Below are 144,179 nucleotides of genomic sequence, written 5' to 3'. Positions count from 1 at the left end.
AGAGAAAGGAAAACAAACCACAGCAAATCTGCCATGCTTGTTGGTTGTCCCGGTGTCTCTCAGCCCCACGTGTGCAGTAGCTTCCAGTTCATCAACAAGAAATGATGAGCCACTGAACTAAGTGTATTACTGAACTCAAGTCAGTACTGTACTGGCATCTAGGGAGTCTTTGTTTGTGTGTGCAGATCAGTAAACTCTGTCTTTGCCTTCTTGCACTGCAGAGTGGACCTCTGAAATCCTCATTCCCGTTGTTCAATTTTGGGTGCTCTGCTTACAGTTTTCTGTTGGACATAACCGTGTGATGGCTTTAATATGAGTGGTACATGACAAACAGCACTATTCAGCTGTATACCAAGCGTAGAAACAGGGCTACCAAACAGGAGAAACATTCCTTGTATTTAAATAGCTCTTTACATTTATCAGACTTTAAACCCGTGGTCACTTCTATCCCCCCATTTTGACCAAAGCAGTAGATGAAGATTCTGTAGGGTGACATTCCACAAAGAAACTTAGGCCAATAGCATTATACTTCCTACCTGCTTCCAGTCAGCTGCTTTTCTTCACTTCTGGATTCTACTTCTCCTTATAGAGCAACCTTTTATCTTTTGAACTGGAATGCTGATGAGTCTCATCAATTAAGCTCAGCAAGGTTCCCTTTTCTCATTGGGTGAGCTTTTTTACACTCGCCATCCTCACTGCAACCTCAAACTTGAACCTGTGGTCATTGTTTTCTCTGAATAATACTGAGTTCTGCTGCATGGCCTCTACATTATTTATGCAGTACAGTTTGACTCAGCATGAGCCTATTTTGATGTCTTCTTACAGTGATATCAGAAGGTCTCAAGAAAGACCAGGAATTCAGCTGTATATATTCAGTTGTACAGTAAGGGGAAATACTGACAAGAGAACTATCAGGGCAAGAATGGGTTCTTACCTCCCTGAGTTAATCCTTTCACAAGATTTACACTATTATGCCCTCCAAGACTCTTTTATGCAGTAGCTCGTGGCTTCTTCCATACTGAGATGAAATTCTGTGACTCTAAGTCCCTGTTATCTGTTCATTATTAATCTACTTCCTAGAGCAGACTTTTCTAAAATGCCTTATCTCAATGGCTAAGTGCCTGTACATATTCTGGTATTGCTAATGGACCCAACTTCTTTCTCATTTATTCCCTTAAGGAGGCTTCTTTTTCTTCCCATGGTGACTTTCTGACAAGTAAGCTTGGATAAGGAGCAGCCCTTAAAATGTTCCTAAATTTTATCTTCACTGAGACCCACACTGATATAATTCAGTCCTATAAAGAGGTATTTTGCAGAAATCCCACAGGGAATTTCTGCCGTAGTCTTTCAACCTTCGCTGTAGACCCTGGACTCCATAAAACATTCACAGCTGGGAAGGGGGTCAGGACATGTGAAAAGACGCACGGCCTGAAGCTGGTTCAAATTACTCCCTGTTGGCCTAACTTTTATCTCCTCTAACACGGTGTTTTCCAACTGAAATGAGAGTTTATGTTGTATAAACTGTCCTGTGATCAAAAATCCAAAAAATCTGCTTGTAACACCAGGCTTGAAACCAGATGTTGATCTGTGTGATTTTCCTATTTCTTGCCCCATCATTACCTGCAAGTGGCAGGACAGAAGGGAACACAACTTTTGTTTCAGATCCCTTGACCAGTTGTCCCAAAGGTCTTAGGATGGCTTAATACTAAAGGCTCTTAAAGGCACAAGCACTTCCAAAGCTCACACTGGCTTTGCTCAAAGAGGATAGGATTGTGTAGACCTTGGAAATGGCTGTACTTGAACACAGAGGAAGAAAAACCTTTCCTGAGGAAATACTCTTCAATTTTTTAAAGAATAGTTACCCTGTTATCTGTCAGGAGGGGTTCTCTTATAATCCTTACCTTTTGTAAGGGGTCATATTAAAGAGTATGGATTATTCTTTAGAACAAATACTAAACTGGAAATGGAATAATTTCTCTTCCTACTTCACCCCCAAAAAGAAAGTCTGATCATCTACTCCTTCAGTTCTACCATCAATGTCATCTTCTTAATTTATCACCTAGAAATAAGTCTGTGTTCAATGCCGACTCAATGACCTTGTAAAAAAAGAAAATGTGTCTTTTAAAGGATTGCTTATCCTTGCCATGGCCAAAGGCAGCAGCCTACATCACTACTGGACAATATGCTCTTTGCATACTATATTTTGCTAATGTAGAGTGAAAAATAAGCAGAGAGGGCACTTACTTCACCCACCTGAACCCACAGACTCACTGTATGAGAGACCCCACGGAGCCTGTAAACAGTATGGCTGTGTTGTTCTATGGGAAGAATATCAGGAAACATCCTGGCCAAAGTCATTTTGCAATTCAAGATGCTTACTGCAACTTTTCCATTTCCATTGGCCTTTGGCAAGCTGAGCTCTTTCCCTTACTAACTATTCTCTTCTCCCTTTTCTCCACTCCTCAGTCCCATGTAAGTTACTGTTCTGCAGAGGCTGGCATTGCCTCATGGTTCTTACAGGACAGTACAGCTTGCCAGCTTTTGCTTCAATGCACTTCTTCTATTGTTTGTCTTTACAATGCAGGCAAACCACAGAGTCTAAGGCAATTGTGCTGCAGAACAAATAATAACATTCCTGTCCTGGAGAGGGCAATGATCTGGGCTTTTTTTTTTTTTTCCCTTGGACACAAAGTATTTGGCTTTGTCAACTATTCTTATTTACAAGTTGGACTGGTACCCATAAAGGAGTACCCTTGAGCTCTTTTTACTCAATTATAGCTGACAGCCCCTGAAAGTAACTCTGCTTGAATTTCTGCAATCATGACACCTAGATCTTACACAGTGCATTGCTTGCGTAGATCTCAAAGCACTTGATGCAGGAAGTTAAGGTAATTCTGCAGAAGTAAAATCCAGGAACCTGAGGAGATGGAGGGAATTGCTGAAGTTCATCCAGAGTTTGAATAGGAAAAAAACAAACAAAAATGACATAGAAGAATATTGGTCCTTAGTATTCCTGACATTGCAACATAACTATATTGAAAGAAAAATAGAGTTTACAGTTTAGGGAGCAAGCAGAAAGATCCTAAATACAGAGGAGTTAAAAGCATCCAGCAGGGTGTTTTTCAAACTATAAAATGTGTCTCTCCTTTCTTTTAATTATTTCCACAGGAAAAGATGTTCTGGTACAGAACCAAATCTCTCTAGCCTCACAACTTTTTATAATAATGCTGTGAATCCAGATATTTCATCTTCTCTCTCTTTCAGCATTTGTGGTTCTGGAACCTGCTCTATTTCAGTCAATGTGTAGGTGAACTACTCAGGGAAGCACATGTGATAAATTCCATGGAGAAGGTGAAGTGGCTTTGGCCACTAGAAGAAAGACATGAAGATTTGAATTACCCTTCAAAACTTTAAGTTCTGACCACTGGAAATATGGTCTCCAAAATCCATTGTGTAACACAAGTCATATGCATATTTTCAGCATATTTTGAGTAGTTTGGTTGAAGTAGAGGTTATTTGGTTGAAGAAGAGGGTGTTAACAAAAAGCAGGTAACACCGGCTTTCCATTTTTAAAGGATTTGTAGAGTGATAATGCAGACCCTAGCGTTTTAAAACTGCCCAATAATTTTTAACTTGGATGGGACTCTCACATCTAGGTAAATATCTTTCCACTGTCATTTATACCAGCCTTAGTACAACTAACTATTTCTAGATGAGTAGCCAGACTACACAAAGTGGGTTTAGATCCAAAGATTTTTCGCAATGTTACAAGGCGTATAAATGATGAACAGGTGCATTAAAAGTTTCCCATCTTTCTTGTCCAGGTCAGTCTGTCTATACTTCAAGGTATGTATACTTCAGTAAGATATAAGTAGTTTAGCATTCACATCAAAATCATGACATTACCTGATACATTAAGAAATCTTACTAAAAAAGGTGAAAAAACATCATTAGCTGATAAATGGATGTGTCTTCTAACTAAGGTCAGGAGATACAGGGTTATATAACCTTCAGTGAGTTAGGATTTCACAGGAAAAATATTAAAACCAAACAGCACACTTTAGATCCCCTACTGCCCATCATCCAAACATAGCAGTCTGCTTTGAAAGAAGGAAGCTGGGGACTCCAACTTGATATTTGTTTTCTTCTGTCATACACTTTCTAGTCGTAACCTGTGTTTTATCATTGATTTCTGTTATGTTGAAATCAAAGGTTGACCCAGAGAGATGACTGTCAGCATGTTCACATACTTTTGCTGCACACTTTAATCCTTGGGGGCAACAGAAAAGGTGTGACAGGCTCTAGTGGCAGGCACAGATCAAGCACAGGGACAGCTTCTGCACCCAAGTCACCAGAAATCATCTGGGCATCTACGTCCTGTTGGTTCCCTTTAAAAACTTGAATCTTGAGTCTTGAGTCTGTCCTCGATTTCCTTTGTTCCTTCTCTTTTAAAATGGAGTATTGTCTCACTCTGTTTGCTTAGTGATACATTCAGTGGGGTCAAAGATCACCTTTTGCCATGCAATGGAGTTACATTCTTTAATAAGAATCTCTTATTGTAACCATGCTGCAAATCTCTCTGATAACTGCAGAAATATTCTCTGGAGTCTTGAACACAATGTTTTCTGTGAAACTTTAGCCTCAATGTTTAGAAAAATCTAGAGCAAACTTCTAAATTATCTCCATATTTCAAATATCATTCCCTTTTTTTTCCTGAGGAATACCAACTTTGAAGAAATAGTTGCTTTGAGTATGAATGATAGGATTTTTGCTAAGAAACTTTCTGTGTGCTCTTAATTTGCAGATGAGAAGTACTTATTTGGCTCTAAAAGAACATTTACATGCTCCATGGAGAAATCAAGTATGGAGATATCATGTGGCTTCTTCATTTAATGGAATGACAGCAAGAGGGAAAAAAAGCACTTGAGGGATTAATACAATCATTAGTTTCAAGATGCTTCTGTTTGAAGGAACTTGCAGAAGTTTCCATCCTTCTGCAGAGATTAGTTCATTGCAAACAGCATAAAGTAAAGACTGTAAGGGTGCACTATCCATGTGAGGATGGTCCAGGTCCAGAATGGCACAAAGCACATCCAGTGAGCTTATTTTTGTTAAAACTTTGCACACTTAGCTCTCAGTACCAACATTCATATCCTTGCCACCTTGCATGAAAAATCTTTTTCCTCTCTATGAGTTGTGCTTTAGCTATAGCTCATAAATCAAGTCACTAAATTCAGCTAGTTCTTTCACTGCAACATACCTGAAAGCACATCTCTCTTCAGCTACAACTAAAACAATCTCTCATACATCTTTCATCACAGTTACTTCTACCTAGTCCTCCTAATCCCCACAGCAGGCAAGAGTTACAGCAAATCCTTTCTGTTTGTGTCAGTTTATACCTAACTCAGCTCCAAAAGCAATTTAGAATTTTGGCAGAGAAAAGCCCAAACCAAACTTTTGAGCTTCACACCCAGCAAGGTCCAGGTGCCGTGTTTAAAAGGGAAAGGAAAAAGCCTTTCAGGAGCTCTTTGAGGGTAGGGCTTGTCTGAGGGTAGAGGTGGTGCCCTATTATTTATATTAAAAGGGCTTTTGCATTGAGGCTCTAGGGAGGTTATGGAAATCCTAACCAGTAGTCTGGGAAAGATGGAATTGTCCTGTGGTTCAGTGGAATGGTGCTTTGAGAGATTAAAGTACATGGAGCAGCCTCTCTTTCTGAATACTTTCCAGTCTATCACCAAAGTGCTAGGCTAATCTTTTTGCACCAAAGTGCAAAGGCTGCTAATCTTTTGGAAATCCTTCCTAGGCTAAATCACAGTATCTCCACACTATTTCTTCCTTCTGAATTTAGCATCAAATTCCTTTGTTTCATCTCCACTTGCAGTTCTCTGAGCATAACTTCTGCATGAATCTTCATTCTCCTTTCTCATCAGCCTGGTAGTTCTTTCCATGTTGTTTTTTCTATCTCATTACCCCTTCACTTTCTCTTTATTTTCTTTATATTTCCATCCATATCTTTAATGACGTCTCAGTTCACCCCATTAGAAAATCTTACCTCTATCCTTATAACATCTTAGAGGCATTCAGATGTTAGTTCACATTACGTGGTTAGGCAAGGAAAATGTCCTGTAGAGCATCATATATTGGTAAATTAGCATCTCAAATATTTGTACATCACCACCCGAAGAAAAAGTATTTGAAGAGCTTCGCTGTCTCTGAATTTACATTTTTTCTTATTGTGGATTATTAAGGAAAGGAGGCAGGCATCTAAACACAAATAACAAATAATGTAATGTTATGTAAGAATGTGGATGTCAAAATGAACTCTTATGTGCTGGAATAGATTCTTATTGTTGTCTTCACATCCTTAAGATATTGACAATAATGATTCTTCTGTATTAAAGGAGAGGTGCATAAGGAAAGCACAAATAGGAAACAGAGGACAGGGCTTTAGATTTTAGACTTTAAATTCTGATTTTCATTTTTTCAGGATTTTATTTGGCAAACAGATCCATAGAGAAAATACCCAAATCCTAAACTCTCCTTGCTTTTAAATGCTCAATGTTGAATATGAGGGGTCAAGATGATGACAAACAATAATATTATAGTATGTATTCTCTAGATCAATAGGTTAACACTCTGTCTTAACATTTGTAATGGAGTTTCACAAATGAAAACTGACTATATTGTATGTGAAAGCTACCAGACCTGATGAGCTACAGGGGGCATAAGTACCTGGACATCAGTGTTGTTATGGCAAGTGCAAAATGTAAAGCTCCTTGTCACATTTAGAACTTAGAAACTATTATTTCTCCCTGACATGACCTGTGTAAGTCCTGGTTATGCAGAGAGATTCACATTTACCTGTTCTTATCAGAAGCACATCAAAAGGGGATTTTGGTTCTACAGAAACTATCTGGAACAATGCATAGATAGTGCCTGATATTATTTAGGTAACCCATGTAATTTTAGCCACAAACTGAAGTTAATATTCCCTCAAAGAAGAAAAAACACTCCTTAATTTGAAGTTTCCTTGTTACCTAAGAGGCACAGGTACTTTTCTCAGAACAGTAATACAGATAAAAATACCACTTACTCATCTATCTTTCCTCTTTCCCATTTTTTTCCAGTATGGGCTGTGCACTAAATGTTCACATTTTCTTTGCATGTGTGGCCATGGTATTCACTACAGAGGTTTTCTGAGAATGAAAATTGAGTCTGGCAGTATGGAGAACAAGGCAGACTGACTAAAAGCACTGACATACAAGCAATTCTGAGCTCAGAAATGCATTTTATCTCCTTGTGTTTCCAGCTCCCTGGATTTTTCATGAGAGAATTTCTTCTGCATAGTGCACACTGTGCTCTTCTTTCCTCGTCTCCTCCCTGTGGAGTCAGGTCACCATTATCATTTCAGTCTCCCTGAAGCTCTTCATAACTTCTGCTATCACTAAATGAAATATTTGCTCTCTGCACCCTTGTCACGTCTTGCAAGGAAGCTCTAAGGCTGGAATTTAGCAGCCCTGTAGAGGGAGTGTAATTCCCAGACAATGTTCTACAAATTGACAAATTTCCTGTCCCTTTATAGTGTGTAACCATCAGTAGTAGGTATCTTTCCCCACTTTGTTTCTTACCTGAGTGCATGTAGGGTTACCACTGTGGGCTGCCTGGGGCAGAATACTTCACAAGTACCATGAGACACTTCCATCCCTTCTGCCCAGCAAACACTGAGAGACTTGCACTGATTACATTTTTGTGCTTTTGGGAACGGCCAAGGTCCTGCCATGCTGATCAATGCCTTGTGTTCTAGATGTTACAGTCTCCTGTCTGCCTTGCAGATAAATTGTGCAAGCAAAGAAAGGCCATGAACTATGAATAAGGCCTACTTAAAAGAGAAAGAAATTAATGAGGATGTTGATGATTTTCATGAAATCTGTGTAGATTGCAACTATTTTTAAGACTGAAGAATCCTGCCTTTGAAAGGGTCCACTTCATGAAGGGAGGAGTTTTATTTATGATCCTAAAAATAAAACAATGTAAAGATCCGCGTGCAATTATCAGAATAAAATGAAATTATCATGTCCTTTCAGGTGTGCTGTAAAACAATTTACTGTCTGAAGATTTGAGCTATAGCATCTTCCTTTTCCCTGTGCAAAGACTGCAGTTTTGTGTTAGAGACATTACCAGCTCTCCAAAGCCTTAATTTCTATCAGTAGTAGACAGGGAGAGGTTTATGAAATGCTTCACATGATTTTTTTTTAGTCTAAGACACTCATGAGACCTGTAGGCATTCTGAGGTATTAAAATAAGGCATATATCTCCATTAAGGGATCAACGATAACATGCTCTCTGTTTTATAAACATTTTATTTTCTGCAAGAGAGATAGATATCCATACATTGAAGCTACAGGAGTACAGTGCTGTGGAAAGAAATTGGTGTAATTAAATGAGATTCTTCACTAATTGAAATTGATTAGTATATGGTTATCATTTTGCCAACCCATCCCAGTAGTCCCCCACAGAGAAGTGGACAGTTAAAACACAACTTCTCCTTCTGCTTCTCTTCATAGTCAGGGATAAGCTCTTGGTTTGCTTCCCTCAGTTCTCACTCATCCATCTTTCTCCTTCTTTCCCCTGCTCATTTCCCATCTCATGCTCATTTCTCTCACCTCATGCCCTTTCTCTCTCATTCTGTGTTTTGCATAAAGTATGCATTTCATTTTGTTTTCTTGAGATTAATTTTTGTTCATAGTTTCCAAGGATCTCTGTGATATTCTAGACCATCACCACCATCAAACTGAATGCCTTTGTTATTTATAAATGAAGGCTCTCTGAAGCCCATAAAAGGAGCTAGTGAATGTGGCCAGGTGTTTTTTTTTTCTAGGTAGTTATCCCATGTTTGTATTTTACCTAGTCAAGCAGGTGATTACACTGGAAATGTCTAGTTTGATTGCTGTATGAGAACAAAATGCAAATAAACTGTTTTCTGACAAGATAAAACTTTTGAAACAAAAATAAAAGTTTGAAGAAAAATGGAAAACACAAACCCAAATAGCAATTACATGAAAAAAGATGTCCTGCTGGAGTTATGTCTTACTTGTTTAGGTCAGGGGTTATTTAAGCACAAGTAGCTTTGTGTTTCTCTAACAAACTACAGAGGATTTGGGTCATGGTTGGTACTTCCAACAGCAGGCACTGATGTAATTTTGGACACAAATCACAACATCCAAGTATGTTTCATGTCACAGTCAAAGGAAGGAAAAACTAAACTAAACTACAGATCTGAACAAAATTAGTGAATTCATTTCTCAAATTTCATATCCTCTGTGTCTTTCTCACAAAATGACTTGATATTCATGACAAGCTTTATTTACTTACAAATGCTTACATTATTATGCACCTCTCAAATATAGAATATATGTAAGCTGAAGAGCAGTAATGTTCACTAGATGCAACCAATATAATCTATATTCATCTAAGTTTATTAATGCTATTCTAGACTCCTAAGGGACTGTCTGAAACAGCTTTATCTTTTCTTCCCTGTGTTTCTTGATATTTATTTTGCAATGAGAGTAAAATATTAATTCCTTTGAAAAGCAGGACCAATGTTTTGAAATTTTTTAATCTTTTCCATTTTTTCCCTGTAGTCTAAACCAAGTTACTTTCTAGCCCTTCACTTCAGCAGCCTGTCTTAATTTAAAGGGTGGTAAATGAACTCAAAGACTTTTTTAGTCATCTTTTTTTCCTGTCTTGTCTATTTTAGTTTAAAATAATTGAAGGCCAGAGTTCTCTTTTTTTTTTTTCCCAAATATTGCTGGGTCCAGAGATGCCTGATACTAGCTGGTGTCACAAAAAGGTGTTGCAAGACAAACAACCCACAATCTTACTACTTCTGCAAATAATTCATTATAATTTGTAATGTGCTTATTTGGGGTGCTTTTTTTTTCCCCCCCCCCCCGATGGAATTCAAAGCTCTTCAGTGTTCAGAGAGCAATTCCTCTGGAGAAAGCTGTGGAAGGCTCTGTAGGGAAAGGCAGTGTTATTTTCTTTTTTGTTAGCTGTTTTCTGCCTTTAGGACTCAGCATATGCAAAAGCACCTATTGAATCCTCTATAGTGGATATCTACTAATCAATAGGCAATTTTGCTCTTGCTGAGTCCAAATAAAAAATGATGCAGCAGAAAAATTTGCTAGGCTAAAACTTGAAGTCCTTAGTTGTTCTCACCTTTATTTAATCACATCTCAAAAAAAGCCAGAGGAACTGCAGGATTTATCTTCCTACATTTCTCTTATTGTTGAGTTTATCTAGGAGATTACTTCACCCTCTTACCCAGAAAATAAGAAAGAGGCTGGTATCAAATTAATGTGACCCATCCTAACCAGATGTTTTAATTTTCTAAGATGTTGACAACCATATTTCACCAACAATCTGCATACTTGGTCTTTGGTAAGAGACTTCAACAGACATTAAAAAAAAAAAAAAGGCAGCTTTTCCTTGCTGCAGCCTGAATATTTCTGAAACAGATAATTTTCATTATATTGCCAGAAAAAGTCAGAATGAACATGCAGAGGGATGAGGCAGGTCAAAGTAATTCTGCTCTGATCAGCCAAGGATTTAGAAGAAAGGGTTAAGCATTGCTGCCCATCTTTCCACCTTCTTCAAAACAATCTCAGACTAAAATGTTGTAAGCCCTTACTTTTCATAAGCTTTCTTTAGTTCCTCTGGGACTTGGAAAGGCTTTGCTCAAAACAGGAAGATTTTCAAAACCTCTTAGTTGGAGACTGAGTCGACAATATGAAATTGTCTTCATGTTCCTTTGCAAAGAAGTCCTATGAGGAAAACAATTCTTCAGAGCTTAGAAGTTCTATATCTGTTTCTTCAGGTGTTTCAGAAAACTTATGTTCTCATTCTTTAATTATGGCAGTCCTGAGCTTCCTTCAGAGAGGAATAAAGAGGATTTCAAACACATCTTTATTTTTTCGGTCCCACCACCATCTGCCATCTTGTCCCTCCAAATGTGAAACATACAGGATTATTGAAGCTTTACTGTACCAGGCAAAATATGAGAGGGTAAGAGGAAAGAAAGTTTGAGTGAGAGGTGAAGATGATGAACCTGAGTTTCCTCCATGTGTCTTTCCTGAGACGTCTCTGACTCCAGTGGCAAACAGTGACTTGCAGCCATTAAAATGAGAGAGATAAAAGCATTACTAAAGTGTCTTGATTCCTTGCAGATGTGAGCGATGCCTGCACAATCCCTGAGATCCAGGCAGAGAACATGTGATTTCCCTCATTTCTGTTTGCTGCTTATTAAATGAGTGCATTTTGAATAGAGTAGGAGTGGGCATTTTTGAGCTGGTCCATTCCAGTCCTGAGGAGAAGAAAACACCAGCATCTCTCCAGTGTATATCTCTGGACTGGTGCTCTTCCATACCTCCTGTGAATCTTCCTACAGCAATATCTCTTTTGAGCATCTTCCCAGTCCCTGTCTCAGGTACTTGTTCATGATTCATTTCAAGAATATGTAACCTTATGAAAAGCCTGCTTTTCAAACATGGGGACATAATTAAAAGCTCTGAATTTTGCATTTGTACATTCAAACCTGGCAAAGGTGTTAGCAGCTGCTCATGTAAACAAAAAGAACAGTTGTGCATTTCAGCACAGCACCTGTCTCTGGCAAAGGTACCATTGACTTGCTAAGGAGAATTATCACAGATAAGCAGACAGTGTGTTTGTGATTTGGAACTGGCTCATCTATTTCCATCTGTCTCTAATACAAAAATAAAAATCTCCTCTGTAATTTCTGAGTGCAGAAGTTGCCATTGCTTGTGTGTTAAAAGTCATGATGACCCTGGCAAATACACTCAGAAACTCAGAATTTCAACCCTTTTGGCTGAATTTAAAATGTTTTTCTCAGTTCAGGAATCATCAGTGGGAAATACCTTGTTAAAGAAAAGGCTGTCAACATCAAAAGTCTCTCCCCTTCAGCAGTTAACTTTCCTATACTATGACTTATTACACTCTGCACAGTTCAAAATGCCCTGGTGCAACCAGCTCTCCTGGGTAAGATAATGAGGCCTTAAAAAATCTGAATGATCCCCCCAAGCACACGTTGCTTGTCACTGACTGTCTCTGAGGTACTTAGAAGTGAAACTTCTCCTCCTCCCCTCTCAATCTTCCCCTCTCAGATTTTCCTCCATTCTAAGCTTAAGCCATGTTTCCAGTCACAGCATCAGATCAGACCATGGCACGGATCAGAACACACAGTCAGGTTTGTGCCCAGCTACCCAAACACTGGCAAAAGCAGAACCTGACTTTCTGCTTCTATGCCAGCTGTGGGAAAAAAGACAAGACTTAACTGGGCATAAAATCTGTTCATATAGGGTAGACCTGTTCTTAACAAAAAGGAGTCTTTATGGGATATGTATGTATATACATATATATGTTTGGCCTTGCTTTGTTTGGGGTTTTGGGGGTGTTATTTTTAAGTACAAATCCATTCCATGATCTGGTTTTCGTATAAACACACAAACAATTGTGTTGGTGTAGCTGTGACATGAAGGCAGGGACAGCTGGGAATGCCCAGTGCTGGGAAACCTTCTCATTTCTCCAGAGTATGGGTTTATGACCTCAGTTTCTGTCACCTTTAAAAAGTGATGAAGAAGGAGCAATCTCTGGCTAGTTTCCCTCCCCACTTTAATCTTTTCTTCTTCCACAGCTGTTTGTCTGCCTGTATTTCAACACATTGACAAACTCCTTAGTTTTTGCTATTGAGAAGGGTAATTAACACAGGTATGTTAACTGTGCAGTTACCTTATATATCACAGTAATCACATTTACACAATAAATGTATTACTTATGCTTTTATATTCCCATACAACGTGGGCATTTTAATATCATCTTCTGTTTCAAGGTTACAACGCACAATGAAGTCAAGGTGGAAAATAATACATAGCAATTTATAACTTTGTGCCTGCCATTTCCATGACTGGTAGGTAAAGGGAGTGCAATCTGATGTTGGTGAAAGTGGAGTTAGTAACTAAAGCTAAAGTGTGTCCTAGAAAATTGTGTCATTACATTTCTCCATGTTCATGGGCTAGACAGGAATATGACTATAGCTGGCTGAATATATCTGATAAAGTGAGGAAAAATAGAAAAGAATTTCCAGGCTTAGCTTAAAAATCTTATAAATTTTTAAAACACCAGAAAAGTTATGTGTCAGAGGTAGAGCAGTTTCTTTGTGACTTGGCTGCTACTGAGTTCATTATGTTTTAGCTTCGAGCTGAAGTTACCTGTTTCTCTGAGAAATGGAAAAAAAAAAAAAAAAAAAAAATCACACAAAAAATGTGATAAAGTGATTTAGAGAAGAGTAAAGTGGCCTTTAAAGAGAATCCAAGTATTTTAGATCATCTGTGAGTGATGATACACTATCTTAATATAAATTACCATTTTTTCTCTCTTGCTCATTACTGTCTGCCATTTCCCCCATGGTATGAATTCTCATGCATCCCTGCAGTCCCCAGAGAAGGAAAGGACTGCTTTCAGCTGCACACTGCCATTTCCAAAGGTCCTGAGGAAAAGGTACTGCTGCTAGGTGATGTACTGCAAGTTTGCTGACCACTGTCCAGGCCTGTCTGGAATTCAATTAATCCATGAGCCATTAACTAAATGGCTATTTCCCTGTTTCTCTGAAGTATCAATGCATTAGTGCTGTCTGCTTAGGATCCAAGCCATTAAAATAACAGAGTTAGGAGTGCCCACACACTCATCATTTTCAGGGAATTCAGCCTTGTGCCTTGCTCTTCTCATTAGAAAGAAGACAAATCATATTTGCCTCTTTTTTAAAATTCCTTTTGTTTTTTCCCTCCTATTTTTATTCCTCCATCTTTCCTTCTGGAAACCTTTCCAGAGCAGCATCCCCTCTCCTTACCTACCTTTCTCTGGGAGGCACCTTGCTGCCAGCTGGTTTCCCAGGGGAGTTGAGGCAGCCAGATTTATTGCAGCAAGGCAACATGAGCCATTCTCTGGGCTGGGAGTGAACAAGAACAACAATCCCTTTCTCATCAGCTCACTATGCCACCAACACATCTGAAACAGTCTGGTCAGCTAATGTACCATTTAGTCAGTGCAAACGTTTTGATTGTCAAAGACCAGAAAATTATGTTTGGTAGTTAAGACACCAATTAATAAAACAGTGTCTGTGGTAGGTACTTAGGTCTCCTGTGTGACTGTCCCCAACCTACAGGCTTTCATCCACCTATCCTCAAACAATGCCTCACAGAGCACTAAAAAGAGACTCCAAAATTGGTAATTGTTTACTGTAAAATCTTTTCTTTTTCCTATCAGGATGAAAAAGCTGAATATGTGAGGAAAATCTGAGTATATTGGTAATATTACCAACTTGCCTTAATGAAGAATGCAAGTTTTGCACTTGCCCTCTTCTATCCTGTGTGTTGCACACTTCCTGCTTTACATTGCTTTGCCTCTGGGGTGATGAGTAGAGACTTTGCCTACAGCTTGCCTCATGCTCAGAGTGCAAATATCTTCTGCAGTTCTTATCCTGGATAGGAAAAGGTGCATGAATAGGAATGAATATCTATTTGTTGGCTTGCTAATGCAGTATGACCCAAGGGGAAATGACTTCTATTCACTTGCTAAATTAAGTAAGGTACAAGGCTTCTCTTTGTCTCCTTATTCTTTCTATAAAATGAGAGGTGTTTGCCTTCTTAGTCTGAAACAAACAAGTTCCTTCTTTACATGGATACTTTGATGTTTTCCTGGATTTTTTTTCCATGCTGCTTATAAAAATAAATGTCTGTATTGTTGCAGTAGTGCCCAAAACAGCATTGAGGAGCTATTCAAATGCTTCTGAACTTTCAGTCAAGCTTATTCTTGCTTCCACTGATGAAAACTCTAAACTCAAACTTATGCAAACTCTGTCATGATTCCTGCCAGCCCCTCCAGGCAAGTGCTGCTTCTTACTACATGCAAAGTAATGTCTTTGTATGGGCTGCCCTAAACATATTTACTTCAACTCTAACTCGAGAAATCTCATCTCTTCAGAACGAGAGAAATCTCATCATTACAGGTTTCTTCACTGTGGAGGTGTTCAGTGAGCAGTGAATGGTGCCTAATTTCAAGTTAAGCTCAAACCATGACAGTTGTTTTTCAGTTACCCCAAGTTACTGCCACAACACCTTTTAGCCTTCCCCCACGCCTCAAGTTTTGGTTTCTCAGCTGTCAGATGTCTGCTTGAGCAGTAAAGAAACCACAGATTTGAATTATGCATTGGTAGCAGGTAGGTGAAAAGTAGTCTACTTGTAGCTGTGCAAAAATTGAGAAGAGGTAACACTTTCAAAAGCAAAACTTTGGCTTTAAAATAAAAAGTGCCTTGTCATAGAGAAGCAGGGACTCATCAGTAATGATGAAAGGAGAGATGTTGTACACTGGCCTCCAGTCCTGCTTCCCTTCAATGTCTCTCCCTGGATACTTTCAGTAAAGTTTGTTCTTGGCTCTGCTCCAGTGGTTGGCTTCCTCTCACTGACTACTTGAAATCAATTCAGATACCTGCAACACTGACTATGGCAAATACAAATAACCAATATTTATTAGACGCTTGAAAATGACTTAGCAAACACAGCAGGGTTGCTACTTGATATTTATCTTATTTTGAGTGCAGAGAGCCAAAGTCTATGATGTTATCTTAAAGAGAAGATGCCTGGGTGTGTCAGAATTGAAAGGCTGATGGCAGAATATCTGTTGTGAGCTCATTCACAGTGAGGCTGCTCCTTGCTGTTTCCACAGAATGAAAAAGTCTTCTAATGGGATCACTACAGCTGTATTATGTCTAGGGGTGGTGGAACTGAGGCTTCCCTTCAAAAACAGCCCAATTCAAACTCTGTGCTCACACCAGAATAACTAAATAGTCTCTGAAGGCAATGGAAATGTTCCATGGTGAATGAAGAGTAAGTAGAAGAGGATTTGGTTCAAGCAGGGCATTTGTAGCTTAGTGATATTCAGTGAATTTGGTGCTAACCTTTGTGATTCCTATTGATGGCAGGTAGTTTACTTCCAAATATATTTGTTATGGGTACTAGAGGTCCTCAGAAGTCTCCATACAGAATTTTCCAAATGATATTAGTGTAAGGAAACTTCCCATTCCTGCTTCAGAATCTCTGACAACCATCAACTGAAAACTCTTGAAATCCTTTTTTTTCTCAATTTGATTTCTTTAAATTCGTACAGGCCATTGTTACATCTCATTAGAGCCTTTAAAGAATGTTATAACTATTTTGAGCTTTTAATTTTGTTTTTGTTTACTGTTGAAATGTGGATTAGGACTTCATTCTGTTCTTCTGTGTTACTTTATTTTAGTGTTATTTTTGAATTATTTTATTGCAAAGGAAGATTAAAGATTATTATTTGCGTTTCCCTGTTAGGCTAGTTGACTTTTCTTCTGGAACAGCATCTAAAGACAGTTTTATAATTTTTTTATTAAAAGAAAACCCTTTTTTCCACGCTGTAAACTGATATTGTTGCTAGTAGAAATGATGGCTGATAGCTCTGAATAGTAAATGTGCTGATTATCTCTGAAGTCCATGAAACATAAAGTCCCATATACTCATCCATGTGGGAAGGTCACATCTGGGAGTGCTTTGGAAATTCTTCCTCTCAAAAAATATTTTTTCAAATAATTTTTTTATCAGGACTGACCATCTGTAGCTATTTCAGATGTTTTTGTCACTCTGGTTGTCTGGATGTTCAAGTGAGTAGCTCTCTAAAAAGGAATCATTGTTAGACTGCCAGGGGCTCTGTCTAAGGATGGACACTGCAAACCACACTGAAGACAATAGAAAAGCCCAACTGATTTCAGTGGGATATTAGATCAGATTAAAACAAATAATACCTTTGTGGCTTGAAGCAGATTTATATATATATATATTTCCTTTAACATCCTTCAACTAAAGCAAAAAAAAAAAATCCTCGAGGAAATAAGTTGGTTTCTGTTGGTAGGTCAGAGTTGCACAAGTGAACAAGAAATGATGCCAAAACAATGTAATGAGGTTTTATTTGAAGTGGACACCCTCACACTGGGAGTTGGCTTGCAACCAACCATTCATTCCTCAATTCAGTTAAATTCAAAATTATTTAATTGGCATGATAAGCTTTAGAATTGTATCCAAAGGATCAAAGAGGAAAGTCTTTCAGATGTGCTCTAGAGGATGCCTAATCTAGGGCCTAATCTACTCATCTGTGTTTAGTTCAGATGATGGTCTCCAACACACATTTAGCTACTATTAAGTCAGTCCACCATCTTATATGAAGTTAAAGTATGTTTTTTCTGTACAGACTATGCAGATTTTCCTTGGTTTGTGTGTATATATATGAATAATTGTGTTCCTAACTTGTTCCTAACTACCAACAGTGGAAACTTTTCTTGCAGGTCATTGTGTTTTGGACATTACAATGGAAGCCACATCTTTGTCTTCCCACTGTCATTCTGTTTGCAAGGACAGGAATGAATGGGTTCATCCTGTGGGTTTCTCCAGCTGAAGAAGCCATAATCCAAATGCATACATTATGAAGAAAGCATTTGAAACACCTTGCTCTGTTTCTTATGAGAGATTGTTTTTGAGACAGGCAACCCTTTCCAAAAATATATGAATATCTAAACTCTAAAAAATTTCTTCCTAAAGAAGATTCGGCTCTGAAATACAAAACTAAAAATTTACTTTTTTTAAAAAATATTCTTTCTGAAGTAAACACGAATCGTAATTGCAGACTAGAATCTTTTTTGACAAGGTCAAAATGCTGAAGCAGCTTTTGAAATTAGCAGTTCACATAAAACTTAATGAAATTTAAATGTCACTTCATTTTTTTCTTGGTGCCAACAATAATCTTGGAAGACTGTCCAGTAAACAAAAAATGAATATACTAGGAAAGAGCATTTACATCTAGGTGTACAGAATAGTCTCCCTAGGCAACAAATTCTTTTCCCTTTTTCCACCTTTCCTGTGATTCCAATGCCTTCAGTAAAATTTCTTCAAACATGGTCAAGCACTTGGACTGTAGTACCTGCAAAAAGAACATCTCTTATTGCCCAGTCTCAACCTTTCCATGGTTTTTGAAAACACCATCTCTGAAATATTCATGGCAGACAACTGACATGAGAGTGCACATGGATAGTATAAGAAAGAATCCCTTGGAAATAAGAAGAAGCCAGATGTAGAAATTGCCCTGGAACTAAATGCTAGAAACATTGCTGCACAATTGACTATTTGACATTAGTACCAATGATGATGAGCTCTGAGAGATACTCTCTGCCAGTTTCTGAGAATCCCTAACATCCTTGTGCATTGCCTGCTCTGGGCTCCACAGAGAAGCAGTGGCTGAAGTTTGAGCTGCCAACTTACAAAACTCAGGCTTCAGCACAAGGCTGGAGGGCAGGGGAGAAGAGAGGAAGAGAAATCCTCTTCTCTTCCCAGGAGAATGAGCTCTACATACTCTTTTCACTCCCATGAATGTCTTCTGTAACTTTATTTTATGAAATTTTAAAGGTGGGGTTTTGGTTGCTAAATCTTGTAAGGAAAGCCACGGTCCATATCTTTGTACTTGCATTTATATAACAGCTGCACCAGGATAATTTCTTTTTAGCTGAAATCTCCAATTTCTCCTCCTTTAAATGAGGGAAACCTCATTTAAATATTTTTGTGTCAGTTGTGCCCATAGGCTTCAGTTCTGCTTTACTCTGTGTACATAAATAAAAGAGAAATCCTATCCCTACAGATTTAAAATTTATATGTTTGCAGCCCTTGCAACAGCTTCTGACTTACAAGGACAGCTGATAAACTGCAGAAAAAGGAAACTGTCCTTCAGTCTGAGGTCATCTAAGTGACCACTGATCCCATGCAAAACTAAATAGGATATGAATTTTCACCAATACATATTTTAAAGTTCCTCTTTCCTAGGAAAAACTAAGAATATGAAGGATAGCCTGGTCTTTGTTTTTTCTTTCTTGAAAGGGAAAGAAAGCAACTAAGCAGACTGAGTGAAAGACACCCTAAAAGAGCCCTACTCTGCAACAGAGAGAAGACTGGAGCTCACATCTCTGCAACCTTTTGGTGAGCATATTGAATATCCTTCCCTCCAGGATCGTTGCCCTCAGGGTCTCTCCCACAGTGCAATCCTCAGCCAGAGCATCCTCCTGAGATAAGACTGGGAAATGCTGTGCTCCACAGCTTGCTGAACCAGCACTTGGACCTGAACTGGGACTGATCTGCAATATGCCAGACCTGCAAAAGCTTTATGAAAAAAAGTTGCAAGTTCTACCAGAACAAGTAGTTACTTCCCTCCAGAAAAGTTCTAATTCAATATACAAGGCTTTTTCCAGTAAGAAAAAGAAGGATTCATTAAAAATACTGGATAAATTTTACTCATTATTTCCGTTGCAGAACTGGCACCGGCTAATGTGTTTCTTGTGTTTTCTGCATAGTAAAGGATTTTACCTGTGGAGCCACACCACTTAATCTTCTGACCAAGAGGTAATCTGTTCAACTGAGCTGAAAAAATAGAAGCCTGAGTTGTGTTAGAGAGTGACTGCTTGAAATGAATGCAAGCATACAAATTCCATATCAAGCAAAGTAAAATGCACAAGTACAGTAGGCCACAACGATGTTAATTTGCAAACATGAAGACTTGAAAGAGACATCACAGGCTTGAAAGTTGCCTCTCAGTTTGCTGGACATGGAAACTGTCTGCTTTGGTAGCATTCTGGTAAGAGTTCCTGCACCCACCTTGGGCAATACTGCAGAGACAGGGCAGATGCAAGATCCTTCAGTATGCTGCTAAAGCCTTTGAGGCTCCTGAAGCAGCCCTCCTAGTTTTAACTGGGGATGTTATAAAAAGAAATGAAAGCTATTCTATAAATTAGAAAAAAAAAATCAAACACAGGACTAACTTAACAACCTCCTATGATGAATTGTCAAAATACAGTTGTAGTTCGAATTTCTAAGTACTGGTTCTATTGTAAGAATCAATCTATGTGGTTGGTGGAAGAAGATATAATCAACACTGTTGTTACCAATTCTTGATAATCATTTGTTGAAAATTTCCTTCTTGGAGTAAGCTGTATTTAGTCTTATTCAAAATGAAGCTAAGATTTAGATGCCACAGAGCATCACTGAAGAGCACCATGTGCTGGTCTTGTGTTATTAATCCACAGACACAGGTATAATATTCTGACTTCTCTTTGAAAAAGCTTCCCTCATCCCCACCTCCACATACATTGCAGCAATGTCTGTCTGCCTGCAGAGATCCTAAAATACAGTTTCAAAGGGAATTGCTCGATCCTGTCACCTCAAAGGCTGTTCAGCCCTGAGGCCATTCCTCATCTTTCATCACCAGCAGGGAGCTCAGAGTGGAGCAGGACTGAGAAAGGACAACCAACTCCCCAGTGGGAGTCCCTGGGATTTCCCTTCCTGCCAGTGTGCTTCCCTAAGAAGAAAAAGAACAGAAAGGTCTCCAGCTTGGAGAATCACAAAATCATTTAGGTTGAAAAATCCTTTAAGACCCTGAAGTCCACCTGTAGTCCTGCAGGGGGTTGTTGTGGTCACATTGCTGGATCCAGGACCTCATCTCTCCTAGTATTTGATCCTAATATGGCCAGATTCCACCTGCTTCCAACACGGTAGAACTGCATAATGTTATGGTGAGACACCACAGTTTCAGGACTAAACAGCCTTCTGAGAATACAGCTGCTGAACAAGGACTGGAGAAGCCAAAGGGAAGGCAAAACAACACCTGCAGGTGTGTTCATCATCCTGCTTGCCTCTCTCAAGATCCCCTTCTGAACACACGTGCTCATGCACTCAGACTAATTTTGCACTGGTCATAGACCTAGTGCTTTAATAAAAGATAATATTCATTATGTGAGTGTTATTCACTTGGAGGATGCTTCATTTTATGCTCACCTTCAAAACTACTGGCAATCAGCCTGTCTCAGGTGGCTCTGTGCCAGGCCCAGCAGGTTGTTGGATTTATTGCCCACAATCACCACTTTTGTCCAGATTTATCACACCTCACTGTGACCATTAGCACCCTTGATTACCTCTTCATCTTCACTGTTTTGAATCACGACTTTGATGTATAATATCTCCTCAAGCAAGGACATTTCCCTTTCAACAGCAATTCTGAATGGTACACAAACAACTGGAAATACCCCATCAGCATTTTCATGTACAGAGAGTTTGTGACAAGGCTTTTATTTTTAAGAATATCAAGGGTCTTTTTTTCTGATGATTATTCAATTCCATCCAATAGTCATCACAGTATGCCTATGTAATCCAGATCTAGGACAATCATTTTAACTAATAAACACTAAAGGGAACAGAAACTTACCTAGATACCACAGGACCTCTTCGTTGATACTTCAGACAAAAATCACCTTCTTTATGATCACCTGCTCTTCATCAGACCTACCTGGAAATATCTGCAAACTTCCCTACAATTGTGTATTCGCTTTCAAGTGACCAACAGGAAAAAACAGACTGACTCTGGCATGTTGGTCAGTTTTTCCCACTGGCACAAGGCTCTTGTGGTTCTTCCTTGTTCTTCGTCTTCCTAAATTCACCTTTTGTCTCTTGCTGCAGGCTACAAAACAGCTTGGAGCAGAGATTAAGTGGGTTTGCCCTGTATTTTGAAAACTTCTGCTAACAATTCATGCTAGACCACAGTTATGAATCTAATGATAGTAGTACAACAAAAATTTCTCTAAAGTGTACTTCAGGAAAAAAAAGGAATTCTTTTAATAAGTTTGTTTTCTCCGCCAAGTGAAGTATATTGATACAGTAAGTAGCAAACTTCATGACAAAGAGTCTGAGGGATGAAGTACTCCTGCTTCTCTCCGGCATTGATGACAAGTGTTTCATAAGATTCCTGCAGGACTTGTGTTTGAAAATTTCTCACCTTCACAGAGATGGGATTCATGGCAATATTATCCAGGAAAAAGCAGGTGGACTATTATGAATGTTCTTGCTTCTTGGGCCCAGAGCACAGGGGCAAAAGGTGAGCTCAAACATATTTCCTTAAAGAGCTGATCCCCCTGCCTGGCACACAAAAATCCCCAGACCTGTGCCTGCTGACCTAGCGTGAGTACAGCTACATGCAGGCACAGTGCTCACAGCAGTGAGGCTCTGCAGATAGCACATTTCCCACCACAGGATGCAGTGCTAACACAGTGGGTACCAGCCCAGCAAATTCACCTCTGGCAAGAAGAAAAACCGTAAGAAATAACACAGTATGGCATCTAAAGAACTTTACTTCCTTCTCTTTGCCAACTTTAACTGCCTTCTCTTCTCTTCTCTTCTCTTCTCTTCTCTTCTCTTCTCTTCTCTTCTCTTCTCTTCTCTTCTCTTCTCTTCTCTTCTCTTCTCTTCTCTTCTCTTCTCTTCTCTTCTCTTCTCTTCTCTTCTCTTCTCTTCTCTTCTCTTCTCTTCTCTCTTCTCTTCTCTTCTCTTCTCTTCTCTTCTCTTCTCTTCTCTCCTCTCCTCTCCTCTCCTCTCCTCTCCTCTCCTCTCCTCTCCTCTCCTCTCCTCTCCTCTCCTCTCCTCTCCTCTCCTCTCCTCTCCTCTCCTCTCCTCTCCTCTCCTCTCCCTCTCCCTCTCCCTCTCCCTCTCCCTCTCCCTCTCCCTCTCCCTCTCCCTCTCCCTCTCCCTCTCCCTCTCCCTCTCCCTCTCCCTCTCCCTCTCCCTCTCCCTCTCCCTCTCCCTCTCCCTCTCCCTCTCCCTCTCCCTCTCCCTCTCCCTCTCCCTCTCCCTCTCCCTCTCCCTCTCCCTCTCCCTCTCCCTCTCCCTCTCCCTCTCCCTCTCCCTCTCTCCCTCTCCCTCTCCCTCTCCCTCTCCCTCTCCCTCTCCCTCTCCCTTTTCCTCCTTCCCTTCCTTTCCCTCCCCTCCCCTTCGTAGAATTCCCTGTCTCTCTGCTGCATCAGTGAGGCCCACAGGTCAAAAAATTCCACATTTTATCTCCAGCATCCCAAATAATTTTATTGTCATTCTAGACACCTCTTCCGCTTTTGTTCCATTCCTTCTTTCATAGCCTGACAAATTCTTATGTGCCTTCTCTGTAACTATAAACAGTCTCACAGAGGAAGTCTGTAACAGCAACTGCCCTGTCAGATGGAATAAAGCATAAAACTAATTGATAAGGAAGAGATTCAAACAAAAATTGTTGAGTCCACCCAGCAGCCTGCATTTTCTTAGTTTGCTTGCTTCTTGGACCCTAACAGCCACCACACCACCTGTTTTCTGTCACTGCAGCTCAGCTGTTGTTCACAAATTTCAAATATTTGTGCCATTAATTTAAATTGTGCCAGCAAACCACTATTAAATTTAGTTGTTGCTGAAAAGAGCTAAAATAATTCATCAGATCTGAGTGGATCATCAATGTGTTTTTGAATTTAATGAAAATGAGAACTGGGTCAGCAGGAGGAAGAGGAGACATCAATTAAAAAATATATCTATACTGGAGTCTCAAAAGCCATTAACATTGATTTCAATTCAGGACACAGGGTCTGGCTGGCAAAAAGGGTTGAAGAATAATTAAAGAGGCTTTTCTTTTTTTCTTTCCCTGTGGCTAGAATACAATAACAGAGCTTCAAGAAGTGGAAGTAAATAAGATGTAATCACTACAGAAAGCTATAAAGGGCTATGAGAAACTGTTAATGCAACTGCATTTGTTTGGTCTCCATTCATATCTTTATTTGCATTTTTTAAGTTGAATATTTGCTTTTCATGGACAGGAATGCAGGACTAGAGCTGGAATTCATTCTGCCCCTTCAAGCTGTTTTTCTCACAGGCTTGTCACTGCACTGAAGCATCATGAGAGCTTCTGTTGCTGAGGATGATACAGTCAGACAGGTTCTTCACAGCTGAATCCTCTTCAGGTAGGGGTGGTAACACAGACTGGCGTGGTTTAACTGTATCTTGACATTTGTAAAGTCCCCACTGTAAATAATGAAACTATTCTCTTCTTGAGTCAGAAATGTGTCACTTCTGAGCCAGCCCAATCATGTGGAGACTGTAGATGACATAGATGAACTTCTTTCATCTTAATGCTCTTTATTTTCAGGTCAATATGGTCTGCTCTGAATGACCCAAACAGGATTGACTTTTCACTAAAAAATAAATCACAGAGCTGGTATATGGCCATAAGAACCTTGTTGCAGACTGGATCCAAGAAGATGATTGGGTCTGCTAGCAACCACACTTCTGCTTCTGTCCTTGAAGGATTTTCAAAAATGCAGCTACATGACTACCAAGGTCAATGGTTTTTTCCAAGGTCAGTTTTTTTGACTACCAAGGTCAGTGTGGTTTGTAAATAAGAGACAATATATGATAAAGAACTAAATTAAAATTCAACCTCCATAAAAATGGAAAACTATTATGTCTTCCTCCCTCACATATTCTTGAACAGATGTCTATAATTCTGCTTTTGCATCTTTGGTAGACCTTTTCTCATCTAATTCAACTCACTAATCCTGCAGAAAACTCTGCAGGCCCAAGGATTTCTCTGTCTTGTTAGTTTGCAAGGATTTTTCTTTTTTCTTCCTCTAATGAGTTGACATAATAATAAGTTGACCACTCACACAGTGGTCCAATAAGTGCCAAGCTTCCTTAAAGTGAGAAATGGGAGACAGAGAGGCAGAACATTCCAGGGGCTGGAGTAATCCCTAAAAAATAATATATACACCACCTGTTTTATTTGTGTCCTACTTTAAGAGCTATTCATTGATTTTTGCTAGACTGTCAATCACAAGGAAGGAAGGAAGGTAGGTTTGTATTCTTCTTAAACTTAATGCACTCAGGCTAGAAAAAAAAAAAGAAGAAAACAATTCTTTATGGGCTTGTTTGGCACATTATTAGCCCTAATTCCACTAATTAGTGGAAAACAGCTGTTCAAAGGCTGAGTACTCAGTTCTCTGCACCTGACAATACTTGAAAACCTTCTAGTGTTATACCAGGCACACAGGTTAGGTAGTTTGTGTGTGTCAGATCAAGTAACTTATCAGAACCATAATAGCTTTATTTTCTGAAAAAGGTGATTTATTTCACTCAGACACAAATGTATTTTAATTAATGTATATTTATGTGAAATAGTTATCAGAGAACTGACAACATCTTGATCAGAAATCTCGTTGGTGTAAGACTTGAGAGCTGGTAGTCAAACATCTTCTGGGGATCACTTTACTGTCTTCCATTTCTTTTCCTATTGGTTGTGATAAACTAAGCCAAATGATATTTAAGGAACCCTGCAAAACTCATAGCTCTTGCCAGGTTACTGTTTGTAGGTATGAAAATGTAAGGTGGTTTTTATTTGGAGTCACTGTCATTGGAGGTGTTTAGGTAAAGACTGGATGTGGCACTCAGTGCCATGGTCTGGTTGACCAAGGTGGTGTGAGGTCATAAGTTGGGCTTGATGACCTCAAAGGTATTTTCCAACCCAGTTAATTCTTTGATTCTGTGATTTACGTGTCTAATTATTTCATATGAGCAGTGTAGCTAAAAAAAAAATGTATATCCTGAGATGCACATTCAGATCATTAAAAAAAAACAAACAACAGCTGAAACGCAGTTGAGGTTCCACAATTCAAATATTCCCTGACATCTTCCTGGTGGATACATTTGCACCTTTACAGTAATTAAAACATTTCTCTTTACATACAGGAAATCTGCATCAGATGACTACTCTATCAAGTTGGCTTAAAAAAAAAATTGAAAAAAAATCACCTAAGCTATTAGGTATTTTTTCTGATACTTTTCTTTCTTAGATAAAATCAACTGATATCACCACTTTCTTCATTAAATTGCAGGTCAGTCAGTGACACATTGCAGGTAATTTTTAAATATTGTTGAGAAACAAAATTCTTTGCCCAAAATATGGACAATTGCAGCATGAGGAAGGACATTTCTGCAGGGGAAGGCAGAAAATAGGGTTACAGATCTTGAAGAAAATACCACACTTTGGCCATACTTTCAAAAATTAATTTTACTGGAGCATAACCACAATTGTTAGCAAAATTACTTGACAAATAGATGCTCCAGCAATTACTGTTTTAACATTTTAGCTGAAATCTTATTAAAATTAACTTCTCTTACAAAATAAAGAAATATCTTGGTGCAGATTATATCTACCTAATATCATGGGGGCTTCTGCAGGTCAGTTGGAATTCAGTTCCTTTTGCTTACTTGCATCTGCTTTCAGCACATTTTGGCACAATTCCTTTTCTTGCATTTACGTTATTCTGAGAAAGACACATGAGTGATCTCAGAAACCTCTGGAGAAAAACAAATATGTTGATTAGTTAGTCTTGTTTTGTTTTGCTGTCTGAGATTTTGGGAAGATCAAGAAAATATTTTATTTAAAATTTCCTAAACTGTAATAGATTTTTTTTCTCATTTGAGCAAAATCCGAGGCTTAATTTAAAACCAGTTTTTTTAATATTAATGACTTTTATAGAACATCAAAGTGGCCCACAAATATTTGTATGTACAACATGTTTGCACTTAAAAGTGCAGATGCTAAAATTGAGCCATTTCTAAAACATTTCCAGAATATCAATTTACTGTTGGCTAGAGAGGATGTTCTCTTGGAGGAACCACTGGCAGGGGTAGGTCAGAGGCACAGCCAGTGTAGTAAGGGAATGTGAAAAGCCAGATGAGATAGGTGGGCTTCAAGATCTGAGGGGCATTTATTATCACGTGAACCTATCCCTATGTAAACTGCACCTGGACTTAATAAATAAATTAGATCTGAAGATAGACCATTTTAATTTATTCTTTGCTCACCCCCCATAAAATTCCAAGTTTCTTTACCTTGATGACACATCCTGTCCCAGGCTTTTCTGCATCTTGGCAGCAAGTAAAATACTGTCCACTCTCCTGTCTTTGTACCAAAACCACCATTTCACAGCCCCTCCATTTCGAGGGAAATCCCTGAGCATCCAATCATCTCAGGCACTGGCTGCAAAATGCCTGCCCTGTTAGTGCACTTCCAGGCCTTGCATTGTCAGTGCTCCTCCTTCCCCCCTGGTTTAATTCCAGCTGCCTCTGACCCTCTGCACAGTCTCCTGCCATCTGCAACAGCCTTCTGTATCTCTGTGCCTCATCAGCTCTCCATCCTTTATCAGATCTCATCTGCAAGCCTCTCCTCATTCCCCTGCCTGCACTTCTTAATTTCTTCCACTCTCTTCTCTCTTTTATTGGCCCCTGTCTCTCTTTAGTATGTTCTACGGGCAGTATCTTTCAGCCTCTGCTGGTCTGTAATTTATACAGTATAATACCTATGGTCTTGTATTATTTATTGTATAAAGCATTTCAGGAGAAGAGTTCACATGAAAGGAGCAATGAAAAATAAACTTTGAATTGAATTATTGATAGTTTGTTAAGATGAGCATGTACTATTGTCATCTCTTTTCTTACTTTTTCTGTCTTTTCACTTCCCTTCCCAAAATGCTCCAGAAATTTTATCTAAGTCTGAAGTATGCACCTCCTGCTAACTGAGCAGTGATAACTTCACAAGTTAAATGTGGGCCATTGGTAAGGTCTGAAGGCAATGCTGTCCAGGACATCTCAAAGAAAGAATGAAACTTTGAAACAGAGCTCACCAAAAGAAAATGGAAAAAAAATCTTTAATGTAAGATTCTTAGGGTCTTACAGCCTTGGATAATCAAAGTGCATGGTCACACTCCTGGGGATAGAGAAAGAAGAAAGCAGCAGGAGGCTCTGCAGTGAGATCTGTTAACCTGCAGATACACCAACATCACAGACCTAATGAGCACTGGGGAAATATGAGGCGTGCAAATCCCTTCCTTCTTCCTAAGGCCATGTTTGAGGAGCGTGGTGGAGGTGCCAGTATCTCCAGAGTACAAAAGCCACCTGGCAGATTTTATGTCCTGAATATTAGCTAAAAACTGTGGAATCACATTATTGGCCACAGCAGTGTCAGGCCTTTGATACATTGGCAAAATCTTTACAGAAAGGAAGGAGGTGCCAAGTGGGAATGAAACTTGGGAATGACTCTTGTCATTAGGGTCAATTGAACAACCCAGCTGGATAATTACAAAGCAACAGCAAAAGTTATCAGGAAGAATAATTTTATATATATATATTAAATTTATTCTTTTAATTTCCTTTTTTCATGAATTGCATAGATATGAATATCAGTCATCAGTTAAAGTAGATCTTGAAAGTCTTTAATGAAATTATTTCTCTAAGTTTCCATTTTCATTTCACATTTCTGTTTCTCTGTCTCTCATGCTTTATTTTTTTATTTCTTTCCATTTTGCTTGCAATTACCTGCACAAAACTTATTTGTATGTTTAATTTACTTTATGATTACAGGTACATTCTCACACTCTGGTAATTATCTTTGGAGCAGGATATGATTGGCATAGGTAATGATAGCTAATTTCAACAGGAGGGTCTGCAGTTCTTCCCTTTCCCTGATTAATGGCATAGTTTTACTCAAAGATTCACAATAAAAGGGGAAAGATCATCTTAGCCTATAGACCAGTTGTTGTTGTAGGTTATAAGTCAGGTTCTTAGCTGAGGCAAGTCATTCCAGCTTTGGGTTACTGGAAATGAATTATAAAATCTAAAGCTCTGCTCCCTATTTCTTATGTACTGCCTTTCCTGCACTGTTAACATCACAGAATATTTTATGGCCACTTTTGGTTCTGCAGGTAAATGAGATGTTATGAGATGCTCAGGGAAACGACAACAAAAAATATTTTAAAAATTCTCTCATCAAGGTAACATTTCCAGAAAGGCGAGTGTAGAAGTAAAATGTGAAAAGACTAAATTGCAGCCAAAGAGAATATCTGAGTAAAACGTGCTCTGAGATTTATTGTATTAATGTAAAGGTGGTTAAGTGTTATGGCACTATGAAATTTGTGTCTGCAGCCAAGGGGTGGAGAAAACAGCCCCATTAGCTGTATCTGGTACTGCTATGGAGGCAGCAGGTAGGGAAATAGAAGGGAAAGGAAGGTTGATGTTAAGGAAATTAGGACTTTTAAGCCAAATACAAACTCAGCCAAAATAAGTGAGAGACATACCAATGTCTTGACCAGTCCTGGATTCTGATGTCCTGGATTCTGGGGCTGAGCTGCCCCATTTGTTATAGGTGACAGATCTGCTCACTCTGCTCAGTGCTGGACTGTTGCTAAGGAGGACCTAAACTCAATTTCAGTTTAGGAGAACTGTCTTCAGTAAAATCAGGTGGGATTTCTTTCCCCTGCAGGTTAATACATGTAATTAATAGAAGAGCAGTAAAGGCACTGATCTGATATTTGCATTAAGTGTTGCATAGAATAGATCAAGACATTTCCTTGCCTTTATCTCCAGACAAAGCACAGCCTAATCAGCACTACATCTTCTGAATTTGCATTTGAGGACAAAGATGAAAGATTTTTTTAACAGTCACGTAGAGAAGTTGTGATGCAACAGATTAGAAATAGGGCTACACAATGGCTTGTTACAGATGAACTGCTGTGAGGACAAATCATTAGATGACATTTAACCTATGCTGGCATTTTTGTTTGCCCTCAGAACGTCACCTAATTAAATGTGGATTTATTCTGACAAGCCAGATGGTCCTCTGGCTACTGCAAGGAGCCATGGCATGCCAGATCTATTCCTGGCTCTGCCACTTATCTGTCCTGTGACCTTTGCAAACCACTTAACCTCTTTACACCTTCAAATTCCATTTATGATACCAGAAGAATGAAGTGATTTTTTACTGTGCAAAGGCTTTGCACAGTCCAGTGCATTGAGATCACTAGCTGCTCCACTGTTAATGAGAGGACAACAGATTTAAGTTTGTGGAGCTACATGATCAGCTGCCATTACCTGTTCCATCTCCCCTGACTTAAATGGACTCTGACTAATTCATGGTCTCTGAAGATTTTCCTCATTTTGTGTTCTCATTTAATTTGCAATCTAAATATTTCATTTACTGTGTTTTACCATTAACGTTGCATACTCTTATATTGCTTTTAATAAGCTATTAACAAATTTATTCAAGGGTAATAAATTCTTATGAAGTCATACAAATCAATGACTTGCTCTTATTGTTAATAGACACCTCTCATTTTAGTCATGTGTGCGTCCAAGATGTTTTATTGGAAGTAGTTATTGCTATGTCAGTTTAAGTTTTGAAATTAAAAGTAATTTTAATCTCTTCTCATAATTCAGATTTTTTTTCTATACCTTTGAAACTTAAGAGGTCCTTTACCCTTCAAATTGGGACATTTATCAAAACCAAGAAAACATTGAAACCTACTCCTACATTTTTCTCAGACTTTCCAAGAAATACCAAAGTTATTCAAAAAATATGACTGGTTTTTCATAAAGGAAATCTGGACAAAAAAGTGTCACAAAATGCAAGTAGGGCATTTGATTAAAAAATTCTCTCTATTCCTTTATACTTTGCTTTCCCTGAAAACCTGGGCTCAGGGATGCTCCTTCTTATCAGACTAAATATACGAACATGTCAGAAAGAGCTGATGTAGTTGTATCTTTCCTCACTCTTCTCATCTTCACCTGTTATGTTTCTAAAATTTTTTACATACTTTAACATTTTGAAGTATATCTACAGAAGATTTGTTTGATCCACAGCATCACTCAGCAATAAATCGATGATTCGAAGTATTTTGTGTTAGTCTCTTTGCAGACCTTCCAGTAAAGATGCATAGACTGCAAAGCAAAGGCTTTTTTTGCCATGTTTTGCTGATGTTGGAACATTGATTTCTCAATTTTAAACGTAATAATTTGCGTATTTAATTATTTGCTTCTATAAATTCAACTTTCAATGCCATTGTGCCTACATTTGGAACCTGAGGTCTCTGAGGCATGTGATTAATTGCTAACAGTTTTCTCTTAAACACTTTTTCTGTTGACTTATTTACTTTTTAGAAGATGAAGGTGATAGGGATGTTTTTTGTACCCCAAATAGCAATAGCAAAGTTGACTGTTTCTGCAAATGCTTTCAGCCTTCCTGATGCCATGGATCCTTGCTTCAACCTCTTCAATAACAGAGGCAGATCTTCAAAAATAAATGTAAATTGTGAGAAAAACTTATTATGGCAACACTGATGTGTCTGAGATACCTGCAAGAACGTGGTTCAGTTTATAACATATTGGACTGTAATTGGTTTCTGGAACTTAAACCAGATGGAAATTGGCAGGATCATCTCAGATGAGATCTTTCTATCAGAAATCTTAGTGATTCATCAAGCAGACATATGGCTACATTTATTCAGGAGCCCAAGATGTATAGTGGAGTTTTAATAATATCCCCAGGAATCCAGTTCTAACAGCTTGATTTAAAGCTCTTGGTTGGGAGTATTTCCATTGGCACTACTGGGCTTTCAGTCAATATGCTCATATCTCCAGAAAGCCTTAATTTAGCCTGGACATGCTACTAATGAGTCACCACTAAATCTCTGGCACTGAGCCCAGGCAGCAGCATTTGGCTCTAGAACCAAATCTGCCTCAGGATGATGGATGTGTAGACCTGGGGTTTTGACTTAGACTGCTACTTGAAATATTGTTCCTTCTTAGCTCTCAACTGAGATTTAAAATTAATAAAAGATAGAAATCCCGTGGCCTTCACTAACTATGCAATAGCCCATGATTCCAACAACCCTGAGGTACTCCTTGCATGTGATTCCTCTAACCTGACACTCACGAGGACTTTCCCATCAATTCAGCAGTACTGGTGTTATTCCACCTTCAGCTTTTCCACAGCATTTTCCTGGCATCTCAAAGGCTTGCCTGCTACTTCATTAAAATGACCATGTGTTTCTGTTCCCCCCAACAGTGGCAACAAACCCACTTTTCCCAGGGAAAGCTCTGACACTTGTGAAAAAGCTGTGCTGTGAGTGACCCCAGCTTCAACAAGTGCAAGGTAGGAGGCTCTTTCTAAGGCTCTCAGCTCAGTTTTGCTGTTCTGTGCAGCTCTGTGTTAGAACTGGCTGTAGACTGTCTAAACAACATCCAAAGTATTCAAACAATTTATTAGAAGTAGAGAGTTCAGTCATGTTTGCTCATCTTGTCTTTGGTGCATTTCACATCGATGCTTGAGGAATCACCCATCCAAACAGGAGAACTGGGATCTTTATGTGCAAACAAAAGCATTCACTCTCTCATTTCTAATATACTTCACATTAATTGCTAGTTATAAAATGTTCACTAATTCAACTGGAAAGCAGAAACCTTGTCATTTGATGTAAGTATTCACTCTCTGTGAGCAACAAAAAATATGTAAATATAGACAAGTGTGTGTGGAGCTGCCATATGCTGAAGTTCACTGCTAGAAACAATGTGATGAGAGCTGTGACTTGCAGACACTTGCTGTTTGTCTCCCAGATAGATCCAGAGGTTACATCTATACAATGGATATTTGTGACCAGCTTTTCTCAGAATATGAATGAGTGTAAAGTAACAATTTCTACGGAAAGTCTCTCTAGACATCTCAAGTATAACTTAAAGTACAAAACTCAGTCTTAGCATGATGCTATCTTTTTTTTTTTTTTTTTCCTAAGGAATGTATTTAACTGATTTTCTGGGTAGGTTTATTTCTCTGAAAATGTGAGTTAAATTCCTTGAAAACTTTGCAATGTTTTTTTGAACAAAAAAAAGTGAACACAGTGAAACTTACTGAAAAGGTTGTATAAGTTTTAGGTTCTCCTGTATGAGCTACACTGTGGGATTAAAAATAAAAAGTCTGGGTTTATAAAGTTCCAATCTATATCTACTTGAAACAAAACAATAAGAAGGTAAGTGAACTCACCATGTGTTTGGAACAAAAACTGAAAGTAACCCTTTGCTGCAAAACTTTAAAGAACTCCAGTGTCTTTTCCATGAGTCTCATGGAGAGCAGGACCGTATATAAATCAATTAGACTTTTGCAAGTCACATTGACAGAGCCAGGACTTGGCCTTTTGACTACAGAGTCATGGAAGGTTATTACAGGTTTGTCATATTATTGCTGTATGGTAAATTTTCCTCTTACCCACAAAATACATACACACGAAGAAAAAAAGAGGCAAGGAAGGGAAAAATCATATTATTTTAATTACTTTTTATCAAAGCATGCTCTCTTTTTTACCTCTTTTTCTCTGAATAGAATACACCATTTGTTTAGATTAATTTATGGGTATGTTTTGAAGTGGGCAGGAATCACCTCTTTTGCAAATGCCTTTTTGCACTGTGGCACCTGTTCTCCTCTCCATACACAAAGTAAGGATATGGCAGCAAGTACAAGGAGTTTGTCCTTTGTACCTTGGCACCATGCAAATATCCCTACCTGATAACATTTGAAGATGATGCCAGAATGACATCTTCAGCAGCATACACATTTTCTTTTTTTTAATAAATCTTTAAAAATCTGTTCTTTTTTTAATCACTTTGACCATTCAGTCTTCATAACAGTTATTATTTTCATGAGCCTTCATAAAGGTGTTTGGATTTGCAAAAACCTTGCAAATTGAAGTAACCAGGATAAGAAGCTAAAATAGAACCAAATGTATCTCAGAAATTTGTTTGAACCTACACAAAATATTGTCTATGGCAAGTATCCAGTACTTATTACAATCTTCTCCTCTCAGACCACAGGCCATGGTTCTCCTTTCACTTACATCAGCACTACATGACAATATTACCTAGAAATACATGTAGCTGCCCTAGAGCAAAACCAGCCTAGTTGGCAGAGAAATAAAGCTCCATAGATTTATGTTCATTCCCTTATAATAAAATTGCTTGATCTGATTTTAATTGTGATTCTGTTTTCAAAGGCAGAAGAAAATGAACCAATGTGCTTCCTCAGACACACAGCTACAAGCTTCTTAAACTGATCTTCACTTCAGCACAAGCTGCAAGAGCTTCACACTCACTCAGCAGAGAACTCCCAATGAGGCCTTGGGAACATTCAGTATCTGTCTCCAACAAATTAATCCCTCAGGAGATAAGTATCCAACATCTTAGAAGGAAAGAAGACCTTTTCTAAGTGAATGCTTTTATTGTCTATTACAGTCCTCTTATGGGTTTACTCAACAGAAAGTTGCCAAGAGACCACTGACACTTTGCATTTTCTGCAGGTCCTTATGTATTTTCCGACATACACAGGAAACTGCTGTGAATTTATAGAACAGTTTGTTCTGGTGCATCCTAGTCACAGCTGTGTGTGTTCATGTCATGAGTAATTAGGCAGGCGGAAGAGGTGTGTATAACATCTTTACTCATTTTAACCAACAGCCTCTTTTCAAATCCCCTCCTGTTGTTTCCTTGAGAGGTGGCATGGAAATTTCTGCTAGCACATCTAATTAAGTAAAGCAGAGATTAGTAAAGACCCCTCTAGCTCCATGAAATTAAAACACATTCCTCCTAGGGAAGAGACCATCATAAGATTTTCTACATCTAGTCATGACTGCAGTTCCTGAGTCCTAGAAAGCTCTTGAAAGCCTCTGGTCTGTGTGTGCAAAGGCAAAGAGTGCTGGACTGGTGTGAGATATATGCTGAGGGTCAAACACTCAAATTGTGGCTTTTGATACAATTTTCTCCAGTACTGCCAAGGAAGGTTTAACAGCAGAGGTTTCGGGTATGTCTTAGCTGGAGCCCTCAGTTTCCAAACTGGGTCTGCTGTATCTGCTCCATGACTGGGGCTGCTCAGGGGGTGTGGGGTGTAGCATTCTTCCCGTGGCAGATTTGAACCCACTCCCCCTTGCCAGTGGCAGTGCATCCACCCAGGATATGCAGATGGGAGCTGCAGTCCTGCAGAACCTGGGGCTGATTAAAGGAGCAGGTCCCTGGACCTCGGAAATCACTGCTTGTAATTCAGCATTTTTCAAGCACCTGCTAAAACAGAGGAGGAAGGCAGAAGAGCAAGCTGCTCTGTTTAATGGCACACCTTCAGCTTTAGCAGGGGAAAAAAATGAAAGCAAAGAGGGCAGCTGAGATGTGGAAACCACTTTCTTCTTCAGCAGCCCAATGCTTGATGGAGATTTTTAGCTCAGAGACCAAAACCTTTGGTTTTTAGCTAGAAGCAGGAAAAGGGTTAGTGTTTACTAGATACAAATAAGCACTCTTTTAGTCTAGACACTCCAGAATAAGTGTTTAATATTAATATTATTAATATTATTTAGTACTAATATTATTTTTCCTTTACTTTTCCTTCTCTTACTTCTGTGCAGTCAAAGAGAGGTAAGCAATAGCTAATCTAAAGCAATCCAAATCCATAACCATTGCAATGATTGAAGTCTTTTTAGCAACCAAAGATGGGCTTCCCCTGGCTTTTCTGAGCTGCCTAACAATATCAGTGGGGAGGACCCTTCTGGCAGAAGGAGGAACAATGTTGTTAGGCATAGACTTTCATCTCTCTCCTTCACTCTCCCAAGCTGTTACAGTAACTGAAGTGTAAAGCAGTAGGTTTTTAGCATATTTGAATATAACACAAAGGAAATGAATCTGGAAGGGTCTAGCACACATGGAATGACTGTTACAGACAGGGAGAGCAGCTGGTTTATACGAGTCAGAAAAAAGCCATAGAAAACATTAGACCATAAAATTAATTTATTACTACAACTCAAAACAACATATCCTTTCTCATACAGACAACTAAATATAAATATGAATGTTCATATGTAGACATCCCAAAAGGATTTCATCCAAGGATCCCTTGATGCATACATTTGCCTCTCTAAAGTCATTATTTAAGAAGTCTGATATTGTTTATCTAAATGTTATTACACTTATAAACAAAAATTGAATTCTAAAAATCTAATCTTTAATTTAAACTGGGTTGTAGACATATTAAATCTTAAAGTCTGAACTCTCTCTGAAAAAACCAACGTGATATTTTTATATTCAGACATACGCTGAAATAGGAACAATAAGCACTGTCTTTTCAATAAATCTATTCCACCATGGCAAAACCCATTTTCTGAAGGTGGCATAATCATTGAATTATTCCTCAGCTACTATTGTCACTGATATTCTATTGAGTAATGTAAATTTGAAATATATAAATGAAAACATTATTATATGCTATATTGATCAAACAATGCTGATCTTAAAACCATTTAAAACACTGTACACTTAAATGTGCAACTTCCACTGCATTTTCTGAACAAATAATAATAGAGGACAATATAGTTTTGTTAAAAGAGCTGACTCCCAAAGGTACCCTGTGCTCTGCAAATAAAGAAAATATTGTTATATCTTCTGTATATTGTTACTGTATATTGTCTACCTTGAGACACTGAGATCTACTACTACCAGATTAAAAAAGACCTGTTATAGTCTTTAGTCTACTAAATACTAAATACTCTTTCTCTCTCTTTTTTGTTGCATGTCAGATTGCATCAACTCCTTCCCACAAGATGTGTCTTGCTACCACATCCCTACATCCATACTGCAGAGGAGCTTTCTCAAACCCTAAAACTCTACAGAGCACACCTGAAATCTCACCTCAAGGCACAGGAAACTCACCTTTATATCTCTGTTTTCCAGTGGTTTGTCTACAACTCCCTGGAGATACTTTGGCTATTTCTAGGGAAGGCAGGAAATACAGCTAACAAAAATAAGGCTGTACTCACTAGTCTTATATTTGCAGCTCCATTGGGATTTTTTCTCAGGGTGTATAAAACACAAAAGTTTGAAAACTTTTGCTCTGACATCTTACAGTCTACAAATTAGGCATCTGGCAGTATATGGAAGAAACAAAAGTAAAAAGGAAACTGGAACAGAAATTTACTGGAAGTGCAGATGCAGAATTATTAATATTAATATTTTTATTATTGTTGTTGTTTCATTGTTTTTCTTTCTGTTGTTGTTATTAATAACCTAAAAAGCAAACCATAACACTTGAGCAGGAAAGTATCAGTGCAGGGAAAATGTTCCATATGCCTGTGTATAAATAGATCTGGTAGAGAACATAACAATAGCTCTGCTGCTGCTCTCTCAGAGCTGGGTTGAACCTGCTGAAAACAAGGGGTGATTGTTTCTTGCTGCTTTCACTGTAGATGAGAGGGAGCCATTGTAATGGGACTGCCTATTAAGGATGTAACTCAGTGAGGCAAACAGTAATTATACCACAGGAAGGACAGACTGGGTAGGTTTGACATGTCCTCAAATTGGTTGTCTCTGTTGGAGAGCAGTGGCAAGTTCTGCCTCTGCCCCCTAAATACCTCCAGGAAAGAACAGACTGCTTAATCACTGCAAGTGCTTGTTGCCCTGTACTGTGGGTTAATCCCAGAATAATCAGTTTCTGTGAGTCATGTCTGCAGGGATCATGCAGAAGCACAGAATCACAGAAAGTCTGTGTTGGAAGGGATCTGTAGGATCCTCTAAATCCAATTCCCCTGTCATGGGCAGGGGTACCTTCCACTAGGCCAAGTTGCTCAAAGCCCTATTCAACCTGACCTGGGACATTTGCAGAGATGAAGCACCTGCATCTTCTCTGGTAAACCTATACCAGAGTCTCACAATGCTCACAGTAAAGAATTTCTTTCTGACCTCTAATCTAAATCTAACTCTGTCAGTTTAAACCCATCACTCCCTGTCCTATCACTACATGACCTTGTAAAATGTGCCTCTCCAGCTTTCCTGTAGGGCCCCTTTAGGTGCTGGAAGGTGCTCTAGGGTCTCCCTGGAGCCCTCCCTTCTCCCAGTTGAATAATCCCAACTCTCTCAGCCTGTCAGCATAGGAGAACTGCCCCAGCTTTCTGACCGTCTTCATAGCTCTTCTCTGGACTCCAACAGGTCCACATCCTCCTGATCTTGGGGGCATCCCACATCCTTGTTCACCACACAGTGTAAGAGGAGATGAACCTGCTCTGTGATGTCAGAACCAAAGTAACTCAAAAGATGCCAATTAGCTCATCGCTGTAAACTAAAGAAGGCAACTGCACTTCACATTTACTTTGGGTGATGGGTATTTTCTTTAGGAAACAAATTATATTAAAATAAAACCAGTTCTTTAGCTTTTTGTTGTATTTTTTCCTTCTCTTTTGTGTATGTGTCTGTGTTTTGGGCAATCATTTCCTATGTCCTAGGAGTCATTAACAAAGATATATGCTTTTATTTTGTGGTAGTGAGTCTCATTACACCATTCAAGGGAACACCATACAATGGGCAGTGTTTGTATGATTCAGTAAAGACAAATATTTATCTTCTGCAGGGGTGTTGTGGCTAAGCAGATCATACTTCACTACAGAAGTCACATCTGGGAGCACCATCTTGATTTATTGTCTTTGTTTTTTTTTTTTGATTTATGTGGCAGAATTCGAGTGCCAGCTCTGAGCTATACTTACTTACACATCAGGTTCTGAAGTATTAATACATCTAATGCTTTTTTTTGTATATCTGTCTGAGAACAGTTATGATAAGATTTATTAAATCTCTTCAATTCTTCAATTATTTTCAATCCCTTCAAAACCCTTATTTTCAATCCTCTTATTCCTATTGCCAGAGTCTACCATTTAGATCTAATGGAAATGTTGTAGAAAGAAATTTTTTTTCTATTTTATTGAAGCATTTTATTGAATTTTATTTTTAAGGCAGATTGTTTTGGCAACAGAAGTCTCCCTGGTGTCTATTGGTTATGGAGGAAAACCTTTCCCCTGCCCTCCTCCTCCAAGGCTGACTTCATAGGATCACAAGTTGATGTTTTGACACTTCTCTCAGAACAAAAATCTTTTTCTAGTGTTCTCCTCTTCACAGGGAAGAACAACAACAAAGTGTGAAACACTGATGGGTGTCACAAAATTAAACTGGCCTTCTCCAGCCGGGTGTAATTTCCACAGTAAGGACACACACAACTTCCTTAGTCCTGTGTGAATTCATCTACCTGAGGCTCCCTGTGTAGCCATTATTCCATGAGCTGCCACACACAGGTAGGGCAACCTCAAGTGACATCTGTTGTGTCTACATTCAAACATTTTCTCAAAGGAAATGATAACCTGTAGTCCACTTTAGTTTTTTAATCAGAAATCCCAGACAAGCACCATGGCTGATAATAAAGTTAGTTTTGCCAGATTTTAAAGAAAAAAAGCTTTATTTTTAAAAAAAGGCAGAACAAAGTAAACAAATGGGAATTTGTGAATGCAGCAAATTTCCTCTTCATTGTCCCTTCTACTGGAAAAGAAAAAAAAATCAATTCAGATGTCCCACCCAAAGTCTGGACAACCTGAGCTCAACGGTCTAAAATACATTAGCACATATCTAGAGCTGGGATTTCCACATCACACTGTGAAAACTATGGCTGGCCAGTGTCACAGTTTTATCCTGGTAGTCAGTTTAGCACCACAGAGCCACTATCTCACTCTTACACCAAAACCAAAACCAAAACCAAAACCAAAACCAAAACCAAACCAAAAAAAACCAAAAAAAAACAACACAAACCAAAACCAAAACCACAACCAAAACCAAAAACAAAACCAAACAAAACCAAAAAACAAACAAACAAAAAAACCAAAACCAAAACCTAAAAAACTAAAACAAATCAAAACCAAGACCCCAAAAGAAAACCAAAACAAACACAAAAACAAACACAAAACCAAAACCAAACCAAAACAGCCCGAAAGCCAAAACCTAACAATATAATCAAGTGGTGCAAAAAACTCCAATTGCTCACCACCAGCTAACAGTTTCTCAGTTTGCCCCCAAGCAAGGTCAATCCTGGCAAACTTCCTCTATCACTGTATTTATTACTGAGCACAACACCATGTCATACAGAAAATTCCTTTGATTAGTTGGGGTCAACTGTCCAGTCTGTGTTCTCTCCCAAATTCTTGCTTGGAATAAAAAGTAAAAAAGGCCTGGGTGCTGTGTCAGCACTGCTCAGCAATAACTAAAACATCCATATGTTATCAACACTGCTGCCACCACAAATCCAGAATACAGCACCATACAAGCCACTGTAAGGAAAACCATCTTTATCACAGACAAAGCCAATACAACTGGCTACCAGTATTACTATTATGTGGGCAGAAACTGGTCAGCCAGGAGTCCCAAATCTCCTTGCCCAGAGACACACACAGAAGATGAGACTTAATCTAGTGGTATATAAAGAGCCAGAAAGATTGAGCACCAAGGGTCACTCTTTGCCTGGACTCTTATTAGTCAGTTGCTGCACTTGCCTGCTGACTGAACTATCTTTTATGAATCCAAAGTCTTAAACCTCTGCAGGAAGACTCAAGGGCCTAGGTCCAAGCTCTGGAGCCTGCAAGTTAATGTCGTACAAGCTAGTTCATTTTGCAGGGCTAGATCTTGTTGTTTGTCCTTCCAAGACCCAGAGGATGGCTTGGGATGATGAAAGAGGGTTTTTGTTCTGTTTCTATGTCCCTGTATATTATTATTGCCTGGAATTGAAAAGACTTTGGTCCTTGTTCTCCAGTGTGCTTTGTTTGGGCTCAGCTCAAGTAACAACTTGTACAAAAACCTGGTGTTGATATAAGAAAGTTTTTTCTGGTATTGTCATTTTCTTTCTATAAAATGAAGCTCAGTGTAGAGGTGGAAATCTCTGACAGAAAAGACCGTTAGATAACAACAGGAATTCTATAAAATGTGCTGAAAAAAAAAGGAATAAACAAAATCACAAACTACCATAGCTAACAGATAAAAAAATGACATTTTTGATGTATTTTTCTTTTTTTTTTAAAGAACTGTTTAAACAACATGATTTATTTCAGCTTTCTGGTATAGTGAATGGATCCTAAATCAAGGAAACAGCTGTACAGAGATGTAATAGTAACTGTGAACATGAATCTACTGTTATTTTATGAGTATTTGTACATGTAAATTTTAACTTTGTTGAACACGAGACAGGAGTAGGAGAAATTAATAACCCACCCATTACTACATGAAATAGATACATGCCTCTCTTCTCCCTTCTTCATAATTTATGCTATAGCATCTTTGGCACATGTACCTATACACACATGAAAGACATCAGTCAGCAATTCCTCACAACACTCCTTTAAAGAGGGATAATCACTGCAGTGAATTCTCAAATGAGAAAAGGAAGCCAAGACAGGTTGTAGCCTATATTTTTTACTAAGTTCTTCAGGTTTTAAACAACTAACTGACAAAGCAAAGCCCTGATTGTCAGTAAGAGGTGCTCTGCTCCACAGCCACACACGCAGTGGATATTCAGCTGTTCTGTCTAACAGCCCTGTGTTTGGAGCACAAGGGCTGCATAACCTGCACTTGAAGGAACTGCTTTGAAAACTGGCACTCAAATGAGTATTAAAGTAATAACTCCAACTCCTGTGTTTATTCTTTACTCCCTGAGGTCCAGGTGAGAACACAACATCCACATTCAGGTCCTTTAAACCAACACTTTTGTGCTGAACACTGAGCACTCAGGCATTCTCATGAACTATTTCCATGAACAATCAGAATATAACCCTGATGACACCATTTTACAAAAGATATCAATATCTAGGTTTATCTTGCATATGGAAATAGACATGAAAAGGTCACCCTAATGGTTTACAGAAGTGGCATTTTTACTTGGGCTAGATTCTGTGCACAAATTCAGCTCTAATGTTAAGTCTAATCTTTAAAAATACACTACATTGAGTTTGGCAGTTCAGGTACTCAGGGTTATCTTTCCTTGAAAAGACAAATCAGGAACAGAATATTAACAGTCTCAACAGCTTATTAAGTTTGCATCAGAGAGTGACTTCTTCTAAAGGTTCTAAAAAACATTGACATGATAATATTCCAAGTGGCTCATTATTGAATGCAACTAACTTTACTCACCATGTTTGTCATTAATGTCAAAAAAGGTCTGTCTATTTACTCTGGGAGAAAATTCATACTTTCTTCTTAAAAGGCATACACAGAGTTTCACTGAATTGTCTCTGCAGATGATGCAAGAAGGAACTTGTCTTGTTAAATGCTCTTCAGTTGTTGAAATGTGTGGTAGGTACGAGAGGAAAAATAAAAGTTTAAGTAATTTGGTATTTCTGGCAGAAAAGATGGTTTGATGAAAGTACTGTTTGATTAAATAGTGTTTACCTAGCAGAAATCCACACTGATAACTTGAAATGTGAAAAAACATGAAAGAAAGGGGATTTTCAGCTATTTCTCATTCTAAGGATTCGCAAGGGAATCAGACAGCCATGGATACAAATCTCTGTTCCTCTGTAAGATTGCCACATGCTGTGATCTACAGTCTTGCTGGATCACCAAACAGTATTAAAAGTGTGACTGCAAGACACATTCTAAAAGTGCTCCAAAACTAATTTAGTTTGCTGGCTGAGCTTGACCCCACATGATTCATTGCTCTTAATAATCACTGCAGCAATGTAGAACTTCATCCGAGAGCTTTCTCCTTCTAATTTAAAAGCTTATTAGAAAGGCTGCTTATACTTGATTTAATACCGGCTTGAGCTACCAAACTATGGTCATGTCTTTCCTCAAGAGAGTCTGTTCCTTCCAATGTAAATCAATTCAACCAAAAACTTAATGCAGAGGAATGTGAAAACAGGTCATTTTAAGCAGTCCAATATAGAAATACTGACAGAGGGTCTATAAATATTATGTTTGTTGAGTCAAACTGAATCAGAAAATTTTATTACTGGTTTTATTAGTATTGTCACAATTAAATATATCATATTGACAAGAAATAACCTAAAATCATAGAAGGAGGCAAAGAATGGCTTCTTATTGTCATGTTTCATAGGCACATTTCACCTTTTCTAGGTGGGAGTAGTTTTCAGCAAAATACACAAGCAAATTCTCCAGGATGCTTAGGAATAAAGTGAAGTTCTTTCTGTGCTGATGATGAAAGTGAGGAGAGAAAACACATGGTAGAATTTTTAACTTTTATGGAAAGATAATACTGGCTGCAGTTCAAAGCTGCACGAGAAAAAAATTGAGTAAAAAATTGAGTTATGGGATATGTGACAGTAACTGTTACTAATCTTATCTTGATTTGCAATCTGAATGTTGAGAAGCTGTAGGGACACAGATGACATGAGTCAGTACAAGTTCACTGCAACTGCTAGAAGTAGAAAGGAGTCTAAGAAGTCTAAGTAACTCCATTTGGTGGAGTTTTATTTTCTTTCAAGGAATAAGCAGATGAGATAGGAATGATGTAATAAAAAATAAGAGTGGGAATTCAGCACTCAAACATTAGGAATAAATGAGTTTGCAAGTTGGTTCTGACAAAGGGACTCCAGCAGCAGTTCAGAAGAGTGCAGTGAATTGAGAATGGGTTTTGTGTTGGGCTGGAAGCAATAGAAAAAGTGAAGAAACTGGAATGCATTTAAAAATTTGGTGGCTGAACAACAGCACAGTTAACAAAGCTCAGTGTTGAAAAATACAAAACAGTAGACACTGAAGAAAAAAAAATATGCTGTTGTATTTTACTGAAGTTTTTCAGTTAAACATACTAGTGACACAATTATAAATCAAAACAGATTAGCAAAGATGTGTTTAGAGCTTTGCTAAGTAAATAAGCCAGAAGGATGTTAAGCAACAAGGTTTATGCTGATTTATGAAATAATATTGGGCAATCATATTAGAACTTTATACAGATGTTATACAGACCATCTATCTAAGTGGTGTGGTTTCATCCAGAATAGTATCTGCAATAAAATTAACTTGTCTCAAGAAAGATGCTGTAAAAGGGAAGCAGAAAGGGGGAAAAATAATTGCCATGAAGAAAGAAAAAACAGAGACACTTGGCTGAACAGAGGGTGAAGAAAAAAAATGGAATTTTTACCCTTAGAGAATCAGGACATAAGAAGCAATATAGAAAAAATAAAGATACAATGAATAACCTCAGTCTGGGAATTTTCTTTTACAAGATGGGAACTCACTGTTTTTGCCACTTCAGACAAAAAACCAAAAACAATGTGAGGCCATCAATTGAGGTACTAGGTGTTAATATCAAAACTCATATAAAACAATACTTTTTTTCACAGACTTTTGAAATGTAGAACATGTATTTACACTGTAGTTCCCAAAGCCAAGGATTACCTTGGAGTCTGAAAACTTCCCTAGGTTCGAAGAACAGGACATTTCCAGACACATCAGCAACACCCTAAGTTACAGAATTTAATGCTAAGATAAACAGGAGAAAAAACAAAAAAGATGTGGGAAAATTTATGCAACTGTGGTTCTCCACAATTCAGAGGAGCCTTCTAGGAGGAGGCACATTTTGTCATGTCTAAAAGTTAGACTGCTTGGCTCTTTTTACAGAAATACCTGAATCTGGCCATCATGGGAGAAAGGCTGCTAAATTTGCCAGCCTACAGGTTGGAAATTCTTTCCTTTCCTCATGCTGTGAGCCTGAGACAAAGATATAAATATTCAAGAGAAATTCAAGCTGTGAAGGAGAAGAAGTGCAAAATGTAGGAAAAAAATGAACATGAAACTCAGGTTAAAGAGTAAGGTAAACAAATGAAAGATGCGTTTTTAAGGCCATATCTAGAGGACACTGGAATGTAGTGGTTCAGGTGCTGAAAACAGAGCAGGCACAACAACATGGAGCTCTATCTGAGCCCATAAGCCCTTATCCCTAGAAGAGATAGTTATAAAATACAGTGCCTCGTTGCAGAAACACCTCTGACATCTCAGGACTCCTGGAACTGTGTGGTGCAAACCCTTTGGTGAGTGTGTCACTCCTGGCACTACCGGGAGTGGGAGAAAGGAAAAGGGCAAAATAATGTCATTTTATTCCTGAGCGTAATGAGTGATGTCTGCCCCAGAACACACAACAAACAGAGCAACTTCCACTCTGATTCAAATCAACAACTCACTGGACACTAAGGAGAAGGTGCTATCCAGTACTGTACATGGAATGTTATTGTTAATGCTTGATTTTAAACAAAATTGAAGTCAGTTTAGCTGTTATTGCTTGAATTCTCATCTCAGTTGAGTGTATGTTTGACCAACATGAAGGTAAGCCATTTAATCAAGCAATGTCTTTCTTCTGCAAGTATCAGTACTACAGTCAGTGACAAAAGGCACAAAATACAGCATTTTCAGGAGGAGGAAGCAAGCATCTCACAGAAAAATGCTCACAGGGAACCTAGAAGGTATAGTTTCCAGTACCCTCTCCCTGAAAGAAACTGAATTAGTTTTCCTCTTTGTACTTTTTTAAAAGATGGATCTAAGCTGCTTGCTGAAAAACTTACCAAAAACCTCTCAGTATCTCCTATTTTAAGAACTCTGTTTCTGGATTTATGTGTTTCAGATGGGCTTCAGATAACCATTCATTCCTCATGTGTGCTTGGGTGAGCAGTATCACTATCAGATTTTTTTTTTTTTTTGCATAAACCCAGTGGTAGAATTAAAAGTTCAAAGGGGAAGTAGCTACAGAGTTACACTGCAGGAGAGCTTCGTATGTGGGCTTGAGTGCTTAAAGAGCAGACAGAACTCCTGACTTCATGCCCAGGGAAGATGAACTATTGAGTGTGTTTGTAAAGTAAAATTTAGGGGGGGAAATTTCCCCCGAACTGTGACCCTGTTTAAATCTCTTCATCAAACAGTCCTTGGTGTCGCTTTGCAGTCACCAGAGTGCACATAAAGCTGCCAACAGTCTGGCTGCTCTGAGAAAAAAATGGGTTTGAAACACCTCCTGATCTTTTTCCCAGCTAATTAAAATTAAAAGAAGTCCATGGCCTGCCTGATACCTGCTTTCCTGTGTCCACACATCATCCTTTGTACAGTATGAGTGAAGTCAGCAGGTGTCCAGTAAACTGAGGCTCTCTGAAGAAAAATTCCTCTTTTGCAATAACAAATCCTCTACTGAAAGGAGTTTTCCTAGTGCCGAGCTTCAGACTATTGTGTTCTTCTGTGTGTTTGCACTTCTTCTCTTGAAATATTCAGAAACCATCCAAATGCAGTCCTGACTAACATGCTTGAGGGGACACTGGGAGGTTGGACTAGGTGTCCTCTGGTGGTTCCTTCCAACCCTCCCCATTCTGAGATTCTGGGATTCTTTGACACTCTCGAAGGCACAATGAACTATTTCCAGTTTCTAGCCACTGACTCCAGCTCATGGGTAGCTGAAAGGCACAGAAACACCCTTCTCCAGCTTCCTGCAGGGAGTCATCTTCAGAGCAATGAGGGATTCATAACCAGACCTCAAGGGACGTGCAGGTGATTATTGGCTTGTGTTTGCCTGGACAGCTGCAAGCACAAACACAAGCAAGGGGCGTATGTGCAAAGGGGCTCTGTGTGTGTGTCCGTGTGTGTGTGTGCGTGTGTGTGTGTACAGACACACGGCACAGGGACACACGGCACAGGGACACACGGACACAGGGACACACGGACACAGGGACACACGGACACAGGCACACACGGACACGGGGAATCGGGCACGCCGGCTGCGGGCAGGCCGCTCTCCAGGGTGCTGCAGGCGGAGGCTCTGAACTCCTCCGGCGGCTCCGGCCATTTCAGGGTTTTCCCATTTTCTCCCCATTAGAGACATTTCAGGATATGGACCCCTGCAATTCAGGTCAGAGAGAGTTTTTTCTATGGTCAGCTTCAACTAAAGCTTTTATGAAGCAGATAAGGCACTCCACACAGCTGTACACAATTTAGAGAGAATTTTATTTAACTCTCTACCTTTTAGCAGCTTTTTGTCACAGCTACAAAACTTACCATGTTAAAAACAAAACCATATCCCTGCTTGTCCCCTTGTTAATGTTTTTTAACTCCTATGTCCCATAAATTGAGGAGACATAATTCTTTCTTGTTTTATTTTTCCTGAAACAAACTCTTCTGTCTCTACTCTGATGTCTGACAACCTTGAACACATTTTATATCACTGTCTTCCCAAATCTGGATAAAGTTGACACTGACTCTAGGCAGATATATTTTGCATATTGTTCTGCAACTTTTTTTAGATCTGCCCACCTGGGACACTGCAGCATTTGCAAGGAATAATTATTCCTACACAAAACAAACAAAAAACCAACCAAACAAAACCAAATAAAACCCCAAAACAAACCAAAAAAAAACTTCAGTGAAGATCTGCAATTGATAGGATGGTAACTATGTGCATGCTTGTATTAAAAAGAGCTCCATCAGTTTTGCTGTGCCAAGCAGAATGCTCTCCAGATACTGTGCTTATCCTTGATAAAACACTACATTTGATTTTCCAGTTCGCCACCTAGCTGCTCCACAAGAGAAAGGATCAGTTTGGCTCTTAAAATTAGACCCTGAGCCCCATCTAATCCTGCTGGGAATTTCCACTGCATCCGTTTTCATCTGATTTGAATAATTCCCAGTATGCTGGGCTTTGAGACTCAAAGGGGACACAAAAAGAGCATCACCTTTCAGGGGAAATGGAAAAGAAATGCTTGATGGTTTTGTATTAACAAGGCAGTTTAATGTAGCTGGTGGGTGAAAGCAATACCCCTCCTTGCCAGCTGTTCTGGAGGACTTTAGAGCTTGAACTGAGGAGAAAAACCAAGGTGGTGTTAGTCCCCTGGCACTAGTGAGATCCAAGCTACTGCATGTCAACTGCCTATCCTGGCAGATCTAACTGTGGTTTATAACACTCCTAAAAATGCATTGCCTTGAACATAGCTGATACACATAATTTTCTGTTAAATGTTTGTTTGACCATCAGTTCATTTAGCTCACTTAATTTCCTCATATTTGTGTCCGTTGGGAATTTATTTGCAGAGAGTCAGGCTCGCCTTTGTCTCAGTTTGGAATTGTTCCTTTCTTCCTTCTTGCTCTCTGTGTTCCACACTGTCAGGATGATTTGCAGTTCCATTGTCCCACTCTCACCAGCATTTTCCCGTCATCTCTCAGGCACCTGCCTCCCCCGTGCATTAAATTCAACTATCCACCACAAGGCTGGGGGTAAAGAAATGTAGAAATCCAAGGGCCTTTCACTATTTGCACTAAGAACCTGTTTGCCTGGTGTTTTCCTCCACAGAGAAATTAAGACTTTGTCCTGCTCTTCTGAGTCCTGTTTGCCTAAAACTGCCAGGAAAACCTCATAGGGAGAGGTGCTCTCAATAAACGTGGCTCTCAGACACATTTCCTTCCCCTGGGAGGTGACATGTCCACCTCCAGCAGGCACCGGGCACAGGACCACACCTCTGAAGGAAAATCAAGCATTTTGGTTAGCAGAGCTGGCTGTTCCCTGGGCTAGCTCCCTCAGTCCCCCAGGAGAGCCGTCTGCTGGCTCGGAACCCAGTCAGCCAAGCCGTGGAGAGCATACTGGGAGGGAGCTGAGCAATCAGATCCCCATTCACTGGGCATTTGCACATCTAAGTGTGCATCGCCCCTGCTTCCCTCCTCCTAGGAAACTTGGCAAGCAGCAAACAGCAAGCGGCAGGGGCTGAACTTTCCTGGTCCATCTTTATCCATCTGGAAATAGAAAGAGGCTACGAGGAGGGAAGCTCTTTTCTGCCCCGAATCTAGTGGACATGAGAGCCTCTGGCAGTGAGAGGGAAGACACAGCCTGCCCTTTTCCCATTCCCCTCTTAACACTAATCCTGTGCCAATGGGCTGAAACAGGCGTGGAGGGACCATGAAAAAGGGGAAATAGGAGCAGTGGGAGGGTGGGGAAGACCTGCCCAGCCCCTGGGTAGCCCTCCTCTCCCTTCAAGGGAACCTTGTTTCTGCAGACATCTCTGTGACACCCAGGTGCAGATGAGAGCTGGAGAGGGAGCTCATCCCTACGAATATAACAGTAAAGCCCCCCTGGCAGTGGCTCCCGGGGACATCGGACTCACCCCACGGGGCAAACCCCAAAGAGGCAGCTCCATTCCGGGAGAAGGAGCCACTTGGGAGGCGTGTAGCCAAAAACAAGGGGAGCCCCCAGCAGTGTCTCACTAGAGATCACTCGGCATCTCTGGATAGGGATGCTGTTTCCTTTGGAAATAGCCTCCCTAAAAGTTGCTGTCTTTGCCTGCACTCCCCGGGAGCGACTCCCGGTCCCTCTGCAGGAGAGGGAGTCCAGCATGAGCAAATACTCGCTTCCTCACGAGCCTTCTTTTTTATTTTCCTCCCAGCGAAGGGCTGAGTGCCTTGCTCTGTGGTTCTAACAAGAATTTAACTCTACAGCGGTTTAGTGAGCTGTAAATGGCTTGCTCGCCCTCCCTCTTCTTGCATGAGCCGGGGACGAGGGGAGTTTGGAGAGGCTGGGGAGTGGGGGGATCGGGAAAGAGGGCTGTGTTTTAAACGTTTTTAAGCTCAGAAGAGGCTTTTTTTCCCCTCAGGAGGCGTGTCTAGCACGTAGATCTATAAAGAGGAGAGCCGGTAATGACTGATGCTCCGTCAAACTTAAAAGGTGCCAATTACCGCGGAGTCACCGGGTGCCATCAAGATGTCTCTGCCGAGATTGATGAAGAGCCGAGCTCGGCGGGCTCGGAAGGCAGCGCTGCTCACACGCTCGGTGCGGGGAATCTCCGCTCCCCCCGGGCGGGCTGCAGACGAGGCACGGAGGAGGCGAGGGTCACACTCCAGAGGTTTTCAGGAGCGGGCTCTTATTTCCGTGGGAGATCAGGGCGCGGGGGAGAGCTTGCGAGGAAGCGAGGCGCTCCCCGCTTGGGCGATGCTGAGGATGCCCCTGCAGCGGTCCGTGACGGCGCACGGCGCCCAGCAGCGCGGCGCTGGGGAGCCCCCTGCAGCTGGGCACAGCCAGCTCCCAGCCACCGAGGCAGGCTGCCCTCGCTCCAGCCGTGCTGCTGGAGGCCATCCCCGCACCTCTGTCCTTTCCTGACACGCAGGGGAGTCCCCAAGGCTGCCGGGGTCATCCCAGGGCAGGGACGCCACCCACTCCCCGCTCGCCACTGTGGGAAGGGCTGAGTCGTGCTCGCAGCGACTGAACTCTAATTAAATCTCCAGAAATCAACGTGCACAATCAAACACTCGCTGGGAGGGAAAAAATAACAATAATGATAATAATAAGGGGAAGAAGAAGCAGGCGTTGTGACTTTTGAGGCTGCTGATCATCCTGATTAGTGCATGTTAAAGTGTGTGAAGTGCCAAGGTCTGAGAGACAACCCGTGGGAGGTGCAGGGGGCGGCCAGGGCTGAGACTCTGTCTGGCAAAGGAAGGGACACCCAGACTGTGCAGGGCTGTCCCCTGCCCTGGCACCTGAGGGGCACTTATGGCACACTTCCAACCATCTGAGTTGCCTGAATAGCTGTCTTCCAGCTCTGCCACGAAGCCCAGGCAAAATTTTCTGTGAAAGCTGAGAAACCAAGGGGCAGAAGTCAGCTCCCAGGTGCCTTGATGTTCCTGAAGAGATGCAAGTAATCCAGCTCTTAAATCCTGTGAAAGTGCTTTCAGGTAGAGAAACATAGCCTTGTACAACGCTGAAGGACAAGTACCTCCAACATTCAGAGCTCCCCATCTCCAAATTAGCTGGTAGTAAGAAATGTAGAAGATCATTTCATTCCAAGCCCACTGCCATGGGCACAGACATCTTCCACTAGATCAGGTTGCTCTAAGCCCCATCCAGCCTGGCCTGGAACTCTTCCAGGCAACAGCCTTCCCCTGAAAACACATCACCTTCCTTAGGGTAAATCCACCCCTTCCAGTATGTGAGTTGTGTAGACAGCTCTCTTCCTGCAGCAATCTCAGGCCAAGAAATACTTGGAAAAGCAGTGTTTGGAGTGGAGAGGAGTTGTTGGGCTGTGGCTCCTTCAGCCCTTCAAGACAAGAAATGGGCCAGGGGAGGGAGCAGCCAAAAGCCTGGATTGCCTTCATAAAGTCCACTTCTCATTTCTGCACTTAGCACTTCCCCTCTACTATTCTTTGGACAATAGATGAGATGGGTTCTGCTCTCCTGCTTTCCACTCTGACAGCCCCTATCCCAAGGGAAAAAGCAAACTTCAGACCATAAATCAGTTCTGGTCCAGGAGAGAGGCAAATAAAAACAAAGAAAACCTAAAGATTTTTATATCTAGATTACACCCATAGAACTGGCAAGTTTCCTTAAGCAAAGCGAAAGCTTCTTAGCCTAGTGACTATTAGTTTAAGAGGAATTCTTTACACCCTCTGATAATTGCCTCCTGTTCTCAGAATATATCTGTTTTCCCTAATTTATTTGTTATTATTCTCAGAATATATTTGTTTTCCCTAATTTATTTGTTATTGTGCAAAAGAAGCCTCTCCCCGTTGAAATTTCAGAACAATAATCAGTTTAAGAAACTGAACTGGATTTAGTGTAGCAACATTTTTCCACAATGTGCCGAGGCTCCGATGACTGCAATAATCTAAAAGCAAGATCTCTTTCTCTCTTCCTCCTCCCATACATTGCTTTAGACTTACAGCTATCAAGGGGTTGCAGGGGAAAAAAAATAAAGGAAAAAAAAATAAAGACAGTATTGCAGGGAAGATGGGGAGGAGGTAATTGAAAAACAAAAAAAAAGTGGTTCTGATGTGCAAATTGTAGATAAAGACTTGTGATGAGAAAGAGGGGAGTGCCTGATGAGGAAGACGGGAGAGTGTGTCGAGAGATAACAAGAACCAGTAATTTCTATTCAGCAAAGCCACCAAATCAGAGAGCAGTGCGATCTTATTGGAGGAGAGCCTTCAACAGCAGCTAATCCTGTCATATTGAAAGAAAATTGTAAATGTTCTCTGCAGAAATTGCCTTCCCATTGCAGCTAATCGAGCCCGCTTGGCGCTCGCACACATCACACACCCCCGCACGCCCCTCCGGGCGGTCAGCGAGCGGACCCGCAGCCGCAGCGCCCGGCGAGGACATTCGCCCGCCCGAGATGCTCACCTAGGCACCCCGCGCCCCTGCTCGCCACCAGCCCGCCCAGGGCGGCAGCTCGCCCTCGTTTCTCCACCAGCTCTGGGAAAAGCACGAATTATTAGCGGCTCACTCACGAGTCCCTGCTTCACCTGGTTTTAATTACTCCAGTTTTGTCTAAATCGTTGAGCCAGGTTTGATAGCACTATTGCTCTTTTTCTTTTTTTTTTTTTTTTTTTTAAAGCTCAGCTTGGCTGAACTGCAGCAGAGGCTCCCGAGGGTTACATCCACCGAGGGTGTGTGTGTGTGTATATGTGTGTGCCTGTGGGTGTGGGAGGGCGAGAGGGAGCGAGAGACAAAAACTCCATCAGCCCGGACAATGCCACCTCTTGTTTAAAGCTCCCAACCTGTTATTCTTTCCCCCCACTATCACGGTACCGAGCGATCTGTGTTTCCCCCAGCCCACCCCCTCCCTCCTGGTGGAAGATATGGAAGAGGAAGATAAAGGCGCTGGCTGCGGGCGCTGAGGGCGCGCAGCCCGCATGCCTCTGCCGCCACAGCCGGGGCCGCTCGCAGCCGCCGCTCCGGCCAGCCTGCAGCGGGATGAGATGCAACTTCTGCTAATTGGATCACAGGTAGGAAAGCTTGGCTTTTTACTGACGTTTCCTCTCTCTCTCTCTTTTTCCTTTTTCTTTCCATTTTTTTTTTCTCTTGGCTTTTTTTTTTTTTTCACGTCCCCTACCCTCCGCCCCTTCTCCGCCGTACCTCGGATTTCATGCGCTGCTGTCATAGGAAAGCTCCCGCCAAGGAAATAATGTCTAAGAAACGAGCTTCTGCTTCCTGGCAGAAGGAGCAGAACAGACCATAGGGAAACTTTTGCTGAATGGGCCACAGCTGAGCGGCCCACTGGTGAAAAGCAGCGAGAGAAGATTAGGCAAAGCGATTGTTCCCAGCACAGAGCCCTTCTCTGTCGAGTTTCAGTTGCGATTTTAATCCCAGAACCGAGTCCAGCATGGTATAGTTGAGAGAGACACAGTAGCCTGATTTGGAGAAACCTTCACATTTTTCAAGCGCTCTGCACGGGGGGTTTTATTACAAATGCTACATTCCGACACGGGTTCATCTGCCGGGCTGCAGTTTCCAAATCCCGCTGTGGCATGTTTGTCGACGACTCCTGCAAAATGTCACCGGGAGCGGCGAGCGGAGCCGTCCCCGGGGAGCGGAGCCTGCCCGCGGTGTGCGCTCGCTGCCGGGCGGGCGGGATCTCTCCCTGCGGGACCAGGAGGGATGCGGGGTACGGAGGGGGCTGCCGCTGTGCCGGCGCTGTCCCTCGTCCCCGGAATCCCTGCTCTGCCCGGGAGCAGCCGCTCTGCCTCCCCTCTTGTGTCCTGCCTCGGGGAGGGGAGCGAGACTCGGAGGTGGGAAGGGTCTGGGCTGTCCTCGGCCCCGGGGCTCGCTCCCCGGAGCAGGAAGCAGGGTGCTGCGGGAGAGGATGCTCCGGCTGAGCCCCCGGCAGGGCTGTGCCGGTCCCGGCCGTGCCTCCGGGCTGCCTTCCCCTTCTCCCGTACCCCGGGAGTGCTTGGGGCCGGGAGGAGCGAGTTTCTGCTTTGAGAGGGAGCTCAGATCAAGCCGTGGGAGAAAAATTGCCTCCCAGAGACAGCCCTGGGGCATCGAGGTCCTGGTGCAGCCCCACGGTAAGGCCGTATCGGGGGCTCTGAAGGGACGAAGTGCTTTCTGCTTCTTCTCGGGCAAAAGCCGATTCCGGTCATTCCTCCAGCCCGGGCGCTCCTCCTGGCTTTGCGCCTTCCCACCGGTGTGCCCCGTGCCGTGCTTGGCTGCTGCCCTGCCCCGGGGTGATGGGGGAAGTCAGGCTGGGAGCTGCTCTGCTCATCCCCCTGCTCTGCAGCCGAGCCGGAGGGCACCAGGTGCTCCTGGAGGATGGCTGTGCCCGCTGCCATCTCCAAGGGGAGACTATCAGGGCTTGTAACTCATCCCCACTAGCCCACTAGTCCTTACCCTTTGGCTGGGTGAAGGACCGGGGACTCTTCTTCCCATCCCTGTTAGATTGTTTATTCCTACTATTTGCATTCCCTGAAGTTCCTTTTAGGGCAAGGAGAAGGATTTATTTCCAACTGGAAATTCTTGCTGCAAATCTAGCCAGAATGACATCTATTCCCATGTTTATGTATCAACCAGTGTGTTGGCACACACTGGCTTGTCCTTGTCCCTTAAGGTAAATATTCTCTTTGCAGAAGGAAAAAGGCAAGGACAAAAAAGAAAGGTCTAACAGCTGCTTGACAGCCTGTTCGTGCAGTTATTTGGGGGATATATCAAATCCACAAACTATAAAGCGCGAAAAGAAAGGTGAATATAGGAGAGCAGGAGTATTCATGCTGTCTGCCTTTATGGTATTGCATCACTTGCAATCACAGCCCTGTCTGAATACACACCAGCTTTGATTGTGTAGTTTATGACACCAGCCGCTCTCGGTGACTCATCCATAAACCTCTCTAAGCTACACAGAATACACTTACTCTTTCCTTTATTATCTCTTTGAGTGTAAGTTTGGTTGAACTTCTCCTCAGTAGGACCCCTGGACTGTTTGTTTATGCACCAGGAGAGTGAGAAGTGCAGTAATCTCACTGGTCTGTTGAGCGTGTGCCCCACAGAGCTGCCCTGTTCCTTCCCTCAGCACTCTGATTTCTGCATTGCAGTCCACTTGGGAACAAGGCACAGTATTTGGGGACGGGGGTCTAGGATATCCCCACCCTGCTTTGGATGGAGGGCAAAATTATAAAAGGAGAGGTCGTGCTTTTCTCCCATCCAAACCCAGGATTTTGAGTAGTATACCCAAATGTTTGTAACTCTGGGCAGAGCTCAGGGAGACCTGGTCCATGCATGATCAAGAATGTCCTGAGGAGATGGAAGAGACAGCAGTCTGGCTGTGCTCTGTCGTCATCCAGACACCGAAAGGTGGAAACTGAGGCCATCAGTTAAAAACAGAATCTATAAACAAAACTATTTTTTTTTCTCCTAGGTGTTTAGCCCAGTGCCCACTGTCGCTTTGGTTGTCACCTCTGGGCTGAATTCCTGTGTGTGTGTCATGGCTTTCAGCTACTCGAAATACTTGGTTCTTTCAGCCCATTTGGTGTCTCATTCAAAAGTCTTTTGAGGACACCTACTACGAAATCCCTCACTGTCTTTAATATAATCCCAGGAGGTTGCTGTGTCCCACTTCACTCCTGTCACCCACTCACCCGATCACCCAGCTTTCCCTTCTCCACTAATATCATGACCTACATGCAAAGACGTATGTTCTGGTCCTGTTTCCATAGCAATGCAGCATGGGGAACTCAGACAAGCCGGTAATAATGAAGCCAATTCCCTTTCTGTGAAATCAAGACCTCTTTGAAAGTTGAGTTCAGTTTCAGGCGAAGCAGGAGGCGGCGGAGAGTTGGGTTTCCAGCCCGAAGCCCAGGTCTCCGCGCCCTCTAGTGCCAGAGGCAGCCGAGGAAGAGCATCCCCGGGCACCGGGAGTGTGAGGCTCCGCAGCCAACTGCAGCGGAGAGGTGCGAGAAAAGGACATTCTTCCATCCTTCCCAGTGTCTGCTGCCAGTCAGGTCTTCCCTCTTCTAAAGCCCAAGCTGAAAAAAAACCAAAAAATGCAGATGATGTTCAGATTGATCCTGGTTTGGTCACTTCAGAGATTGTGGCTTGGATGGGTTAAACTGTGGAGTAAATAGTGGGAAGAGATTTGATCTGGGAAGCCCAGAGTATGCCTGCCCATTTTCAAAAATTTTGGATCTGTGGCTTTAGGCTTCACAGCTTGAAGCAACTCTCAGCTAGTTCTGAGAGATTTGAAGGCACAGATGAGGATTACTCACTTTTGAAACCTTCCCTGACCTTCTGCTGGCTGTTTAGGTGGGTGGGTGGGATAGACAACAGTAATCAGGCTAAGGAAAGCTGAAGGGGGTTAGATCCAGCCCATATGAATGACAGGGATAACTTTTTCACAAATGCTTGTAGCCTTAAATCTTAACAATCTTAAATTGTATGCTGGTATTTCATGTATGGTAGCACAAAATTGTGTGGTAGCATTTCAAGCCCTGTTAAACCCATCTTAGAGATTCCCATCTCCAAGAACCAGGCTGCAGAGAGAACCAGGCACTGAGAACTCCTGTAAGCTAAATGAGGCTCCATGCACACCACCTATCCATCTTTTCCTATATTTTGGCAAAGGTAGCTTTCAGTTTTGCCAGGGTCTCCACAGCTTTTCCTGTGTCAGGGCTGCCCAAAAAATACAGTTCCCTGCTAGCTTGTCCACATCCCACCAGCTGACTGCCAAACACCTGTGCCTAGCAGACTGCATTCCCTAGCTCCCCATATTAAACCACGGAGGGATCTCTTGCTGACTTATCCCACTGCCTTCCTACACTTCTCTGACTGAAGTGGGCAGAATTAAAAGTTGAGACCACTCCTGAAGTTGCACTGAAGGGCTGCCTCCTTTTCCCATGCACCTGGAGTTTGCTGCTATGTAAAAATGCTTTAGGCTGTGGAGCTGCCTGTCCTTTTGGACTGCCTGTCCTACCTTATAAGCCATACTGTTACCTATGTCTAACAACATCTATTCCCCACGGAGAGGGTTGTATACCAGCAGGTCTTCCAAAGAATATCTCTCATATAACACAGTCTGAAGTCCCAAGAGGATAGGATAGGGTGAAGTGATATTCATCTTATTTCCATCAAGCACTTTCTAAAGAGTGCTTGCCAATGTCACTAAGATGTGCAATGGGGTTTCAGTGGTCCATGTGCTTCATGTATTTGTTTTTAAGGATATGATACAGATTAAATTAAACAGACCACATTTAGGGCTAGCTGCTCTGCTCAGTCTTCTGCATGTTTTCTGTTTCACAAGATTATTCTCTGATTCCCGTCATTCCAGCATTTCTTGGGACTCCACGGGCTAGATTCTCATCTTAATTACATTCTTTTAAATCAGGGGTGCCTCCAGTGATTTTAATTGCGTCTGGTTTATTCTGGTGCAATTGAGCTCAGAATTTGACTTTCACAGAAACATAGTAAGTGTTGTAATTAGAATATGCCAGTGTTTTGACAACTGTTCATGGAACAGCTCTGTTTCATCAGACTCTGCTGAAAGGGAAATGCAATGTGATAATGGGCATTGGGAATAGCACGGGGCACCTCTCGCTGTGATGGCAATAAAGAGTTCTGTGAGCAGCCACAACATAAATAGGCGAGAAATTCTGTAAATCAGCATTTCCCAGGGTTTCCCTCAAGCTCCTAGAAAAGCTCTGAGTAAACTGTGGGCATGTGTGGGTTTTATTAGTTTTTTTGTTTCTTGTGTTTTTTGGTTTGGTGTTTGGTTTTGTTTGGGTTTTTTTGGCTTTTTTTGAGAGAGGTGTAATAAGACAAAAATATCTCCATAGGTCTTTCTTCTGAATCATTGTCAAAATTAGTGTCGGAAACCAAGGTGATAAAATAAACCTAGTAATTTAAAAGAATTTTCTTGTTTAGTGATTTCTCTGCTCAGGATTTTCAGGTAGCCTGAATATATAAAGGTCTCTTTACTTCTGTGCAAATAATATGATCTTCTAATGTGAAGATTAGATCCTTCTCTTTTGTAGTCCATTCCACAATGTGAGAAACAAAAATTAGAAAAAAATTATGTATGGGGAAATATTAGGTTTCTGATATAGCCCATAGTGTTTTCATAGTTTCCTGAGAATTTTTCTCTCAGCTTTGCAATGAGTTACTGATGTCTATTTTAAACTCATCTATCTCATGTTCAGTCAATTAGAAAGCAGAGCAGTCAGATATTGAAAATTATTCATAACTTTGTTCACGAGTAATGGCAACAAGCTTATTCTGCTATTATTTATGAAATCCTTTAAAGCAAGCCAGTGACCAATGATTTATTCATGAAAATATTCACACATTTCAAAAGTTTCATGAATGTTAGCATGAATAATTAACAGAATTTGTGTTATTTGTTCTCATTGCTCATTATGTTCCTATCAAAAAGGCATCAGTCATCCACTTACAGATCATTAGAACATAATGATTATAGCATTGGATCAGACAGGTGTTTTGTCTTGTTCTGTAGTGTGTTTCTATCAGTGTTGGTTACCAAACGGGCAGGTGTAGTGAATGCTGCCCTAGATATCTGCACTACCCTCAGGTAAAAGGTTTTTATACCCATCAGCTGGGGTTTGCTACTACATAGAGACCTTTTCCAAATGACAAAAAGATCTCCTTGCTTCCCTCCCCAAATGGAAACCTCCAGTGATTTTAGACGAGCTGCAGATGTACTCACTGGCTAGATAAGCAACTAATCCAGTTTTGCCTCCCAGTAACCTCAGTACCTTAGTGATAGCACGTAGCAGGGAATTCAGTACGTTAATGAAATATTTTCTTTGGAAAATCATATTCCAGACAACCTTTGATCTATTTAAATTAGTTGTCTTTCAGTGTCACTGATACCTCTCTGTTATATGACACGAAAAGACCAACTGGAACAGCCAGCTCATTGTGTAAGCATTGTTCATTTACTCCACCATGAGAGAGGAAAAGAAATAAAATAATTTCCATTTTAACACCTCTTACTCCTCCCGTGCTAATGAAAGTTTAGTGTTGTCTGTTTGGTTTGAGCTTTTTTTTTCTGACTGCTGCTGTACTGGAGCAGAATAGGGTTGTTTCCTGTAATGCCATAATGAGTGGCCACAGCTGGCTCAGAACCCAGAAAGGTTTCCAAACATTTCACTCCACCTGTGATCATTCTGCCTCAGACAATGTTCATTTCCATTAGCGATCCAAATGTTAGGTTCTCCCAACCTAATTACCATGAAGTACTTCATATCATTATTCTCTTTTTCTAAGATAAATAATTTTGGTAAAGTTCTAAGTTCTTGGACAACCCAGCTGTTAATCTTTTACTGTGAAAAAGATCATTTGTGTGTAGCTTCTGTTTTCTCTTTCTTAACCAGCTTCCAGCTTGTAATAATAACTTACCTATTCTATCACAACTTAAATTTGTCAAAGAAATTTAATACAATATATAAATACCTATATATGTAGACTTGTCAGGTTGTTTTTCTTGGTCTTTTAGCTTGATGCTTCAAAGAATATATAACAGACAACATTTTTTAAAAAAAGCTATGACTCTTTTTTATCCCCTCCTATATGTAAATTTAGTTTTTGTTAGTTTCAATCAATTAAGGTAGAAGTGAAACAAGACTTTTTAGCATATAATACCTAAGATTATTCTTGTGTCTGTCCTAAAGATAGGTATGCTTGTTGCTACCCTCCTGCCCTTCTGCAGTGTATCCAGCAACAACTTGTGTATTTTTGCTATCAGCACAGCCACTTCAATTTCAAATGCTTTCCAAATCCTTGCATATATAACCATTAGGTCCTTTTGATATGCTGCTGTTTAGTTTATCAGTTTGTTCCAATGTTACCCCTTTCAGTGTTTCACATTCTGACAGCTCATGTGCTTTCTTGTCTTGAAAAAAGTAGGTCTAACATGGATATCAGCACAGCATCATTTGCAGAGAAGATTTAACCAAAAAAATAATTCAGAACCTCTGCAAAGTCCTTTTCCTCATTAATTACTCCAAATAGTCCCTTCATGTGCAGCAGATCCCACTGGTTCCCTCCTAAACTGGGTGAATTTAAGACCTTTGAGAAATGTCCTGCAGTTCCCCCCTCTGCACGCACCCCCGCCAGCTCTCGTCAGTTTGTGCATTCTTGGCCCTCTTCATTACGACTGACATTTTGTTTGTGTTTTGTTTTAACTCCCTCCCTCAGCCATGGGCTTCACCAGAGGTGAAGTGTCATTTCCTCAAACCTGGTTGTTTGGCTCAAACCATTTCTTGGACCTCAGCATTTCACAATAACTTTTTTCCTGTCTTGCCTTCCAGTTTGCTTTCCGCATGACTTCACTGAATCAGAAATTGTCTGTTCAAATACCTGTTGGTTTGAATCCATGGATTTTACTTTGTTTCTCTTTCATCCTATGGGTTTTTTAAAATAATTTTTAATTTCTTTTATTTCTGCCTTCGGTACTTTTTAAGCAGCTTATTAATTATAATCAGTTTGTCTCATGCTCTTAGTGTAGTAATAAGTTTATTATTTTTCAGTGTCTTGACTGTATCACATCTTCAGCTATTTAATCAAGAGCACCTACTCTTATGTTCTCCACTTATTCTAGAAATTAGGAACTGCTGGGGTTTTTAAATCATTTTGTGCCAGTTGACTTAACCATCACACAGGTGGGTGAACTCATCAATGGTTACCATTTTATTAAGGCTTTCATACCTCTTTCATCTCTCTCCATAATAACCAACTGAAGATCCCAGACATTTTCTGCCCTAAGGGTGCTAGTGCTTCAGGGTTGAATTAGAGAAGATATTTTTTCACTTAGCACACTGGACTGAGACCAAGTTGATCACAGATAAGCTCCTGACCATACCACCAACCTGCTGCCTGATTTTTGACACATTCCTAAGGCCTGACCCAAAGTTTTCTGGGGTCAGAGACCAACTCCTGTTACCTTGGGTAGGCTTTGGCTTGGCATCCTGGGGAAGGGACAGTGTTGTAGGGATTGCTTCCCACAGATTGTCAGATAGTGAGGTTCAGCTGTGGTGCTGCCAAATGAAAAAAAGAAACAGACAGACTCCACCCACAGGGTTTTTCTTTGCATTGGAGGGTTGGAAAATTGAGTCTTTAGGAAATGCTTGCTGGGAAAGTTTCTGTTCAGAAAAGGAGGATAAGATAATGTTCGGTATCCCTCAAACGAAAAGGTACTGAAGCTGCATCTGCCCCAGATCTTGGCGAGAAGTAAAAGAGAGATGTTTTCTCTGGTGTTGCTTTTCTGTGCTTAGGCTAAGCTTAAACTGATCCCCGGATTAATTACTGGCATTTTTCACCCACACTAATTTCACTTTTCTAGAAGTATATTCAGCTGATGAAAGCTGTCAGAGCACAAATGACATGAGAGGCCATCACCAAAGAAAGTGCTATATTTAACCTGGCAATGTCATGCCTTCTCAGTATGACCTTGAGCCCTGGCAGTGAGAATTTAAACAGGGAATCTTGGTTGTGAAGTTTCTTCCTTTAGCCAGACATAGAAGGCTCTTAAATATGAGGAAAACCAGGGAAGAAGGAAGGTCAAATAAGTTACCCTTCTGCTTTTGACATTTGTGATAGCCAGCACACTCAACTGCCACTAGAAGGAAAGAATACATGAAGGGCTCACTGTTAAATTCTCATTTAAAATGTCTGTTTGATGTCTGCTAGCCATTTCTGCAATCTGACCCACTGGGAGTAAATGTAGGGATTTTTACTGGAAGGTTTTGACATCAGAAGCAGTTTCCTGCAAGGAATATCCTAGTGTTATTAATTATTTTGCTATGTGCTTCAGTAAAGGGGAAAAACTCCAAAAGTATACAATTAGGAAAAAAGTAAGGAAAGAAAAAAGAAAAGATGAACAAAAGCATTTGTTATGTTTTGTCTGAAGAAAGCCTGTAACTATCTCTCTCCCTTTCTTTACAAAGAGTGAGACTGTTTATCTCCTACTTTAAAGCACGGAAAATGCAAAATATCAGGTTTAAAAAAGCCCAGACAAATCAAGCACTTCCATCCTTTCTGAATCACAGATTTGACAATTAATATTCCACATTATTGTCTTCAATTCCTTTTGAAAATCAAAGTGGGGTGTGGAAATGACACATAGCTAAAAATGTGAGGATTAATTTTCTTAGTTAGTACTTTCAGAAAGTAGTGACAAAGGCTGAATCCCTGGTTTCACCAGAGATTGCTGACACGGCCTTGGACAAACTCAGTAAACTCCTGTACCTCAGCCTTTAACATGGAAATAGTATAAAATAACATTTTCATTCTCACAAGACTTGTCTGCTCTTCCTGTTTAGGTTTAAAAGTGTCTGGCAGCATTTCTGGAACAGTCAGCACTAAACTGACCCTTAAGCTTACCTAAATTTGGGCATCCATATAAAGAAATGAATGAGATATTACCTTTCAAATATTCAGTTGTTTCTTATTCCATGCCCAAATTACCAAATAACGTGGCTCTTTGGAGAGTAAGAGCCTTTCCACTGCCCCTGGGTGTTGCTGACAGAAGAAGCTATACTTGGGATGGAATCCCAATTTTTGCTGGGGTGGTGCCACTGTGTGCCTGCTCCCTCTGCCTGCTCACTGCTGCCACACACCTCTGAGAGAGACAAGTGGAAACTCTGGCTCAGGGAGAGTTGTTTTTGCACTGAGTCATCAGGTGAGCCCTCTTCTCTGGACAATCCTCAGCCCGTTTTACTTTTTCTGCTCACCAGAAATGTTTTGTCCTTCTTGGCCAGGTTCTTAATAAAACTAAAACTCCTACAGGACACTTTGGAAAGTTGCCCTGAGGGAAAGGCAGGTGCAAAGCTGCAGAGAGAAAGCCCTGAAAGCCCCTAGCCCCACAAACCAGCAACAGCAGCATTTACCCAGTTTGGGAAGAGGTGACAAGGTGATGTATTGGCAGCCTAGAAATCAGATGTGCTCCTCTTCAGGGAAAGTCCTTGGGTCTGGCTGCTGTGGACAAAAGGTGCAGTTTGTAAAGCCTCAGTCCCTCTGAAGACTGAGTCACCTATTCCTGGGGCACAGGCATGCTGCTGGTTCTCTCTCAAAGGGGATCTTCTGGCAAGCAGCATATTCTATGAGGCCATGAGTTGGATGAGAATGAGCTCCTTGCCCTCCCTACACTTTATTTTCTCCACTGTTTAAGAGTTGAAACATCAAGTTTCCCCAGTGCAGGTCAGTAGACAGGATCAGCTGAAGGTGCCTTGATTTTGTGCTAAGGATGACAGCATAATAAATGCCTACAGCACAAGAGCAAAGGAAAAGTGCATCCTCTGCATTTTCTGATATTCTTTGGATGCTTGGTTCAGGTTGAGTCAGCTGGGAGGCTCAGAGACTTCTGATTGCACATCTTAGTGGGTGAAAAGCTCTCAATTTAACTTTTATTCCAGTCTGAGTAGATGGAGCAAACAAAAAGGTCTTCAGCCCTTTCCTTCAAGGCATGAGGAAGCTGTGGTTAAACCTATTTCCTAACCCTCTGGCAGTGGTGTTAATGCAATACAACAAAAAGAACAAGGAAAAAAGCCCAGGAGAACCCTCACTTTTTTTTTTCTTTAATAATTTATTTATTTCACAAGAACTGCTCCAGATCAACATTTTATTCATTGCACATTATCGCTTCTTAAACAAAACAACAAAATTAAAAGCACAACAACCAGAAAGGAAGATTTTTTTTTTCATCTGAACACACAGAGAAGAGATGATAACTAAATAAAGAGGAATCATTTGCTTTTTTTGAAAGACTACTAAGACCTCATTGTTTAGGATCACACCAATATATTTTTGTTGTGCTGACAAAGACCCTCATCTCTTCAGCCTCCTGTGCTCTGCCATGAAGCCAGCTCCTGCACTGCAGGAATAAGGAGTAATTATCACTCTTTCCTGTGTAATGAGTAGTTATTGCACAGGCCACCTAGAAGCCTTCTGTGGTTGTCATGCCAACTCTCTCCCCCACTCCTCTTTAGCCCACTCTTCTTTGCTGCAATGGTCAGCCACAAGTGGGGTTTGGGGGGCATTCAGGCTGTGCACAGCCCATCCTGATTTCACTGCACCCTGGACACTAAAAGGGCACACAGATCACCGAGTGAGTGCAGACACTGGGATTTTAAAGGCTGCTGTCCCTTGCTCAGCCTGTGCTCCCTGCTGTGATGTGAGAGGATTAGAATGTGTGCTGAGTGCCAGACCTCTGGCTGCTCTGCACTGAACCACTCCGGGGGCTCCAAGGGCAGCCTCAGAAGGAGCCTAGTCCAGGCCTTGTCAGCTGGCAGCACATTTCCTCTGACACCAGGGCTTGACAAGCTGGGGCTTGATGGGTGCTTAAGAGACAGGCATGAAAGCAGGGGGAGAGGTGCCAAAAGGAGACAGAGCCTCAGAGAACTCAGAGGCACCTCTTTGCTCTGGCAGGAGCCAAGGTGTGTTTCCAGTCACCTCCCAGTGCTGCTGCTGTTGAGATGTCAGTCCTTCTCACTGGTGGATCGATTAGCTAGGAAGGAAGAACATCACTGTCTCTGCTTTAAAGTGGTGGGTACATCTCACCAGGGAAAAGGGAGAAGGACTGCGTGTTGTCTGATCTCCCACCACTCCTTAAACTCTGAAATGAATTGCACAGTGAGGGAAATGACAGCTGATCTTTGCTGAGGTAAGCATTCTCAAGCAAATTAGCAAAACAGTGACATAGCTATTTGTGTTCCTGTAGGGAATTATGTCCATGTCATCCCAGCTGAACCTGCAGTCCTGAACACTGAATGGTGCAGGAGCAGAACCAGCTCCCTCAGCTCAGGAATACCCGGGATTTCTTGCAATACCTATTTTTTTTTTCTCTTGCTGCTTGCTGAAATTACTACCTACAGTCCCTTAAGGGCAAAAGAAAAAAAAAAGTTCTGAAAAAACCCTCCGTGTTCTGCAGAGTACATGCAGTTGATATTATCACTGTTTATACACAGATGATTATGCTATCTTCCACACAGTGAGGAATCAAAGGATTAATTGGGGAAATAATCTGAAAATCAAATACTTCTTTCCTTGATATTTTTTAAAAGGATAGATTTTACCAAAGCTGTCCCATGTTTATTTATTTTTATAATATTCTTTTTTTACTCTAATTAAACATCTAACTAAAGAGAGTAACATTTATACAAAAACAAGTTAAAGATTTATTATTATATGGAAAGCAGTGCTCTGTTTTGGATTGAGAGAAGAGACAGGGAAACTTTCTGTCTTTGGTCTACAACCAGCAGACTGAAAACAGAGAACTCCTCCTTTCAGTTTCCTTTTTACTCCTCCACTCTCCATACTCCTCCTCCTTCCACCATGCACTTCTCATCACTCTTTTCAAAGACAAAGCCTTGTCAGTCACGAAATGACTTCATCTGCTCTTTGAGTCTTTGAGTCAATGAGTTATGTTCACCTATCCAGCCCCATTCACACACAGCTGCTGATTTTCCTGATTTTGCACATTCCCTGTGAGAGCGCATCACTGTTCTGAGCAGTTTGTGGTCTGCCCCTTCTGTGGGGTTGTCTGGCTGTTATCTCTGCCCTCTCAGCATAAGGAAGAGAGGCCAGGACACAAGAAGTTGTTAGGCTTGTGTGAAAAATTTTGTCTTCCCAATAGCCTCACAAAGTTGGGCTTTTCTGAGAACAGACATTCCCTCAGTCCTGGGTCTCATCAGGCCTTGGGCTCATCAGACAGCTGATGCTTTCTTTTGCTTTCAGATCACTGAAAATAAAATGACCTATGCTGAACAATCTGTTAATTGTCATTAATTTGTCCACTGGATATTTCCCCCCTATATTTTAAATCGTACATCTGCAAGTGTGCTGGCTAAGCTTCACAGTCTGATTAATAGTTTCAATTATTATGTCAAGGCCAAGAGAGTCTTTTAAGCTTTTCTCATTCAGTATTGAGAACTTGGTACTTTTTGTGTGTGATTGTTCATTTAAGACGTGAACCAGCTTCCCATCTCTGAATTAATGACCTGATACCTATGTGCAGAAGCTGAAGGTGCTCTAGACAGGCTGGACAATAAGTGTTCCCTTTTGCTCTAAGAAAGGCTCAAGAGCAGCACAGCTGAAGGGAGAGATCAGAAATCAGAAATATCTTGGAGAGAGGACAAAACCAAAGGCATGGGATGTTCAGCAGGGCTGTAGTTATTGCTCCTTTCCCCACATCAGATAATTACTGCAAATCACTGTTGGCTGACTCCATACCTCAGCCTGTTCTTGATCACATCTAGCAGGAGGATCTTTTGGTTCAATACCTGTGAACATAACACTGATACATTATGGTTTAGCATTATTTTGCATCATCTGCTTGTCTTTTTAAAGACAAATGCCTTTAAAGAGATATTAAACTGCAGGTCTACACTGTAGTAGCAGAAGGTCCCTTTGGGCAAGTTTTCCTCAAGTACACCAGGGCTGCTTCCACACAAGACAGACACTGTGCTGGGTCTCCTCCATCCTGGAAGTGCCACAGAGTTCAGTCCACTCCAAAAGTGCAAACCTGGTGGGCTCTGTGTGTTCCAAAGGAAAATGTGTGATCTTAAGATAGACTTGGCTTCCCTGGGGAGTTAATTTCTGTCTCATGGTCTCCTTCACTTCAGCACTGGCTGTTCCATCATCCCATTTCTTGAAAACTTTGCAAAAACTTGCAAAACAAGCAAAGGGATTCCTGTCTTATGACATTTCTGCTGCTTTAGCACTGCCTTTTTTTTATACTACCTGCTGTCTCTTCAGCTCACTTTAGGATTGAGGCAACTGCTCTTTTATTCACTTTGGGAGGTATTTCACCACTGAACAAACATCCCAGAAATGTTTGTCACATCAACTGCTCCATACTAGAAGTGATAGTCCCTGGATCTGGCACAAAACACTAAAGGAATGAAATAGTATCTAGTCTGAGAAAAGACTGCAAAATCTTTCGTTAGCTTTTCACCCACATTTGTTAGCATCTCCTCTTTTACACATAAAACCTGTTCACACATGCTGCAAATACAGGGCAGCACATTAAAAGTGTTTGCAGGGTGTGTTTTACTCAGTGACTTCCTTACTGTTAGGCAGCAGAACATAGACAGTTGCTGAACCAAGGAATGTAATGCATTTTTAAGAAGTAATGGTCAATCATGTGGAAATAGGCTCTCAAGTATGATTAAAATTACTAGTGGTATCAGACCTTATGTGCCTGGTTTTACATTGATTACTTAGTTCAGAGAGGTATCCTTCCACTTAATACAAGGCTGCTGATTATTAAGTAAAGAGCATGATTTTCAAAGAATTAAATTTAAATTGTTATGATATTATTTTATTAAATAATTATTTATTTACTAAATATTGTATTATAATTACTATAATAACATATGTATATAAAAACAATTGTTATACGTCAATTTGTGATTGCTGTACTCTTGAATAGGAGCATCAGTGATGTCTGCCTGCTTGGAGATTCTTATGTTTCAAAAAAGTCTCAAAGCCATAAAAGAAGGACCAAAAAGAGCACAGTAGACTCACAGGACCCCAGGGACCTGTAAAATACAAGTGTGGTAACTGGCAGGGTTAGATAAATTCTATTTGAGACGTCACTTCTGAAGAGTCTGTTCTTCATTTGTTGCACTTTGTTAGCAAAGCAGAGCTTCTAGAAATCTATTTCAATGCATCAGAGTAAACAAAGGCAGCAGGAAGAATAAATGTGTTCTGTCTAGTCTCATGCTGATGCCAAGGGGCCAGAACCCAGATGTCCTGACCCTGAGTTCAGCACCATGCTCTTATTATTGGACTATAATTTTACATGGAGCTTTCTTTCTTTCTTTCTTTTTCTTTTATTTTTTTCCCCAGGGTGTTGGGGGGGTGGTGGTACATTGTATTTGTTCACATCAGCCAAGACTGAAGAAAAAATATTATGTATAATTACAGAGCAAGGCAGGCTCATACGTCACCCATCAGCATTGTCTAATCGCTGGTATTATTCTCTGTTCTTACTCACCCTCGTGTCACTGCTGCCTCTCTTTCCACCTCGAAGGCTTAACTCCTCCTTCCTCTGACAGGATGTACAATAGCCAGAGCAGTATAAATCACAGCCTAGAATCAGGAGAATTAGAACAGATTGGAAGTGCCAGTTCCTCAAGAAGGAAAGGAACGAAACAAGACGGCAGGAGATCAGAAGAGTGATTGCAGCTTCATTACAAGGGCTGTTCTGCCATCACTACAGGTTATTGCCTGTCACAAACTGTTTTTATTTTCCAGCTCCTGACTGGTGGAGATCTTGATCTGAAATAAGTACCAGCTATCCACTTACTTTATAAATCTCCTTGCCAGTTCACATTTAATATTTACTTGCCACCATGTTTTTCAAGTAAAATCTGATTTTATGCTTTTGGTATCTTTATTGTAAAGCAGCAGCAGAGAGGTTGAGAATTACAGAGGAGCTCTTCCAGGTCCATGCTGCAGTGGGACTGAGAGGGAATGAACTGAGGCAGATCAAAAGGCAGGGTGAACTGTCATGAGGCTTCCATACAGAACACTCAATGTAAACTGCTTCCTTAATCAGTTCTGGACATTACCACACAAGTGGTCAAGATACTGCAACACTGAATTTTTAAAGCTTTCTTTGATTAATTTACTTACCAATTAAAAAAAAAAAAAGGAACCATCAAAAAAAAAATTTATTCCCAGCAATAATTCTGTAACACCTAAGGGTTTCAACAGCATGTCATTGGGAGTTTCAGATTTGAAGAGAGCAGTGAAAACATACCTGGAGCAGAAAGAGTTAAAGATAGTTTCTGTCTAAATGCTGGCTCTTTCTTTGCTCAACGTTTTTGTTGAGAGCAGATCTTCAGACTGACTTTTCTGGGGGAGGGGGGGAGAGAAATAATCTCTTTAGGATAAAGGATTATTTTTTTATTATAAGATTTATATGTAAAACAGTAACTGATCTCTTTGTTAGCAACATTTATAATTGTTAGACCTCCTATTTGCAGCCAACACAGTATGCCCAGCTTTGTGAGCAATATTGCAAATTTTGTTCAAGTTATCTCCAAACACAACTTCTACAATACAAACTCCTGGAGTGTCTTCTTCTCCCCATGCTCTGCAAACAGCAAAGTGCTTGGGGTTATGCTTTTTGAGTATCTGCCCTCTCTAAAGCAGCCTCGGTGTCCTTAGCCTGAGACTGAGTGGGTGTTCCTCTCCTGCTGACACTTTGGACACTGTCACTCTCACAAGTGGTTCCCCAGAAGAAGTTAGGAGATTTGGATGAGTGACAAACAGGATGAGTTTGAGCCAGGACTGCAGGAGCTGAGTCCTGAACTGGGAGTGAGGAGCTCTCGTTGGCTGTCAATGAGGGAGAGATCCAGCTCTGGTTTCCACCTGTGTGCTGTATATCTGCAGAGGAAAGCTGCCACAGACACGGCACAGGAATTGTCATTTCTGAGACATGCAAGATGCAAGTGGGGCTGTACAAGCACAAGAAAATGTGCTGGTATTCAGGACTGGTCACTGTAAGAGCTGGCAACGAGCAGTCTGTGTGGGTTTGTAGTTATGCACTGTCACTGCACTTTACTGCTGCAGTTGTGTGCCCCGGTCCCATTAGTCAGGTTTTTAACACACAGCCAGACTTGAAAGACAAAATGTTCGCTCCATATTTTACACTAAGTTGTTTGAGACCAAAATGATCTGATTTTGGTACTTCAATGAAGTATCCCAGTGCTGCTTTAGGTTAATATGTCATTGACTGGATAATTGTCCTGAAGTCTCATTGCAATAATGGAAACAAAAAAAAATCATCAGGTTTGCTTCATGAACCTGTTTCTCACCTGAGATGTATTTTCAGTGTCTATGTGGAATTGCAGAGTAAGATTTCAGCTATGTTTATCTCTACTGAATGTCCAGATTTAGAATGAATTATTACCATTTTAGTGATTTTTTTCACCCTTTCTCTTTACGTTCCTTAATTAATTTTTAAGACTCTGAGCTGACACCATATTTGCAAAGAGCTTTCTATTTCCAATTGAGTCTTTTTTTGAACAGTCTTCTCTTTCATTTTCAGTCTTTATAGTATCTTTATGTATTAAACTTCCTTATTAGTATGTATATTCTAGAATTATTGCTGTCTCTAATGAAAAACAGTATTTTAGAGCAGAGAGGTTTTATTTCTTTTCAGATTCAGTAATTTCCTATGTTTAAAAACAAGAAAACACCTATTAGGAGAGGAAGAAAAAAAAAAGAGAACAGCTCCAACTGTCACTACCTGCCATTTATTTGTATTAAAAAGCAATAACTGCCAGAAATTGCAGAAGCTCAAGAAAGTTATTGCTTTATTAAATGTATTAAAGACGTTTCCTCAGTAAAATATTTGATTTTCTATTAGCTAAAAATTATAGTGGAAAAGATCTGCCTAGATTAAAAGAAACAAAACAACAAAAACTATTTGCTTCATTAGAAATGTAAAACAAATGCTAATCCATTTTCTTAGGTTTCAACAGCTTGTTGAAACTCTTTGCCTTTAATTTCTTTCATTTTGAAACAAAGTTTTAAAAACCTTGCTGAACTTCTTTGCTTAATATTGTTTTGAGGGATCAAAGTACCAGCCCGGCAATGTGCAAGGTGTATGAGAAGAAACCAAATACAATGACAAATGTAACTAGTGGACAAAAGGAGAATGAGGAGATGTAAGCTTTAGGAGTTAATGGTGATTTTATAAAAATATGCTTTTTACTACAATAATATAGCCACTACATGATAAGTTTGTGACATAAAAATGTGTTATTTTTCTGCAGGAGAGTAGAATATGTATTTGATTGGATTGGATCCGTTTAAATTTGGATTTTTTTTTGTTTGTTTGATTGGTGAGTTTTGGGGGTTTTTGTTTGTTTTTGTTTTTCTTTTTTGTGACTAGGCCACTTGGAGAATTTCTTAGAACAGACTTTATTTGCTACTTTGAACAGAATTTTTTTTTTTTTTGTGCCTGCTGTGGGCCCTTCATGTGTTTGGACCAAGGAGGCAGGTATGAGTTTGAAAGTAACCCTTGTTCTATGTTTTCCTGTCGAAAGTCCTGCAGGGTGATCACCTTTCTGCCAATATGACCACCAAACATCAGTGCTTGTTTAGGATGAAATCTGATCACAGTTGTTTGTCACTGCCTGACTGTGCAGGGCTTTGATTACCAGGCAATTTCTTCAAATTGTCCCCTGGTTCAGTTTCTTTTACCACATGAGGACTTGGAGGAGCACGGACAGGACAGACCACAGAGCTGGAGACACTAAAGCTGAGGCAACAATTCTTTGGCTTGAAATATAAAAAAATTCTACCTCAGTAAAATTATCTAGCTTACACACCTTTTTAAACATGACTCCAAACCAATTATGTCTCTCTGTTCTGAGCTAAAGTGAGTACTCATGTGTGTCTCATCTTTATTGTGTGGAAAATGTACAGGAAAACAAATAAAAACATCACAATCCTTCCCAATATCTGCCCCATGGAGAATGTCATTTAAAGATGAAGGAATTGATTTAGAAGGCAATTTGAGATTACCACTGTATCCTTGCAGCAAAACACAGGCAGATCAGTTGACTGAGAAATGAACAGTGTTAGCAAATGAAGATAGCTGTTTTAGATAAATAGATTAGGGATGGATACATCCCACTGCTTTAAGCCAAATTCCTGTTTGTCTCTTGAACTCTGTTTAGCTGTCAGTCATTTCTTCTCCAGCTGTCTTCCTCCTTACCCTGCTTTTTTTTAAACTAGACTACATTTTTGGCTGGGATTCAGAAGAAGTTTAATTATGTTACCTAATTCACTAGTCTTGGGGTTTTTTCCTTTCTTTTTATTTTCTGGAGGGTTTTGTTTGTTTGTTGATTTGTGGGTTTTTTTATCTTTCTTGTGTAAGATCCTTTTCCATTCTTCCTTTTCATGTTTCAGGAGCTTGTTTTATACTCTTGCATAGGGAATTTCCCCTCTTGTTTCCTTCCTCTGCTTTCTCTTTTCTACCTCCCTTATTCCCTATATGTTCATCTCTAGAAATTTTTGCAGAGTAAATGAGATGGCACAATCCTATTCTCTGATCCTTTGCAGGCTCTGTGTGTCACAGAGGGAATTCTAAAACCAAGTAACGTAGCTAGAATTTGGTTCACAAATGTGGGGCTCGATTTTTTATTTTAATTTAATGCATTCTCTTGAAAGTACAGTACAAATTAATTTTTGTTTTCTGCCTCTCCATTTTTCTAACAGCATGGAGGGGTTTGGCATTTCAGCTCCTGTCACACAGGGTGATTGAAAGAGACCTGTCCCAGGATAATTTATAATTTGCTTGCCAGCAAAGCTGCACCAGCTTGGTGCATTTTACTGTGGCCTTCCATCATATCCACAGGTGGATGCTGGCAGAGAGAGTTCAGCCTCAAACCCACAGGTATTTCTCACCTTCTCAGTGCCTGGAGCAGGCTCACCCCAGTCATGCTGTTGTGGCAGCTACTTGAGCGTAACTACTGTGAGAGTCCTTGCATTTGTATTTCTTTTAAAAACTCCTGGATATGAGAAGAGGCTAAAAGCAGTGCCTCCTTCATGCTGTCAGCTACCAGTACCAGCAGTTCTCTGAGAGGCATCAGACAAGCAGCAGACCAAGAGCCTTTGTCTGCCTGCTCCCAGCACCCTCACACCTGCACTGCTACCCCCCAGCAGTGTCCACAAATGCAATAAGGAACATTAAATTACCAGAGACTGGCAGCTGCAGCCCAGAGAGGCTTCAAAAGCCTCCTACACTGAGCACTTTATGAGGAGCTCTGGAGGGCAGCCGGTGCCTGGAGCAGAAATGAGAGCACACAGGTCTGCTGCATTTGTGCCATGTTACCTGAGCAGAGCTGTGGAGTCCAGGGTGTTCCCAGACTGCCTGGCCTGCCTGGATATAAAACACACACCTGATGCTGCCTCTCTGAGCATCTCTGTGTTTAGGTCAATGACTGCTCAGAATGTGCCCCAGCAGAGCTGGCAGAGGGTGGCTTTTGTCACAGTCCCCTGAGATGAAAAGAAGCATCTTTCAGCTGTAAAGATGGGAGAGAAATCATTCTCAAAGCCCAGGCTGCTCTGGAAATAAAAAAAGAAGACAGGTCTGTTCTACAACTTTAAAAATTGTAACTTTCATTTTTTCTATACTAGAAGATAATTTATAGTCAGATTTATAAACAAAACCAATGAAAAAAAAATACAGAAAGAAACCACCTCGTTCTTTTTTTCCTTCTACTATTATTATTATTATTCTCTTCTTGTTTTCATTCTACACATCTGTGAGGATTTTCTTGAAGTGCTACTGAAAAAGCTCCTGAAAGGCTTAGAAGTAAAAAACTTAATGAGAAAACCCTGCTTGCTGTTCCAATTCAGTAGCACTCTTCAGAAGGAGACTTTTCCTTGTTAATGCTAATGTTTGAATAGAAATCCTTTTGTCATCTCTGGCTGCTTGCAGCTGGCATCCTTTTATCCAGGAACAGTGGGAGCAAGTCTTACACTTTACCCTGAAACTGTTTAGGAAGTAGTTTGGTTTTTTGATTGGAGAAGGGAAATAGTTCCCAAGATAACTGGAGTTTGTGGGTGATATGAAAACCCACGTAGAGTTATGGGAAGCCTTCTGCTGAGGGGAACAGCTTTGAGTTATGTCGGGAAACTACCTGGTAAATATCTCTTCCATATGACACATTGTTCTGCTTTTATTAAAGCAAGAAATCTGGAAAATTACTTAGAGCCTGGGATAGCAAAAAGCCCCACAAAACCAAGGATAACCAAAATAAACTCTTTAAAGAGTCTCTTTGTCCAGGATAGTACCATAAGGAAGTTTACTGTCAATTACTACCTGCTTTCTGGCAAGATGCAAAGTATTTGTTGATATTAACTAATGCTGTACAGGGCAGTATTTCAAAGAATAAACATGAAATAGCAGAAGCAATTAATATCTGCTCTAGTTTTTATGTTGGTGCACACTGACCTGTTGAATTCCAAATTTTTTCCTGATTTTGTGTACCTTCCTGTACACTAGATGGAACTGGCTGTGCTATCCAGTTACCTCTGATATGCACAGCAGCCTGTTCCAAAACCACCATATTTCTTGTGAGCTTCAGTAGTAACAGAAAAAATCAGATTTAATTCCATTTACCTGGGAAAAATCAGTTCTTCTAAAACAATGTTTCAACTGGTAGAAAGACCAATCATTGTGTTCTGAAAGCAAAAAGCCATAAACCTCTCATCTTTCAGGGTTTTGTTCTGCTGCTGGTGCTTTTTTTCTTTTTGTCCTGCAACACATCACAGCCCTTTAATATAATTTTGTTTTCTTCATTTTAATCAGTTTATCCTTTAACTACATGATTTCTCTGCCTGCCTGTCTTTTCCCTTTAGCTTTTAGACAAAATTATTACAAAGTAGGAAAACCAAAAGAAAAGCAGACCAAACCAAAAAGTTGGATTTCCAGTTAAGTCTCTAAACAAGACCATCTCAAAATGAGAACATCCTGTTGGAGATATTTCTGCTTTGAAAGAGCAACTTTCCTTTAAGATAAATGTCTAGTTTTTTTGTTTAGTTTGGTCAGTGTCATTGACAGGAGATCATCATACTCCATCTATCCATTTTTCACGTAATGCATTGTCCAGTAAGCAGCATCTGAGTTTTATTGGGTAGTACTGCTGCCCCTTAGATTGTTCTTCCTCTTTGGTGAGTGTTCTTTCTCTCTGAGACCTGTCATGAGTGATGTGTAGCAGACTTATAGAATTTAGGAGCTTTCAGATGCTGGCAAAGCAGAGTGTCTCCCTGAAAATTAACCTAATTTCCTGAGCTTGGCATTGCAGCAGAAACACAAGGCTGGGACACAAGAGAATGAGAGGAGCTCTCTTACCTTTCCCTCTCATCAGCTTCTTTCTGGCATCATGAGTTTTGCACAAACATGCAAACCCACACAAACCCATTACACAAGCAAACAAACAAATAAGCAAACACAAAAAGTGACATTAGAAATAAAACACTAAAGCCTTGTTAAAGCCATTTAATCTTCTGGCAAGATGTAGCTTTCTATTAAAGCTTGTGTTCCGTTCTTAACAGAGCAGAAGCCTTGTGAAAATACTGGGTTTTCTGACACCAGAGTTACACTCCTGTGAAAAATTGTCCTCTACTTGTGAGGATTGATGCCCTACCTAAAGCTCAGTTATAAAACAGCAGTAGGAAAAAGGAATACTTTTGCCAGGCCAATTATTTAATAGTGTAAGACATGAGAGCACAGTTTGTTTAAATACCACGTGGCTATCTTGAATTGAAGTTCAGCCCTTTAGTGCAAGAAATGGCTTGTGATGTGCCTGAGATTTTTCACTACTTAGCTCATTCTTTGGCACTGAGCAAATGACCAGCACACTGAGGACTGAGCTGGCAAGGAGTTAAAAACCTGAATGTGAAAGACAATCTCTTTTGAAAATGCCAGGGACATCAAGGTGTTGCTTGTGCCATTTGATCAAGATTAAACAGCCCATGTTCCTCACAGCAGAAGTTAACTCATCAAAGAGGCAAGGTTTTGCAATGCTCAGCAGGCTATTTGTTTTCAATATATAATGGTACAGCTAGTAGGAGTCTTTTTCAAAGAGTTGTCTGATTTAAATCGTTGATGGGAATGACCACCCATGGACTGGGGTAAGATTGTCTCTTAGGTGAATAAAATGGTGGTCTCTTAGTTTTCAAGCAAATTTCTCTAATGACTGAAGCCTCTGATATTCCTGTGGATAATTTTGGTAATACTGTAGGATACTGTCCTATACAAAACTCTTCAGGACTCAAATTCTCTTCTCCTTTTTAATGGATACATCTCAGGAGTAAGCCTTTCAAAATGGTTGTCTCTTTCTTGCATAACTTGGAGTAGATGATTTTTTTTCATATTTGTGTGTTTCCTCTTGGCTTCTGCCACAGTGTTATCATAGAATCATAGAATATCCTTGAGTTGGAAGGGACCCACAAGGGTCATCAAATTCCAACTCCTGACCCTGCACAGGACACCCCAAGATTCACCCCCTGTGACTGACAGAATTGTACAAATACCTTTGGAACTCTTGCTGGGGCCACTTCTCTGGGGAGCCAGTTCCATACCCAATCACCCTCTGGGTGAAGAATCTTTTTCTAATATCCAACCTAAACATTCCTTGATGCAGCTTCAGGCCATTCCCTTGGTCCTGTCCCTGGTCACCACAGAGCAGAGATCAGTGCCTGTCCCTCCTCTTCCCCTCATGAGGAAGCTGTAACTGCAGCGAGGTCTCCCCTCAGTCTCCTCCAGGCTGAGCACACCAAGAGACCTCAGCTGCTGCTCACACAGCTTCTCCTCAATGCCCTTCATCATCTTTGTTGCTCTCCTTTGCATGCTCTCTAACAGCTTTATGTCTTATGTTGTGGCACCAAAACTGCTCAGGGCTCGAGGTGAGGCTGCACAGCTTGGAGTGAAGCAGGACAGTCACCTCCTGCACTTATCAGAGAGCTGATGGGTTTTATAAGACAATTAAAGCAATTATAGTAAACCATTCATCATTTCAGTATTGATTATAACTCTTGAATGGAAAAGGGCATGTGGCAGTATTTGGGCGCAGGCAGTTTGCATGGTCAGTTGCTAAGATATTGGATAATGTCAAAATCATATCCGAAATGATGGATTATGCTGTCCCTCAAAAAGATTTTAGCTGCATGTTGGTCTTTATTTGTCTTCAGAAAAACGCTGGCCCTTAGAAGAATCATTTCATTTTTGACATACTGCAAAAACTATGTGACTCAGCAGAGAGAAATGCCCCACAGATACCACATCCATCAGCAACTATTCATTAGTTCAATAGTACCCAACACACAGCTCACATCAAATTAATTCTGCCCATTAGGTAGAAATCTCAGCTCACAAACAGTTGGATCGGGAGAAATCTTGTTTCCACAGGGGTCAAAGTAGATCTTCTTTCTCTCCTAGTTGTCACAAAATTCCATCTTACACCTTTGTGGCCAGGCAGTATTAGACAACATCTTACTCCCAATTAAAATGAAGCAACAGACACACTTCCCCAGAGATCTTGAGAGATAGGATTTTTTAAATCTCGAGAAGAAGAGATGCCTGCAACTTTATGAAACAGGTCTCCTTGATCAAGCCCTCCACAGAAATTAGTGGAAATTTTTGACTGAAATTCACTTTGAAAAGATTCTACCCTGACAGAAATTTTATACAAATACTAATCAATTTCTTTGACACTTCCCTTGGACTAGTAACTTTACACAGGCAGGAAAAGCTTTGACTTGGCAGGAATTTCATCTTATAACTTCTACCTAGGAACTTTCACTTCTATGATGATTGTAAAAATTACCATCCAGAGCTTTCATCTTGTCTCTGCTGCATTCCCTCATGTTACTAGCAGTAATTACAGGGAAGTCTTCTGCAGCATTTTGGAGAAGCCCATGAGGCTGATTTACTGAGATTTTGGGAAATCTCTTTGCTGTCATAGCCTTCAGCTGGAGGTGTTAGAGCTCAACACTACCAAAAATCGTGCTAGATTCTCCATAATCAAATGCTGCTGGAAATGGTTTGCATTTTCATGTTATCACCTTAAGGGAATAATAAAATATATTACCAACTGATTCAACTCCCTTACACTAAAAACTCTCAGCTGTATCATATTCAGCACACTTCTGAGCTGAAACATGCCAGCTGCTTCAGAGTACTTAGCAGAATTACACCTTATCAAAGGGTAGGAAATAGAGTGTGGTATCCCATTGCAACGCCAGATAGAATTTTACATATTGGAATTTAATGACCCAAGTTGTATTAGGGTAGCAGTTCTCTATCTGCTTTAATCCAGCTCATTATCATTTCAGAGAATAGCACAATTGCTGGTAATTTACTGCTGGTGATACCAATGGTCTCCAGAGGCAGTTTTATCCCTTTTGATGTTAAAAGAGAAAGACCCCAAACCAGAACTGTTTAAAGGAAAAAGTGAGGAATAAAAGAAAATCTACTTTGAGGAATGCCTTTCACATGCCTTTAAATCAATCACTGACTTTGCAAGAACATACAGCTGAGGTCTAATATTTTACATATTTTACATTATCATATTTTAATATTATTTTGTAGTATAACAACAAATTTGAACTCCAAACAAAAAACCTCTAACAGTATTCATGGCTTTTGGAAGGAATTGACTCTCTTACAACACTTCTTTGCTTTCTGAGGACAGAGGAAATCACAGAGATGGGGTTATCTTTTGAGACTTGCAAAAGAGATTTGTCCCCTTCTTCATTGTATCAAATTCTTCTTGATATGGGATTTGGACAGTGATCAGTCAGTCAGCAGGTACTACATATAATCGGGCATGTTAAAGAAACCTTGGAGCAGATCCCCAGCCAGGAACTTTGACAGAAGTAGAAACAAAATCTAAACATTTTCTGTGCCAAGAAAGAACATTCCAAATTTTTTTTTTTTTTTTGAGGCACTTATCAGTCTGCTCTGTTACTGGCAGTCAGGAAGTTCTTAAGAAACTATCTCTGATGGTGCAGTGAAATTTGCTGTTACAGTGATAATATCATAAGGGAGACTGACAGAATGCAACATCAATTATCTTTCCACAGTACATTGGCATCATTGCTGTCAGTCATCACTGCAGCATATTTGCAGCATAAGAAATAGAACAGGGAAGGAGGCAGGAAAGGTAAGTGAAAATGAAAACACTGGGAGGTCAGACTATACATTTCATTTGTCTTTCACCTTACTTAGTGCCTTTTGGCAGATCCCTATCCCTATTCTTTAAAGATTTTTCTCATGACAATTGCCTTGGTAAAGCTTTATTCAGATTAATGTTTGATGGAAATAAAACAGGAAACAACAAATCTACAGTGCCATCACACAATAAAGTGGACAAAGGGTTGCTGATATGTTGTAGAAAACTTGCTGAAACACAATCTTGTAATTTAGTTATGTATCAGATTCTGTGTCTTTTACTTACTTTTTCCTTACAGTTAGATCTTGAAACATTATTTCATTCTGAGAAGAGCTAGTTTTTCTATCAGTCTTGCACATATCTGTGGGTTTATTCAACAGCAGTTCACAACTGGGATATTTGAAGAATAATGTCTTACTAATCAGGAATCCCATGTATTTCCCCACAGCAACTCAGGGAGTAATGTACTATTCACACTAAACTAAATATATGTCATCAACATAATTTGAATCACTGTGCTCATATTTACTTGAAACAACTGCAAGTGCATGAAAGAAGACAGATTTCATTTGTCCTTTCTGCTTATACTCATTATTTACCCCTGCTGTGACATCATCAGCATCTCTGCTGCAACTAAAGGTAATGGCACGAACAGTGTTGTGATTTCAAATAAAGCAGCAAGAACAGATGCACATCCCTAAAACCCCTCAGCTCTAGCACATGTATTTTGACTCTGAGCACAAATCATGCCAGTAAATTGGAGAAGAAAATAAACACCAAACACATCCATTGTAGAAACCAAAAATTTCATTAACCCAAACATTTTCATAGCAGCTGTGTGAGACACCTTTACAGGGATGAACTGCAACATGAAACAATAATTTCTTCTCCTTAAGAAGTACTTCCTTGATACAGTGGAGCTTTCAAAACTAGATTGTCATTGGCATCTCTTTATATGTTTTTAGGAATGCATCATCTGTATCAATATTAAATGTTAGATCTGCTTTCTTATTCCTTTTCTACACTTCTAGAAAAAGAGAATATTAGAGAGTAACTTTTACTGTGCTGTTGAACAGGAGCCTAAATATGTGCAAGGTCTTTTCTTAAGCTTTTCCTGGGTTATCCAGGCTTCCTCCCTGTGACAGAGTGGTGGGCCATGCATGAGTCTTGTCTCTGTGTCTTCTCTAGCCAGGAAAGGCTGTCATGCATTGTCATTGTATATCAGTAGTGAATAATTACAGCCTCTTCCCCCTGAAAAGGAAAAAACCATATTTGAGTGGCAGAAAAATGAATGGCAAACCTACCTGCCAACTTACAAGTATTGGGATTTTCTAGTTCCTGCTTTTCCATTCTTCTGCGTACAGCTGCACAATATATCTTAAGTCTACCTCTCAAAGTCTGCTTCCCCATTCATGTATCCATAACCTGAGAGATATCTATGGTGTATGAAGTCTCCAGAAATTATCCTATCCCTTAGAGTGACTTTTTTCCTTTTTTTTTTTATTTTTTTTTTTTGTAATTATCATTCAGTTAAAAAAAAAAAAGGAAAAATATGTACAAGAGCAGCTTAAACAGATTGCCTTTGCATAGGCACTGAAAAATTAAGAAAGCTAGGTTACAAATCAGTAGGGGAGATAAGTTCCAAAATAGATATCTATTTGTTCAAAATGTCCTGCTATCACTCTCCAGTGAAGCAAGCTAAAGTCTCTTGTCAAGAATATATCTCCACACATTTTAATCCCTGCTCTGGTCAGCTGTTTGCATAAAATAATAATGTGGCATTTACTCTTTCTGTGAACCTCAGCATACCTATCTGTAAAATGTATAGCATGTTGTAAAATTCATATAACACCTTGGAGGAGTTTTGTAAGGCTAGGCTAATTAATGTCAAGCAGCCAGCTGAAATTTGCTCTTTAAGCAAAATTAATTTATTGAAACCTTCATGGAAAGAAGATTTTGTAATACTTTTCCCTAAAGGTCCTATAGCCATCATGCTGACCATTTATTATTTATACATCAAACCCAAAGTGGGAGAATAATGGGCAGGCCAGAAAGCTTGAAAATAATAGGCTGTAAGCTAGGCCTCATTAGAGGCATCAAAGTGAAGTAGGGAGTCAGTGGAAGTAAAAAATAGTTTATGACACTTTGCTTGCACATTCACACTGTGTTGGAAATGTTAGGAAAATTTCTAAGATCACCATGATCACCATAGCATATACTCTTCTTTGGGCATCAGCGTGTGATTTGAGGGCTGGGAAGACAATCCAGATTCTCATCTTTGAGAAATACTGAGGAATCTCCTTCTATAAATCTTTCTTGGCCAACAAGAATACATTTCTCATGTTATTACTCATGTTATTACTTCAGCATGGTTGCAAAACAAAGCAGCTACCAAAAAAACTTACTCAGAGATTGTTAGGACACTGAAAGGAATCCCAGATTTTGTAATTCCAGATGGAGGTCTCCACCTTGATATTTTAATTGATACAGAAAGTACTGAGTGTGGAAGGTGTGGAGTGACTGCCATTTACCAAATGCTGAAAGGAAAGGTGTGTGTGACCTCTTGTCCATGTGTATTAAACTGTACAGTGGTGGAAAAGGGGTACTAAACAGGAGCAAGGGAATTTGCCTCTTGTGGAAGAAATGGTAGAGGATCCAGCAATTCCCTGTTGGAGGCACCGAGGATGAAGAGGAACACTGGAAGCAGCGCTGTCTTCATGAGTTCATGGTTCGACACCATGGATCTCCAGGTGGGTCAAGATTATAGAGATACACCAACCTGGAGGACTCCATGCTGTTGAGCTGTTCATAAGCAGCGGAAGCCAATAAACTCCTCTCAGCCACCAGGTTGTTTTCCCTGCCTGCCTCTGGAGCTCTCCTGACTGCATTGTTTGTGCTCACTTTGGAGGAAATTACCCGTGGAGAAAACCCAAAACCTTCCACTACTGACGAGACGGAGCGAACCATCTCTCTGTTGGGGACTAAAGCACAATCAATACTGACACACAGCTAAGGAGATTTCCAGGTTGTTACCAACAGAGTGCATGTGCATGTGTCTGCAGTGGATTTTCTTCCATCTTGCTGTGAATGCGGCAAACTGCAATTCTTTGTCACAGGGAGAGGGGGACGGGCAGAAGATATTCTTTGTGAAACCATTAAAATAGTAAGTGGGTAACTATCTAAAGCAAAGAAATCAGGCATGTTCTGAAGGGGTATGCCTACACTGTCAAAAATTTATGGGTTTGAGGCCATTCTCCAACACATGTGGAAGGATGCCCTCCATCCTTGGTGAATACCTGCTGTGGTGGGTGGCAGCAGTTCTGAATTCAGGTTATTTATGATTCTTCTGAGACAGAACAGACTGAGCCCAATCCCAACCTCTGCATGAACCCAAATCTTGTTCAAGTGTTCTAGGCAGGGCAGCCTGTGGCCAGGCAGAGCATGTTATTCTCCCAGTGCATTAGCACGTATGTGAGGGAAGGCTTTTTTCCTTTTTCCTGAAAATTTGAGCTATAAATTCCAGTGTGGATGGAAAGCTTTGAGATCATGGGGAATGGCACCCTTACATCTATTTTTGAGGCCATTTTACACCTGGAAGTGTAGACATACCTATAGAGGATCATGTCTTCTTTATGATAGCATATATGTACATTGATGTAATTCAATATTGAATCCTCTGTGGTTCACTTGGGTAAAGGCAAGCCTGGTCATTCTTTAAGAGGGGAATTACCTTGGAGCAGAAGACAGCTGCTCAAGTTGAAGACCTTGTGGCTGTTGGGTCACTCACTTTTTGCCTCCAAGAGCACCAAGACTCATCAAGGATAGTGACAACTAACTGTTGCAAACCAGGAATTTTTGCTCTCAGGAACTGTCAGTGGTAAAGCCTGGCATCACTGTTGCTTGCTGGACTTAGATTTTGTGTTTACTATATAGGATTTCTAACTGAGGGTAGAACAGGAGATTGGAAGAGAACAGACATGAACAAGAGCTCTGTAAAGCAGGATGCATCCTTATGCATGCTTCACTGAACTGTGATTTAAATATATCTGCCACTGACAAGCAATCTAAAAGTGACAGGATTTTCAGAGAGCTCTTTTGCTTTCCATAAGGCATTTCTCTTTTCCTTGGGGAAAAAAATAAAGGAAAAGAGATTAAGAGAGTGAAAGAGTTCTTTGGGAGGTAAAATGACTTTTGGAGACAAACAATGCACCTGTATTGATTGTGCTGATATACAGTATTGATTGTGACGTGGCCGTGAGTGACATGGCATTACGAGCTCCCTTGCTCTCTGTTTCACCAGGGCTGTTTTGGGTGTCTAAATTGATACAGGACCCACAGCTGAGGGCCTGTTTGTTTCACCCTTTTACCTGAGCCCTTAGAGCTGTTGGTAATGACTGAGAAGAGGGGGGATAACCAGGGAGAGTGAGGCAGTGTATTACTCACTTTCCAGAGCCCTGTTTTCTCACTGCTGAGCTGACCTGGGGTAACAGCCCTCTCCAAAGTCATCTGCAGCAGTGCCATTTGCCTCCAGCAGACAGAGAGCAAGAAAGCACATGGGGTGTGACTTTTGTGCTGGTTATCTAATGTCATGAAAGAAACTTTTTGGACTCCAAAGTGGCCAGGAGTCACTAGATATTTTTACCAATTAGTCAGGAAAAAGTGAATGTTCCCACTTATTTAAAAAGGCTCTTTGATGTAACATGTTAAATTTTGCCTGTATGAGTGGATTATACTCAAGCAGATCACTGATGTTTTTGAAAACAATGGCCAGCCAGTAATGCATCTTTGATTGTCCTCAAACAACTCCTGGAGTAGAGTGGGACATTGCTGAAGCTGAGGGGCTCCGAACCAACTCTACTGACCTGTCTGGACATGCCCTTAGAGAGTAGGGTGTAGTCCTTGTCCCTGCTTCAACCCTGTCTTCTGAAAAAGAAAATATGTTCCTATTCCCTCAGGTTCCCTTAAGAAACTCTGCACCATTTTTTATGGGTTTAGGGCTTTTATCCCCATGGTTATGGCTCTTATTTTTAGATTGTGATTGGTGCTGAATTACAATACACCATGACATCTGCTTATTCACATGTTTGTAGCTGTAGCTTTGACTTCAGTTGCTCTCTGTCTCATTGCAACATCTCTTAAAAATGCAAACATGCTTATAAAGTAGATTATATTCTGAACTAAAGTGAAAAAAACAAGACCAATTTACTTTGTTTATGAAATTTCATGGCATATGGATGTTTGCTAGCAGGATAACTAGTCCCAGCTGGTGTGTTCAGCTTGCAAAGTATAAAGTGTACTGCAAACTGGCTAATCAGCTTGTCCTTTTCAACCTGCTGGTTTCATAAGAGTTATAAATCCACCCTTCCCATTCTGGTGTGGCTGGATAAACAGTGTAGCAGCTATTTGAATAGCACAAACTGCAAAAAACAATCCATCAGACTAGTTCAATTTAATGTTGCACGGGCAGGGTGTCTAAATCTATTCAGCACAGTGCACCTCAATATGAGTTGGAATTTGCTTTATCCTTTCCCTTCTTTGGTAATTCACACATGGAAAGAAAAGGAGTAGAGACAAGTGAAGGAATTCCCATCCTCTAGCATGTGAGCTAAGAGAATGTAGGTTTTAAGTTGTGCCAGCACAACAGCACAGCAAGGATTTCTGTCTTTCCTCACTAGTAGCACAAGCCACTTCATACATAGGGCACTTTTATTTAAACAACCTTTATTTTAATGTAATGTTTCATTGGGGTCCTTTGTGATTTCTTTCTACAAAAAACAGGTATGGAATCATCTTCACCTCTAACCCATAAATCTTCCCAGATCAGTCTCATGGAAGATCATCCCACAACACTCATCTTTTAAAACAAACATTTTGGTTGTTCTCAATTCCTTCCAGATGCTGGAATGCTCTGGGGACTGGAAACTTACTTTCTTTCAAAATATTAGATGCTATCATAACCTCATTCACAGAACTGGGATTTTAAGGGAGAAAAACAAAATTAAAAAACCCAAACACATGAGATATTAAAATTACAGGATCTGCCAGTACTAGATTTTCCATCTGATTTATAGAGGCTGTTAGGGTTTTGGGGTTTTGTTGTTGTTGTTGTTTGGGTTTTTTGGTGGGTTTTTTTGTTGTTCTTCTTGTTGTTTTTTGTTGTTGTTGTTTTGGTTTTTTGGGGTTTGTTTTGTTTTTGTGTGGGTTGTTGTTGTTGTTTGGGTTGTTTGTTTGTTTGTTGATTTTTGTTTTGTTTTGGGTTTTTTTTGGGAGGAGGTCTTCCTAGTATGTTATTACTGTCATTTTTAGAAAAACAAAACAAAATAGATGCAAAAAAAAAAAAAAAAACAACCAAAAAAGAGAGCAAACACATAAAACAAAACACAACAACCAAAACCACAGATCAAAACTTCATCTTGTTAATCAATATTATTTTATTGGACAAAGAAATTAACAATCTCTTGAAGGATCTCAGTAAGATGAAAGCCAATTTTAAATATGAATAGAACCTGTTCACAAGTTGGGTTACTGCTCTCCTTTTCTTTTTATAGTTGCTTGAAGTATGTAGCTTTCTCCTTGCTTTGTTTTCTCCTCAGAGTATAGAAACTGTGACCATCATGCTTGTACTTTCCTACCCCTAATCTGTGACACAGATCCCTGCTTTGAGGGCTGGGTGACAGGAGAGATCCTGCATTAAATTCCCAGCTAATATCAGGCCACTTGTGTCAACACTGCTTGCCACCCTCTTGAAGGCAATAGGATGAACTCTCTTGTTTTCTTCATCAAAGATCTTCATGGTGAGGCACTCCTCAGTGGGTATTTTTGATGGGCTGTGGTGGAACAATGCCATTAATGGTGCTGTGAAGGAGCAGCAGAGCACAAATCTACACAGTTAATTCAGCCTCAGTCTAAAGTGTGAAAAAGTCACTTCTTGATCCCCATTATGTATGTGTCCTTGAAGGTTTCTGCTTAGTTTACAGACCAAGATTTTCTATTGTTAGCTGGGCACAGCCATTGCAGTCTGGAGGGATGAGCTGTGCTCTGATCTCTTGTGTGCACCATCAGCAGAATTGGCAGCTCTGCCCCAGTCACTGCACGTTTATTGTAGGAGGGGGTAGGCACAAGGCTGGGTTTGCAGGCCTAGTGGACACTGAGAGTGACTTTTTATTTGTGCACTGAGCTACCATGACAGGGAAATCTGCATAAGGCAGCAAATATGAACTAGAACCCTACTTGGTATTTTCACAGTGTGGTTTTTGTGGTTACAACCAATCTTTGCAGTGAGGGTAAAATAATCCCATTATTACTCTGTTTTGTTTTCAGAACTCCCTTCCAGCTCATTTCCACCTACTGTGAGTTCTGTCTCACAAACGTAATGGAAAGAAGGAAATAATACCTTTAGCTGGAAAGCTTTTTAACCACAGGCTAGAGGACTGACATTTTACCTCACAATAGCCAAAGAAATCTATGTGCTTTAAGAGCCCTTTCTAATGCCAAGGAAAATGAATAGTAGCTTTACTACTTGGTAAGCACTGAGAATTCCATTACACAATTGTGATGATGTGTCTGTTCTTATAGTGGGAAGCTTCACAAGTGAAATTTACTCACTCCAGTTCAGTACTGGGATTCCTCCCAGTTAGGTTTCAAAATCCAGTTACAAGCTGGTCTTCTAGTCCACCAGGTCTGACTAGTGCTCCTGTGTAGTAAAGAAGTATCTACTGGTGGCACTTAATTCCATTCTACCATGGGAATAAACAAGAGGAGGCAGATTCCCCTCTGGATTCCCTTCTCTGTGATGTTCTTTTCTGTAGAAGTGCCCTAGCTGGCTTTGTTAAGGTACCTAAATTTCAGAACACTAGAATCAGGCAAACAGTATCCCATGCAAGGAGAAGGAAAATCACTTCTGAAGTCTGTTTTGCTTATTATTTCCTCTTTCCTACCTCAAAACCCAATGAACACTTGTTTCAACCAGAAAGGGGTACCTTCCTACCCTTCAAATAAAGCTTCTGATTAAATATGAAGAACAAGCAACAAAGGGTGAAATACCCCAGTGACAGAGACCTGGTTCTTTTTCCCTTGGTACTTGAAAGAAGAGATTTTGCTTGTTCTTTTCCCTTGCCACCTACTTTGTTGAGACTTCAATTTTTTTCTCTGGAAGTTCTTGGGAGCAGATCCATTGATTTCAGCAGGGTTTTTATCAGCAGGTGTGTCTGTGAAGAACTTGTTAAGCATTTGCACAGTGTCAATCATTTCAGCAGACTCTGCTTTTGAAAATGTCTATGATCTGGGACGCTGGGCCAGGAACAGACCCTAACCCCCACCCCAATGTTTGCAATGCTCTGCCTTATTTGTAAGGTACAGAGCAAGCTACTTCTGTAGATTAGGGTTTTTTCTAACAAATAAAGGTATGCCCAAAATTGCCATACCTAATTCCGGTTTAATTCATGGTGCCCCTAGAGGAAGATTCAAAGTTCCCATGAAAATTCCCCTTGTACTGAATAAAGAGTGATTTCTGACATAGCTCCAGACAGCTTGATTCTTGGAGTTTCATAAATAAATTATTTTCAGGAAAAAAAGTAGATAATCAAAGATAACGAATAGATAAGCAAAGTTACTGCTATCAATGATCTTAGTCCTCCTTTCCAGCTTTATATTCTTTGTGTCCCTGCAATTTTTAACGTGAAAACTCAGCTTCTGGAGTGGGAAAAAATGTTGTGAGGTTTTTGTTGTTGTTCTTGTTGTTTTGTCAGGGGTTTTGTTGTTGTTGTTGTCATTGTTGTTATTGTTTGGGGTCTTTTCTTCTTTTTCTAGATCATATTACTTTCTAAAACTACAACATGCTGCACTATTTATCAATTACTATTATACTTATCTATGTATAAAACTCTCTGATGTGTCAAATGTTTTCTTTTCCCAGCAGAGAAATTTATTTCCAAATTACTGAATCCCATTTGAATATTTTAGTTTGGTCGCATATTAATTTTAAAAAATCCATCCAAGCAAGATTTCAGGCAATGAAATTTGAATTTCTAACTTCTTTTTTTTGTTTTGTTTTGTTTTTTGATGCCAGGCAATGCAACCAGGGAGTGGATAATGCTCTCCCTTTTGCAGTGTAAAGTTTTCAAAATACCATTGTGTAGTTTCCTTTCCATCTATCCATTTTCTTGAATCAGCCACAACTTGCATAGGTGTTAGGATTTCTCTTTCTCTATGTGGTTTTAGGTTATCTCAAAATTTAATTGCTGTAATATAAAATACTCCAGAATCACTAAAGCCCACAAAATGAGTTCTTCTGCATACCCCAGAACAAGTGAATTGCATGTTACAAAGCCGGACAGATTTTAAATTATAGTGTAGTTAAATTCCATGCACTTTCTTAATGTGCATACACTGAGAATTACTGGAGCTAACAGCTTCTGTCCTGCTGTGAAGGATTGCTTTGAACTCCTAATTCTCCTGACAGGCTTTCCAAAATGGACATATATTTGAGAGTAATGCCCAATTGAATATGTTTTCAGATGTTCTGTCAGCACAGAACTGAATCCTAAAAAATGAAAGTATTGAGCGAGTTTGTTTTATTTTGAGGTCACTCACCTCTGTTGCCCTGCCCTGTAGCATCTTATAAGTATTGGAAGCTGGAATCTGATTTCAGATTCCAAAGATCTGTGCAGGAAGTTTTACAACACTTTTTTTTTTTTTAATTCTTTGACCCATTTAATTCTCTATTTGATCTTGGCAGAATTATTAAGGGAGCCCAGTAGAAGTATGAAGTGACTTGATTTAGAAAACATACATAGACAAATGCTTGTATTTTTAGCTTGTATGTAAAGACAAATGACTGTAAATAGAAATCACATTAAGTCAAAAGGCATTTTATCTTTAGCAAGCTCTAATGTCAGCGTCTCAGAACTGTTACGTGACACAGCTTCATTACAGTCAATAGAAGGACAATTTGGTACAGCCATAGTATTTCCAGCAGCTCAGAAACTACAGGGAGAGAAATCTTCCATTTGAATGCAAGTCACTTACTTTACCTTTTAGAAGGTGCATGCAAGTAACTTCCTCAAATTGTGTCAATATGGATAAAAAAATCCATATTGTACCCACGGAGGAATATTTTTTTTTCCCTCTCTCCCTATTTTTTCAGCCAACAGCACCACATCTGAGGGTCTTTTACCACTGATTGTTCCAATTTATTCTTTCTGAGCTCATTCTGGAATTTTGAAGAAAGAGAGATGTATGCATATTGTGTTACACAGCTACACTGAAATTATGAAAGAGACCTCTTTGCTTCTTCCCATAGGCTCAGGTGTTCTATGAGAGAATCTCTTCTTCATAAAGAAGAAATACTATTTTTTAATATAACTTAGCCCACTCTGATATAGGATGGTGCTCATGGATATTCCCTTCACTAAAAGCACACATGACTTTCCTAGTCATCCTTCAGAGTGCTAAACAAGCTCAGTAAGGTACAGGTGAAAATAACAGAGAGTAAAAATGGAAGAGAGCTATCAAACCACCCACTGGTGCATACCCCCTCTTCAGGATTTTCCTGCAAGCCTTGTAATAGTGTCATGATTAGACATTTTAAAAATTATCCCAGAAAGTGCTAGAAGGGGGCCTGTGATGCTTTTGCCCTTGCTCCATGGAAGCAGTACTGAGGATATCTCGATTATCCTCGATAGGGATCTGTATACCCTGATATTAAAGTCCTCCACAGATGGAGGTGCTCTGTTGGTACACTGATCCAGTGTTTAACTCTCTTTTTAGCTAGAACCTTTACCTAATCAGGAATCAAAATCTCTTTTTCTGCAGATCAAAGTAATTATTCCTTGTGCTATTGCTCATGAGGGTGGAGAACAGTTTCTCATCCTTTGAAACAGGCTTCTGAAATTCAAACTTCTCTAGGATGAAAAAAATCCAATTCTCCCAATTTCCAGTCTATTGCAGGATTTCTTGACCTCTGATCAGTTTAATTCTACTGCCCTGGACCCCCAATAATATATTTGGGAATTTCTGAATGTGGTGCACTAGATAGAAAGTAGCATTCCAGCTGAACACTCATTTTTGCAAGGTGCCAAAATAATTATTTTCCTCAGCTTGCAGATTTGCACATTCCATAATCATATTTATCTTTTCATAGCAACACTGCATATTGGATCCTACTGATATGAAGATCTTTTCCACAAGAACAATAGTCTCCATGTTGTGTTTGTCTATCTAATTTCCACTTCCTTCACGTAGGACTTTGACCTTGCCTTTATCAAATTTTAATTTCTGATTTAATTCTTTGTCCAGTGTACTGGATCACTTGAGATTCTCAATCTTATGCTAGTTGCTTATCATTCATACCCTCATACTAAGATTGGCAAAGTTTGTGGGTGATCAGGATTTTTTGGAGGGAAGATTATCAGCTTTGTGGAACCTCCTGTAGTTTTTCCCAACCTGGCCCATTGAAGCAAATGTTGTGATATCAGCATAGTGGTGTGGGAGGCCAGCTGCTGCTTTTGGTTGGTAAATCAGCTTTCTGAAAGAAAAAAGAAAGTTATAATTAATACTATTCCTTGATATCCATCTTGCAGAGTAATACACTACCTAATCATTTTTCTTTCTTGCTCAAACCTCTCTAAACATATTATTTTTTCTCATTTTCATTGTAAATTAATACTTTGACAATTTTTCTTCAAATGTAGCAATTGATAGAGCTTTACTCCTGCCCTTGCTCCACATCTCCTGAGCACTCAATTCACAAAAATATCTCCTTGAACAAAAAAGTTTAAAAATACGTTAAAGTCTAATCATGAGTTTCAATTCAAAATTGCAGCATCATATTTCACAGCTAAGGGGAAAAATCTCTTTCCCTCCTCTCATTCCTGCACTCATGAGGACATATGAAAAAAGAGCTGTCACTGTGCAATGTCTTCCATCAACATTCAGGCCACCAGTAATGCAGACATATTCCTAAAATTTGATATTTCATTCTAAGAATTTTCCTGAGTAAGTGCCTGCTTAAGTGCTTTCCCAAATCTGAGCTCGAGCTAATTTGGATTATTTTCCATCTGTTCCATTATTTCTTATAATATATTCATATTATTTCCTTTCTAAGCTGTTTATGTTCTTGAATTGATGAATATGTTAAGTAAAATTAAATCAAACAGCTCTCCCAGTAGCCACATTAGAAGATATCACTCCCCAGATCAGACATATCACAGAACTGTTGTCTTTATTTGCAGTCTCTTGGTTTTTTCCCAGTTCACATACAGTAAAGTTCCTGTTTAAGTCAGGTGGGGTTTCTGGGGATAGCAACATTTCGTGGAAATCTGCATTACATACTTTAATATAATATTCCATCATTTTAGAATATTTGATATTCTGTATCCCAGAGCATTATCTGCAAAATTAATATGCACATAGAGCATATGGTATGGATGGAAATTAAAAAATCTATCTATTACACATTTATTTTTTGGTACCTATTTTTACTGAACTGAGGCCTCTGGTACTCACTGAGCACACTGATCTTCCAGTGAAACTGTGAGATGTTGATGGACAAAACTCAGAAAGAGGTTAAAATTTCTCAGTTGTGACCAAACCTTGCTGTCTCTAGCACGGGGGGCAGGAGAAGGTGGAACAAACAGGAATAAGAGAGGGAGCCAGAGGGTGAGGGCCTGGGAACAGCAGTCAGGAGCCACCACTGCAGCAGTGCCTGCTCTGAGGTGCCTGGTGACAGCAGAGGGGACATTGCCAGAGCTGGCAAAAGCAAGGCAGCAAGACCTGAGCTGTGTCACTGCTCTGCTCCTCTGACAATGCCCACAGTGGAGGTTCTGCCTGTCACAAGGCTTGTCCCCAAGACTACAGGGGCCAAACATTTGTTAGATCTTTCCTGAGCTGGTTAAACAATACCACTCTTTCCTGTAGACAGGGTAGCACCCAGATTCCAGCAGAGGAAACATCCAGCTTTGCATACAGGTGGCACAACAGGCCCGTGGTGGCACTGCTGTGATGTGCTCTGGCACGCTGGGGATGTGCAGCCAGCCCCGCTTCATTGCCAACACCAGACACCACCCCTAGCCCAGGCTGTGGAGGTGATAAGGCAGTGTACCAGGCCTATTTATAGCTGAAACCTTTCGAGGGTTTGTTTCCAAGAACAAGCTCAACAATGTGACAACACTGTGGGGCTGCATCTCACTGTGGTGGTGGTGCAGCACGGTGGCCTGGAATAATGTGGTGTTTCCGTGCCATGGACTGGCTCAAATCACTTACAGACAGACAGACAGACAGCACAGCACTGCTGAGTGCTCTGGGGGCAGCCTGCAGTCTCCTCTCACGAGCTGCTGTCTGATATTCATACAGTACTACACTCAGTTTTGCTTAGAAGCATCAGGGTGAGCAGAAGCATCCTGAAGCACGGTGAGAAAGCAGGTTTTTAATGGCATTTCATTCTTCCCTCAATATCCTCTATCAAGATGGACTGTATACCTTTCCTAAGGTGGAATTTATTGTGATCTGATGAAAGTAGATGGGTGACAGAGCTCTGGTATTTAATGATGTGCCTGTAACATTAATCTTTTTGTCTTTAAGTTTTGTTAGCTTGAAAAAAGTCTAAAGAAAAAATCATTGGTCTTTATCAACAGGCTCAAACTTTTATTATTACACATAAGAACAAGGATATTCACTAGTCTGAGGCTGCTTCCAACTGTTGTGTGTCCAGAAACCAGCTGAAGCTTCAGAAGGTTCAAACATGGGGTAATTCTACCATTCTACACCAACTACAACCCTGTACACAACCTACAGGGAAAACCTGTGCCATTGCTGTAAAAGCTTCAGAACACCTCATTCGCCTTTTCTTATGCCTTTCATTTTCTCGCCTTTCATTCTCCCCATTTTTCTCCCTTTTCCACTTGGTCTTCCTTCTGCTCTTCCACTTTTACTCCTCTATCTTCAGACGCTTCCCATTGCCTTCACTCTTTTCTGCCAGGGTTTCAGTGCTGTGCTGTGGATGGAGCAGATGCTCTCCCAGAAGGTTCTAGCTACAGGTTAGAAACACCCAGCGTTCTGTATGGGAGAATCTGCCAGGGCTGGGGAGACACCCATGGGAATTCAGTTCTGAGACCCCAGAGCCCCCAGAGACTTCAGTCTCTATCCCTAATGGGCATCAGTGAGGTACAAGCCAGGGACCCCAGGATGCTGCTGTGGGGTTTTGGTAATCGATACCCGCAGAAACATCCAGAGACGTAAATATAAAGTTCTTGCTGCAGGAGAGCAAACCTGTGTTCAAACCTGCCAGGCGCTGCAGAGGCTTTCAACAGGAATGTTTTTACTTTGCAAGGAGATTTGTATTCATTAGGTAGCCTCTAAGACCAGTTGTCCACTCTAATAAGAGTGCTGATAAAAGAGGTCGTGTCCCCAGAGGATGTCTGATTGGGATGTGTCATTTCTCCTGTAAAAGTTGATTAAAATAGTCAGACACTGATTGTCTTCTAACATCCTTAAGGTGACAATCTTTTTTAAAAAAGCTAAGGAAATTACACTTCTCCTTCAAGGTTGTTCAGGACTGATGAAAGTTATTGGACTGATGACTGAGAAACAAAGCCCTCTGCTTCACAGCATAGGCATTGTCAGTGCAAGAAAATTTTGCCTCTTTAGCAGCACTACATGACCAGCAGGGCTCAAACCCATATGCAGGGACAGTCCTCAAAGTCAAGGACAACATGACTTCCAATTCTCCTATTCCAGCTGGGATAGGAACCAATACCTTATGAGCTGCACATGCTTCAGTCTGTAACCTCCACACAGCCCTTCGGGCAGGGCATGACCACTGCCAGCAGTTTCATCCTAAGAGACTTCAGAAATGGGTATGGAGTGAGCTGAGAGACAGCTGAATCATTTCTGGGATCCTCCCCTTGGCTGCACTGTGTCCCCATGTCACTAGAGTGGGAGGCACCCTCTTGTCCCCTCCCTGGATGCTGTGGATGTCACACACTGGAGATGCAGGACCAGCACGAAGCTGGGGCACGAGGAGGGTGCCCAGCCTGTGGGTCTCAGGAGGAAAGGCCAGGGCAGCCAGCCCTCACATGCTTTTGCTAGAGGCTGCAGCACCTCCACACTGCCTTCACAAGATGAAAGGGTTTTAAGCTGTGCCCTCAGAAATAATGAGGCCAAATGGGGAATCTGAGCGGTATTAAGCAGCAGAGAGTTGAGAAAAAGGTCCATAAAGCAGAGGAGAAAAATTCTTTACTCCTTCTTCCACAGAAGAGTGAGCTCAGTAGAACACAGCCCAACAGAAAATACCAAGTGCAAATAATCATCCAGCTCCTTATTTGAGCAATAAAGCCAAAATTTAAATACCTAAAGCCCAAAAAGACAAGAAATAGTTTATTATACTTTCTTTCCTTGGTTTAGGTGCGGTTTTTTTGCTTTTTTGGTTTTGATTTTGTTCTTTGTTTTGTTTTGGTTTTTTTTATTTCCACTGTCCAGGAAAGTTTTTATTATTCAATTTTCAGGAGCATTATAGGATGAACTAATTCATCTCATGGTGAGGTTGTGAAATGTTCAGGTAACAGTGGCACAGAGGCTGTACAGAACAGACACCCATCTTTCTTCTGCTTCTTCCTTCTCATTTGCAGTTTTCTCTCATTCCCAGTTAATGACCTTTCCAGTTTTAGAAACCTAAATTCTGATTTACCCTCACTCTTTAGTCTGCAATTTTTTCTTTGTTTGTTTGTTTGGTTTTGTACTCCTGTCCAAATCTAGATGTTTTTTTACTGCACCATCCTACCAGTGCAAATAACAGGGACAATTTAGAGTCTGATGGCCATTTTCCTTTCATTCTTCTTCAGTGATGTTTTTATTTCTTTCCTAATACTGTATCATTTTGAAACATATCTGGATATTACCCTGTAACTAAATTCTATACTTCAACATGTGTGGACCTTCTGAAAGGATTTCTTTCTCAGACCTGCCACTTTTCTATTTTTAAGAGGGGTAATTCACAGTTCAGTTAATAATAGTTAACATTTCCTTCCCTCTCCCTCTCAAAAGATTTCCTTGTCTTGTGCAATTTCATTAAACCAGAAGGACTGTCCATTTTGGTTTTGCTCCTGAATTTCAAATATCTAGTTATTTATCTACTGTTACTATGTTTGACTGCACAAAAGATATTAAACTCCCATCTAAAATAAATACACTGTTTCTAGTGCTGCACTTTGATAACCTCATCTTGAGCACACCTCAGCAATTGCAATTACATCTATTTATGACTGGGCATTACCAAGATTTCTGTTCATATATCTGATGGATTTCTCCACTTGCATACTGGAATTTTGCCAACAGACTTGGCAGAGAGTAAAGTCACAACAACTGGTAGGGAAATCATAATGGAATTTAACAGAATTTCATTGTATTTATTGTTGGACAAGGGAGGAGAGGAAAAATGGGCAACTATAATATGACTCAAAATCTCTCAAACAGAAACATAAACTTTTTTATAAGATTCTGTTTCTCAGAATAGCATAATTCAAATGCTGCAATCAACTGCTCCTCAGTGATCTGTTTTCTTGAATTTTATGCAACTTTGAAACATTGGCATTGGTGGTGCAGAGAGTTAGCAACACGCTTGTCACCGACAAGATATTTTGTCACCTGTGCTTCCACAGCAGGGTCTCAGCCTCCTTCTCTTAATTCTTCAGGCAGGATCAGCAGGCAGGTTGTCACTCACGTCACATTTACCTGCCTCTGGCAAAAAGACAGAAGCAATGTTTTCTTTGAAAAATTTCTCCTGTAGTGTTGCCAAATCTTAATTAGCTGGGACAGACTTCTTTCATTTGCTTAAACAAACGAGACTTCAAATGTCAGGTCAGGGCATACAGACTAAGGATAGGGAAAACAATGTAATTAGGTCTTTAATCACACAGGTTTCCAGAGGAAGGGCTCTGTGACCAGAAACACTAAGCTCAGTTATGTTTGGGCACCATCATCCCCTTAAGGCATGGCTAAGAGCTGTGTCTCCCAGGCATCACTGCTTATTGAAGAGGAAATTCTTTGCCTTCTTTAGAGCTGGTGTTGGTTGCAGCCACATTTTCTTCGATGACTTTTGGGGACACATAAAGAGTCAAAGGAATCAACAGTTTGTTTATAACGAAGCCCATCTCTGTAAGGTCTTTTCCTCAGCTTTATATAAAGTGTGACTGTGATGTTCAAACACTGTTGTCTCACCAGAGCACTGCAGGGCAGGGCTTTGAGCAGAGGTGGCTGCCAGGCTCATGTGTGAAGGCAGCAGGGTTCCACATCCTGGAGGAATCTGTATAATTCACATGGAAGGAAAAAGCCAAAATTATGCTAGAAATTGCAAGTAGAAAGCTGCTTGAAGTATACCAAAGCTGCTACTCACCATGATTTAGGGGAAAAACTGGCAACTGGGAGGATTGCACAAAGATAAAGTGTGTGGGACAAGGCTTCCACTGCTGGAAATGTATTAAACAGGGTTCAGATGTGTCTCGATCTGTGTATTACATAGTCAAGGACCCCTAATCATTAAATGATTCATCTATTCTTTATCATCCTCTGTAGCAAAAGGCTGGAAGAACAAACCATTCCCAAGTGCTTCCTTGTTTTTAATGTGAGCTTCTCCCTGCTCAACCAGCCCATATTTAAGGTATGACAGCTGAGAATCACTTTTGGAAAAACAGGCTCCACAGGGAACATGGTTTTCCACAAGGAAGGAATTTCCTCCTCACAGTTCTCTTTCACCCTTGTATTGTCTGGAAGGGGATTTCAAACAGGCAGGCCTAACATGATAAGATAACCCCATAATTTACATTATCAAAATCCTACATTCTGCATTTTGGTGAAGATTTCAAAAGTAACAAAAACAGAGGTATTTTCAATCCAACTCAGTGGGCTATTTTCCTCCAAACTTTTGCTTTGTATGGTCAATTGTTTTTCAAATATATTTTAAAACAAAAATGTACTTTTTGCCCTTGTAAACAAGAAATTTGTATTATTTTTTTTAATTCTTGTATGCATCTAGAACATTTAAATAAACCTTCCAATAACTCTTAACTTAAAATTACTTTAAAATACTTTCTGAATATATACAATAATTCTGTCATAGCAATATCCAAGGTCTTCATCCCTTCTTGCATTTTTCTTCTCTTCATGACCAAGGAATATTTCAAAAGCAGCCTTTTATTGTAAGATAACATTTCGTATAGTATGAATATCAATTATGCAGAAATGTGACTAATACAATTATTATTTTCTGAAGACAAAATAACCTGCAAAATGTACCTTAACTCTTGCAGACACTTAATAAATGCTTAAGCCTTCATAAACCAGAATTCAATTTGACAATTGCTAGAAACAGTGGAACTAACATATATTCCTCTGTGAAACCGGCTGAATGACTCTTCTGTTTCCCTAACACTGTCAAGAATCCAGCTAATATATTTTCCCTTCTTAATCAGATGGAGTCTCTGGCATTGCACTGAATTGTATTATTCAAAGAACTTTTGCAAGTATTGATTGTATTTTCCCTGACAAACATGAAACCAGCCATAAAGAGTGATGTCAAATTGTCTTAAGAAATCAAACAGTCTGGAAGAGCAGTTCAATCTTTTGCATCTTTAATAAGCAGTGTAATCATGCAGAAACACTTTTGACTTATAAAACACCTCTTAGTTAGGTTCTACAATTTTTCTTACATATCAAGACATGCCCCAGGGTGCTTTAAAATGCAAATTCCATGTAGGAGATGGTGTGCTGTTCTCCTTCAGCTCTGCTAACTTTGTGGTTTTGTTAGTGGCATGTGGCAAATGTAAAATAATATATTTTTTTATTGAATGTATGATACAGAGGGTTTGATCTTTCCTTTCATTCCTCCTCTCTGACTACGCTCTGTGGTTTCTCTCTTCTAAAGAGCAGATAGATGTCTGTGCAGGGAGTGTTTGCTATGGACAAGCCATGCAGATGATTAACCTTGGCACTGTCCCATGTCTCTCAGTGCAAAATTTTCACTGAGCAGATTCGAAGTAAATCATCCAGCCCACTTCACTTAATAATGCCTCTTTAACATGCTCTGCAATTATATCATTTGTGCTGTTGAGCTTGGCCACTTTCCTTCTCAGCTATTCATTTCCCCCAAGGAATGGCAGTTCAGCAGACATTTGCAGTGACATAAGTGGTTAAATGAGGCAATGAGTTATCTTACTGACCACAGAACTTCTCTCTCACTGCAACCACTGCAGCCAGGTGTCATATTTGTTTCAGGAAGAGTTCTTCTTCCATCATAGACCACCTGGGAGGACTGGTAAAGCTGGTCTCTTCCCTGCAAATACAAAAGAGAAGGCTGGACAGAGAGTTCCATGTGTTATGTCCCACTCTGTGGTTCCTCTGGTGTATCCACCCAGCCTCCAGAGCAGCAGCAGTGCCCAGCAGCTGGCAGAGAGATGCCTCAGCTTCTCCAGGAGTATCAGCTGTCCACTGCTGCCCCACTGGGCTTTGGTTACAGCTTCCATACCCCTGACAACAGATTGCAGAGAATGCCACAAGGACAAACCTCAATTTTTACAAGATTCCTACCCATTTTGGTGAATGCATTCTCTCCCCTTTCTGCACTGGGAGCTGTCAGCATGAGGTGGAACACAAAACTCTCCTTGCTCCTGACAACCTTATGTCACTGGCAGTGTCATGATATTTTATCCTTGTGCTTAGCTGGTATTGCTTTTCTGTGGGAAAGAGGCTTTCCTTTCTATCTCCTTCCTCCTCTCCTTTGCTGTTTTGGATGGTGTGGACATTTAAAAGTGAGGTTCTTATACAGCAGGGGTGTTCAAGCAGCTGTGACCCTCTCGAACCACCAGCACCTGACTTTGGGTTACTTAATTGCTGAATCATTTTTGCAATGAACAAGTTCAAAGTATTTTGAAATTTACTGTTAGACTACCTGCAATTCACAGCAAGACAAACCACCTTCTTGGACAAGGAGTACTGACAAGGGTGTCATTACCAACATTTTCATACCAACTGCAGTGGGGGGTTCTGGCAGGATGGTTCTCACACCAGATCACATTTGAAAATAATTAATACTTCGTGATTCACCATGCTTCTTTTCTGTGACTCCACAGAGTCACATAATAGCTCCATAATGTCAGCAGCTAAAATCATTGAGGGAAAATGGTTAATATAGTTAGCAGGGTTCCTGAATCAAAGGCATCCTGGCCTGTTAATAGCTTTTTGGCAGAATTTCACTTCTGTAGGAACATTTGAAGGGTCCTAGTTCAGTTTCAGCACAGAATAAAAACCAGTAAAAAGACTATCAAAGGTGCCCTCAGAATGGTTTCCTTCTGAGAAGTGGGCTATATCATGCCAGATAGAGACCCTGTGTACAAGAAATGGATGCAAGTGAACTTAAATTCAGGAAGTTTTACCCCCTTTAGGATAAGTTTCCAGCCTTTAAGCATTTGATTAAGTGCAGGATCGAGTACAAGAAGTGGGACAGTCAAAATATCACTTGGTTCTAGGGAGGCATTTCAGATAGCTGTAAAAAATGCCTGTATCAGTGCATAAAGTAACCTTGATGACAGAGTCAATGACTGGAAGAAGAAGGTAAAAAAAGAAGTCAAGAGGAAATTTAATAGAGTTTAAGTATAAGCAGATACAAACAAACAAAAGATCAGCAGGAAGAACACGGAATGGAGGTCAAAATTTACTTTCCTGTGGTCTAAACCAAAGAGAAGCTGCACTGATGACTATTAGGGCACAAAGAGAGTAGTGGCTAAGAAATCTCTAAATGTGTCATAAGATTATTCTTGTAACATATTATTACCTAAAAAGGTTGACAGGGTATTCCCTTAACCAGAAATAAAAATAAAAGAAATAAAATATGCAGGGAGGGCAATTTCATGAACAGGAAAACTACAGACATGCTCAAACCTGGGTTCCAAACTGTACTCTGTCATGGGCTTCCTAGGCTTTCCTTTGAAAAAAGTTATGGGCAAAATTTTCTTACTTTTATTTTAGTTCACTCCATTTGTGAAAAAGATTGGTGTCCTCACTCTTTATACTCAGAGGGAGTTCCCCAATGTAAATTAACTGTAATGGAAGTCTGCATCTGTCACCTTTCTTCTCCTCCTCAAGGAGGAAGCACAAACAAATCTCTTCTATACCAACCTTCCAGCCATGGAAAGTCCTCTGAGGAGACACCAAGCACAAGAGCTATTCTAAGACACTACTTCTCTGTGGCTGACCATGTAAATTCAAATGCTGCAGCCATCAGTAAGGCTCTGATGTCTTCCCTTACTCTGTTGCAGAGATTTCTTTGTGAGAAACAAAATGTAGCGCTCAGTGGTTTTATCCCTTAATTACTTGCCTATAATAAGTTAAGTTTTAATTCAGACAGTAATATTTCCTTTCTTCCAGCCTATCTGTCTAGTTGATAAAGTCATTGAGAGGGAAGAGCTTCCTTCAACTATTCAAGGGCAAAATGCTCAGGGACTGACATAATTGAATTAAAGCCACAATGCAGTTATGCTTTATCTGAGTTGGTGACTTTGCCCTGAAAAATTAAAAGGAACACACTCCAGGACTTCTGGGTCCCTGATCCCAAAGCAAGGAAGATATCTGTTCTGTCCTGAAACAGATTTAAAAAGTGCTGCCATCAGTTCAGACAAGCAGAGTATGGAAAACTCTGCACTCTCCTGGTCTTTCATGTGTTTTATATAATTTTCAACATGCACCCTGTACTCCTCACCTTGTTGCTTCCCACCATGTTCTGGAGTGTTAATAACACTGTCAGGACAATCATGCAGTTAGCAGGCAGGCTGGGTTTCTGTGCCTTGCCTCTCCCCTGTGTCACTTTTGGAGCAGGTGTGCTGTCCACGTACACTGGAGACTCAGATTAATCTCTCTATTACAATCACTGTTTGGCCATGAACTCTGGTACCTGAAAGTAATTGGAACTTGAAGAAAGTCGTGGCTGTGAATACAACAGAACACTAATGAACTGCAACACCTTCTCAATGCACAAGCTCCACTTGCAATTATGAGAAGATTGGGTTCATGTGGGATTTTTTCCTTTTGTTGTTTATCCATACTTGAAAATACCAAGAGAGCAACATAAAGACTATTCTAATCAAATTAGTTCAAAGCAGAAGACATAGGAACTCTTAGAAATATCAAATAAAGAGGTGATCAATAATTTAAAGAATGAGGCCAGCTACTTTTCAAATTCTGGTAAACAAAGTGGAAATCTATCCAGTAAATTATTTCTACTCCATTTTATTTCAGTGTGATAAAATAAGTGATTTTCATGAGAGTTTTCAGTAGAATCTGTTTACCAAGTTTCAGAGAAATTCAATTTATCTTCAGTGAGAATTTTGAGCTCTTGGATGCTTATCTAAATTCAATTAAGCACTTGGAGGGTCACTTCCTGTAAACACAACCAAAAAATTTCACAACAAAAGCTGATTAAAGGTGCATAAATGTCACCTGTTCTGTGTTACCCCACTTGAGTGGGAGGGTAGACAAGATGACCTTCCAACCTCAACCATTCTGTGATTCTATGAATAATTTTTAAATTTTTTTATCTTAATCTCAGTTTGGTCTTTGAAAAAAGGTGCAGTGTTAACTATTTTTCTTTTTTAATTTTTTTTGATTTCAAGTATCAGGAATGAAAACCAAAGAGCCTGTAATTTAGTTGTGTGGCACCTTCACTGGTGATGCATTACTGTGTGCCATGATTTTGAAGGGTAAGCTGGTGTGTCCTTACTCTGTGTTCATAGAGTTTGAGCACAGCTTTATTCACCAGCAGAGATGGAAAAATGTCCAAGGCATGGCAGCAGTGAATGGCTGAAGAACACAATTCATGTTATCCCTTGGTACAGATCCAAACATGCCAGGTCTGATGTAACTCTTCAACTGCATTTTCTGCCACAGATCACAAAAGGAAAAGCACAGCAGATAAAATATATCTCAGATGGGTCAAAGCAGGCATGAAACATGGGGCAGTGGATGTTATTGGTAAGTGCAGTATAAAGCCCTTCTCTGTGGTGATATAGGCAAACAGAGCACAGAATTGGCATATTGGGTGATCCTCTGCAACACCAATTAGAATGGTGTGTCTCACTCCACTCCCATCCCTGCTCCTAGTGAGAGGATGCAGAAGTGTCTGAATTGTACAGCTGTACCAGCTGCAATTGTGCAACTTTTCACTCCTGGACAGCTGACAACATCAGCTAATAAAAACAAAGACAAATAATCTGATATCAGCAGTCAAAATATTAGCAGCAAGTGTATAAGAAGCCATTCTTGCAGTGTGGTTTCTTAGGAAATGCACTGGCTTTCATAGTGTAATTTAGATGACTCTACCTGAACTCTGCTGTTAAACATTTTCTGAAGCTTTGTCTGCAGATTTTATGATAACTGACTATGCTCTTTTTTTAAGAGTTCCTTGGAACTGTCATATATGAGCCAAGTACCTCTCATCCTAAACCAGAAGGAAAGTGAGGGGAAAGGCGTATAGGCCTAGATCAAACAGGTGGATGCACAGGAGAATCACAAATACCTGTGTTTTGTGATGAGACTGTCCCTGATTTACCTGACAGAATATTCAGACTAGAAGAGCATCTGAACATCTGTGTTCTGAGTCAGGTGCACGGGCACAGAGGTATTTGGCACCAGGAGTGCCATGAGAGCACTGCTGGCTCTGGCAGGTTCCCAGAGCCCAGGGCAGAGTCAGTGCTGGGGTGTTGGAATCACTGCAGTCACAGGCTGTGGAAAATGGGAGCAGCAGACATTGATTTCCAGTATGATCAATAAAAAGAGACAGTTCAATTGTTGAAGTGTGCTGCTTTGAAGAAAAGGATCTGAATTGGTCTCTGTGAGGAAGGAAGCACTTCTTCAGGGCTGCCAGAGTTTCCCCTTCTCTCAATATCCCCTCTCATCTGCACAAATGAAAACTCCAGAGCTCAACAGCAAAGAATTTCAAACGGCTTAATCTGAATAACCACTGAAGAGAAACTGCAGTAATAGAGAACAGAATTGCTGCCAGGAAAGTGAAAACATTTAAAAAGAGAAGCCCTAGGAACAGAAAAACAGCTTTGGTGGGAGCTAGGTTGCAAAGGCCAGCCCTCCCTTGCGTGGCTTTAGCAATTCAATTAGAAGCCTTTACAGGTTCAGTGGCTGATTGTTAAACACACACCTTCAAACCAAAGCACCTGCTGTTGACACACAATGTGTGGTTCTGTATATTCAGGATTTCTCAGTGGCTCAGAGGGCAAGAGAGCCCAAAGCCCTCATGTCTGCTGACAAGCACTCGAGGTTTTAAAAGAAAAGCAATGACAAATCCTGGGGAGGCACATGGATGCCCATATCTAGCCCCAGTATTGGAGAAGAGAAGGAAAATAAGCCTGCATGGGAATTAGAACCAAAGGGACTTGCCCTCAAAGGAGAATTCGTCTCCTCAGAGAATATTATTTGGTTTCTGGGGTAAGGCTTCAGAGCTGCTTTTTTACCCTTTGAAATGTACTGCACTGAGCAGCAGGAAGGCAGGAGAGAAGGAGACATGGAGGGGCTCTGGGTCTGGGAATGATGTGGTTGTCTAATCCAACAGTTGGCCATTTTACAATGTTTTCTTCAAGTAAATTCCCACTGAGGAGAATTTCGCTTGAGTTTGAACCATAATAAAAAGAGATTTGTGAATTCAACTCTGATTTTGAGGGAAGAGGGACCTTACTGGTCTCTTAGGTATCTTTAGATATTAATTAATTCTGATAAAACTTACATTCCTCAAGTGGCATAGCATCCAGAGAGATATTTGCTTTTCACACAGAGACAGCAAGAAGTGAGGTATCAGGACCTGAACTATTGAAAGTGTGCATTTTTTCACCTCTAACCTATGGCTGACCATTTCTATTTCTCACTGCTTTCATTAAAAATGTAACAGTTAAATATCTCTGAAAATCGAACTGAAACCTTATATTTCACCCAGTTTTCACGGGAAAGTCTAGTTTGCTTGAAAAATGTTCCATATTTCCCAAAACAAAATATGAGAGACAATGAGCAGGAATCAAGCTTTGAATATGTTTTGAAATACAAAGTCATGTTGCTTGGGTAGAGCTTAGCAGAGAACTGTTTCCACTACAGTTGTTGAAATTCCTCTAACCCATCATGGGTTACCTGAGCCCTCACCAGCTCGCTTAGCTTGACTGCAAAATATCTCAATTTAAACCCATCTACCCAATGCAATTTCAGAAGGGCTTTCAAAATTGATATTTATGAAAGGCTGTTGTATACAAGTGATTTTCTAAACTGCAATATATTGCAATGTTCCACAGTGTTGTCACTATGAGCAGCTAAAACCAAACCACACAAGTGCCTTCATACTGACTTTTTCCAATTACAAAGCCAGTGAAGGGGGACAGAAGCAAGGCAGATGAACACTTCTAATATGAAGCAGGGTAACCCAAGAGGATTGAAAGGTGAATGGAAGGTCAATGTTAATTTAAAATATAAAATGTCTTGATGTTTATTCTCTGTGCAGTTTGGTAACTTCTGAAAGTGCAGTAGCTCAAACTTGAATCTGGAGTAAATTAAAAACAAAATACCAACTTACTCTGTGGCCACATTCATCAGTCACTGCTGATTTAGTTTCCCTGATCTGACATCCTCGTATTTAATCACTAAAAATGCAAAATCCAGTTCAGATGGCTCTGTTGGAGGGTAACACTGTGGTATCCATATTCCTGTACTTCATCTGGTGCCAGTACAGCCCAAACCTGCCACTTCCAGTAGAAAGTTCCCTAACAGCATGAAGTAATTCAGGGGTTTGTGCAGGTCAAATTTAGGGAGAAAAAAAAATTGAGGTGGAGGTAAAAAAAGTTTAATTAATATATTAAATTTTTGTCATGTGCAAAAGGTCAGTGAGAATCTGTGAATGCATAGATAGGTGGTCTCTGCTGGCATCCAACATCAAGTTATAGGGGCTAGACCTAAATAGACGTATTGTTTGTTGGCAGATAAAACACACATGACAGTGTCTTCCAGAACCCCGGCTCCCATTTCAGGTCACACAAAATCCAGAGAAGCACTCCTGTCCAGCATGGCTGGCTGTTCCTCCCCCTGGCTCCTGGGAGCCAAAGCTGCAGCGAGGACGGGAACACCACGGGCCCCCTGCCTGTGGTGGCACAGACGAGATGGAGCCCCCACAAAGTCAAAAGGTGGCATGCATTGTGCCACAGGGCTCTCTCATCCAAATAAGCCAAGGCAATTCAAACACAACAAGGTAACTTGAGCACTTAGTTTCATCAAATTTCTGGTTTGACAGCAGTTGTAAAAAACCATATTCCAGTTCCACAGATGTTTACTTGAAATCAAAACCAGGACTTCCCTTCTATTTGGTTTTAGGCTCCATTTCCACACTGAAACAAGTTTTTCTCCTCTATTTCCTCCCATATTGTATTAATAACTACAGCAACTAAGGTAAGCACATAATTTATCAAAAATGTTTTAATGAAAATGAAAATTAGAAACTAACAAGAAAATGTGTTAACCAGTGTGTCAGAAATAATCAGTGGCCCAAAATAATCAACTGGAAACCAACTGATTTCTTAGTTCATGCAGAAACATGTAGTATCTTTTTAAAATGGACATCTCTTCAAAATGCCCCTTCTCTGGCACGTTCTGGGAAGGGCATTTTGATGGATGCACCTGCATGAATGTTCTCCATCTCTTCAGTCAACCAAGAGTCCTCTCAAAGATATTTCTTTTTTCCCCCTTTTTTTCTTTTTATTTTTTTTTTCTGGAAAATAGGGAGTAGGAGAGAAGCTGTCTAAAACATTTTGAATTAATCTTTTCCTTAAAAATCTAGAATATCAAAAAATAAAAAAAACCCTACCACCACAAAACAAAACAGGATGTTTTCTCTGTAATATCCGTTATAGAATATTTCAAATAAGACATTTTTAAAAAGTTTCAATTAAAAGAATAAAACCAACCCAACACTAATATATCCAGTTGTCAAAAGTATTCCACAAATTTTTGAATGCCAAATACATCAGCCTTTTGAGATTAATAATCTTCTCTTCGGTCAAGAAAGAAAACATTTTGCAGTCCAATATTTCCACACAGAGATTATTTTCCTCTTTCTTTTATGTGCAAATAGTTGAGATGTCAAAATTTCATCAGTGTGGGCTGAAAACAAGTTAGTAATATTTCCTTCAGGGAGACAATTCTATTTTCCCCATTTCTCTGACTGAGAAGCAGCTCAGACCAATGTGTGTTTTTATAACATGCAGGCTTTGAAGTACCTGAATACCCTCAAGTCCTAGTAAGACTTGGTTTATGTTCTTTAACTCTCTTCACCTCCATCCTTCAGGTCTCCTCCGAGCCACACTCTCAAGGAAAAAGCTTTCCCAAAGAGATAGTAAGGCAACAGAAATGATAACTGTCCAACATCAGTATCAGATCGAACAGATAAATGGACTACTGTCTGCAATGGTTGCTCTTAATTAGCTGCAATGATTACCACCCTAATGAAGTCAATAGGCTAAAGGGAAATATAGAGCTGGCAAAATTAGCTGATGGAAGTGGATAGGTTAGCCAAGATAGAATATGTAAGGTTCTAATGTACTCCTAAATAATTATATTATGTACAAAGTTGATAAATGTAATGGGCAGACTCAGGTGCATCCATGTATAAACATCAGCTTTGAAATAAAAGTAACCATTTGAGGGAAAGAAAAAAAACCCAACAGCAATTAAGTGTCTCTTGTTAATGAGAAACTTAAAATTGAAGAGGGAGAAAGTCAATATAACGAAGAGTTAAGTGTCTCATCCACAGCAGTTTCAGGCCTCAATTATCTTGTTTTTAAGAAAGAAAAAAATCAGAAATTTGAAGGTATAAGACACTGAGGGAACATCTTCTCCCACTGAGGGAAACATCTTACATCATTCAACGTAAGAAGGAATTGAAGATGATAGGAAATTTTTTTGGCAAAGAAAATAGTTATGTCAATCATGGCAGAGTTATAAAAATTAAATTAATTACATTGAGAAAGCCAAATAGAGGTAAACAGAGTTGTCTGTCTACCTCGAGTTGAATGTCACAGGATGCATTAATAGTCAGCAAATGTACAGCAGGGGAAAAGAAATAGTTTCACGCAACATTTAATTGAATTGTTTCTCACTGCAGGGAAATTTTACTGACACTAAAGCTTAGCAAGATGAAAAAACAGTTTGTGCCTGTATGAATTACATGTTGGATACATGTCTGTGTTCTGGAGTTACTGTCAAACAAGGTCTATGGCTGGAAACCTGGGGCTTGATCCCATTGCCTTGATAGTATGTGTAGAGCTTTTAGGATGGGAGGAATTTCAATCTCTCGTCCTGCTACCACCTCACAACTATGACTGTCAAGAGTACTTTGTTATTGACTTTAAATGGTAGCAGAATAGAGCAAATTCTAGAAATCTTACTTCTTGGAAATCCTTTCTTTTGTTCTTGCTCTCAGACATTCAAGTGGCAGCCAAGGCCACAGAAAAATTTTTCACCATTTTCCACACTCATCAAAGGCCAGGTTAATACTTTATGTCTTATCTTTAGTCCTTCAATACCATTTATCTTAGCACTATGAGGACTCTGCAGTCTGTGATGCTATGATAACACTGACAAGAAACAAAATAGAATTGTTTACATAGGTTACCCCATTTTGTTATCTTTGATTCTCTCACGTATTTCCTACCATTTCATATTGTTAGAAGATAAGCCAGCAGTAACATAACAGCAGTCACACATAAAAGCAATACTACATTTGCACAGAGACAAAATAATTTTGACAATCTTTATCAAATGCTGTGCCATACAACATAAAGATAATAATGCCCACATAAACAGAAGCTGAGCAATAATGATCAATGACTGTTTTGTATTGCAGAGTTTCACAGGGTCTCAACCCAAAACTATTGAAACAGAGTGGAAAAAACTCCCTCTGGCTTAGTAAGCTTGGATCCAGCTAAAAAAAAAAAAAAATATATATATATATTTATGACATAACCTTTTTATTTGATCAGAAAGCCTATTTTCTATGTTCCTTATCAACCCCAGATGCCATTCATTTACACTTCTAGATACTTATATTTTATAAATATAGTTTGGGAAGCTAGGGAGGAATGCCTGGAGAACACATACCATGCTGGAGAACATCTAACAAAATGAAGATTTTCTGTAGTGAGTCAACCCTGCTGATTTGTGTCCAGTGGAACTCTCTAGTACTGTGCCATATTAAACTTCCATAAAGCAATGAGCTAACAATTGACAAATGAGAATTGTCCTATCCTCTTTTCTATACTACTTGCTGCTTTCTAAGAAGTTGTTTTTTTTTTTTTTTCCAAGCCTTGCTTCAAGCAAGAAAGTGCTCTCCTAAGTTCTGGAGTGTTCTGCTACTTTTTGTTCTTATCTTGTCTCACTTTCTCCTTGCCTTCTGGAAATACAGCATCTGAACTCAAATGCAATTCATAGCAAACAACTTTAGACTTGGGAAAATTCTCCAAATTAAACTGGTGAAAGAAGAGCACTCTTATCTCCTGTGATATACTTCTGACAAAGTATAATTAAAATATTTTCATGCTGGCTTGCCTGCTCTGTCTGCCTTTCATGAATGATGAAGTCTATCAAGCTATTATTTGTCCACACATTGTGTGAGGAAGGATTAAACCACTGAAGTGTTCAATATCAGTAAATGATCTGGAACTCCATAAAAACATCAATTATTATGCAGTTAAAGACATCTCAGAGGCCTCTCAGGAAGCTGGCATTTTGTCTTTATTCCTCTGGTGATGGAGTGTGAGTATGACTGTCTCCAGAGACCGAGCATGTACAACTAAAACATGAGCTACAGGACTGTGCAGAAAGGAGGAGATTTTCTCAGTTATTTGTTAGGATATACTGGCAGAAAAATGGAGCCTAAGACAGTGCAGAAAAAGATGCCTTACTTATATCTCAGAAAAGATGGGCTCCTCTACCTAAGCCCCTCCATTTTGGACTGACTTCAATGGTACCATGTCATGAGGTCACAAACCTTTGAGGATTTTTGGTGAAGCAGTCAAAAAGACTGTAATTAATTTGAATGTATTGGTGTCTGGCTGAGTGGTAGGCTGCCTGGAAAGCTATTGACTAGGAAAGAGATCCCTGCTCAAAGCCACAATGTCATTTTTCTTTTTGTTGTGGTTTTTTGTTTGTTTTTGGTTTTTTTTTTTTTTAGTGATAGGGCTTTGTTAACTTCAACATAGCTGTGCCAATTTAGAGCCAAAAAAGATCTGAAATCTCAAGCAGGTACCATTCCCAAAGTCTTCCACCTAGAGCAAAAAACCAGTTTGAACTAAAGAAAATAATATATTTGCAGTGTAGAGATTGCATATAAGCCTCAATGAAATTATGATATACAAAAATACTGTTGGTGACCTTAAATTACACAACAAAACAACAGAGGACATCTAAAAATTAATTCTAACTCATTAAATGCATTGCTCACTTAATGAATGATTCATGATTCATATTGCTCAAGTTGCCAAACATTATCTCAAATTATAGATTGGGCACATCCTGTCACCAGTATTAATAATTGCAATTATGGCAGTGTAAGTACCTTCAGATACAAAAGCCAGTACATTATCTTCTCCAAGCCTTCCTGCCTCACCCTCAGAGCAGGACTAAGCTAAGGTCTCTGGAGCACATAAGAGCACAGAGAGAGAGCACATTGTTTTCAAAAAATCACTGTACTTGGGAGGTCTAAAGGTCTAACAAAGGCTGAAAGACATGCATTTCAGCACACCTTGTGACAGCCAAATCGTGTTGGACCATGAGAACACAGGACTTGCACAGAGAGTTTCTTATCCTCCCTCTGCTTGTGTCCATTAGTGCTTCAAATCTTTTCAGCTTTTTAGGAAGCTCCTAAACAAACAGCAGGATGAATAGCTGTAACTAGGAAAAAAAGGGAAAAAAAAATCTGTGTAAGTTGTACTGCTTAGAAATTGTCCTGGGAATCCAGCCACAGGTAAGACTGAGAATGCCATCTCCCTGTGCATATAGTCTTGCAGACTTGTATTATGAACATTTTATATGGTTTGTTTTTTTGTGAGTCTACACCTTCAGTCCTGTTTAAATCATGTTGAGACCACAAACCAATGGCAGTGAGCCCTGCAGCCATACATGAAGCATGTGGAAATCCAGCTCCTTGTCCCAGATTCACATCTGTGGACTTTCAGATTTCCCTGAAGTCCCCTAGTTGAGAGAAATAAGGCAAAATAAGCATTGAGTTCAACCTCTGTCTGACACAGAGTGCATTTCTTGTGATCACTGCATCCTCTCCTTTTTCTCTTCAAGCTAGAGAGTGGCAGTCTCTGATGTCTCAGTAGGTCAGCTAAATTAACCTTAGTAGAGACAGAAGAGGTAAAAGACCTTTCTATGTGAAATGTTCAGAGAGAAGAATCTTAACCCAGGGTGGTCATTATACAGCTTGGAACCAATTTCTTAGGGCACTTTGTGGTAAACACTGGAATGAAGCTTTTATTTCCCTTGCAGTTAAATTGTTTATTAATTTAATTACCTACTTCTTGGACAATACATTTAAAGTAACTTTTGAGGTAATAAAAACCATCATTCAACTAGGATATGAAAAGACAGAGGTAAATTGGTTTCAGATCTTTTATAGCAGGGAATTTTTTATGACTCAACAGAAAAACAAGAAGCAGGAAATCTATTTCTACAGTGAAGCACAAAAAGTCTCTGCCTGCTGTAGTGACAGGATTAGAAGATGTAAATTGTCAAAGCATCTGCTTTAGGATTTCAGATTAACTAGATGGTTTGACTGGAAGTTCTAAAATGTGTTAAGCAGAAAGGTTTATTGAACTTTCTAGAGCTGGACAGGATTTACTTTAAGTGCCAAAAAAAATCAAGGCAGTCTTTCTTCATGTTGAAAGATTGCAGAGGTCAAAGTCACTTTGCTGCTTATTGAAGTAGATTCTGAACTGCCATCACTGTATTCACTGACCTTTTGTCTCAGTTTGACTCAGGGTGAGAAATTGAGCAGCCACTTTCATATAAATTACCACTATAATCTTCTACAACAAAATGCTTGAATTTTTCTCTTTTCTTTCTCCTCTTTCACCTTATGAAACATCTTTTTCTTTCCCCAGTGAGTGTTACTACACTAGAGGAGTACCAGCGAATTTACACGGCTTGGTTTACTCGTAGGTAAACTCCTGTATTTCCCTGTATCTTCCCTCCATTATAGTGCCACTGCACACTGCTTAGATTGTACCATATCTCTTATTCTCCACCCCAAATCCCTCTGATATTGCCCTGGCATCTCAAATAAATGATGCCTGGCTGTCTGACATATGCCAAGGAAGGCGTTTGTGGACTGCCCTGTTGCAATCGTCTATTCCATAGCAACAAGTCAGGTGAAAAAAACGCGGGGGAACCCCTGTATTTTTATCAGACAGTTTATTTGCCTTGAGTGGGCCACAGCTGCATCTCTGCAGCCCCAAGAGAACATGAGTGTAGGCAGGTTTGACTTGTAACCCAGCACAAGATGAATGGGCAGCATTAGGGGAATGACAGAACAGCAGAACACAATAAAAATCAACTCATGAGGGAGGCTGGCTGGTCAACTTTATGGCCATGCTGTTTTCTCCAGACATTGCAAGGTATTTATAACATGGAGTGTTGTTTTGTCCACATCAGGTTGCACAGAAATTTGTGGAGGAGAGATGAGATAAAGATGAGATACTGAAAGCTCCCTAAAAATAAACTGGATAACAGAGAATAAATGACACAACTTCATCTTTGGCATGATGGGGGTTCATGCTGCACTCAGCTGCAGCTGAGATACTTGGGCTAGGAGCCTGAGACAGAGCAGAGAGAAAGATCTTGGGTGCCTGATTCAGACGTCTGAAAAGCCAAATGACTGTGAAAGAACTTCCCCATCCTCATTCACTGAAGAGCTGAAGTTGAGTCTGCTGACTTAGCACTGTTAAACATCAGTTGCTACAGGTATGAAAACTCCCTCCTTCACTCTCTGCTTGTTCTGTAGTAATTAATCAGTAAATCTGTAACTACCTGTTCTGGTTTAGGGCAAATTTGGGAAGAAATTTCCCAATGGGAGTCCTTCTAGAAAACAAATTCAAGCGGCCCTTCCCCCAACTGGTTCAGGAAAAAGATTTCCTTGGAGAAAGGTGGAAAAAAAACCCTGTTTATTTAACAAGCATTCACAAACATAAAAAAAAATTAATATTAAACAATAAAACCTCTCACTGTTCTGAAGAGATGGCAAACTCAGACAGTCCTTGCCATGGGCTGTAGCTCAGCTTGCTCAGTCTCTTATCAGTCCCTCAAAATGCTGTGTCCCAGCCCCAGTGGGCCACAGGTGTGAGCTCCCGGTGTTTTTCTGGGTTTTCAGTCCAAAGCAGGTCTGAACAGTTCCAAGAAAAAGAAAAACCACAATCTGGAGAAGTTCTCTGCCTCAGCTAGCTAAAAAAAACTTAACTAAAAAGCAAAGGAGAGCTCTCTACCACTGTCTTGTCCATACTGCAGACAACACTGTCTGTACGAAAGAAAAATATGCAGGGGAGAAAGTGCAGTTTCTGAAAGCAAGCTGTGCTTATTCTCTCCCCCTTCACTCTCAGAACCAGTCTTAACGGTGCAGAACTTAATACCCAGCATAAACAGAACAGACAAATTGGGATACATGCATCATAAAGTCACCCCACTAGCAGCCAGGTCTTGAACTGCACACTGACACACGACAAGGCTCTTGATACCTGCACGGCTTTTATTACTATCCAGTGGTGTTAATAGTAACTGAAATATTCTTTGCAGAAAGCTACTCAGGTTTCTGTTGAATATTACAAGAGATGCCAGGAAATCAAAAAAATAATAATTAAAAAATGATACCCCTCTGGGCACCCATACTTTGACTTCTTTCACAGGATTCAAAATAGTTATTATAATGTACAATTTCTTACAAGGCATCTGATAACTGTGACTTTCTTTAAAGCTGTGAGCTTCTCCATTTAAAGTATACTTTAAAATGGTATTTCATCTATGATGTTGTAAAAGAATGAAATCATTTAAGTGTCATAAAGAAGATTTTTTTTCTGGATTCAGCCAGCCTTTAGAAAGTTTACATTATTATTTTCAGAAGGAACAGCCAAATGTAGGGGACTTGCTCTGAATCCAAAGAAGGGTAACCCTCTGACAAGACCTTTCCTCAACCCCTTCTAAGCACCACAGCCCTTCAGGTCTCAGAACTGGCACTTTTATTTCCTCAATATCTACAACACTGGAGGTAAAGATTAGCAGGAAAATAAAATACCAGGCAGAATGTTTTTCAGAAGTTTGTTCCAGAAGAAAAGACACTTTCTCCGAGTAGAAAAAAATTAGCAAAAAAAAAAAAAAAAAGCCACTTTGAAAGCAGCCCTGCAGAATCATCAAAACTTAAATAACCTATCTTTGTTAATCTCCTGGGAGCACAGCAAATGACAGAACAGAGAGAGAGAGAGAGAGACAGTGCACAGCTTAGTGGATACAAATGATGGAAACACTGTGGTGTGCATCAAACAATCTTTAGGGAAGAAAATGTGTTTGGAATATTTTCAGCACTTTCATTTCAAATGGCATCAGAGAACCAGTTAGGGAAAAGGATGAATTAATGAGTCAGAATGTATAGATATTCCAGGGAGTTTTTCTGTTACTGGATTCACTGACAGAACTTTTAAAGCAAAAGAGAGGTGGTTATGATGACACAATCTATCTGGTTTCCATGAGGCAATAATATATAACAATTGGCAATATTGTGTCTTTACAGAGTAGTTTAATGTATAAAGAACTTGATGGCAGTGGGAGATAGTGGGCTTCTTGCTTTGTTCTTTCTATTTTTGGTGAAACTACTGAAAACCTTTCAGGCCCCTGCCAAGTTTCATCATTACAGATGGAGTTGTAATAGTTCTAGTAAGTTGCTTATTTATGATTTCATTGAATGTAGGAATGAAATAAGGATTCACTTACCTTCAGAGCACAAAGATGAAAGAGAGAGGGAATTACAGGCATGAGTCACCTATTATTTAGTAGTCTCATTTGGGCCACTTCTACCAGGCTCCCACCAACTTCATGGTATCATTTCAAGGCTTTGATCCAGGTTTTAACTCAGCTCCGCTGCATTTACATGAATCCTCTTATCTTCCCTTTTTCCTTTCTTAGACCCTGCTTTCTCCTTTCTCTTTGAGCATTGTTATGGCTCTCCCTTAGCAAAAGCTCTGTGTGTTTACATGGAAATGCCTGCCATCAGTGATGTGCCCCAAAATCCCACCACTTCCCAGCAAGCACAGGCTCTGTGTAAAAATGTGCTAAAAATCCCCCTGTAAACAGACAAGGAAATGAAAAGGTGAATAAACCTCCAGGTCTCCTCCATGCCTTGAACTGTGGCAAGCCATGAAGTTACAGAGCAGCTCTAGTGTCTTGGCCTGCCTGTCGTGCCCAGCATTGCTCTGAGGTGAGGGAGACATCACCTGTGCCCTGTAGATCTTTGAACTCTGAGTTGTAAAATAAACTTGGAGCACAAAAAAGAAAAAAAATGGACTCACAGGAGACTGAAATGGATAAATGGACTGCCATAAGCATTAGCACTTCTGGGTGCCAGACGTGCCTCTGAGGTCAGGGATGATGTGCTGCACCCATATTTTTCAGGGACGGACACTGATTCCAGAAAAGTTCAACTAAATCATTGTTTTTATGTCAAAACTGTGTTCCTTCAAAAGCTCTGTGTTATCACGTTATCATCACTTCTAGTGTAACAGTTCTGCCACAACACACTCTTTTACTTTTTTTTTTTCATACTCAAGTATTTTGCAAAATATATTTCTGATACTATAGTGACAGTCAAAACCAGAATGCTGATCTGGCTGGGTTGTACTTAAAGCTGGACCAATTACAAAGGTGACTCTTCACAGAGCATCAGCGAACTGACTATTCTTTAAATGGACTGAATCTCTATACCCTCATCCTCTTCAGCAATGGATGAACAACAGAACCTCCAAGTTAACAGCAGAAATGATAACCCAAAGAGTCTGGCTACCTTCCTACAAGCCTCTGTGTGTGAACTGTATGTGGCTGGCACTCTTGATGCTTCTGTGCTGAGCCTTTACACTGGAAAATGAATCTCAGCTGCATCATCATTGCAGACTCCATTCATGTCAGGGCTATTATGCTCAGAGAGGAAGCAGCTGCTCCTTCAAGACCTGCATGCTTAGGATCAGAGATGGACAGCTGTCACTGTGAAAGCAATTTGGAGGGGAGAGAAAAGATACATATCATGTAATGGAGAGGGAAAGGCTTTCTGCTGTGTAATCCTGTTCACTAATGTTCCATGCCAGGGCCTGCAAAACAGGCATTTCTCTTGCTTATGCACAAGGTGGCAATTGTTTGGCGGACAGTGCAGAGCTTGGGATCTTCTCATGGGATTCATTACAACAGCTATATGAACTTGTGGTAGGGCAAGAATAGAAATAAGGGTTAAGGGCAAACATGGATCCTGGTTCACTTATGCTTAAAGGCATTTTGCTTTGGTATGCACCTGAGGAATTGCTCTTGTGGTGAAATTTTGCCAGCATACAGCTTTGCTCACATTAAACCTTTCTCCAGAAAGATGCTGCAATCAGGGCAGAACTGTAAGAGTCTGATCTTTACTCCTTAAGCTGCTCTCTATGGGCCCTTCCATCCATTCTCAGGGTCTCTTTCAGATTGGCTGCAAGGGCTACCTAGTGGTCAATGTCAGGTCAGAGCTGTGGAAATTGGGGCAAGGGGGGTCTCTTTCAGATTCCCTGGGTCATCTCAGCTTCAGGTCCTGGGAGGCAGCAGGCATCCCACACTGCAAACTGCAGGCAGGTGGCTCCTCTTGGACAAACTTTGGGGCAGTTAATTCTGGTGCAGATCAGATGCTGACTTTACTCTGAATAGGAAGGCAAGAACCTGCATGATGTTGGTTTCTTCTTCTCTCCAGTGTGTTTTTCTCACAGGCTGCTTTCTGCACAATCACACAGGTTGTTTTCATCATGTCTGACTCCATATTAAACAAAGGTATTTGTGTTCCTGCTTCCCTGACCCAGAGTACCCGAAAACTTCATGGCATAGCCTAGAAACACAGAAACATTGAATAATTCATGTGAATGCAGCCTCAGGAAGTCTCCACTCCAATTTCATAGTCAAAGTAGGGTCAGTGTTCAGCTCATACAAGGTTGCTCAGGGTTTTATCTGTTGTGGCTTGAAAAATTTCCAAGGATGGAGCCTGTACACAAATCTGTGTCCACTGCTTTGCTGGCCTCATAGTGAGTATTTTTTCCCTCTATGTCATCAAAACTTTTTGTCTTCTTTCTTTCATCCTCCCACTACACACCACTCTAAAAAGACTGGCTCCATCTTCTCACTAGACCCCCTGTAGGTATTGGCAGGCTGCTACCACAGCCATCTCTTCTTCAGGTTAACACTCTCACTGCCCTCAGCCTTCCCTCACAGGTGCTGTGTGTGCTTCACTCTGTCTGACAGTAAATCCTTTGTCATAGATCTTGGACATATCGTCTGCTCTCAAACTACTTTCCAAGATGCATCAGTTCACTGGACAAAAGCATTTTATTAAAAAATTAGAAATTTCTGTAGAGAAACTTCTGATCTGCTGGACGCAGATGTCCTTGGACATACCCTCTGTTTCCTGGCTGATGGGAAATGAGGAGATATCCAAGGCAATTGTCTGGTGGATGAGAGACACTGCCATTGAAGTGGTAAAACTAGGAGAATCAGGGCAGAGAGCAGTGTTAGTAGAAGGAGGAAACACCATGTTTATCCCAGTGGTGATTGTTATCCCCAGTCCTGCAGGCAGAGCCGAGCTGCCCCAGGGAATGCTGCATCACTCCAGCCACGCCGTGTGGGTCGGTGAACTGCAAGAACCAATCCTCCCTCCAACAGTTCTCTAAGAAATTTCCTGTGGTCTCTATTGATTTTCTTTTGAGAAGGAGACATATATACAGTTTTGCTTTTTGCTTTCCTTTTACACAGAGAGAGCTTTAATTAGTGGCCTTTGTGTTAAACTGTTAGATGTGGCCACCTGTGGTATCTTGAGGTTATTCACATTTGTAAGTGTTTTTAAATGTTGGGTCTAAGCCACCCAGAGATTTTACAGCAGGGGAAAAATATCCAGTTGCTTGGAAGCTTTTCCATTACCTTACACCACAGGAGTGGCATACAGGAGCTACAGAAAAGTCTGAGTCTAGTACTACAGGAACTACAGGAAACATTTTTTTTTAGGATGTGGGAGGGCAAATGTGGGGGAGTTCGGCTTGTTTTGCTATTATTTACTTGTTCCTTTATCTTATTCACTTAAGGGACAAGACCTGAATAAAAATTATGATGACTTATATCTATTTTATTTTGTTCAGACCTACACTTGCCCATGGCAGTCATATAATTTCCTTCCTCTCCTCCTGTTTGTACTATGATGACCTTGTCTTTCTCAGGGCTTCTCCAACTCATCCCATCCCATGACATCCCAGCAGCTCTTCTCCCTGCAGCTTTTCCCAGAGTTTTAATTTCCAATTTATAAAGGAATCCTGTTAGCCACATCTCCTCCACAGAATAGGTGGATGAAAAATAGGGTATTTTATTCCTCCGTTGCTCTGCTGATTATCACGATCTCCATGGGACAGTTACTGTGCTCTTTTTTTTCTGATGATTCTGCTAAGTCTCTGCTGTTTATGAAGTCCTTTTATCCATTAAGGTTCCATGTTACTTTATGAACTTATAACAGTCATACACATGGAGATCCATTTGGACATGAACAGGATGGGTGAACTGCAGCAGGTGCTTAAAAGTAGGGGAGCACAGTCCATAAACACACCTGGAAAACCAGCCTGCAAAGCAGAGTGTATCTACAGCTCCAGAACATCAGAAGCTCATTAGGTTCCAAACCTGAACCCAGTGTTATACTTTGCAGATTTATTTTTTTCAAGATATATATGCCGATAACCTGGCAACAGTCACAGCCCCAGATAGCTTTGCATGACCGTGTGCTAAGGCAAGAAAAGAGAAATATTGTCCTTCAGCAAGAGGAGATGCTTGGCTGGGCACTCTTAATGTTACAAACGAGTACTGAAGACAGAGTTTTCTCCTTAGTGATGAATAGCAAGGGTGATCCCAGGACAGCTTACAGCAGGGAGGAGCAGAATATGGTTCTGGAGCTAATAAAACAATGAACTGGGACTAGTCCCCAGACACCAATCCAGTTTTTTGCCAATTTCACAGAAAAGTCATGAGCCTACCAAAAGCAGCAGAAGTTTTGCCATTGGCATACACAGGGCTTTTGACCTATTGATCTTTTTTCAGAGCAGTTTACTGTGAGATTTCAGGCTCTGAAATTGGAGTGTGGATGAATAATGTGGCTTGTGCGGTGGAGCCCTGCTCTCAGCACTCTCTGAGTCAGGCTTCCAGAGCCAGTGCTGAGGTGTGGAATTTCACAATTCAATCCATCAACGCTCTCTAATATCCTCCCAGTGATTGCTGTTTTCACGAACAGCCTGATATTTAATTAATTCTAAACCTGCACAAAAGTAGCGTGTTTGCAGAGCGGATGAAGTGAATCCAGCACAAGCAAATATTATCTGTGTATTTTTGTCATGAATAGATAGCTCTGTTAGCTACAGAGGGAGCTCAGATTAATTCTGTGAATCTCAAACCCAAACAATATAGAGGAGAGACATAAACACTGTACATTCGATAGGTGTGCACTTTCTGACAGAAGCGCTGATTAGTGTTGATTAGCATATATAATTTTGATCATATTGGATTTATTTTTCTTTGTCTAATATCCACAGTTCTGTCCAAACCCCTTGTGTACATGATGACAAGAAAAACAGAAAAAGAGGAAAAAATGTAGAGCAGATCAACCATATTGAGAAATATATAGTAAAGAATGAAAAGGATAGGAAATAACAAAGCTACAATAGAGTACAAATATATCTTTTATACATACACACATGGAAAAGGACAGATTATGCTTTGAAGGCATTATGAGCTTTCTATTTTCTATCTATATTTGATCTGTTGCAGAACAGATCCATTTTAAGGAAGCAGGAAAAAGGATTACTTGAATTGTGATTAGCTCTAACAAACTTCTGTGTTTGCTGTAGTAGTTGCTGTCACACTTGGTGGTATAAAACCTTCTCAAATAAAAAAAAAAAAGAGGACAAAAGGAAAAAAATTATCTAAGATGAACCACTTAACTGCTTGAAACTCCCCATCATGAATAGTACTGTCTTTGTCATTTTGCTTATAAATCTCAGAACAGCTTCATGAACCTTCTTTTCAGACAGAGAAAAATCTCAAACGTCTCTTGTCACTTCCTGCATAGAGCCCTGCAAACCCAAAACTTCTGGCTCACTTATCCAAATTCTCTACATAAGCTCTATTTTTATCCTGACCCTAACAAACCCAGGTAGAATGAACCACTTCCTGACTACAGAAGTACAGTGTGCATCATAAGATTTAGAAAGCAAAGCTGGGAAATACATGACTTTTTCCTCTTTTTCCTACATTATCTTTATTCTCAGCCAGATACCAGAACAAGCTGCATCATCATTTACTCGGTCTCAAACATTACCCTGTATTTCCCAGTATTGAAAGAACAGAAAGTGTCACAAGTCATGTGCTGCACGGTCGTGACAAATCTGCAAGAATGCCTGAAACACAAATTTTGTGTTTGTGTTTGAAGTCCATGTGTATTTACATGAGAGTTGAAGTCATATTGACTCTGCTTAGCACACAATAAATTGCATCAGATTCTCACTACCTGATGTAGAGCAACAACCTCCCTCCACCTGGGAAGATTACAAGGAGGTAAGAAGAGAGTCTTCCAGAGAAAGTGTAAGAACTCAGCTCTCTTAATCTCTCTGCCACACCTGTATTTGAAAACAGCAATGAGCTCTGTTCTTATGTTCACCTATAAACAGATTGTGCAGAGGTATGGGGTATGGATTTAGTTAATCACAAGATCCAGCGGGAGTGGATGGAAAAGACATTTTTCTTCTTACCAAATATAATTACATTATTTGTGAATGCCATCTTTTGGATGCTTGATGCTCTTAGCAGAGGTGATATAATGCAAATGTGCTATCATTGAAATGCTTTTGGTGGGGTTAAGGAGAAAGCACACTGTCCCTTAAGTTACAAGGTCTGAGAGCTACAAACCTTACACAATTAGGAAGAGAATAAATGTCTATGTCAGTGCCCTGGTGGATTGGCTAGCATTCGTTTAGGATGACCAGAATCATTTTGAGAGGATACAAAACTTTGAAAGGTCTCTATAAAGAAAAATTACTTTTTAAAATACTCATTTGCAAAGTGGTAAATGTACAGAAGCAGATAATTAAATTTAAAGGGAGTTTTCCAACCATAACATTCGAAAGATTAAGAGGTTAAACATTAACCTGACTGTAAATCCCTCCACTATGTCTTTCTACAAATAAGTCTCTGCATTTTAATTATTTGGTGTTGCTCAGTGCCTCGAATGTTCAACGGGATTGCATTACATATTACAACAGATCAAGAGCAGAGCAACAAACGTATCCAAATTAATTAAAAACTCAAAATAAAAAATCTGATCCTACTTTAATATAGTTTTATACATAAAAAAACCCCACCAAAACAAAACAAACAAACAAACAAACAAAAAAAAAAAAAAAAACCAACCAAAAAACAAAAAAACAAAAACACTCTAGAAATTTCATGAAAAAATTTCATGAAAGACATTCAGGACTTTATATACATGGAGGACACTGATTTTATAGATAGCATGTCATGTTTCAAGACTTAAAAAGTATTGAATGTAGAACTGAACCTCATTTACATTAAGAGATGAGAAAATGTCATGCTAGTGATTTGCCTACAGCCTGAAAGGGCAGCACCAGCCCGCAGAGATTTTTCTGTTTGCTCTGGCTGGGTCTGCAGCAGGGAGCAGCAGTGCTTTAGCATGTGCTACTTCTGAAAGGCCTATGAAAAGCTGAGGGTCACTATCTTGGACACAAGTCCAGCTTGACCCAAGGAGCCTGCTTAGAGAATGGAAAGTCATTTGCCCGCTCTTTGACAACCTACTTTAAGATGAAAGCATCTGGATTGGGATCACACAGCTGTTTTCTTCCTCACTGCCAGGGAATTTTTTGTGGTTTTCATAAAGTAAGAAGGGAAAAATAACCCACTGAGAAGCAGTTATACCAAAACATCTTAAGCCTGTTATATCATGAACAGAAAAGAAGGGAAAGGCAGACAAGCTTTTTCTTTTTTCCCTTTTTTCCCTGCAAACACTTCCTTTCAGCTGTCCCTTTGAAGTCACAGGCTTACAGCGTGAGCGGCTGGGAGCGGGGAGCTGTGAAATGCGCCTTTGAGCCGCAGAGCTCTCGGAGTGTCACAAGGCGTGTACGGCCGGGAACGCGGCATCTGCAAACCAGCCTGCTGCCACTGAGCCTTTGTTCACCCGCAGACTCCGAGGGCTGTGGGAGCCACCAATTGCAGCAGGGGAAAATCCCCTCCCATCTTCATCCCACCTTCCCACCCCGGTTATCTCACTTCCATTCCGGGCAGTGACTGTGCCGGTGTGAGCAGCTTGTGAGGAAATAATCGAGCATACTAATACATTCTGCTTATAATATAATTGTTTATGATATATACATAAATCAGGTAACATTACCACCTTCTGTTCCCCTTAGTCCTGCTGTTTCTTTGTTACTGCAGGATACTTTGTCCTTGTTAAAATGCTGTTGTAAGGCCGCCCCTTCAAGCTACCCTCACCCTAGATTGCTCTTGATGTTTCCTAAAAACAATCCCTGCTCAGAGGGGTCTGATTTACTTCATGGTCTTACACACAGGTTGGCAGAATACTCCAGTATTCGTGATTAGTTATGTCTCCAGATTCTCCAGTCACAAGTCTTCTGCCTTTTTCATCAAAAAAAATTTACATTACTTCTCTTGCATAAAGCATATGGCAAAAAGATATTCTACCCTACTGATACTTCTTATAGAGGGAGCAAAATTGTCTCTCATGATTTTGAAGCAGTCAGTAATGGTGTTCCAGTTCCTTACAAACTTCAGAGCAAAGTTGTTGAAGGTTAACACAATTTCTGCAGGTTGTCTGCTAGAGACAGTGATCAACCTCACTCAACATTTGTTTTCAGGGGGAGGGCAGAATCACAGTGTCCCATCACAGCATCTCTTCCTACTGCACCCCTTAAGAGGTTTATTTGGAACTGCAAGAATCTCTTTGGTCTTTCTGCAGTGTAAAGTCATCAGAGAAACAGGATCTGAGCAGCAAAATCAGTATCTGTTAGACCAGAAGATGAGTAAAGCAACGCAGGGGTAGCCCGAGGAAAAATGACAACCAGAAGATGGATGTGAACAGCAGAGAGCTGATGGACAGGATAAGAAAGACCAGAGAGGCTGAAGGGGAGCAGGTGTGGCATTAGGCAAAGAATAAAAAGGTAAAGGGAAATGAATGAATGAGAAGAGTGATGCCGGTCTGTCCCAGACCTATAGGCTGCAGATCAGGTCCTAAAGCAAAGGTGCTGCAAATATCTGAAGGGAAAGTGTCACTGTTAAGGAGAGGAGACGCTGAGGCAGCACTTAGTAATGCAACCAAGAGCAGGGGGAAAAGAGACACCAATTCCCAGGATGTGACCTCACTGTGAGGTCATGGAGAGCTGTGGCTGTTCCGCAGTGCTGAGCTGTGCCTCTGCCTGTCCAGCTGACACAGAGGGATGTGATGTGATGTGATGTGATGGATACCCCACTCCAGGGGTCCCCCAAGTTCAGTCACAGTGTCCCTTTTCTGTTTGCTTTACGTAATTTTTTGCCATTGTGTTTTTGAACATTTTACTCATCCCCAGAGATGACAGAAATACAGAAACCCTTTGATAACTGCTAGCTTTACCTGGACATAAAAATTTGAAACCCACTTGTTCTTCAGAATCCCATACTTTTTAGAGGCAGACCCTTTGTGGGAATGATTCTTAAAGATCCCAGACTCAAGGTCATGGCTTTGCTGCAGAAGTGAACCTGAAAATAATGATAGGAAAAGGTGGAAATAAGTTCCTGTTCCCAACCTAGATAATAGCCCACAAAACAACAAAGACAACACACTGGGGAAATAATAATTTCTATACAAATATTAAACACACTGGAATTTCTGATTATGAAAGAAGATTATAACTTTTTGAAAAAATAATTTCTATCCTCTTCTTTGAAGAGGTTATGGAGGCCAAGTCTCAGCAAATGGCAGTGGATTTAAGGACTTAAATGTTTGAATGGCAATTGAGGTGCAGTTTCAGGACTCAAGTCCCTTAACTGTTTCCACAATACTGTTCAAAGTGCAAAGCTTGATGAAATCTTACCCAACCTCTCTGTGGGCTGTCATAGGATAATACAGACAGGTGCTGAAACTAGGGTCAGTGAGGAACTTCGACTGAAAACAGGCATTGGGGGCCGACAATTTGAAGAGCCCAAGTGAATGCTCTTGCAGAATTGTTCTGTTTGCAGTCACCATTTCTTGCTCTCTTCTAATGGGCTTCTTTCCCTTTTTTATTCATGCCTCAGTCTTGTTCCTATTTTTCTCTCTCAATTTCACCCCATTTAATATTTTCTTTTGCCCCACATATCCTTGTGTTTTTCTCTAGGTATGTTCTTGTGCTCCTCAAACAGGTTTGTGCTGTGCAGAGGCACGTTGCAATGCAGCAGTCACTGCTGAGTGGCTCTGCTGCTGTTGCATGGCACAGTGGGAGGGATTTAATCTCCAACACGACACTTCAGGGACACAGCAGATTGATGGAGGAGATTGTTCCCTAGGTGTGCTGCTAGGTACTGCTCCTATCTAGATTTAATTTTACTTCCCGTAAGTTTGCTTTACCATGGAGTTCCAATTTAAAGAGTTGTTATGTAAAGATGGATTTAGGTTCAGAGAGGTGGACCACTGCAGAAGAATAGGGTAAAGCGAGACCTCAGAAAACAAAATATATTAGTCAGTAGTCTGTTTGTCCTTAGATATGTTTGCTGTGGAAAGGTGGTCTGAGATGTAGAAGCAGAAACAGGAAACTTGCAGACAGTAACAGATGAGTCTGCCAGTGAAAGGCAGAGAGTCATGCAGAGCGTAATTGTGGAATTTCAGGACTTCAATAAAAAGAGTTTGAGATCCTCAACTCCACAAATGGGAGAGGAACTGACTTAATCAGCAGGTCAGGTCATTATACTAATAGTTGTGCTGAAGCTGACATGGGTGCTTCTGCCACAATGTAAAAGAGGTTCCCATGTGGTAAAATACAGTGGCACGGTTTCTGAATTACAAAATCAACCTCTTTCTCTCTTCTAATTAAAAACTCATCTTTGACATAGAATGGAATGTTCAAGGGACATCAAATATATTCATCACCACCCCTTTGTGGAAATTTTGTATCACACAGAATTCATTGCTAAACTAGCAAGATGAGTTTGTGAAGTTTGCAGATCGATGCACACAGTAATGTCCTCCTCTTATCCATCCAGTGCTAGTTAATGCCCCTCAGGCTTTTAATTTTTTAGGCTTCAAATAATCCAATTTATCCCTTCTTAATCTCTACATTTCAAACTTTCCCATTATTTTATTTTGGTCAATATTCCAGTGTGGTCAAAATTTGATGCAAACAGACTTAACAATGTCTCTTTAAATATCAAAATGTGCAGAGAGCTTGAGAGTATTTGTGTATGGATTTTAGTCTACCTGGCCCAGCCATTATAATTTTTACATAAGGTAAAAATATCATAATTTTCAATTATCAATAAGGTAGGTAATTTTTACAGAAGATACATGGTCAGAGACAAGTTCCTCAGTTTCCTGTTATTAAGCTAAACTTTCTAAACATTATTTTTTAACAGAGGCTTCTCTTAAAGGCATGGTGAATTAATGCAAAGCTAAGGTATTTTACTTTGCTAAGAGTAGCTGCAGCATGTTAGGACCAATGCATCTGGACCAGATTTAGACACAGATTTATTAAACCTGTAATGGAGTCAAAACGCAATTAGTCTGTAGCTATAATGTGTGTAATTAAAGTTGGTGGCAGTCATATAGTGAAACACAGCACCGTCAGAGACTTAAGGAGCCTATCCTAATGCAGTAGCTATGAAAAACTGCTAAATAAATCTCTCCTTTCTTTGGCAAGGACTAAGTAATCTTTGAGGGTCTCTGTTCACAAAGGGGAGATGATCATGCAGACAGCAAACAATCATGGTTCTGATCAACATGTTTATACTTAGCTGTAGCAAACACTTCATTTGAGATTTTTAAATGGTTTTTAAAGTATTTTGTTAGCGATTGCCTCACTTTCCATCTTTCACAAACTTTTCTCAGACTGCAGAATGAGCTTGAAAGTATAGATTCTGGTTTGGAAATTTAGATATCACTACTTTATGGTAAGGTAAGAACCTAATTAAGCTCCTTCAGTATTTCATCATCACTGCTTCAAATGCAGTCTACAGTAATACAGGCATAAAAAAGATTTAGCTGCCCTCTCAGAAACAAGTTTGAACTTCAGTTTATGCTTAAATACTTGCAAAGAATTTGAGCCATTCCCTGTTATACCTGAGTCAGCATTCTTCTCTGTGCTTCTAATCTACATCTTAGGTAAGCTGTTAAGTAAGATGGAAGATGTGTAAAAATCCCCAGAATTTATGGACACAGAAGAACAAACTTAATTTTCAAGCTCTTGAGAATTTCATATAAGACTGACCATGATGGTGTTCAGGAGAATTTTAAAAGCATTTGCTGAGTAAAGAAATAAGGTACTTTCCAAAGCAGATTTGAGGATTGTCTGATAGATCTTAATGAGTGAATAAGAAAATCCTATGCAAAAGCCAGGTACTTACACCATTTACAACCTAGGGAAAGGGAGAGATTTTCTTTAGCTTTAGACATAAGAGTCTCTTTGGGCTCACATATGTTACTATCCCCACCAGAGACCCTGCTGTGACTGTCTGAAGAACAGAGTGAGAGTCTCCATGGGTTTACTCACAATCCCAAAAGGACTTCTATGACTTGGAGGGATTTGCAGACATTCACTGAAATATCACAGGATCTTTTCTGGACTCACTGGAAGGCTGAAGGGGTTCCTTGAGAGACCCTCCCTGCACTGTATTGCAGTTCTCTGGGGTTTTTTCATGACCAATATTACTACAGGCTCTTGAAAAAAAAATTAAGCCAGAAAAGACTAGAAAGAGTGAAGTTTGGGGTTTGATTTTTATTATTTTGTTTTATCTTGGGGGGTTAGTTGGTTGCTTAGAGGTTTGGTTTGGGGGGGATTTTTTTTAGGTCTGCTTGTAAGCTTTCTAAAAGAGAAACATTCCTCTTATGCATTAGCTTTGGGTAAATATAAATTCTAAGTAGGTTTCAGTCAGCCTTCTGATCCCCTCCTCTTTCACCAGCCTCACCAGTTGTCACTCAGGCACTTTGAGCAGTTTTCATAAGGTTTTTGTATTTAACAGCACAGGTGTGGTAGGTGATCTGAGGATAATGAAGTACTGGGCCTCCAATTTGTGCTGGGCTGCAGAGGGACTGTTTAACTCTCATCTCACTCTTCCTTCAGAAGATATATCCTTGAACGTCATGGTCTTCAATTCAATCTGAAGAGAAACTTAAATAACTCTGCTGCTGAGGCAACCTTTCTCATGGCTGAGGATAGGTATAATTTTAGTCTGAGTTCTAGCCTGACTATTTTAACTAAAGTGCTCAAAGAAGATAGTTATAGTCAGACAAAACTTGTTAGGTTGATGGGTGTGAGGAGCTTCAGTCAACTTCCAACAACAGCGGTGCAGCACAAGGTGGAAAGGAGAAGTGACTTACTGAAATCTGTCACTTTGATGTCCCTTTTCCGTCTCTCATATAACCTCTGCCGCTAGAAATAAGTATAGGTGCACTGATGAAATGTGTGTGTGGTGTGAGCTAGTCCCCAGATTTTACCTTTTGATGACATCATCCTCTCTTCCAACCCATTTATGGCCTTCTGTGAAACAACTCTTTGAGCTGAGTCATGCCCAAATTGATGACTAAACGATGGTGCTTGCAGAGAATAAACTCAGGCCTCAGCACGTGTTTCTGTACACTGGCTGTGCCAGTCTAACTAGAACACAGAAATATTCTGATTTGGAAGGACCCACAAGTATCACAAAGTCCACTCTTTAGAGAATGGCCCATCCAGGGATCAAAACCACAGCCATGCTGTTATTAGAACCATGCTCTGACTGACTGAGCTTACCCCAGGTCATATACCTCTTCATCCAGACTGCTAGCTCCAGGAATATCTAACTGTAATGATTTCAGGTTTTCATCAAATTACATCTCTGCTCATTTATTATAACAAAATTTAAATTACAGTAAAAATGTGGGTCTCCTCTGCCTGAAAGGTAAGTAACTTTTAAAAATATTTTCAAGCCAATTCTACTACAGGAAATGACTGTTTTATGTGGCAGCTGCTTATCTGTGCCTCTAGATGGAGATCCTATCCATTTAACTCAGCCCTCTAGAGAAAGCTGTGGGATGCTTCAATTTTGCCTTTCATACTCCAAAGACTAAATTTTTTTCTCTAATTTCTGGATCACAAATTTATTTTGATCTTAAAAAATAGACATATTCTACACCTTACATAAAAACAAAACAACAAAACAACAACAACCAAAAAAAAAAAAAAAAAAAAAAAAACCAACATAAAATGCTCTTCTCTTCTAGCTTTCAACAGCAAGAGCATCTCTAAATATTTATTTTGTCTAAAATGTAATGCTGAAACCCTCTGCTGTACAATTGACATTCTGAAAATTCCCTCTACTGTGTAAGCACCTCTGACAAGCTGAGGTGCAGAGGATTGCAGGTGGGACTCAGAAGGAATGATATGGACTATTGTATTCAGTCACTTTTATCATAAGGATAAATCTCACGGTTCCACAAGAACAGAGAGGAAAACCTTCCACAACTTCACCTGGAGAACTGGTTATTTTGTCACTAGGTTTGGACCTATGTTTTTTATTAAAATCCTAGCAAGCATAAGGAGGCATGTGAGTGAAAGTATCTTCTCTAGTCCAGGAGCTAAAAATGCCTTTTTGTGGATCAAAGCCAGTTAGGTTGAACTATGCCTATCAAGCATATTTTTCAGGTTTGCCCAATGCAGTAGCAAGCAGAGAGTTTAGCTTGTAATGGTATCAGCTGCCCAAAGACAGAATGCAAATTCTCTCTTGATTACACAGGTCCTGAAAAACAAAAAACATATCTGCAGCCATATCTATATTGACAGAAAGATAATATTTCATGTGCCTTAGTACCAATGGGTGACTATCATAACAATGTATTGAAATAGTAATAAGTGTACCAATACATCAAAAATACTTTGTTATCCAGATCTATGAGGAAAAACTACCTTTTTTGATTTTTTTGTTTATTTCCTGAAACTAGAGAGATTATTGTTTGGGATTCTTTTTTTACTGTACTGTCTATACTTCTACTTGTGTAATACCAACAAGTTGGGCTCATGACACTATAGAGTTTTATATATTTTTCTATATTTCTTTCTATACAGTTTTAGACTGAAAGAGCAGCAGTGTGCAAGACGTAGTTAACAGTTTTACAAATCCTCAGACCCTAAGGCAGCAGTTTTGGTGCCAGCATTGACACCTACTCATGTACAGTCCCCTGCTGCTTTTGGGGGAATATTTTCATTTCTGCCTTGTTTCAATTGTTGCATGTGGCAAATTGTTGGTTTGCTTATTTTAATATTTTTTTACTCTGATCTACTTGTTTTTTCAAGACCTGTGCAGAAATTGTTAATTTTGCCCTAAGGTATCCTTCACAATTAGATGGGGAAAAGTAGATCCAAGCAGGCCCACAGGATATCTTTTTTGTGGGACATGTGTTGATTGAGAGAAACAAAAGTGCATGAAAATAAAAAAAATAATAATAAAAAAAGCCAACAGATCAGACCAAGACAATAACAGTTAGCAAAGATGTTTCTGGTTTCAAAAGGACTGCAGAATATAATCTGTGTGTTGAAGATTTTAGTCTTCAAATGTTCGGGTATTTTCTGAAATGTATTTTCTACCAAAAGTCCAGACTATATCTATATTCTCTCCTTAAGTATATAATAAAGTCTGGCTATCAGACCTAGGATATTTATCACAGATGAAGGGATTTTGTTTCTCTCTTTTTGTTTTCATACTGTGAGTTTAAAATTGTACCAGGGAGAAATTTAGAATCAAATCAATTCAGCTCAGGATAAAAATCAGTTCAGGAAAAAAAAATTCCATTATTGTTACATCAAACTTCAAATCCATTTTACATAGGTTTGAGCTGGAGAGGCACTAGATCAAAAAATGAAAGTTAAAGAAGTATATTCCCTTCTGCTTGAGACTTAGATGTGCACTCAGAATTGCAATGCACATACATTCTTGGGTAATCCCATTTAAATCACAGATACGTAACTTTCAGGTGCTGATCATTTGTTGCTTATTTTATGTTTTGATCTTTATATGGTTTCAGAGAATTCAAAAACATTAAATCCTTACCAAATTTAACTTGTCAATATGCAAAATACAGAAGAAGAGTTTGTCTAACAAACTTTGAAAGGCATGATGTATCAGCCATTTTTTTCAATATACCAAACATTTCTGTAGTCTGTTTTGTAATAGATGTTGGAGATATATTTTAAAATTAAAATTACAATGTTTGCTGCAAGATTTGCCTGCCCCAAATGGATGTGTTCCTGTCAGGGTAAGTGGAAAGTACAACTCAGCAGGGTGCAATGCTTAAGTATGCCCCAGTTCTGCCTTAAACTGTTGCCCAGTCAATAGAAGGGAATGATTTTCAGTACCATGAGTTCTTTGGAGGGAGGAACTACTGCACTGGGAATATTTCCCAAGTACATATCAAATATCAAACAATGAATTATTTTATATGTGGATTTCTTGGCTTTGGACATTTTCCGTGCAGTGATTATGGTGTTTCCACTCCAAAAAGTCATATATACTTTGAAATACATTTCAGAAAATGATCTTGATTGCTTTTCGGGTCACAAGAGACATTCCTTTCCTTTTCTGGGTATTCTCTGTTTAGCAGGAATGCACTTAGTATAGAAGGATAAATTATGGTAGCCCATGGGAGCCAGTGCCATATTGTGCAACTCACACAAACACCCATGGGCTTGCAGAGGAGAGCTCTGTTTGTTCAAGAGTAAGATCTGGTATTTGTCACACAGGAGGTCATGTTACCTCAAAATGCCTCTGCCCCGTAGGTCTGCCTGATGGATAACATCTGCTGCCATAACAACTGCCTCTCCAGCAGGAGAGATGGGCTCTGTGGCAAGACAAAAGCAAAAGTAGTCCACAGGCAGTCCTGTACCGAGGCAGCAAGCGGCCACGAGGAGAAACAGAACCCTCCCTGTGCACCTGATTCCAGCTTACTGGAGCCAGCAGGGAGGAGCCCAGAAGACTGCAGGGGCTCTTGGGTTAGGAAGTGTGCACAGCCCTGCCTCTGGTGTGCAATTTTAGTACTCTGAGCAGTCACAGGCTGTGTCAGTGGAAATCAGAGGTGTCTCTCCAGCCCTGCACCCTCTCATCAGCATACACAGCAAAATATGCTTCACTTTACAAGCACACTGACACAGGCAAAGGGAAGTTTTTACTGGGGCTGGCAGCAGCAGATGTTTGTACCTCAGAAAGCTGTAACTGCTTATGTGACTTGCAGCCCAGAGCTACCAGTCTTCCTAAGGGCTGGAAAGTTTTGTGCAAAAAGAGACCACCAAAAAGGGACTCTTTTGCTTTGCTTCCATTCATATTAACACAATGACATCCTATTCCTGGCTGGTAAGATTAGTTTTTAGCTTTCATCCATCTCCTTGCATCCCATAGATTCCCATAAAATCAGGGGAATTTTCACTGAATCACCAGTATTTCCAGTGAAAGTGGGTAAAAATTTTACCTGAAAAGACTCAGCAATAAAGTTAGCTGGGACATGGTAATTTGGTTTCACAAGTTTCAAGTCTTTAAAATTAATTTTGTTCTTCAGTGGAATGACAACAGAGCTCTGAACAGTTTTTCAAAAATACATTGTAGAGAAACACTTGTTTCCTTAGAACAAACACAATTTTTTCCACTGTCTCTCATTTGCATTTTTCTCCCCCACTCACTTTCTGTCACCAGAGGTAGCTGCAGAGCCCTGGATCTCTCTTCAGCTGATTTTTTTTTTTATCAATACATCTCTATGCATGGTTTTGTCTCCTCATTAAAAATGCATTCTGTAAGAATATTCATAAACAACTCTGCTTGGGAGAAATCCTTAGCTTGTCCAAAAAATTGATGTCTTACACATCTAACTGGATACCCAGCTGCTCAGCTGTGAAGCTCTGGGAGAAAAATAGACTGGGAACTGCTGAAATGATAGTCCTATATATTAAAGGTGTGCCATTGATGTTTTTGCACAGAGTAGAAATTCTGCTACATTCCACTCAGCCTATTCTTACTGTACAAAGCTCATACTTAACTAAAGCATTCCTCTTCCTTATTTTATTATCTTGATCCCAAGGATTTTAGTGATGTACCTCTAAATTGATAGCAAGAAAAAAATGTCTGTCGAGCCTTATGTTCCTCTATTTATTCATTTATTCACTTTGACATGGAATTGGCAAACAAATTTTAGCTGGTTTTGACAGCAAAGGCAAATGCAAGAGCCCCACCCTCTGCCAGTTGTATTTCTTTAAGTATAAATTGCAAGATTACAAAGTTGCCTCAGACTGAAAACCTTTTACCCTTGTTTAGCATTTTGGCTTTTCCATGGAGACAGACTCGCTTATTTTTCCCAGGGTCAAGAAGGGGTTTTGCCACTGTGCTGACATTTTTCATTATCTTCTTTCTTTTGCATCTGTAAGAAAACAAAAAAAAGAAAAAGAACAGTTCTGAAATGACAGTAAAAATGCATTGCTCCTTTGAAGTGACATGGACTGCATCTGTCTGTGCATCAGCAGGTTAGTCAGAGGGACCAGAGGAGAATTCTCTAATCCCTGGTGCATAGATGAGCCATACACAGATTTTTTTTTTCTTCCTTTGATTGCACCACCATGTTTGGAGACTCTTTCTTAAAGAAGTGATGCCTTATGTGTGGGGAGCAAAAAAAGCAGAATATTGTAACTAGAAAAAACCTAACTTCCCTGTCACATCTGGCCTTCATGCTTCAATAATCCCTTGAGCATAGTTCATAAATAATGAGCACTCAGAGACGGGCAGTACAATTCCTGTGCATTTTATTGACTTCCAGGGGATGCACAAAAAGATAGAATATATCCTGAAGGCAAAAGCATGCACTGTTTTCTCAGTCTTCTATCAAATGTGTATCACTAGCAATTTAATTACTATTTATTGAGCACTGCCAGTAGGGTATACAGGGCACAAAAATAATTGCTATGTGTAAACAGAACTGATTTTTATCTGTTTCTTTATTTAGCATTACCCTGCTATCCATTTCAGACCTTTTGTTGTAGCTTAATGTGATACAGATTAAAAATATTGTGATTTGAAAAATAATGGGAAAAGTGAAATCAAGCAAGCATCAAAAGATATCATGTTTAAAATAACCCTGAACAAACAACAATGCCTTATCCAGATACAAATACTCAAAAGTAAGTAAAAATAAGTAAAAAATAACTTTAATCTTACTGAAATTGAAAAAAAAAAGCAATAAAATATGTATGTATCTAATGGATAGTCAAATGCTCAACTGAGATGAGTTTACTAACTCTGTTATCTTTGGCAGACCCACCCTTTTTTGTTTATTGACAGACTAATTACGTTAATGCAGTACCAAAATCTTTGTATGTGGTCCCTAAAAAATGAACTGCAAGGTAAAAAATTAGGGGGAGACAGGATAAAAACCATTCCATAAACCTCACAGAAGCATGCCCATGTGGAAAATAAAAGGAAGACAGAAACAGAGATCTCTTTCCCGTGATCTGCCTCTCAGCTGATTATAGCTTCACTTTGGGTTATAAGAATGTTAGACCCTCTAGTCTGGACTTTTTATTTGGAATAGGGTTTGAAATGAACTATTTTGTTAGCAAGAAAGAAAATAATATGCATGTTCCATTCCAAAATATTCAAGTCAATATTAGTTTTAAAAATAACAAAGAGAAAAATTCATCTGAGAACTTAAAAATGTAGTTTTGGGTCCAAATGTGTGCCTTTCCCACATATTTAGAGCTAGTCTATTATTCTGTATTCCTAAACTGTACACTGTAGGGTGTTTCCTTTCACCAAAACTGACTGGATTTTCCTGAATACATCTTCTGGGTTTAAAATTTGCCAAGTCAGTTTATTGAGATCCATTCCTTAAAGGCAAAGGGACTAACTTCCTGGTGGTATCTGTTTTCTTTTCTTTCCTCTGCAGGCTTAAGTTGTAACTGGGTGTCTTGTTATCAGAAGTGAAATGAATAATTCAACGTACATAAACTCTTCCACTGAAAATGTGATGGCCTTGGAGAGCCGCTATAAAACTGTTGAGGTGGTGTTCATCGTTCTGGTGGCAGGGTCTCTCAGTTTAGTCACCATAATTGGGAATATCCTGGTCATGGTGTCAATCAAAGTCAACAGGCACCTCCAGACTGTCAACAATTATTTCCTGTTCAGCTTGGCCTGCGCTGACTTGATCATCGGCATCTTTTCCATGAACCTGTACACCCTCTACACTGTGATAGGCTACTGGCCCTTGGGGCCTGTGGTGTGTGACCTCTGGCTGGCTCTTGACTACGTGGTCAGCAACGCCTCTGTAATGAACCTGCTCATTATCAGCTTTGACAGGTACTTCTGTGTCACCAAGCCCCTGACGTATCCCGTGAAGCGCACCACGAAAATGGCCGGCATGATGATCGCAGCTGCCTGGGTGCTGTCCTTCATCCTCTGGGCCCCTGCAATTCTCTTCTGGCAATTCATTGTGGGAGGAAGGACTGTCCCAGATGGGGATTGCTACATCCAGTTTTTATCCAACCCTGCTGTCACTTTTGGCACTGCCATTGCAGCCTTCTATTTGCCTGTTATCATCATGACTGTCCTTTACTGGCAAATCTCTCGAGCCAGTAAGAGTCGGATAAAGAAAGGAAAAAAGGAAGCGGCTCAAAACCAAGAAACAGTTTCCCCCAGCCTTGTGCAAGGTAAAATAGTGAAACCAAACAATAACAACATCCCAACCAGCGGAGATGGGTTGGAGCATAGCAAAATTCAGAATGGAAAAACCAGTGAAGAGACTGTGACCAATAACTGTGTTCAAGGGGAGAAGGAGAGCTCCAACGATTCCACCTCCATCAGTGTGGTTGCTTCCAACTTAAAAGAGGATGAAGCTACCAAAGATGCCAGACAGGCTTCTGCCTCCCAAGACCATGTCAAAGCAGAGAACTCCAAGCTGACATGCATCAGGATAGTCACCAAGTCCCAAAAGGGAGACTGCTGTGCCCCTACCAACACTACCGTGGAGATCGTAGGCGCGAACGGAGAGGAAAAGCAGAACAGCGTAGCCCGGAAAATCGTCAAGATGACAAAACAGCCAGCCAAAAAGAAACCGCCCCCTTCTAGAGAGAAAAAAGTGACAAGGACGATTTTGGCCATCCTCCTGGCCTTCATCATCACCTGGACCCCATACAATGTGATGGTGCTCATCAACAGCTTCTGTGCATCCTGCATCCCTACCACGGTATGGACCCTAGGTTACTGGCTCTGTTACATCAACAGCACCATCAACCCCGCCTGCTACGCGCTCTGCAACGCCACCTTCAAGAAGACCTTTAAGCACCTTCTCATGTGTCATTACAAGAATATAGGAGCTACAAGGTAAAAATAATAATAAAAATGATTATGGAAAGGGTGAAGGAGCTCCAAATTAAATTTAAAAAACCCTCAATGCTATAGCACTTTATGCTCTTCTATGGAATGTGCAATCCAGGATGTTATTGGAAATACTGATAAGGGGCATCAGCTGTACCCCTGAGGACTACACTTTAGAACTTTTTTTAATAAATGAAAATAAATCTTTAGGACACTGGGATGTTTGAGAAATTATTCAAGTATGTGGACTGGAGGCACAGTTCCTTACTTTCTGAGAGTATTCTGCAGAAGGGCTTTAAAGTCTACGACTTTTGGTCATTCTGTGTAAAATACTTGTTCTTTCATTCTCTTTTTCTTGTTTTTCCTCTGTGTGTTTTTTACATCTTCATCTAGGTAAAAAAAACCCACCAAATTTTAATAATAACTGTGTGGAAGAGTTATAGGAGTTTGGAAGATCATTGCATTATCCAAAGCAATCATGGCAGAAATTTTCTAAAGCTCAAAGTTGTCTAAAGCTGTTTTGCCACTGTCATGTAAGAAGCTTAATGTTAGGTAAATCATGATGAAAGTTTTTTTGTTGTTTGTGACACCACCATTTCCAAAACCACATAAGTTCTGAAAGTGTACTTATGCACAACATGTAATCATTGTATATTGTTGCAAGCCTGATGTTTGCCCCCTCCCAGGGGCTTTTGTTCTGTGGCTACTTCATCATGGCAAGATCAAAGTGAAAAGATGTGGTCTCATCCAGAATGCTACATGCCAAGATTCTTCAGCATCCATGTAAACCAAAGCTTTTGAGACGATTTTGTTCACTTTGTTCGTCACATGACATCGACCTGTGGATTTGTATTTTATCTCCATCATCCTTTTCTTCCTTTCTGTACCTTACTTGTCCAGGGCATGATTGAATATCAAAAGAAGATGTAAATTTAAAGGTCTCATCCAGGCAGCCACCATGGTGGCCAAGCAAAGGGTCTCGCTGAAGAATAGAAACAAGATTATTATTAGGAAAATGAAAGTCTACATCCATTTAAAGTTGGATGTACAAATGAAGAGGTATTCTGAGGCTTCACAGAATGAATAGTTAATATTAAATAAGCATGCTCATGACCTGTTGAAAGATGATTCTATGATTAATTTATTGAGGAAAAGAATAAGATAGACTGACACACCCACCTGGATCAAGCTCTGCTAAACCCATAGTGTGAAACTGGGGCTCTTTCTGGGTGAATCCTGGACAAGATGCTTGCTTTCTGGAAAAGGTATTGGTTACATTGCCTTGTACTGCCTGAGAGCCATATTTTGACTGTAAGTCAATAGGTAACAATAATAAAAAGGCAGAGAGAGAAAATGTGATTATAGAAAACCAGATATTGAAATAGTCTGGCAAGGGTTTAGTTCAAATATTTTTTGCTACTCTACATTAGGCAAAATTTAGATTATTCCTGCCTAACAAAGAATTTAGTATTCCAATGTTTTGATATTTATTGTAGCAAAACTAAACACTTTGTGGACAGGTCAAAGGGTATCAGATTACTGAAAACAGAGATTGTCTGTGAGTTATGCATATTTTACTTACCTCCTTCTTAGTGCCTCTAACTTCCAGGGCCCTAACAAAGGTACATTTGTATATTTTGTTACCCAAAAAGAGCATAGACGGCATCTTGAGGGTCTCTTTTCTGGAGTGAAAGCCACCCACCAAACAGAACACCAGCTCATTCTGTTATTTCATGCTACTACTTTAGAGTATTCCAAAATGCACCTCAAAATAGCAGCCTCTGAGATTACAGAGAAATTAATCTTGCAGAATTAAGTTTTAGATTTGACAAGCTTATTGGAACACAGTGTCAAAGCACTTTGGTGTCATGACAGTTTTCACGTTTTGTAGTACAAGTTCTCAGCAGAAAGTGAAAATGAGGAGGATTAAACTGCAGCAAATTAAGGCCACGTTAAACTCCGGATTAATGCATCTTAATGTGAAGTCATTGAATTCATATCCCTAGTGATTTCATCTTAATATAACTGTTTCTATACACCCAAGGATCTAATTTTTCAACCCTCACTTGCCTTGAGTCATATCTACTATCACTGCTTTCATCTTCCTGCTTGTAAGAAAGAATAACTCAATGACAAAGCTTGCTGAACAGTAATGTTTGCCTTTTAAAACTTCATTCACTAGGTTTATCTTGACAGGTCAAAGGAAGGACTTACACATTCCTAGGTTGTTCATTCTCTTACAGTGCTAAAAAAATCCAGATAAAATCCCAAGATAAAATAAAATCAAATATGTTCAGTTTCTAAATCTGACTTCTTTAGAAAAGTTTCATGAAAGAAACACACCTGCTTCTTTCTTTCAGCAAGTGCTGAGGGTATCAATAGTACAGGTACTCAAATTGGGAAATAATGGTTTGTATAGCCATGCTTAATTTTTTAACTCTGGTTTTCTGGCAGGTGTGCAAATACTTTATTCTCACATTTGAAGTTATCTTTTGTTCATAATGAATTAATCTAACAGCTAAGGACACTCCTACAGGTTAAGAAGTGCAATAGATAGATTACAATTACACTCCTTCATCGTGTGATATGATGACACTCAAAATAGCAAAGGAAAAAAAAAAAAGTACTTTTAACGCCAGCATTCATGAAAAAAAACAAGCAAAAATATCAGGAAAAATATCAGTTTGAAGTTTTCTAGCACTTTTCTCTAGCATGACCTTCACCTTTGATCTTAAAAGACAAGGTGCTTTGATTTGTGTTACAGTATATTTGAAAGGCTTGCAGGACACACAGTCCTCTGTGTTTCCACCCCATAAAAGTTTCATGGTACATTGACATTTGCAGGCAATTAAACAGTGTAAAAATAGATGTCATAGTGCACCTATGTATGGATCCACAGGCATGCAAACACACAACCCTACATGGTTTATATACATGAAAAATAACAACTAATATTCAAGATATTGCATGGAATCCTGTCCGCCTTGTGTGCATTGCCAGCTGCTGGGAGGTGCAGAGCCAACACTTATTGCACAGTCTAGCCCCTCCTAAAGGCAGAGAAGAGGCAGAATGTGCCCTCAGATATTGGGAACATCTTGGGTCTTCAGCTGGTTGTGACTCAGTAAGACAAAAATGTGATAATGGTTCAGAACTGCAAAATAATAATTCTTAAATATCCTTTGATCTTTCATGTCTTTCCTTTGTGTCCCAAACTACGTTCACCAGGTTCCACTTCTCTTCTGAGTGATAGTCCTGCAGGATCTAGATGTCAGTCTTGAAGAGCAGCTCTCCCTGGGTAACTTTGGTTTCCCTGGCTGCCACCTGCACCCTGTGGTCCCCGAGGCCCCAGGTGCCCCTGCTGCTGGAGCTGCCACATCTTCACCTTGGGCTTGGCCAGAGGATCCCAGTGGCACATCCACACCATGTGCTGCACTGGCCACTTCTGTTTCACACAGAAATCAACACACTGTGCAGGTGACTCATGAGAACAAAAAGAAAAAGAAAATAAATCCCCAAAACTGATGACCAACAACAAAATAGTGCAGCTAGCACTTCTTGCAGCCTCCTTTTCTTCCTCTTCCATTATTTCCAGAAAGAGACAGCCCACAGGGAGTGATTTGTCTTGTCATGGGAAAGCCCTACCTTCATGTTCCAGGAAGAGAACAGCAGCTTGGAAATGCATCAATCCAGTGGGCAACTTTTCTGAGTATTAAAGAGGTCTGTGGTCAAAGAGAAAGGAAGAAAGGAAAAGGAAAAGGAAAAGGAAAAGGAAAAGGAAAAGGAAAAGGAAAAGGAAAAGGAAAAGGAAAAGGAAAAGGAAAAGGAAAAGGAAAAGGAAAAGGAAAAGGAAAAGGAAAAGGAAAAGGACAAGGAAAAGGAAAAGGAAAAGGAAAAGGAAAAGGAAAAGGAAAAGGAAAAGGAAAAGGAAAAGGAAAGGGAAATAAGACAGCTGAAGCAATATTTGAAATCTGTTTTCCAGTGAGAACAAAATCTAAGAAAAACTTGTCAGCCTTCTTACTGTTTGAGATTTTCATTTGATTTATTAGGAATTATAGGATCTATTCAAAGATAGCAAAGTTTTTGAAAGTTGACTGATGAAAGACATTCCAAGGACAACAAATACATCTATATAGGTCAGACTGGCTTTTCCTTTCTTTCTTTCTTTCATTGTTTTTGTGCTGTACAAAAGCTCACGGGGATGGGAGTGCTCAAGTGGACCCCAGAGATCTGTTGTTTGACATTCACAAAGCATGAAGGGGGCAAAAGCAAGTGCTAAATGTATCCACCCTCTGTTTTATACGCTTCTAGTGGAGGAAAATAGATAAAAGGTGCCTTCAAGAAGTGTGGCTGTGATGAGAACAGCCCACACACCACTGAAGAAACCCTTGAAATGGCCCAGCAGCTCCTGGGCATCCAGAGATAGGAGCAGAAGGGCAGAGACTTCTTTTTTATTTTATCTCCTTATGGATTTGAATGTGTCCATCTGTCTGTGGGACTTGCTAGCAAACTCACTGTCCCCTTCCCCAGTTTTGGCTGATTTTCATCTCTGTTCTTCATTCCTATGAGTGAGACATTCCTGTGGAGGAGTGAGTGTTGCCTCAGGACACAGCTCCCAGTTTCTCCCGTGGTGCTGGGGGGGCACACTTTGGATTTTTCGTCTCTGCTGACAGTTTGATTTTGAATTTTTCACCTCTCCTTGCCACTCCTGTATCCCAAAATTAATCACAGCAGTGGCTTAGCATGACTGAATAGGTAAAGCATCCTGCCAGCCAACCTGCTGCAAACCTGACATGAATGCAGCTTGGGGGCAGGGGAGGGAGTGGAGAAGAGTGATGCTGATGTTTTTCCTCCCTCCCCTTAAAATACTTTGTAAAAATCTTGATTTTTTGACAAATTGTGGTGGTTTTAAGGGTGAAAATGTAAAGTTTTGCAAAAGAAAGGGCAGGAAAACAAACTCTGGCCCTGTGCATGAGGGAGGTATTTGCTGACAGTGTGTTTGGAGTTTCATAGTCCCAGATGACAAAAATGCAAGTGGTAGAAATTGGAAAGCTTAAAAAAGTTAGCTTTTCTTTCACTACAGACACTCACAAGGGTGGGTATGATTTCTACACAATTGCTTTTTCTGTTCTTTTATGTCACAAAATACTCTAGACTTTTAAAGAATTGTTATTTTCTAAAGTGTATAGAAAATCTTGCCTTGAAGGAGCCTAAGAGATGGTCTTTAATTTGCTGTAGCCTCTCTTCTCTGCCTGCTTTTCCTCTTTTGCCACAGTTTTACCAAAAAGCTTTCCTCCTTTCTCAATTTAACAAGTGTCACCTGTGTTGCAGCTACAGGTTTGCAGTTTCATTTTCCTTTCAGACACTGTGAATGATGGTATTCAACCTCTTTAACCCACCCAAAAGCTGCTTTCCCTAGCATGCAACATCCTCCTCTACTGATCCAAGCTACTGTGTGGAGTGGCAAGTTCCATAAATCCCTTCTGCATGGTTTTAAATTGGAAGTAAAACAAACCCTCACATGAAACAAAGCCAAATCAGCTCTTTTGTTCCCCAGTTTTGTTATCTCTGTGTTAGGCACAACAGTGGATGATGTCAGAGAGTGAATGTGCTTGTGGTGCAATATCATGCTGCCACATGCACGGATTAATTTTCTGCTCTGTGCAACAGAAAGGCAGCCCTGCCTTCCCTCGAATCCCCTTTCATTCATGAGCTTACTAGCAGAGTATTCACTGAGAGTCCCAACCTAAGAATGTAATTATAGCAAGGCTGAGTTGAACGGGAATCATTTGCCACAACCAATGCAATTATTTCCCCTATATTTTTACTTCCCTCCTTTTGCAATGGCCTCTTCTGCTACATTGTGGAGTTAGTGAGTTACATGAGCATATCAGTCCTCCCAGGCCTCATATTTCAGGGTATTGGGAAGATTTGTTAAACTCATTTCCTTCCAGTAATAACCAAATAAAAGAAAATAAATTCTGGTGTCTTTTTGCCTTCCAAAGTTCTGCATTACCTGAAAAGTGCCATTCAGTAACTACTCTTTTTCATCTTTCCACTGTGAGGTGGTTTTTTGATTGGTTGGTTTGGGTTTGTTTTTGTTTTTTGTGAGTGGGACGGGTGTTTGTTTGGGGGTTCTTTGGGTTTTGGTTTGGCTTTTTTTGATCACACTTGCCAAGAAGCACACAGAAACCATGTTCTGAGACATGCCCCGAAGTGCTCTGACTCTGGCAGAGGCAGCTGTGTGTGGTCCATGAGGCAGTGTGAGCACAGCCCATGTCACAGTGCCCTTGGAAGGAAAAATTTCACTGGGTGTTTAATATCTGGGCTGACTCACCTGACAGCACTGGAGAAAGCACAGGGGGACAAGGCTGGTGTGCTCTTACTTGTGAAGGAACAAGCAGTCACAGCTGGATTGCTTCTCTGCTTCCCCCAGTTCATGTAGGCTTCAGGGAAGAGGTAGGAATTTCTGCCCTTGCTGGAGACTCTGTCTCTCCACCTCTACTCCAAAGACAGCCCTTCCCTGGAGCACATCATGGTAGTAGTGGCAGTAATAATTATAAAAACACTGGTGGGAGCACCATGACTGCCAAACAACAGACATTCTTCTATCCTATCCCTTATTTCTGGTGCCACTTAGCTGAGGTGGTTGGAAAGTTAGAGACTAGAAATTTGTAAATACCTTTAGATAGTGTGTTTTAACATGACTGACACCATATCTTGACTGTGTAAAAAATAATACATTATGTGTAATACTATCCAGATAAGCTTATAATGTAAATATATCTACAATGAATGTCAAATTACGCTTCAAGCTCTATGTACAAGGAAGAACCTCGTCTCTTCTTGAGATCTTTTTTAACTTAACAATATGAAAAACTTGTTATTAATTTATATATATAAATTTAAAAAAAAACCTGTATTCTTTTCTTCAAAAGAAAATACTACTGCAAGAAAGAAGGGAATGCACTACTTGTATGTGATATCCAAAATCATGTGGTTAAAACCAGGAACTGAGAATCTTACAAGTAGGGGACTGGTCAAATTCTTGATGCCGTACATTTGATCCCATATAAATAAGATAAGCACAAGTTTATGGTTAGCTGTGTAAAGCTGACCCACTTGATTATATATACATTATAGATATATATTTATATATGCTGTATAGATATACATATATTATACACAACATTCATACAGTGAAAGCAAAGTTTGATAAAGTTATATTAACTGGGAATTTGGATGTAATGTGCTTCATTTGGAGGAAAAATGTCTGTGTTCTTCAGCAGCATTCTAATTTGTTATACAAGATGGAGAAAGAAGATATTTCATCAAAATAAGCCATGAAGGAATAAGATGATGAGGGTTTGAAACATTTTGAAGAGACAACTTTAATTACATGCAACATATGTGTATGTACTTCTGCTGAGTTGTATTCCTAGTTAAAGCATTGCATTAAACAGAGAATTATAATAGTAAAAATATGTTTGTATGTGGTATCTCTGTTTATTTAATCTTTCTACTGACTGAACTACTTTGTGAAATGTAATGGTGATGGAGAAAAATGGTTTTCCTATAGTAACCACAGGCTGTGAGAATGTATGTAGTAACCAGAAAAAAATATTCTAACCGTCTTTTCCCTGACTTCCTTGGCAAGTGTGAAGTTCAAGAGAGGTCTGAAGTACAACTTCACCTGTCCTCATTTTGTCAACACCTTTGTTCCTCCTTCAGAAAACATCACCTTTAACCTCAATGTCCCTTGAGCATTCTGACAAGGGCCCCCAGTAAAACATTCCTCCAGATATTTCTGTCATCCAGGTATCGAAAGGAAATAGGTAAGATTCTTTTTTAGCTGTCCTCTTACATCCAAGCAAAATAATTCTTTGATTTTGAGGGGAGATGGCACCACAAACAACCAAATATGTGTCGAGCTCCCTTTGCCTTATGAATGCAATCCTATCTTCATGGCATGCACAGAAAGCATCTAGGAGTAAAGAGATAAGGTGCATATTCAGCCTCTCAGGGTCTCAGGACACTGTCTCACCCCCACTTCAGAAGCAGACAGAGCTCAGAAGCAGCAAAGGGAGCCAGTGGTGGTGACTGGGAACCATGCCTGCCCAGGTAAATCCAGCATTTGGAGCACAGTCAGCTCATCAGTTTGACAGGTGATTGATTGAAGGGGAAGCCTCTTGGGCGTGGTGGGTGCATCAGCTCTGTCAGAGTCAGGATACTTTTGTCCAGCCACTCCAGAATGAGAAGAAGCCATTTTAATAAGGCACTCTATGTTGGCTTCCTTTTCCTAATTTTTCCCTTCTAAAGTTTGAAGATCTTCACTGTTTCCACCTTTACAGGACTTTTCACCTGTCTCAGCTTCACTGCCAAAGAATTTCTGCCTCTGCCATTTGCTGTAATGTTCCTTCAGCCCAAGCTCACCTTCAGCCATTTCACCACCCCTCTTCACCTGCACCTTTCCCCAATGAACGTGATACAAGACAGCTTTTCACCTGCCTTTGTCTCAGAAAAATCAAATAAATTGATGTGTTTGAATAGATCTATTTACTTGTCCCGTATCTAAGTCCCTTTGCACCCTGTAGAGCAGGGACTTTACTGAGAAGTTGTAAGGTGGGAAAATTTTACCAGGTAGACCCTGACAGTCAAAAGACATTTGTAAGAATCACAGCAGAGACACAAACAGGTACCTGTTATCCCAAGGCACAATTATTTTCACATGTACATTTCTTATTTATACATGTATTTAAGATCCGTATTGCAGAAACATACTGTTGAGGCTACCTGTAAATTCAGACCACTGATGTTAAACTTTTGTCTTCCCACACATATTTTGAAAACGTTTTTGCCAGTGCTGATTCTACACAGTAGAAAAGCTACATGGATATTCCAGGTTACCTGCCTAAGCCATTCACTCAGACTCACAGTTTCACCAGCAGGCTGTGAGCAAAGTTACCTTTTTCTTTAAGAGTAGAATCACACTTGGCACAATAAAAATTACCACCTCAACCTTCAAGTACAGCCAGTAATATTTGCAGTTAATGTAATACCTCATAATGTACATCATCTCCCCTCCGGAGACACATCTTGAGACCATGGCCACCAGGCCACAAGTGTCTTTATTAAGTGCTTCTCTTTTGAGGCCATCTATTAGCAGAAAAAGTTAGGTAAATTGTAGCTACCTCCTTCATCCTGAGTTCTGGGAGCACCTTAAGAAAATCAATACAGAGAAATGCTGCTATTTAGCAAATCTATTAACACTGTTTCTGGCCTTTTGCCAAGCAATGCATGCACTGTCTAGACGTGGGAACCTACTTGGCAGCACTAGGAGACTGACACCTTCTTCTCCATGGGGCTTGCCAACTTCACTTCTGCCAACACAGAATAAGGGAAAAGAATAAAATAAATCAGCAAGAATGATATTGAAGAATTGAAGAGACAAAACACCCCTTTCCTTCTGCTCTCGGTCTTTGTTCTGTCTTGCCACCCTCTCCTTCCTCATTTTGCTCCTTCCTCCCTCTCCCTGTCCCTTTCTTCCTCATCTGTCTCTGACAAGTCTCATCCACCTCTCTGGGTTTCTCTCTCTCATTAACAGCTTGCTAAAGGTGCTAAATAAATCACTTCAAAATCAAAGCCTTTGGCTGAAAAATGCAAAGCAATGTAAGAGGGAAAGAGATAAGAAAGAATGCATCAAAAAACTCTGGAGTTAATTCATTTAGTTTAGGGACCAAAGGTTCCTGACTCCCCTCTTAATCACTACTATCATGTTGCCTGCAGTTGAAAAACACTTATAAACAGGGCTGAGCAGAGATTATTAAATCCATATGGCACAGGAGCAATATTCCTAAATGGAAGCATTGCCAATGGCAGCTGCACCAAATCATTTTCTGGAACTATAGACACAATGGATCTGTGGTTTTGCAAAGTTCGTCCTACCAAAATGCAACCTAATAAAAGAATAAGGAAGCAGCTAAGTCTCTCCAGCTCAGATCCTTAGCTCCCATTTTGGACTGGAAGACTAAGCAGTGCCAGGAGCCAAAGGAGCAAGAACTCTGTAAAAGTCACACTCTTTGGGACAAATTAGAATACTCTTGGTTTGTCTGGCCAGGTTGTCATTTTGGGTAGGAAGAGCTAAGCTACTGCCAATCTTGCATGTCTTTCAACAGGAAGGTG

General features: G+C 40.2%; 1 protein-coding gene and 1 long non-coding RNA gene across 3 annotated transcripts; both read left to right on the top strand.

The window, feature by feature from the left end:
* Window positions 1-23,746: 23,746 nt before the first annotated feature.
* LOC134549317 (uncharacterized) lies at window positions 23,747-35,234 on the top strand. The gene is made up of 4 exons (XR_010080059.1): window positions 23,747-23,929; window positions 24,115-24,324; window positions 31,864-31,950; window positions 33,839-35,234. It is a non-coding gene; the product is annotated as an uncharacterized LOC134549317 (long non-coding RNA).
* A 15,849-nt stretch (window positions 35,235-51,083) lies between these two features.
* On the top strand, window positions 51,084-137,736 carry CHRM2 (cholinergic receptor muscarinic 2). 2 transcript variants are annotated; one of them, XM_063395599.1, is made up of 4 exons: window positions 51,084-51,926; window positions 52,194-52,367; window positions 132,574-134,006; window positions 137,226-137,736. In XM_063395599.1, the coding sequence occupies exons 3-4, from the start codon at window positions 132,613-132,615 to the stop codon at window positions 137,245-137,247; spliced, it is 1,416 nt and encodes a 471-aa protein (XP_063251669.1). In that variant the 5' UTR covers window positions 51,084-51,926; window positions 52,194-52,367; window positions 132,574-132,612; the 3' UTR covers window positions 137,248-137,736. The 2 variants fall into 2 exon arrangements, with proteins under 2 accessions (XP_063251669.1, XP_063251670.1); XM_063395600.1 differs by having other exon boundaries at window positions 51,085-52,367; window positions 132,574-137,736.
* The last annotated feature ends 6,443 nt before the right edge of the window (window positions 137,737-144,179 follow it).

Source organism: Prinia subflava, chromosome 4 (assembly GCF_021018805.1).
Source record: "Prinia subflava isolate CZ2003 ecotype Zambia chromosome 4, Cam_Psub_1.2, whole genome shotgun sequence".
NCBI classification, from domain to species: Eukaryota; Metazoa; Chordata; class Aves; order Passeriformes; family Cisticolidae; genus Prinia; species Prinia subflava.
This window is presented reverse-complemented; position numbering and strand designations above follow the sequence as displayed.

Bases quoted from the DNA above. Each gene is read 5' to 3' on its own strand.
- CHRM2 (XM_063395599.1), top strand. From the start codon at position 132,613: ATGAATAATTCAACGTACATAAACTCTTCCACTGAAAATGTGATGGCC. The intron at 134,007-137,225 runs GTAAAAATAATA...TACGTTCACCAG, and splicing joins AAGAATATAGGAGCTACAAG to GTTCCACTTCTCTTCTGAGT.